The sequence below is a fragment of the Microcebus murinus genome, chromosome 6, assembly GCF_040939455.1.
Source record: "Microcebus murinus isolate Inina chromosome 6, M.murinus_Inina_mat1.0, whole genome shotgun sequence".
Taxonomy (NCBI): Eukaryota; Metazoa; Chordata; class Mammalia; order Primates; family Cheirogaleidae; genus Microcebus; species Microcebus murinus.
In genome coordinates this window covers 88,599,395-88,736,971 of record NC_134109.1, presented here as the reverse complement: position 1 = coordinate 88,736,971, position 137,577 = coordinate 88,599,395, and the positions used below count along the sequence as shown (strand labels likewise).

Sequence of the window (137,577 nt, the reverse complement as noted above, 5' to 3'; positions counted from 1 at the left end):
GAAAACAATAAAATAAAATTTTAAAAACGCCGTAAAAGGCGCTGGTAGTGTAAAGTGTGCTTGCAAACACTGGCATTTGGGGAATCGCCACTTCACACGAAGCCCTTTAGGTCGGTGGCCTTTGTCATGCATAGCCCAACACCATTTCTTATTTATTTCTCTTAAAAATTGTCCGCTGAAGGCAATTCAAAAAAAAAAAAAAGGCATTCTACAAACATTCTGGGCAGTGGCAGCATTATTAGAATCACTGGATGTAGAAGTTCTGGAATGTCTGTTGAAAAAAAATGGCCTCATTCCTTACAATCACACCTCGTTCAGGGGCTTAGTATTGTCTGTTCCTTCTTCTTTTCAGGAGGTTTCCTAATAAGAGGATAATTTTGAAGCCAGACTGCTAAGATACCTAATATACATTAGATAATGTGAAATCCTTATTTTTCAATCAAATAAAATGTCCTCCATTTTGTGGCTGGAATCAAAACAGAAACAGGTGAGATGTAGTTATTGGGCTTCAAAGCTGAAAATAAACAGAAAATGGGAAAGACAGGTGATGAGCTGACCACTGCCCAGTCTTCCCGTGTCCCGTAAGAGCCAGTCCCTGTTTGTTGCCATTTCTGGATGTGTTTTTTTTTTCAATAATGCAACATGGTTGTGAAGTTTTGGATCCATATAGTAGAGTTTCATTAAGATGTTGTAAAGTGCTATTGTTCCTGTACTCTTTATTGTCTGGTATCCTGAGCATGTTCAAGTTTAAAGTAGGAAAACGATACTTATGGTGATGCCCAGAAACTTCCATGTCAGAGTATATGGCCGTCTGCAGATGGACACATATCTTTAATGTAACTGTGTCGTTTGGTAAACGTGGTGTGGACAAATAAAGCGTTATGAATTTTCCTCTTTTGCTCCTTGTGGAAACAGTCCATCTGTTAGAAAATCCTACCCCTGCAGGAGTCGTGAAGATTCCTTTTATCTCCAAAGAATCCGGAAGGAAGCACGGCTTAGACCAGCGCTCCTCCAAGTGTGTCCACAGTCTGGGGCCAGTCTGCAAACTACTTGGGGTTCCTGACAAGATAAGCTTAGCCATGGAGTCAGTGCTCAGGAAATTTACAGCAATTTGACAATGGCCACGTGATTCAAGCACACAGTCAGAGGCCTTGCTTCACGGAAAAGAGGAAAGACACTTTTGGGTGTTCTTTTCATTTTCTAGTAATTTACTTTTATTGCATTTTTAAAAAGCGTCAATCCCAGTGGGTTGAAAACCAAGAAAAATAATTTGCAGGAAAAATAATTTGTCCTTCACCACAGAAGCCCCGCCTTAGACTCTGCTGGGGCCAAATAGATGTGTACACCATGCGTGCTCCAAAGTAAATACAACAATTCTTGGCAACTCTTGTTTCTGTAGCTAACTGCAGGGTTGAACAGGAGTCCCCATCAGCAGCAGTGGCCACGTCCAGGCTGTTCTAACCCCCACCCCTACGGGCACGGGAGCTTCAGCCCCCCATGACATCACCCTGGGAAATTTCTGGGCTCCTCAGCTAATCACCACTGGACCACAACAACTCTACGTACCTCCCCAGAGCTCCTGGGCCCCAGCCCTCCTCTGCACTTCAGCCGTTTGCTCAGTGCAAACGCCAGCAGCCGCCACCCCTCCTTTCCTGACACCCAGGGCTGCCTCAGCCTTCCTGGGTTTGGTCTTGCCAGACGGTGGGAGCAAGCTGTCCCCAACCCTAAGACGATGGTGGCCAGGCTCCTTTTCGGAACCATAAGATTCTGTCGCCTAGTTGATGGAGCCTGGGGACTGGGTACAAAAGTGGCTGGGGTGGGAGACAGCTGGGCCGGCAAGTGGTCTGACCACAGGGGAGGCAGGTCGGCAGGACCAGACATGGGAATGGGGGCTCGAGAGGGGCGGGGGCTATGGGGGGGAGGCCGAGGTCCAAGGAGGAGACCCTATCGGGGGAGATCTTGAAAGGATATTCAGGTGGAGATTTAAAACCGAAGGGTGGCTGGGCACCGTGGCTCAAGCCTGTAATCCTAGCACTCTGGGAGGCCGAGGCGGGAGGATCGCTCAAGGGCAGGAGTTTGAAACCAGCCTGAGCAAGAGCGAGACCCCATCTCTACTAAAAATAGAAAGAAATTAATTGTCCAACTAAAAATATATAGAAAATATTAGCCGGGCATGGTGGCGCATGCCTGTAGTCCCAGCTACTCGGGAGGCTGAGGCAGGAGGATTGCTTGAGCCCAGGAGTTTGAGGTTGCTGTGAGCTAGGCTGATGCCACAGCACTCTAGCCTGGACAACAGAGTGAGACTCTGTCTCAAAAAAAAAGCGAAAACAAAAAACAAAAAAACCTGAAGGACCACTGGTGTGACCTCATTTTACAAATGAAGAAGCAGATCCAGAGGGGATTCCTGCTGCTGGAGCAAGTGACCAGCTGGACCTAGAATCCAAGGTCCTCCTGAATCTTGTTCCAGTGCTTCATAAATGACCTTTAACTCCCCCCACCCTTCATCCACCCTATGTCGCTTGACTGCACAGGATCGAATTGCCAGGACAGTCACCAGTTTTAAACAGCCCATCCTAAGACATTCCTGTCTGTTAGAGCACAGGTCCCAATCCGGGGTTTGAGCAATGCACCACTCCCCTGAAGTGACAGAAGGCCCCCCAAGGCGGCCAGGACGCCCTCAGCCTCACTCTGCCCGAGATGCTCTGGCGACAAGCAGGAGCGGGAGGGCCCTGCGGTGCTCACGTCCACCAGCAGGGGCCAGACTCGGCAAAGGTTTGTCAGCTGTGCAGCCGGGCCGCTCCTGGCAGAGGGACACGCAGCCGGCCTGTCACCAGACTGGGCTGCCCGCCAGGGGCCAGCAATAAAAAGCCAGGCTGGCGGGGATTACTGCCTGGTAGAATGAAAATACCCCTAAATGGCCATTCGTTCTATCACCTTCACATCCCTTAGAGGCTGGCTCCAATCAGGACACTTGAGTTTAAATCAAAATCTGGTCATCCAGGAGCTGTGACCTTGAGGAAGTCCCTCTCTAAGCTTTGGTTTCCACACTGGAAAACGAGGGGGACCCATGATGTCCACCCACTGTGGCTGCCGAGTGAGACAAGTTACAGATTGCCTGCCGCACAGTAAGTACTCAGTACGTGTCAGTCAGCAATGATAAGTGATCTGACTTTAGTAACTTAGCCCTTAAATAAATATCTATTGAGCACCTACTAGGCTTAAAGCCCTAAGCCAAGTGTTTAGGAGGTAGAATAATAAGACACTTCTTCAAAAAATTACAATTATTTTTTATCTTTTATCTTAATAACAGTAACACTATAATCTTTCATATCTTTCCTTGCCCTTCGTACAAGGAAGGTTGGCCCCAAACCTGAAGGCCACACTCTCCACTGTTTGGATCCTGTGACCAGCACATTTGCATTCTTCCTTTCTGTTGCTCCTCATAGTCTCTCTCTCTCTCTCTCTCTCTCTCTCTCTCTCTCTCTCTTTGGAAACAGAGTCTCATCTCGCTCTGTTGCCTGGGCTAGAGTGCTGCAAACCAGCAACCTCCAACTCCTGGGCTTAAGCGATCTTTCTGCCTTCGCCTCCTGAGTAGCTGGGACTACAGGCATGTGCCACTATGCCCGGCTAATTTTTTCTGTATATTTTCAGTTGTCCACCTAATTTCTTTTTAATTTTTTTTAGTAGAGATGGCGTCTTGCTCTTGCTCAGGCTGGTCTCAAACTCCTGACCTTGAGCGATCCTCCTACCTCGGCCGCCCAGAGTGCTAGGATTACAGGCGTGAGCCATTGCACCTGGCTCTCGTGGTCTCTTTTTACTCATGTTTTACTCAGTCGCTTTGGCCTGACCTGCTCCATCTGAGGCTCTGAGCTTGCTGCCTTCCTGACGGGAAGTCAGAGTGGAGCACTTTGGGGAAAAGGACAGCTGCCAACCCGAAAAAAATAACATTTACAGTTAGGGAAGTAACTCACAGGGCCTGAGGGGAAGAGAGATAAAACAGAAACAGTGACAATCAAAACACATCTAGGAAAGACAAGATAGGAGGTCCTGGGCAAGATGATGACCCCTGGAGGCCAGCCCCCCAGTGGGCAGAGGAGAGAGGGGGGGTGGGGAGCTGTGTGCTGAAAGGCACCAGCTAGGGGAGAAGGTGCTTCGCGTCCATCTCAGGAACAGAGCAAGGGGCAGGGAAGCCGACAAGCGACAGGTTTCCCACCCACAGACAGAGAAGGGCAGGGAGCAGAAACCACCGTTTCCAGAGTGGAAAAACACGATGGAGCGTCTGAATTGAGAAGGAGCCCCTGAGTCAGCTGGCTGGACAGCTGAGTTTCCAGGTCCCCCTGCCACTGTAGGCCACCTCAGGTAGCTGATGCTTATGTCCCCGCATCCGTGAGCCAACCTGGACCCCTGAGGTGTCTAACGAGCCTGTCACCTGCATATGTTAAATGTACGACAGGGCAGACACCAACCTTGCTCAGCCATATTGAAGAGGCCCGCGGAGAGGATGGCACTCTTGACCTGAAGGAAAAGTAGGAAAGAAAAATTGGAAAGTAGGAAAGAAAAATTGCCGATTGTGGCAGAAGAGAAAGCAGGCTGGCCCCTGTTAAGCCTGGGTCAAGAAAATGTCTTGGCCAAGCAACCCATAACTTTTCTTTTAAAAACTAAGCAGACCCCACAAAAATGTATACCTCTGTGGGCCAAAATTGGAAAGTGCCCAAATGTCTGTCAATTGCAGAATGGATAAATTGTATTTTTTTTTTTTTTTTTTGAGACAGAGTCTCATTCTGTCACCCGGGCTAGAGTGCCGTGGCATCAGCCTAGCTCACAGCAACCTCCAACTCCTGGGCTCAAGCGATCCTCCTGCCTCAACCTCCCGAGTAGCTGGGACTACAGGCATGTGCCACCATGCCTAGCTAATTTTTTCTATGTATTTTTAGTTGTCCAGTTAACTTCTTTCTATTTTTGGTAGAGACGGGGTCTCGCTCTTGCTCAGGCTGGTCTCAAACTCCTGAGCTCAAACGATCCTCCCGCCTCGACCTACTAGAGTGCTAGGATTACAGGCGTGAGCTACCGTGCCCGGCCAAGTTAAATTGTATTTTCATATGGCAGTGAGAAGGAACAAACTACAACTACATATAGAATGTTGCATGAAAGAAGCCAGACACAAAAGAATGCAGAATCTATGGTTGCCTTTACCTAAAGATCAAAGAAAAGAAAAAACCAGGCGAAACCACTCTATGCTGTGAGACATCAGAGAAGTGGTTTCCCTTGGGAGGGGCACGGGGCTGCTTTCTAGGGTGCTGGTCATGTTCTGTTTCTTGAGCTGAATGCCACTTACACGTGCATATGTTCACTTTGTGAAAATTCACAAAGCTGTGCATTTTTCAGCATATAAAATTTCAATAAAAATAAAAAGTAAAAACAGACAACAGCAACACAAGAGAAACAAGCAGACCCTGGGGCCTTGCCACAGTGGGTCCTCGTAAGAGCAGTGGGCCATGTGCCCGTTTTCCACCCCCATGCCACACAAGGGGTAGCAAGTGACCAGGGAGTGAGGTGTGACCACCAGCCCAGTAGCTGCTTCTTAGGGTAGTCGGCCAACTCACTCATAATGCAAGCCTTGGCCGAACTTGAGGAACCAAGCAGGACAAGTAGCAGCTGCCATTTCACGGGTGCTGGTGGAGTGTGGCCGCTGAGCCGGGTCAATGGAGCACTATTTATTACTATTATTTTCCCTCGACATAAAAAGGCATTGTAAACCCTCCCTAGGTGAAATATAACCCAACATTAAAAAAAAAATCAAATTCTCATTAATTTATCAAAGCAAGAAGTAAATACTTTACAATTCTTAACCACATGAACAAAGGCAAATAAAGGATTTCCTTTAGGAGGAAAAAGTAGCTAGTGGTGGCAATAGTGCCGGCTGGTATTCCCTGAGCATTTGCTGGCTTAGCCCCTAGGGTTTAGCATGTCCTGTCGTTTCATTCCTCACGCATCACGTGCAAAAGGCCACTTCATGAAGTGAGGAGTGTTGTCACCCTTTTCTAGTCGGAAAGTGAAGTGGAGCTGGGATTTAAACCCAGGCTAAGCCAATCAACCCCGCTGTGTGTGGAGGACCCTGGGAGGCCCAATCCCAAATCCTAGATCCCAAATCCTACAGTGTGAGGGTGCCTCTAGAATGGTGGGGGCTGTGGTGCCAACAGGACCTGCAGGTGGCGCTGTACAACCAGAATTCAAAATGCAGGCTATTTTATTCATTCAACAAATATTTATGGAGGGCCTATTATGTATGTGCCAGGCACTGTTCCAGGCTGAATAAAACAGGCAAAAGCCCCTACTCACATGGAGCAGGTGGGTAGGTACTAAACATAACAAGTAAAATATACGTATATAAATTAAAAAGTATGTAGGCTAGGAACAAGTTCCATAGAGAAAATGAATACAGACAGGGGAGGGCCTCACTCAGGGGCATTTGTGTAAAACCTGAAGGAGGCGAGGTAGTGTGCCATGCAGCTATCTGGGGAAAGAACATTCTGGATGGCGAGAACAGCAGAGCAAAGGCCCTGAGGTGAGAGGGCACTTGGCGTGTTTGAGGAACAACAGGAGGCTGTCGTGGCTGGACCAAAGTGGGCGAGGACAAGCACACCAGCGACAAAGCTGGGGAGTGGCAAGAGGTGCAGACCGAGAGGGCCTCCGTGTCAGTGGGACAGGGAAGGTCCTGAGTGGACCAGTAACAGGGTCTGGCTGACGTAAAAGAACCACGCTGGCCACATGGGACAGTGGTGTGCAGTGGGGCAGAGGGAAGCAGAGAGCTCACTCAGCCAATCCACGATTCAGACGAGCGGTGATGGTGGGCTGTGACTGGACACCAGGCAAAGTCCTCAGATTCGGGACACATTGTGAGGGGAAGGCCAGTGGGATATGGGTGTCTTCAGAAACCTTTCAGACTGTCCTTTAGGAATCTTCCAGTGTGGGCCCCAGTCCCAATAACCTTCCTTGTAAAGCCTTCTCCTGGCGTCTCCAGGATAGTAGAGCACATCGCCCACAGAAAGAAGCCTTGCTGGTCTCCACCTGGTGTCAGAGCCCTGTGCCAGCGTCTCCTCTGTCCCCCACGGATTCTGAGCCCCTCTCTGAGATGCGGAGAGAAGCAGGTAATGGGCATTGCAAGTCCCTCTACTTACCGTCATATTTTTCTCAGAATTGAAGCAAATGCCACCAGGAGTGGATGGTCTAGTTTCTACTGTTGCATTAAAAACCACCCCAAAACTTAGTGACATAAAACGATATTTTCTTATGCTCTCAGACTCTGGGTCAGGAACTCTGAGAGGGCACCGTGGGGCGGCCGTTCTCTGCCCCAGTTTGCCAGGAGCCTGGGCTGGAAGACCTCGATGGCTGGGGGTGACAGGTGACCAGGGCTGGCATCACCTGGGGGCGTCCTCGCTCATGTTCTGGCTGTTACTGGCCAGTGTTGGCTGGGACCGCAGCTGGCTGCTGGCCTGCACCTCTACCCTGGGCTGTTCCCCATGGGCTCCCTGCGTGGGGTGGTCTGGGCTTCCACTGCAGCTTGGTGGCTGGCTTCCGGTGACGCATGTGCATGCGTGTGAGACCTAGCCCTGCAGCAGCCACCTCGTAAGCAAAGGAGACACCAGAAAGCAAGGCCAACACACTGACCATGGCAAAGCAGAGAGGCAGAAAGTACCGGAAGCACCGAATTAACCTGGCACACTCTACCTCAAACTTCCCGTGCAGTGATATCACATTAAATTTCCCATATGGTTTAAACCAGCCTGAACTGGGGTTTTCTGTTATGCCACTAAAGGCAGCATCATTGATACAGCTCCCTTGATCTGCCACATCTCTTGTGGGCTGCACACTCCCGGGAAGGAAGCCAAGGTTGGAGCTTCACCAACAATGACAAATGACAAATGCTGAAGTCCCACTGCCAGCAAACAGGACAGCTGGAGCCAGGGGTCCCTGTAACCATGATGCTCCACACCTTCATCCATAAAGGCAAGGAATTGATGCTTTGCAATTATCAAGAGCTTATACCCAGTGGGGGAGAGGGGAGGACCATAGTCTGACGTGTGTTAACTTGATGGGAGAAAAAAAAAAAAAAAAACCAAAAAAATTCTAATAGGGGGAATATCCCCAGAGTGGCCCCTCACTCTGGCTCCCAGGGACTTGCTGGCCTTAGGCTGTGTATATGATGAAAAAAGAGGATGTTGGTGCCCCAAGCACACTCCTCGGACCTTTCTGTGAACTCCAGCCAACTTCACACTGTCCGCCTCTGTCTGCCTGTACCCAGGGCTTTTCCCCAAAGCTACGGAAAGCCCCTGGCCTCACATGCAAGGAAGGCCAGTGCCGGGAACTAGCACCCAGGGAGCAGCCCTCAGCCCATGGTCCCGGTTCCCTCCCCCGAGGGAGGTAAGATTCTGAGGTGTGTGTTTCCAGAGCTTCCCCACAGGGGTGCTGTGATAACTGGTGTAAAATGCATCCTTTGTTGGCTGACGTCCTTCCTGAATCACTTCCCCGTGTCCCTGCTTGTATTCTCTGCCCTTCTGAAATGAATTCCCAGTGCTCAAATTGTTGTCTCAGTATCTGCTTGTGAGGGGCCCAGACTAAGGCAGTGATCACAGGAGAGTGGTTGGGGGATGTGGGGAAAGATATTGACTGGAAATCTCTGCGGGAAGAAGCAACAATTTAGCCATGGGCTTCTCTTCACTGGGGAGCTCTGGAAGGCAGGACTTGCCAACTGGGAGATGGACCTCCAAAGTTTTCAAGGCCCATTGGTTACCCGTGAGTGCCCAGTTGTTGAGCTTTCTGCACGTACAGGAGTGAGGACACCATTAATGCCATTCTGATTGGATTCCAGTCCCAGCAGCAGCACCCTGGGGTGGCATTTCACACTGGCAATCTGCTCACCCGCTTGGCCCCCATCTCCCTGCAGCTGAGGAAACCTCTAAGCAGCGACCGGCATCAAGAATGGATCTTCTTTTGTTCTTATCCAATGTGTTTATTTTCAAGATTGCTTTTGTGGAAAGCATTTCAACAGCGCCATTTAGAAGAAAACAAAAGTCACCAGATGGAAAAATAGCATAAGAAACACACGCGCGCGCACACACACACACACACACACACACACACACGTTTCTCCAAAGCAATATAGGCAGGGCAGCGGGAGTTATTGTTGTCCTGCTGTTGTGGATAATGCAGCTGTGTTGGAAAAGCTGTCCGATTTTGACAGCCTAGAATTTTCAAGAGGGAACTGAACACAGGTCAACAGAATTCCGTGCTCCGATTCACTTCTTGAGAAAGTTTGACAAGCCTCCCTTCTTCCCACTTGTAAGGACAGAACAACCATTACCAGGATTACCATATACATTGAATTATAAAGCACAGGCAAATTTTTCTTGGAATAATGCCTTCTAGTTGGCCCATATCTTATTTGGCCAGGCTTTGATTTCAAGAGCCTAAGCAACACCCTTAGCTGCAAAGCCAGGCTGGTATGAAAACGGGAGAGATGGCAGCTCTTTCTGAGGCTGGGACAAACATCACCTCCCGACCCTCCAGGAAACCATTAGAACCAAATTGGGTCCCCCTCTCTCCCACCCCACCATCAAACAGACCATGATTTTGCCTACACTGGGGTTTGGTAAACGTCAGCAATATGCCAAGAGTAGCAGAAAGGCCACCTCTCCTTCACGAGCAGGTGCCAGCCCTTACCCCCTCCCTGCTATCCATTTTCCCCAGTGGCCAACATGGGGTGAAAAGATGGCGGCGTGAAAAGGTGCTCAAGTCGGAATGCTGTGATCTGCGGGTTGTGAGGAGGAGCCTTACCATTAACTTTCCCTGGACTGATCTTAACTGGACCTCCCCAGCCTCCACGCACACCCAGGGTCTGGGCGCAACATGCCCAGAAGAGGAGGACAGGTCCCAGACAGGGTGCCACGCAGCATGGCGGCCCTGGCAGGGAGAGGGAAAAATGAGCCCCGTAGCCAATCACTTACCAACTGTGTGACACTCAGTCACTTACTGAACCTCTCTGACCTTTGGTCTCTCCAACTATGCATAGTAGCTCCTATTTCACAGGGTTATCTTGACGATTAAAAGAATATAAAATGCCAGTTCCTGACACATGATACGCGCTCTATAAATGGCAGCTGATGACAACCGGGGGACTGCAGCTATGGTTATGACACTGCCAAGCAAGCATGGGCTAATAACAGCTGCTGCCACAGTCGTCGGTTTTAGGGGTTGTTAACTCGATAGTCGCTGTGGGCCTCAGAACAACGATGACTGTGAGAGATCCCAACTGGGATTTCACATTAGGGAACTAATCACGTTAAGGAAAAGAGTCATGTGCAGGGCACGAGGCGGATGGTTAGAACAGCAGGAGGGTGTGGGGAAAGCTACCAGAAGGTCCCACTGCCATCAGGAGGGCCTCCCTGGGGAGCAGCCCGTTCTGCATGACAAGGGTGCAGGAGCCAGAGGGAAAGGCAGGCTCAACAGACAGGACTCTGGGCCTGAGCAGAGCCAGCACCCGCAGCTGCTACTAACCACCATGTCATAAGAGAGATTTTACACAGGCTAAGGCTCTCTTTGGAGAAAGCGGGTTGAAAGCCACAGGCAAAGCCATCTCCCTGCGCTCAGCCGTGACGAGTGTGCAGGCGCTGGGCAGTGGGGCGGGCACAATGCTCTTCTGCCCAGAATGGTCCTTTCTCACCTTCCTATCTGGCTAAGCCCTACTCATACATTATGACTCAGTTTAAAGCAACCTCTCAGGATGTGTTAGGACCCAGTCCTGGGTGCTGCCATAATACTCCAGGCTCCTACTCGCCCTACAGTGCTCCCATAATAACTCTGTGCACTGACTACCACCCTTAGACCATTGACTCCTTACGCATCTATCACTGCCCCATTACTTGGAGCAGTTCTTGAGGTCAAAAGCTTCCTTTCTGTACGCCCAACACCATCATCTAGATTCTAGAACAGTGCCTAGCAAATAGTAGATGCTCAATAAATGTATGCTGGGTGAGTAAATGATTGATTAAATGAATGAATATGCAATTTGCATAGCACAGAATGCTTCCATATCCACTCCAATTTATTTTCTCAAAGCCATCACATTGCCCTTAAGGCATAGCTGGGGACTGCTTCTTGGGCCTGTAATTTCCTACTCTTACAGCTGGTCCTGAAGCCCACCACACTCAGGAGCAAGAATTCCACATCACTCCATTTTTCTAACTCAAAATAATCTAGCTTTGACAGCTCTCCAGAGTGGTGAGAAATTCAATCTCAGTCACATTTTGGGGTGTCAAAGTATAATTTTCAAAATTCTAAAAATGCAACTTTCATATAAATATATAAGGAGCATGTGTCAAAAGATTTACATAATTCATTAATGAGGTTAAGGCAGGTTCAAAAAGCTGGGTAAAAAGATGACACAAGAAAATGATATATAGTCAGTGATAAAAAGAGAACAGGGGAATAAAAATGCTAAATTAGACACAAAACTAGCTAATGCCCTACAAAGCAATGAAACCATCATTCTTGGGCTTACCTTCTCTACCAGGTAGAAATATTTGCATTTCAGTTGGGCAAAAAACATTCACCTCCTTTCAGTTTTCTATAAGCTAACATCTAATTCTATAAATGTGGGGCCTTAATGACCGTAAATAATAAGCTCAACAAAGTTACCTTTCCCTAGAAGTGAACTTTATTCTGGAAACAATTCTACCAATAAAGAGGTTTAATGAGAAAGAGGTAAGAGAAGCTCGGGGATTTATGCATTGAAGACGAATGTGAAAATGAGACTAAGTTGGATTTAGGCACAGCGTGTATATGTGACAGGAGAGCACGTCCAGAGCATTGTGACCTGGTGAAGAAAAGACAATAAAGAGAGGTGGTAACAATGACGCTAGAGCCAGCAGATATGGCAAAAAGGAGCAAAAGAGCTGGCGTTTTCAGACAGTGATCTGATGAAAAGACTAACAACTTACATTGGGCAAATATCCAAACTGGGTTCAGTAAAATAAGAGGTCTGTGGGAGTTTAGGATGGTAGCTAGATGTCCACCCCCCATCCTCTGGGGTTTGCTGTCTAGAGAACTGTCTACGCAGAGAAAACTCTAAATGTGAAGTAAAACAAAGTTTCTGCTCCTTGTCCCTCACGTGGCTCCCCCAAACCTGAAAGGCAGGCCCTGCAGAACAGACTTGGAGTATCTAACTCTCCTGATCCCGTGGGCAGAGGAGCCAGCAGGGTGGTCAATGGCCACACAGAAATGGAAAATTCGAGAGCTCCGAAGACTGAAAATTTGGTGACAAAACTTGACGTGATAGGTGTGCCTATCATATACTTCACTGCAGAAATATTAGTATGTTTGTTAACGGGGTACCTCTGCTGGCCCCACTGGTCCATGTCACCTTTCTAAACACCAAAAAATTCTGAATTCTAAAACCATCTGACCCAAAAGCTTCTAAGTTAAAGGTTGTGGTCCTATACCACATCAGAGATGACCAACATTAACATTTTGGTAACTAATCTGAATTTTTATTTCCCTATGATTGTATATTCAGAAAGTTGTTTTCAAATTTTTATAAAAAGATTTGCAAGGATTATTTCCCTGTGATAAATTCCTCACCGTAGAACAAGAGCAAAGGGATATGGATGTTTTCATGCTCTTGAACATGTTGCCAAATTACTTTCCAGAATTGTTGGCCAATATTTAAGAAAGGCTATCTCAGCTTAACTCATGCACAGAGTATTACTGTTACAATGTTATTTTTTATTTATAGAAAACCAGCACTTGTGCATGATAAAGAATTCAAGTGGTACAAAAATGTATACACACTTGCTGCCAGCTTTCAATTCCTTTTCTCAAAGAGAGGGAGGAGGAGAAAGAGGAAGTTAACCATGTTCCGCACGTTTTCTTTAACTCTCTCTGGGCGTTTGCCGCTGCCTCCACTAACACTCTCCAATCCTGTGCCTTCAGAGGCCAAGTGAGGATAATGACTTTCACTATATTCCACTCCCTCAGACTTGTTTTTCCTTCTGCTGTTTAATTTCTGGACTTTACTAAAGTTTACTATTCTAAAGGCAGTTAACAATTTCCTTTCTACTACTATTTTCTTATTCTAGCAGGATTTGACATCCCCTAGGTATTAGTCTCTTAGTCCTGGCTGAAAAACGAGATGAAAGGAAGATCAAATTCTGTGAACCTCATTAGATCTCCAACTACTGGCATGACCTGCTAGATCTTACCCAAACCAAATAGATACAGGCATATTGAGAAGACGCCTGTTGCAAGAAAAGTCTCCTCTGGCTCTAACAAAGTCTGTCCCTTTAATGTCCTGACCCTAGGAATGATTATCTATCTCTATTCCACACCAGATCTCTTGGCGCTGGGGCACAGGAGAGAGATACACTCCTACGTTGGTGCCATGAGTACTACATGACTGGAGTGAGGGTGAACAAATCCCCAATGGAAGCCATGGGTGGGGGTAAAAGTGTTCTGAATAGGCTGGGACAAGTGTTGTGCACCATGATGGCCATTGGCTGTGTCCACCTGGGTCTTCATCCTCTAGCAAATTTATCCACCTGAATGTTCAGAGGTTAGCTTAAACAGGAAAGGAAAGCGAACAACCCCATGAGGATTTATTGTAATCCTGCTAGGTAGGTCAGATCTATCCGTGTTGGATGACATGTTTCCCCACACCCACGCTGAGGTCACAGAGAAGACCCTGCCCAGGAGAGCACAAACCCTGTTGCGGGGTTCCTTTTAAAGCTCTTTCCCTTTTAATCATAGTTGCCATTATACTAAGTCCCATTCCGTGGCAAAAACACAGAGTCCAGATCAGAAAGCAGTTTTGGTCCGAACTAAGTTTGTAAGCTGAAGAACCCGCCAGGCTGTGCAAACTTCCCTGAGATATTTAAACCACCAGCTGGGGAGGAGGAAGTAAAGAAAGGACGGACCGGAAGGGGCGGGGTCTCGGGCACCACCTCCGCTCCCTGCTCCTGCTTCCTGGTTTCCTTCTCTTACCCCTAAACCTCAGGGTCACTGTGCTGTGCTGGAGTCCTCATGCTGCTGTTGTCCTCAGGCCTGTCTGCCCAGAGCCCTGCTGCCATCCACGATAGCTTTCTTCTTTCTATCTCCCCATCCAAACCCCAGACCGGAGACTCTGCCCCGCCCTGCCCCTCTAGACTGGTTCAAATCCCACCCTTGGCCCTTGCTTCTACCTGGTGGTCTCTAAGACCAGTAACTCCCACTGCCTGAAACTTCTTTTCTCATTTTACAACGAAGGTATCAATAGTAAGACCATTAGCCTCACTACACTATTAAGACTTCTAACATGTATAGACAAAAACAAAACAAACCAAAAAAAGACTTCTAACCTGTCCTCATGAAAGAAAGTCATCAAATTGTACTTTCATTTCCTAATTTTCCATGAACTTCTTGTATCTGACAATATGTTTTCAAGTATTATGTTTTTCAGGCATATATCTGTCATTTACCTGGGATTTGACTGTATAAAATAAGATTTCATTGCTAAGATAACAATTTTCTTAAAGTGATTTCATCTTTATTCTTAATGTGTACTGAAATTCTCATTTGACAACAGTTTCTTATGTATCTTAGCATAATTGCTGTTAGGCTTCATGCCTGTAAGTGCAGACTAATTTGCATCACCAAATGATACAGTATTTTAATAGACACTCAGGTAGACTGACTGTCTTTGGATGTACCCATAAATGTTTATACTTTATGAAAGTCTATAGTAACAAATGATAGGAGATTTGGCTTATAACCACATCTCTTTTCAATGCTTTCTAGATTTTTTCCTTCCAAATTATCTTTTATGCTTATGCTATAACTCCAGTTAGAGCTGTTACATAGTCTGAGAAACATCTACACTGGACAAGTATACTATTAGATGTGTCAATATTGGGGCTTTCCTTTGGGCAAATAATTTGCAAATTGTAGCTGGAGGATGTTTCCTGAGCAGTTATTCCCTTCTTGATTAGAAACAAGGAATCAAAAAACTGAATAAGGGTGCTACCACCCAGATGTGGACCCAGGTAAAAGGCCTAGAAATGCAAACTGAGGCTGCCTTGAAATGAACTGAAATTATCTGACTGGAAAACCAAGGGGGAAAAGGCCAAGACATTGTTAATACTTCATCCAGTAACAGAGGATGGGCTTAGCCCACCTGGACATTTCAACCCAGACCCTGCCATCCTGACACATTCCTGAGGCATGGGAACCTCCTCCAGCCCCCACCCCTGCACCTATTTCTGCAAGGACAGCCAGGGAGGCCCAGTTCCCACTGCTGCTTCCCACTGGTGCTACACAGAAGAGTCTCTATGGGAAACCAACAGAGTCATCTGCTCCTTTCTGAAAGTTCTAAGGTCTACCACTTCTACCCCCAACCAAATATAGACAATTCCCTCTTCCTGGCTGGATCTGGCCCCCTGGGCTGTTTCATGGAGCTATTTCAATGAAGCAAATAACCAAGATGCTTTCACAAGGTCAAAGAACACATTGGGCTCGTGCAGAGACCCAGACAACTCCTAATAAAATCAGCATGGACCATGACACAGACCTGTTCATTTTAATTCCTGATCGGCTACCAACTGTGAGACCTTAGGCAAATTGCTTAACTTCTCTGAGGCTCCCATTTCTCCATCTGTAAAATGCAGATAATACCGAATGGGAATGTGGTGGGCATACTGAATGAATGCACAAAAGAAAAGTATTATGAAAACACCAAGTACAATTATCAGTCTGGCAATATGTTGATGCTAGCCTTGAACAGTTTGTATTACTTTCTAAAAATAAAAAGGCTGCTAAGAAAATTTTATGAAAATTCATCTTTCTACTTGTGTAATTTTCATAAAAACTCTGGAAGTGTTAGCATGTAAACAATGCCAGATATTCATTTCCTTTATAAATATCTATAATTGAAATCAGCTTTACAAAACAGAACAAACCCAAGTAAATTATATGCATGTGATTAATTACAAAATTTTTGTCTCATTAACAAAAACTTATGTAAATCTGAATTAGGAATGTTAGGAGCATTCTTGAACTTTTTGATCCATTTCTTCAAGCTTAATTCCAAAAATTCTAAGGACCATACTAATGCTCCCACTCCTTAAACTAAATCCAACTGAAGAGAGAGAGCAGGGAATGGGCTGAAACCCAAGTCTTGGTGATGCCCAGGCTTAAGAAAGTGAGGGAAGAGTGCTCAAAGTCATTGGTCACCAAAGAAACAAAAATTAAAACTACTAGAAGGGCTAAAATTTTAAAAATTGAAAACACCAAATGTTGGTGAGGATGTGAAACAAGGAGAACTCTCATACATGGCTGGTGAGAATGTAAAATGGTACAACAATTTTGGAAAGATTTGTTTCTTAATGCAGTTGAACATATACACCTACCCTAGGACTCAGCACTTATACTTCTAGGTATTTACTCAAGAGAAACGAGAATGCATACCTACAAAAAGACTTGTACAGGAATATTTATAGCAGCTGTAGTCATAATAGTCAACTGGAAACAACTCAAATTCAGGGAAATGGATAGACAAGCTGTGGTATATTTATAACATGGACTACTACTCAGCAATAAAGAAAGTCTGCTGATACATAATGGATTAATCTCACAGACATTATGCTGAGCAACAGAAGCCAACTATGAAAGAGTACATATTGTGTGAGTCTGTGTATAAGAAGTTCTACAAGAGACACCACTGTCTATAATGAAACGATTTCAGAAAAGTGTTTGGCTCTAGGGTAATTACTAAGAAGGTAGCTTTCTGGGTGATGGAAATGTTTTATGCCTTAATAGGAGTGTGTGTTCATTATACATCCTACTGTTCTCATTTTATTCAGTGAAATACAACAAAATCCTGCAATTTTATAGGATGACTATAGTTAACAATAATATACAGTTTCAAGTAGCTAGAAGGAGAATATTGAATGTTCCCAATACAAAAAAAATGGTAAATGTTTGAGATGATGAATACTAATTATCCTGATCTGATCATCGTACATTATATGTATTGAAACATCCCTATGTACCCTAGGAACATGTACAATTGTCAATTAAAAAAATTTTAACATAGCAAATTATGTACTTACAATCTATGCATTTTCCTGTGTATAAATTTTAACTTAAAAGTAACTGGGGGAAAAAACGTGCCCTGCAGTTAATAGGCTTGCTTTTCTAAGCAGCATGGGTTAACAATTCTGAAACTAGTTTCTGCGTGTTTCAGGCTTGAGCAAATGAGTAAATATACTACGAGCTGGGTTTCTTACTGTCAGAGAAGTGAGTTCAAATATGAAAAAAAGGGAAGATTAGAGTGTTCTCTGAGGTTATGGATTAGAATTGGAAGTATCAGTTTGAACTCATGCTTTTTAATGCATAGATGAGTATTGTTTAGAGAAATGTTTCCTAGCTCTGTCCACTGAGATCACTAGAAGCAAGGACCTGTAGCAGGACAGTATTTAGAAACCAATGCCTAAAAGCAGATCTTGATTTCTGAATACCTTTCTTCACTAAAATAAATCATGTCTCCTTGAAGAAAAGTCTTGGATTCCAGGACTTGGGCATGAAAAATCCAAGATGAGTTTGGAACATCTTAATGCACCAGAAACCAAGGAGATGCTCAATGAGAAGTGGGGAAAATTCAAAAAGACCCAAGATCAGCTTGAAGGAACTTGCACTAATCAAATCTGGGACAATATGAGCATCAGTTTGAGCATCAATAATAATGCATTATATTTCAGTGAATAAAATGAGATCACAGTGTCATAAATACATATTAACACACACACACAGTAAAGGAGAAGAGAAAGCTCTTCCTTATAGAAAAATGTCAACTAATAAATATAGAAGGAATGATGGAACTAAAAGATCATCAGTGGATGCTAAAACTAGTTTGACAAGGGTGAAAGTTTGATGAGACATAGAATATTTACAGTCTCAAAATCTTTCCCCATAAATTACATAGTACTTATAAAGGGGGAAACAGTAACATGGTGGAGATATTTGACAGACACCACCTGTTCCAGTTAGTATGTCTACATAACAAACTATCCCAACACTTGGTGCCATTACACAACCATTTATTATGCTCATGGATTCTATAGGTCAGGAGTTTGGACAGGGAACATGAAGGACTGCTCTGCTCTGTGATTTCAGGGGCCTTAGTTGAAAAACTCAAAGGCTAAAAGCTGGAATCATCTGGAGATTCCTTCACTCACACGCCTCCAGTTAATGCTGTCTGTGGCCAAAGGTCTCAGTTCTCCCCGCAGCTAGCTTGGGCTTCCCAACAGCATGGTGCCTGCTTGGGCTCACCACTGCACAGTTAGTATTTTCCACTTTCTTAACTAATAAATAACTTATAAGGAGATGGTTTGAGATAATGTGAATGTTTCATTTCTTGATCATGTTTTTTGTCCACTAATTTTAGCATCCACTGATGATTTCTTGCCTGCAACAATTGTCATTATGGTATTGTTGTAAACCCTTTTCTAAAAGGCCAATTTACTGCACAGTTATTTATATTTCTTCAAAAAGTTCAAATTCCAAGCAGAATCATTCTTGAAAGCACAGAATCCTTTAATTTGGCTCACAAGTTTGGTCTTTGAAAGGCCCCTTGCTTTGCCAACTTGCTAATCAGATAGGTTTTTTTTAAAAGATATTTCTTTTTTTTTTTTTTTTGAGACAGAGTCTCACTTTGTTGCCCAGGCTAGAGTGAGTGCTGTGGCGTCAGCCTAGCTCACAGCAACCTCAATCTCCTGGGCTCAAGCGATCCTCCTGCCTCAGCCTCCTGAGTAGCTGGGACTACAGGCATGTGCCACCATGCCCGGCTAATTTTTTGTATAAATATTTTTAGTTGGTCAATTAATTTCTTTCTATTTTTAGTAGAGACAGGGTCTTGCTCAGGCTGGTTTCGAACTCCTGACCTCGAGCAATCCTCCCGCCTTGGCCTCCCAGAGTGCTAGGGTTACAGGCGTGATCCACCACGCCTGGCCAAAGATATTTCATTATACTTTTAATTGTATGTCTATGATTATAGATTGAGCTCAAATATCTTTTTATGTTTAAATCAGTTATATTTCCTTTGTTTAACATATTAGGTAATTAAGGAGTAAATTAAGGAAAATAGTTACAGTTATATAAGTTACAAGGATCTTTACTACTTTTGTGTTTGCCTTTTTTATTTTATTTTTTCCTTTTTTCTTTTTTAGAGACAAGGTCTCACTCTGTAGCCCAGGCTGCTGTGCAGTGGTGCTGTCATTGTTCCCTGAAACTTTGAAATCTTGGGCATAAGAGATCCTACTGCTCAGCCTCCCCAGTAGCTGGGAATATAGGTATGCACCACCAAAACCAACTGATCTTTTTTTTTTTTTTTTTGTAAAGACAGGTTCTCACTATGTTGCCCAGGCTGGTCTTGAACTTTTGGCCTCAAGCAATTCTACTGCCTCAGCCTCCAAAAGTGCCGGGATTACAGGCGTGAGCCACCATGCCTAGTCTTATTTTCTTTTAATTTTGACTGAGTATTATTTTTATAATGCACAATTTTTTGGTTACTTATGTTTGGAAAATAGTATGGAGATTCCTCAAAGGACTAAAAGCAGACTTACCATTTGACCCAGCAATCCCACTATTGGGTATCTATCCAAAGGAAAAGAAGACTTTTCATCAAAAAAACACCTGCACTCTAATGTTTATTGCAGCACAATTCACAATTGCAAAGATGTGGAATCAACCCAAGTGCCCATCAATTCAAGAGTGGATTAATAAAATGTGGTATATGTATACCATGGAGTACTACTCAGCCATAAAAAAGATGAATTAATACCTTTTTCAACAATCTGGATAGAACTAGAGACCATTCTTCTAAGTGAAGTATCTCAAGAATAGAAAAACAAACACCACCTGTACTCACTATTGAATTGGAACTAACCAATTTAATAAGCATATATGTGCACAGAGGGAAGTAAAACTCAGTGGAAATCAGCCAGGGGGGGATAAGGGAGGGGGAAAGGGGCAAAAACCTACCTAATGGGTACAATGAACACTATTTGGGTGATGGGCACACCTAAAGCCAGGACTCAAGCATTACAAAAACAATCCATGTAACCTAGAACATTTGTACCCCCTTAATATTTTGAAATTAAAAAAAAAAAGAATATACCAATTTGTGTGTATATATGTCAAGGTTTCTTAGAAGAGCCTTTCCCATTCTATTATTAGTTAAATCTCTCATTTTTTATACTATATTTATGATTTCATTTTTTCATGTTTATATTTGATCCATCTAAAAGTTATTTTAGTGTAAGGAGTCAGAGATCCAACTCTTTTTTCATATGATGATCCACAACCTGTCTCAACACCATTAAATGAATAGTCCACATTTTCCCTACAGATACACCTTTTATCATATACTAAATTCTCATATGTGTTTGGTTTGGCTTCTAGTCTATATTATTGATCAAATCATGCATTTGTACCACGTTGTTTTAATTACTATAGATTTATAAGATGTTTTGATATCTGGTAGTACTAGTCCCTCCTCATTATTCTTTTTTTCCTTCATGATTTTTCTCTCTGAGAATATGCTTGCTTGTTTTCCCACGTGAACTTTAGGTTCAGTTTACATGCTTAAAAACTTCTGGATTCCCTTAGAAAGACTTGATGTCTTTACAATGTTGAGTCTTCCCAAGTATGGAAGCTCAGGCATACATCTTTCCATTGTTTAAGGCTTCTTTTGTGCTCCCCTCCTTTTCTGTATCTTAAAATAGCATTTTTAATGTGTTTTTTTTCTTTAACATGAGCCAACCACTGTTCAGTCTTGACCTTTTCCATAAGAGCCGGCTCCTGTTTGTTGCTGGACATATTTTCTCAATAATGCAACATGGATGTGGAGTTTTAGGATCAGTATAGTAGTGTTTCAAATAGAGTAGTGACGTGCTCTTGTTCCTGGGCTTTTTCTTATCTGGTATCCTGGCCATGCTCAAGATTAAAGCAGGAAAACAACATTTCTGGTGATGCTGAAAAACTTCATACCATTCCTCAGAATGCCAAGTCTGTCAGCAAACACAAATTTATTTGGGGGTATTTTTATCTGTTTCATCACTCTTGCAAATGAATTCTTTTCTCCCATCATATCTTCTTCAGGTATTTCTGTTTATATATAGTTAAATGGGTTCATTCATTCTCTAAACAGGTATCATTTAATGGGTAGAATAGGATTTTATTTCTTTCCTTATATCAATTACCAACCCAAAATGGTAGGAAATGAATCTGAGGCTTCATACCAAAAGCAACTTCAAACAGTACTCTTTTTTTTTTTTCTCGATAGAAGGAAATAAAACATTCAGCAAACTAGCTTTTGGATTGTATATATAACTCCTCAATAAGTAAATTAAAAAAAAAAATACCTTCATGGTCGGACACGGTGGCTCATGCCTGTAATCCTACCACTCTGTGAGGCCGAGGCGGGCGGATGATTTGAACTCAGGAATTCGAGACCAGCCTGAGCAAGAGCGAGATCTCATCTCTACTAAAAATAGAAAGAAATTAATTGGCCAACTAAAAATATATAGAAAAAATTAGCCAGGCATGGTGGCGCATGCCTGTAGTCCCAGCTACTCAGGAGGCTGAGGCAGAAGGACCGCTTGAGCCCAGGAGTTTGAGGTTGCTGTGAGCTAGGCTGACACCTCGGCACTCACTCTAGCCCAGGCAACAGAGTGAGACTCTGTCTCAAAAAAAAAAAAAAGCTTCAGCTTGTATGAACTTAATCAGCCCCAGTTAAGACCAGCAAGGAGATAGTGAGAAAGAAGGCAAAACTGAGGGGTGAAATATGGAAGATTTCAAAGTGCAGGTCCAAGGTCATAACCACACATCCACTTGGGGTGCTGGCTTTGCAGTCATCACACTGCGTTTTTGTTTTTTAAAAAAGTGGTTTTTGACAGCTGACTATGCATAGCTCCCACAACTTTTCACAGTCGAGTTCAGAGGTTGCAAACTCATATACCTAAAGGAGCCAGGCAGGTGACATAAATAAGTGAAGCTGACCTGGAGGTGGGGGGTGTAATAGAACAGGGCAAGGTAGGGACGGGGAAAAGCTAGATACCTTCACACCTCTGAGCACCAGCCAACGCCTTCCACGTGGTAACTAAAATTCACAGTACCATATCTTCCAATTTTTTAAAAGACAGAAATCCAGATTTGACATATGAAAGTCCCCAATTTTTAAATCCTGGCTCAAATTTTTAAAAACGAAAACCACTGTGCAGGCCACATGTCACCCAGGCCCTCAGGTCTACCAGCGTGAGGCCCTCCCTGCTCCAACCCCTACCCTCGGTACCTCCGTGTGGCCTGGCGGACCCCACAGCAGTGAGAAGCGTGTTCTGTGCTGTAGCACCCAGGGCAGGCCAACTAGGGTCCAGCCTAGGCCTGCCCTAGACTCTAAACCAGGTGTCCTCGAACTATGGCCCTTGGGCCACATGCGGCCCACCGAGGACATTTATCCAGCCCACCTGGTGTTTTTTGCCGCTGCTGCCTGTCCTGCTTAGCAGCCGCCTCATCCCGGGCCCGCAGTGCACATGTGTGGAATGTGCCCCGCACTCTCTAACGGCCCTCCAACGGTCTGAGGGACAGTGAACTGGCCCCCTGTTTAAAAAGTTTGAGGACCCCTGCTCTAGACTGAGCGTCACCCCCGCAGTTTGATGGGGCAATTAATAGCCTGCTCTGCATTGGAGACAGAAGTGGAAAATTAACAGTCCTCAATTGTGGACGTGACCGGCTCTAGGAAACCACTGATTTCATAATGGCCTCCCTCCAGTGAGGCGGGCCGCAGGCACGCTGTCCTTGGCATTCCGGGCACTGAGTCGGCGCCTGACAGAACAGCAGCTGGGGCCACTTCCTAGACACCACAGGAGGGGTGGGGCCCGCCCTTGCACACTCAGTACCCATAGATGGAGCTTTCCTCAAAGTCATATTTGCCTAAAGAATCCTGCAAAGCTAGTACGCTTTCTAAAATTAACTAACTTTCCCTTCAAAAGCAGCATCTTTTAAAAAGAGATCTATTGACCTCCAACATTTGTACAGTGATTTGCAATTTTCACAGTGCCTCTTGTCCTCTGCCTGTCCAGTCTTAACAACCGCATGAGGAAGATGTTTTGCTAATCCTTATTTTACAGGTGGGAAAGCTGCGATCACAGAGGTTCCAGGGCCTGCCCGAGGTCCCACAGCTGGGATGCAGAAAGCTCTGTGACCCTAGGGGGCCACTCAAGTTAGAGTTGGCTGTGGCCCTGGGGGGGGGGGGGCAGCTGCCAAAAAATCGATAGCACTGGGGGAGAAATAAAATAAGGTTGTCTACTTCTGTTCATGCAGCTTTGCAGAAATCTCTGTCCATCTTCTAATGACTGGTAAAGTAACCTGCAGAGAGAGGCTTTGCCCCGTTATGTGTGAAAATCTACATAGGAGGAACCAGACAAATGGCGCAGTGTCCTCCAGACTCAGAAGAAGGCAGAAAAAAATCCAAAAAATCATAGGAGAGAAGCAGAAACAGACGGAGCTCTGGAAGTCATCTTGCTAGAATGCCCTGAGCTATGAGGTCTTCAAGGAAAAGGCAGGCTGGATAGTTAAGGCCAGGTTAGAGAAAGAAGGTAATTAGGTCGTTTGTTTTTATATTTATCCGAAATGGTTCCTCCACTCTTTAAGAGATATCTTTGATAAGATTTACACTGTTTTATATAGACAAGTTTTGTGGGCTTTTTTTGTTTTCCCTTTTACAAAGAGGAATCTATTTTTATGGAGTTGGAATATTGTGAGGCTAATTTTGCATCTCGAAAAAAGCAGCCTCTGTAAAGGAGGCTAGTGAGTCTCTGTCGCCACCTAGTGGACATTGTCAATTGGGACCCAGCAGAGTAGGCTCTTGGTGGGTGCTTAGAGACCCCAGTCACATCTCACCAATGACAAACAGGTGACAGTCACAGAGGGTCTGTGACTTTTCTGGCCTGCCAGAAAAGTCTTGGCAGGCCAACCCACAATTGCCTGTCATTTATGATTAGAAGCACATCTCATTTAAAAGATCTTCAAAAATTGCTTTTGGCATTTGTACCTGGAGTGAAGCATCACGAATTGAACACATGCTCTCACCTGATCTGTACCTGTGTCCTTACCCTCTTCTCTCCAACATCATTTTCATATTTTTCTCTTAACCACAGTGATACTGTGTGGACTTCAATGCTCACATCCAGGATATGGACCATTCGAGCTAACCATACTCCAAACCTGAAACGCTTGATTCTTCTGGCCTTCAAACTTTGCCTTCACCTATGACATATTGCCACACTTCCCCAGCTCCTAGATGACAGGCTGTCATCTAGGCCTGTCATTTCTGCTTCCAAAATATCTTTAACCCTTACCTCCTACTGCCACCTCCCCATCCTAGCCTTTATCCCCTGAATCCTAGATTCATTCATTTATTCAACCCATTTTGACTGGGCACCAACTGCTGATATTTGCCTCCACAGCACCAGATACAGGGTAGAGAGACGTGGAACCGAGGCACAGGTTATTTATCAAAGGTTTTAGGGCAGATCAGGTAGAGGAGGAGGAGTTTCCTCGCTGGGCTTGAACAGTGTGAACTTTTTCCAGTTCGATGTACCATGCCTTCTCTGCAGCCTGACTTCTCTCCTTCATTCCTTGACTCAAACACCTTCAAAGTTCCCTCCTACATCTGTTCAGCTCACCCAGAGTCTGCACTGCCCTGTGCTCAGAGAGAAAGATGGGGTGGGATTCCGTTCCTTGCCCTAAGAAGCTCAGCACGAGGCAGACAGACAGCAGACCACGTGTGTGCAAAGAGCACCCGAGGCTGGGACAACAGGTGCTCTCGGGACCCAGGGAAGGTGAGACCAATTTTGTTGGGCAGCAGGGGGAGACTGGCTAGGGAGTTTCCAAGAGAAGGTGACATTCACCCCGGATGTTGAAAGAGGAGTAGAGGTTTCCCTGCAGGAGGAGGGGGAAGGTGAGGCAGAGGGTGTCCTGGGAACAGCGAGTGCAAGTGCAAGTGCACAGAGGGATGGGAGAGTCAGGGGTCAGCGACGGTGGTCCCGCATAGCCGGAGAGGAGGTGCATGGCTAGCATGACGATGACCCAGATTCTGACCACATCACCGGCTGTGATGGCCATATGTTCGTCCCCACCACATGGATTTATCATCCCTGAGGTTTCCTGAGGCAATAAGAATAATAAGGTTTCGAATGAATGAGATCCCGTGCAGCCACTTTGACTTTCGTTGCACCTGCCACTGCACAGATATGTCTGGGGTGGCCTGGGGCCCAGCCGCCATCATCACCTTGGGCTCTGGGAGCAATGCTCATACCCTCGAGTCACTGTGTGGCCGAACTGGCGTAAGTCATAGGGCTGAAGCACTGGTTCCCCAGCTGCAGGAGTGTGGGCAGCTGATAGCTCCGTGGAGTTTTTATTTCACTGTCTTTCAACTTGTTCCCAGTTGAAGAGCTGCCCCATCCAAAGGCACACCCCCCCTCCATAGCTAGCCCACATGCAACAGGCTGGTAGATGCACAGGACAAAGCCCAGGCCTCTAGCCCTCACACAGAAAAACCCCAAGGGGCCACCAGAGCCCCCAGTGGGACTGGCTGAGACCTAGTCACATCTGTAGCACAGCTCAACGTCTCCCTCTTCCCAATCCTGCTTCCTTCACTCCACCATAGGTGCTGATCCCAAGAGCACTCCCTGGTCACACTTTCATGCTCAAATCTATGTTAGAGTCTGCTTTCAGGGAACTTGATGTGCAGCAGATCGCTTAGGAAGCCTGCTTCCCATTCAAACAAGACCTGAGGGGTTGGACACAGTATGAGAAGACTGTCTCGATCAGAAGGAAGTTGGTCAGCCATGGAAGCCCCCAAGATGCTGTGTGGTAGAGCATGGTCAGGACACACAAGCTCTGCTCCACCTGGCATCCGGCGGGCAGATGACTACCTAGAGCTGTTGGGTCTGGTGCCATTAAATGCAACCCACATTCTATGGTTAACTCCCTCTCCTTGCTCATGTTCATCAAGAGACACTGATTCTCATCTGCCTTTCTGCATACCTCGTCCACAGAGAGAGAAGGCCCTGTGTATGCAGCCATTTGCAGTTACTGTTTCTTATTTTTGGTCAGTGCATTGACACTCAGGCTTGGAGTTGGTCTCATGCAAACTCCATTAGCCTGAGCGGACTGACTGGTGCTGAGGCAGTGAGGAGGTGTGTCCAAGCCCCTACCATGGGTGGGCACAGAGCCAGCTCCACTCAGAGGAACTGGGAATACTCCAGGATGCAGCCACAGGCAGGCACACCCAGGAGGACATGGTGGCAAGCCTGGAGATGCACCCAGTGTCTGCGAGAGGCCTGGACTACAAGAGATGACAGAGAAGACTCAGAAAGGCCAGGTGAGGGGCCAGGAGAAAATGTCCCTACCTTACCTCTTGGCCAGGGGCAGCCCTGGCTTCCACTCAGCCTCTGGTCCCTAAGAGCAGAGAACAGGTGCTGCTGCCCAGGACTGGCTACATAATTTGCAGGGTCCTGTGCATAACTAAAATGTAAGGCCCCTTGCTCAAAAACTACCATCATTTCAAGATGGTGACAGCAGAGCATTAAACCAAGCGTGGCCCCCTTCTAAGACCAGGGTCGTGTGTGACCACGCAGGTCACAAGCCCAGGAAGCCAGCCCTGCTGCTGCTCAACTTGACCACTTCATTCATAAATCCAAGGAACGCCAGCCCCCCACCACTCACCCCAGGCTGCCTTCCCACTGTGGCATCACGTGGTGGAGAGACAGACCAAGCTCTCTGGCGTCTTTCCTCATCCAGCCACGAATCTCACCGTGAGGGCCCCATCCTCATGACCTCATCTAAACCTAATTACCTCCCAAAGGCCCCATCTCCAAACGCTATCACATGGGGGGTTACAGGGCTTCAAGATATGGACTGGGAGGGGACACTTGACTGAATCACATCAATTCAGAAATCCTCAGTGTGTCCCCGTTGCCCTCAGGGAATGTCCACACTTCTTGGCATGGCATCCCGGCCCTGCCTGCTTGATGATTCCCGCCGCTCATCCCTCCCTGCCCCGCCTCCAGGTGTATTTCAGCCCCAGCGCCACCCCCTATTCCCCCCAACCCCCCCCAGCCCCCACCCCCGGTCCCGCACTCCCCCTCTTGCAGCTTAGGAGCTTCTTTGCAGAGACAGCCTCTCCCCTCTGGGGCCTCTCCCTCGGGAATCCCCATCCCATCCCATCTCCGTGGTCCTTCCATGTCGGCCTGTTCCCCTCTCCCCAGCAGGCCCCTGGCTGGGGCTGGTGGCGCAGGCCTGTCTCCCGGGAGACCGAGAGCCTGGTGGAGCGAGGAGCCTCATCCCGGTCTTCTCTGTGCACCCCAGTGTCTGATACAGTGAGGGGTGCGTGTCCATGGATCAATGGCTGGAATAGTTAGGCGATTGCCTAATTATCCCGCACATGCGCGGGTCTCCACCCTCCACATTTCAGACCCAGCACTGTAGACAAACAGGAAAGGAGGGAGAGAGCCCCAGAAGCGCGCGTGCATTTCGGCCGTGCCCAGCAGCCGCCCACCGTGTGCGCGCTGCAGAGCCTCCGCTGGCCCACGACAAGGCGGCCACGCCAAGCGCGCCACTGTCCTCGCAGTTCTGGTGGTCTGTGGGCTCACAGGGACGGGCCCCACACCTGGCGCACACGTTCCCCTGGGAAAATCCGTCCTTGCCCACCTGCCGCCTGAGCCACCGGTCCTTCCCAGGAGCGCCTGCCTCTGACCCCGGGCGCCCCAGCCGCCAGGCTCCCTGCCGCACAGAGGACTCTGGGCACAGAAACTCCCGGAGGTCCCGCTGGAGGACGCGGGGAACGTGTACCCACGCGCCCACGAGGCCCAGCCCTGAGTTCTGGAGCGGTCACTTCTGGGAGAGAGGAAGGGTCGGCGGGACTTTGGCTTGTCTGTGCTTCTTTATTTCTCTAAAGCCAGAGGCGTGCACGGGGTTCTAAAGCCAACGCAGCAAATGGGAAAAGAGTACAGGGTTGGCTATAAGAAATGTGTGTATGTATTTTATCATTTTTAAAAAAATTTTTTGGCCACGCACGGTGGCTCACGCCTGTAATCCTAGCACTCTGGGAGGCCAAGGCGGGTGGATCATTTGAGGTCAGGAGTTCGAGACCAGCCTGAGCAAGAGCAAGACCCCATCTCTATTAAATATATGTATATATATAGAAAGAAATTAGATGGGCAACTAAAAATATATAGAGAAAAAATGAGCCGGGCATGGTGGCACATGCCACCTGTAGTCCCAGCTACTCGGGAGGCTAAGGTAGGAGGATGGCTTCAGTCCAGGAGTTCGAGGTTGCTGTGAGCTAGGCAGATGCCAGGTCACTCTAGCCTGGGCAACAGAGTGACACTCTTGTCTCAAAAAAAAAAAAATTTTGTTTTAAACAGAAACATTTTCGGACACATACACACCTTTCAGGGCCAATCTGCCCTCAAGCTGTTCCCCCAATCAGCAGGGGGGGGCGCTGTCTACCCTGCTGTCCCCTGGCCTGCCCTGGGATCCTGCTCTTGCCCCCTCTAGGCGTCTGCTTGCAGACCCCTCACCTCCTGGCCCAGACATCTCTCCCTCCAAGACCAGCCCTGCCCAACCAGCCCCAACTCCCCTGCCTTCTTCGCAGAAGCCCTCAGGCTTCTTACCGCTGCCAGGCTAGGAACCCACAGGAAAAATAACTAACAAAGGGACTCCTCACAGCAGCCACAAGCATTCTTTCAAATCTTGTCAGGACCAGGCTCCCTGGAATCCAACATGGCCTGACTCTGCTCTGCCACGGCAGTGCCGCTGGAGCTCCTGGTTTCTGGAACCTGCCTGGACAACCCTTTAAATCCCTGGGCTGGTGCATCCAGATCTCAACCCCTCCCATCCCCCACCCCGTGAAAGTGGGCCGGAGGACGAGGAGGAAGGTGAGGAGGGACCATGTGGGCGCCAGTTCCACAAAGGCCAGTCCAGCTTCCATGTCACAGGGACCCCCGGACCTTGTCCTCTGCCTGGTCATGAAGGAAGCCCCTCCTAAGCCCAAGTCCCAAACCAGGGGACCCTTCAGCTGTCCCCTCTGTGCCCTGCTCCTCACAACGCCCCCTACTCCTGATCCATCTTCCTCTCCTTTTTATGAATTGAGAGGATAATCCTTCCCCATTTGCTGTCACCAAAAGAAGCTGCGGCCACATAATAGTGGGAAGGGCTTTTTTTTTTTTACATCTAATAATGTTTTTTAAGACTTTTAAATGAAGAATAACTGACATGGAGAAAAGTATGTATACATCACATGTGTTTAGCTCATGAGTTTGCACAAAGCAGACACACTTATGAAAGAACCGCCCAGGTAGAGAACTAGAATATGAGTAGCTCCCAGAAGTCCTGCCGTGGCCTCTTCCAGATACAACCCCCAACCTGAGGGTGAGTGTTGTCCTGACTCCTAACAGCACGGATTAGCTGTGCCTGTTTTTGTTCTGTACTTAAGGGGAATCGTATAGTATGAATTCTTTTGTGCCTCGCTTCTTTTGGTCAAATTTATGCATGTGCATTTTACCCATCCTGTCTCCTGTAGTCGTGGTTCCTGACCCTGGTTGTCACATAGTGTTCCATTGTGAAATTGGGGTACCTTTCACCTATCCACGCTCTGGCTGATGGACATTTGGGTAGTTTCAGTCTGGGCTATTATAAATAATGCTGCTATGCAGGGAAGACTTTTTTTTTTTCTTTTGAGACAGAGTCTCACTTTGCTGCCCAGGCTAGAGTAAGTGTCGTGACATCAGCCTAGCTCACAGCAACCGCAAACTCCTGGGCTTAAGCAATCCTCCTGCCTCAGCCTCCCGAGTAGCTGGGACTACAGGCATGCGCCACCATGCCCAGCTAATTTTTTTCTATATATATTAGTTGGCCAATTAATTTCTTTCTATTTATAGTAGAGATGGGGTCTCAATCTTGCTCGGGTTGGTTTCAAACTCCTGAGCTCAAACGATCCACCCGCCTTGGCCTCCCAGAGAACTAGGATTACAGGCGTGAGCCACCGCGCCTGTCCAGGGAAGACTTTTTAAGGGCTCTACCTGTGTCCCTAAAAAGCTGTCTTCCTACAGGCAGAAGGACATGAGAGAGGGGCCCCAGAGGCTTGTGAAGGATTCTTGGAAGAGCTGACCCCTTACGGTGTCATTTGTGGGGTGACACAAGATCATCCTGCCAAAATCCGTCTCTCTCCTAACATAGAGCCCCAAATTCCCAGTATGCCCAGTTAAGGCAGGAGTTAGTCTGAGATCCATCTGAGCACAAAACTCACAGACTTTTCCTACTTTCCCTCTTTTGTTAAGAGATCTGTCTTCCCCGGCTGTTATTAAAATGAGTCTTCAATTAAATGGCCGTTATTAAAATGACCTTGACTAGGAACAGGTTGTACCCATTAATACCCCAACAAAGATTCCTTTAGAAAAGGGAGCTCCAAGACATACTGAGAGATCTCAGGGAACAAAGAAAGGGCACGGGAGGCCCCTAGGTAAGGGATGAAGTAAGGGGGGTGGTTTTCTATAGACTTGGATTTACGTGGTTTCCAGTGTCCATCCATGGAATGTCATCAGCGTGAATTTCTTTATATGTGAGTGCCATCTGCACTACTATTGACTGTTTTTCTAAAAATAAGTATCTTTTAAAAGTAAACTTTAGATCTCTACTCTAAATCCCTACCAGAATCATTTGCCACAAATAGAATGTAACTGTAGAAAATAAATACAATGAGAACAATAGTGTGTTGTCAAATTCTAACTAAATAGTTGTCTGCCAAAAAACCCAAGCCAGGGGCCTATTTTCTCTCTGTTAAAGTGAGAGAGACTAACTAGCATGAGTTAGGGAAGTGTGGAGAACATTACCACTGTGATAAATTCCTCCTTGATGTAATTAGAGATATTAGGAAACAATTAAAAAGAGAATAGCTTTCTCACCCTGTGATTCAAAGTTATTTGCTGTTGGGTTGATGTACCACCTAACATGACCACCGTACCACCAGTAGAACACGTCCTTAGGTGAAGAAATCCTCCAGTACAGCATCAGGTTTATGTCGTTATTGTAAAAAGAGCTCAAAGCTCCACCCCAGAGAAGCCCTGAGAAATGGAGATTGTGGCTGAGAAGCAATCTGGAGCATTCCTAGGAAGGTCGCAAGGAAGCCTACCGGGGCAGCAGGGAGTGATGCCTGCAAAAGACTGCAAACTTCTCCCATCCTGCCAATTATTACAGCTTTCCTGGGATCTGCAGAGAAAGCAAGAGCCACTGGAAGGTTAGAGACAAGAAAGAGAGCTCTAGCAAGCTTCACTGAGATTTTGGCTTCAGTTTCCCCTTCACCCTTCCCTCTTCTTTCCTCTTCTTCTCCCTCCCACCCTCCCCCCTCACTGCCTCTCCCCTACTTCATTCTCCCCATCTCTGGCTGTCCTACCTACCAACGTGCAGGAAGTAGTTAAATAGGAAGCAGTGGTGCGACAGCAGTTGAGGGGGATAGTCAATCTCCGCAAAAGCAGAACCTGGAAGCTAGAAATAAACGGACTTACGATTTGATTCCCTAAAATGAAACGGCTTCTTTCTTTACAGCAAAAAAACACAAACAACATTTGAAAACAAAAAGCATTTGGAAAATATCTAGGATATTGGTAACAATCCTGAGGTTAGTATCCTTACCACACAAAAGGAGCTCCCACAAATCCATATGGAAACCAACACACAGCTCAACAAGGGAAAAAATGTACAGAAGACATGGATGAGAAACTTTCAGAGGAAGAAATGCAAATGGTTAATGCAAGGGGGGACAGGGGCAAGATATGTAACCCTAACAATATTTGTACCCCCATAATATGAGGTAATAAAAAAATGGTTAATGCATATATGAAAAGATGATCAGCCTCTCTGTTATCAGACAAATTTAAATGAAAACAAGATGCTGCAGTAGACCTCTCATACTGGGAATATGTAAAGGCCTGATAATATCCAGTGGTGGAGGGTTTCAAGAAAAGAGCACTTTCGTACATTTCGCTTTGTTAGAATGTCTTTGGAAGACAATCTGATCAAGTCTATTAACATTTCAAATATCTATGCCCTTTGACACAGAGATTCACTTTTAGGAATCTACCCTTTGGAAATACACACACATTCAAGGATATTTGTATGGAGATATTTGTTGCAACATTTTTGATAGTTAGAGGCATCCTTAATGTCTACCAACAGAGGAATGGCTACATATAATAAGTACAGACTATTCATATTGCAGGATACTATGCACTCTATCAAGGAATGAGATAGGAATGCATCGAATATGGATATTGTTGAGGAAAAGCAGCAGGTTGCGGAACATTATGTATAAACTCGTGTAGATACCCAAAATGAAATCAAAGCATTTAGAGAACGGTGAACCAAATGCATTTTATTTCATAATCAGCAATTGCATCGTTAATATTCTTTGCATATTTCCCACTGTTCCAGCACTTGTAATGCCTGCTGAACATCTCTTTTGAAATGGCCTTCAAATAGTCATTATGTCAGATTTGATGACTCTTGATGGTGTCGGATCCTCTCCTTTCACAGTTTGTTTCATTCTGGAAAGCAGTCAGAAGTCCCACAGTGACAAGATGGTCGTAAACTCACTTTATTATATTTTTATCTCCCCAAATTGTGATGTGCTAAGCTGTAATCAGCTCTAAAGGCAAACTTCTCCAAGCATGTTGACAGCATAGACCCAAACGGATGAAGTTCACAGTGCCCTGGAGTGTGATAGCCACCAAGACTCTGACTGCTCACCACAGAGTGTTCTCGTAATACGCCTGGCCTCCAGACACCCTCCATCCCACACATCTGTCCATGGCGGCCCCGTTGGCCAATCTATTCCAGCTGACCTCATAAACAGCAGACGGATGAGGCGTACCAAAACACCATGAGGGGTTACACTTGAGGATTGGGAGTACAAGGAGGGAGGCTTCACAGAGACTTTATTTCATGTGTAAACTTTCATATTGTGTACACTTTTCAATGCCTATGTGCCAACTCAGTTAAAAATATTTTCACAGATTGAACAGCCACCACCCAAAAGAATGACTCAACAAGCACTAAGGTACCCCATGTTTTGCCTAATGGAGAGCTGCATTCTTCTTAGACTCAGTATGGAAGTTACTCTTGTCACCAAAGAAACCAAGTACAAAGGCCCCACCACCACCACAGTGGAGGTATAACGTGGAGTGTTCAAATTAAGGAGGTATAGAATCACAACTGCAACTTCACAAATAAAGAAAGGGAAGCCATTGGGGAGTAGTAAGTAGCAAGCGGTTAGCATAAAGTATATTGAAAGACGTAATCTCTTTTAAATACCAATCAATGATCAAGTCCGCTTTCAAAAAGAACTTCAAGCAAGTAAAAGAAATTGGTTTCTAAAGGCTTTTGAAGGTAGTTTCCACCATTATTCTCCACATTCCCTCCATGTTTACTTTTACATGGTATTTATCACAATTTGAAATTGTTCTAATTATTTGTCCACTTACTTTTTGTTTTCAGTCTCCCCCATAGAGTAGGGAGCAAGGGACCGCATCTGTCAATCACATTCCCTGGCAAATAACAGGTGCCCAATTAATCTGTTGGATGAATGTGCAGATGAAGGAAAATAATAATACAGATCCTTTTATAAGGAAATAACAAGTTCATAACAATCTATTGTGGGACAAAAACAGAATAGAAACTCATTAGAGATCAAAAGCCCTGCAGGTCAAAAGAAGAGAAATTTGCTCCAGAGATTAGAAAGAATATGCTAATTACTTTTACCAAGTCCTTAATGAAGAAAAAACACAAATTACAAATTGATATCTCCATTTTACTGCCTAAATCCATACCTAAAACTGATAGAGTGTTTCATATACATACACACACACACACACACACACACACACACACGCATACACTCAAGTTAACTGTAGCATAAAGTATTTGGATTTTTTAATCCTTAATGTGAGTTGAGTATTTAGAAAGAGCATGAGTTTGGGGTTAGACCAATCTGGCTGTGAATTCCAGCCCCACCTCTATGGAGGAGTGCACATGATCCTAATTCAAATAAACTATGGGAAAACATTGATGAGACAATTGGAGCTATTCGAAGACTGATAGAAAGTAGATGATATTAGAGAGTTGTTCATTTGGGTGGGTGATGGTAACAGTATTGTAGTTACATTTTAAGAGTCCTTGGCTGGGTGCAGTGGCTCACACCTGTAATCCTAGCACTTTGGGAGGCTGAAGCCAGAGTATTGCTTAAGGTCAGGAGTTCAAGACCAGCCTGGACAACACAGCTAGACCTCATCTCTACAAAAATTTTAAAAATTAGCCAGGCATGGAGGCACTCATTTATAGTCCCAGCTACTTTAGAGGCGGAAGCAGGAGGATGGCTTAAGCCCAGGAGTTTGAGGTTGCAGTGGCCATGTCTCTTTAAAAAAAAGAAAAAAAGAGTAGTTGTCTGCAGAGTCACATGCATTGTGAAGGAAATGGTATGATGTCTTGGATTTGCTTTAGAGTAATCAGGGTAAGGGCTGACTAGGAGAATGGGTAAGACAAGATTGACCATGACTTGATGATTGTTGAAGTTGGGCATTGGCTATACAGGACCTCCCCATCTTTTCTTTCCACTTTTGCATATATTTGAAATTTTTGCATAATCAAATGTTTAAAAAAATATGTACGTAGGTTAGAATATATAGGTTAGAATAACACTATTCGAGCGACTCTGGTTAAGTTTCAAACCTTCTCTGTGCTTCTGTTTCCTCATCTGTAAAACTGAGAAAATAATAGCAACTGCCTTGCATATCGCTATGAGATTTAAACAATGAAATACAGATATAAGACTTAGAGCAGTGACTGGAGCATAGTAAGAGCTCATAAATATTAGCAACTGTTGCCATTAATTTTGTCAGGAAGGGAGAGGGCATATAGTCTGGACACATTTGTACCAAAATGTTATAACCATCGGGGTGGAGGGATTATAAGTGATTTTAATGTTATTTCTTTAGTTTGACAATATTTTAAAATGTGCATATGTATTACTTGTGTAATAAAAATCAAGCTAGAATACTGCCTCAAATCCTTTTACGAATGAAGTTAAATTACCTATCAAATGAAGGTTTAATGAATATGAAATTAACTTGCTCATTAACACAGGGCTCACAAGGATCCAGGGAGGCACAGCAGGGGGTGGGGCCAGGCCCAGGGGAGAGGAAAGAGGCCTCAGAAAGCTCTAGGAGGACAGCTTGCCCCACACAGCAGTGCTTTCTGCTCAATAGCTCTTTTCTCACACTGTGAAAGCTCAGTCCTTGCCTGGCCTCTTTATCCTCAACATATTTTTCTCTTAGAAGAAAATGTCCTCTCTAATAGCATCCATAGTCACTCTCCCAGGAGAGCTCCCAAACCCACACCTCTCATCCCTACGTCTGCCCAAGCTGTCTCCCAGCTGCCTGCATAGCGATTTCAACTTGGCACACCCGTTTTTACCTTAAATCTCAATATCTCTACAATAGCATGAATCATCTTGTCGCCACCGACAATGACACTTATTACTGCCTTTCCAATTCCACTAGGCCTCCAGTCTCTGGAGTAAAACCCACCCTATCCTTCTGTCCTCACAATTGATTCTATTATATTTGACTACATCTATATAGTAGCCTAGTACGTGCCAGGCCGAGAGTGCAGTGGCTCTGTACTCAGGAGTCAAGTGCTCATGCCAGTCTTCCTACTTGGAGTGCCCTTTGGTCATTTTTTCCTCCATGAACTCCTATCCACCCTTCAATGCCCAGTCAAATGTTACTTCTCTTGTGACATCTTTCCCAGCTTTTTCTAAGCCCTCACCTTAGCACCTGTTGCCTTGTCTTGTGACTACTTGCTGTGAAAGAGGCTGATCATTCTCCCCCAATATTTATCTTCCCTTTTCTCTCATAACAATGGACTCCCCAGGTGGTGGCTTACACCTGTAATCCTAGCACTCTGGAAGGCAGAGGTGGGAGGACCGCTCAAGGTCAGGAGTTTGAGACCAGCCTGACCAAGAGCAAGACCCTGTCTCTATTAAAAACAGAAAGAAATTAATTGGACAACTAAAAATATATAGAAAAAATGAGCCAGGTGGGTGGCCCATGCCTGTAGTCCCAGCTACTCGGGAGGCTAAGGCAGGAGGATTGCTTGAGCCCAGAAGTTTGAGGTTGCTGTGAGCTAGGCTGACACCACAGCACTCTAGCTTGGGCAACAGAGTGAGACTCCATCTCAAAAAAACCCCAAAACAACAGAAAAACAATAGACTCCTTAAGTCTTAGCCCAGAAGTGTCCTCCCAGAATCAAGACTACATTTCCCAGCCTCCCTTGCAGTGGGTTGTGGCCATGTGACCAAATTCCACTCAATGGGATGTGAAAGAAAGTGAGACATGCAACTTCTAGGGAGAAACTTTGAAGGGAGGGGTTATAATTTTCTTCCCACTTTCTCCATCCTTCTGATTAGAGAAGATATGCGGTGGTGAACCATGTTGGTTCAAGCAGATGGGGGCAGCACCCCCTGGAGAAGAGCCACCGTACCAAAGCTGGGATACCTACCTCCTACTGTTAAGTAGGGGAGAAATAAACCATCACATTTAAGCCCCTGTTATTCTGTGTCTCAGTAACATGTAACTACATCTATTTCTTAAATAATATATTTGCCTACCTCTGATCCTCAAAGTTGTATATAATTCTTGAAGATATTACAAGGTATTCTGTATATGTAATTGGAGTCTCCAAATAACAGGATGAACAGCATGAGGCAGAAGCAATAATTGAAGATATAATGACTGAGAATTTTTCAAAACTGACAAAAATCCTCAAGCCATAGATTCAAGAAGCTGTATGAACTAGAGCAGGATAAACACAAGGGAAACCACAATACATACATCATCATAATAAAACTGCTGAAAACCAAGACAAAGAGAAAATCTTGAAGCAGTCAGGAAAAGCAAAAGACACAGTTACATGCCCAGTGCTTGGCACAGAGCATCATGTCCTTGAGAAATATTTTTTGAATAAATAAATGATGGCTTGGGTGAGTGAGAGACCGAGATCGCCCTGCTGCTCAGCTTGCAGTTGGCAGACAACACTGGAAGGGTATCAGGAGACCTGAGTTCTAATTCCAGCACCGCCTTCATCAGCAGTGTGAAATTAGACAAGCCACTTCTCCACTCCAGACCTCTCTATTCCCTTGCTATAAAACGAGGGAGCCAGATTTCTGCTCTTGATAATGGCAGAGGATTTTGTTGAAGACCAACCCTCCCACTGAGAACATCTTAAAAAGCTGGACAAGATACAAAAGGCCACACACACGCAAAGTTAAAAGGAAAGATGCCTTGGCAGCCGGGACTTGAGGACACAGGGCCTCCGAGAGAAGGGGGTCGGATTGGAGTGAGTCAATACTCCGCTAGCACTTTCCTCCACAACACGCTGGCTGATCCACGAGTAGTTCACAGGACTGTGGGCAAGTTGCACGACTAGCACCGGCGGGCCTCAGTTTCCCTTTCTGTAAAACTGGACACTATTACCCACCTCACTGGCTGCTGAGATGGCATATGAAAATGTGTGGCAATTACTTAGCAAATGTTAATTTCCTTCCCCCTCGGCTGTCCCCAAAGGATTTTCCTCGTGAAGCAGGCCACCCACCTTTTCTGTTTGCGATGATTGTTGCTTCTCCTTTACTCGGGGGATGGGGGTTGGCGCTGAGAGCCGGGCTACGCTTGTCAGGGTGGGGAATAGCGCTGGGGTGGGCACCGCCCCCACCTCTGCGGGGACTGGCTGCTGGTTTCTGGTGGAGCCCTGGGGCCAACCTTGAGGAGGGGACGTGTGTGGCTCTTCCCTGGACCCCAACATCACGTGCTCTCCTCCATCTTGGGCCCCAGGGAAGCCAAGTAGGAAGTGAGCACGGTCACATGGGCAACACCCAGAACTTCCAGCCAGGGTTCAGGGCTCAGCTCTGCATCTAGTGTGTGCCACTGAGTGTGTGTGTGTGTGTGTGTGTGTGTGTGTGTGTGTGTGTGTGAGTGTGTGTGCGCACACATGTGTCCTTTGAGCTCCACAGGGGACCTGGCAGGTGGAGGGCAGGAAGGAGAAGAGGAAGGACTTATTCCCTCCTGGTGGAGGTGGGCCAAGGCACGGCTTCATCTTGGATTCTGTCATGCCTTGGGGCTTGTCTCAGCTGGCTCCCAGCCACCTGGCCCTCGCAGAAGGGCTGTGTGTCAGCTTTGTGTGGCCTGGAGGGTGGCCTGGCAGAGCGGAGGGGTCAGCCTGACCCTGATCTGTGCAGGCTCCACCTCTGATCTCAGGGTCACAGGTGTGCTGGTGGCTGGCGGAGCAGAGGTTCAGGAGGGAGCTGTGAAAGGACAGGTGCGTGGGGTCAATAGTCTGAGTGCCACCAGATGTTGAAGCTGGCTGCAGGGAGGCCGGGGGAGCTGGCCTAACAGACCCTCCAGGGAGGGCTAGAAGTCCCTCTTACCTGTCCCCACCAAACCACCTGGGCTCACCTGCACACTTGCCCACAGTCACAGCACTGCTGAGGGCTGGGGCTAAAATTCAAACTCCAGACTCATTGATAGGCAGAAAACAAAGGCTTGAAGGCCACGTTAGTGATTTGGGAAAGAGACAATATGTAGAAAGAGCAGATAAGTGGAAAGGAAGTACATAAGGTGTTGGAATTTATTTTAAAAGCTTGAATTTTTGAAAGAAAGTGATGTATTATATGGGATATGCAATATTTCTGGTAAGTTAAAAAAAAAATTAGATCCCTCCCCTCCGAGTGAATCAGTCTCCAGTCTGAGTCTGAAGACCCGAGCCAGTGATGGAATGGCCGTGTGAACTTGGACGAGCAGCTTAATCCTTTGGAAAGAGTCAGATTGGAGACAGCTCAGAAGGCCAGTCAGCAGAGCGAGGAAACTGGAGGCTGCCAATGTGAATGAGGAATGCTAGGGTCATGGGAGTGGAAAGGCGGAGGGGACCGAGCTGACAGCTGGACGGGGCAGGGTCTGGCCAAGCACAGCCACCCAGGGAGGCCTTGGAACACCTGATTATGACCTCCATGCTCCTGAGGCCTCCTTTGATTCCTCCACTGCCCCACCAAGGCCTGGAGCATAGGAGGCATTCAACGATGAGTTAGAAAAAGAGCAGAGAAGAAATGGAATCTCGTGTCCCGGTGGACAAGGTAGGATTCTAAGAGGCTCCTGAAAGGCTGGTTTCTGTAAGTGTCCAGCACAGAGCTGGCACAGAGTAGACGCTCAATATCTACTTATTGGATGAATAAACAAGTCAGGGTATCTAGTTTCTGACGCAACTCGGCTACTCTCTGAATGTAAACAAATCAATGTAGCCCTCTGGATCTCATTCTCATCTTCTATAAGTTGAAGAGCTTGAGTTGGGCCATCTCCAGCTCTGATGCTCATGGCCCCGAGGCTGAGGGCCCCTGACCAGAGCTCACCCTGCACAGTTCTGGCCTCCCTCGTGAGGGGAAGAGTGGAGTTGGCGCCAACAGACCACAGAGTCTGGACCCAAAGCCAGCTCAGAGGTCAGGAATCTTCCTGGAGAAAGAAGCAAGTGAGCTCTGGGCTGGAACACAGCAGACAGTGTAGATGACTTATCCTTTCTCCTCTCTCTCTCTCTCTCTTTCTCTCATACACATACATCCCACTCCCTCTCCCATCCCCCAGATCCCCAACCATCCTAGCAAAGGACAAGCCTGACGTGTCAGCTCAGGGCAGCCTAACTGCTGCCCCCTCCTCCTCCGAGACTCCCCTGCGCGTGACCCCGTGCTACGTTGGATGTGAGGTCCCTTCCCCACCTCTCCCTGCCTTTCCCACCCTTCCTCCATGCCACTCACCCAGCCTCCCACGGGCACCGCAGGGAGGACACGGGCTCCGGGCTCCAACCCCAGCTCTGGCACACACGAGCCAGTCGGCTTTGGACAGTCACTTAACCTTTCTGACTCCAGTCCCTTATCTGTGAAATTAGGTAATAATGCCAACCCCCAGGCTTCTCGCAAAAATTAAATGAGACAGTGAGTGCAAAACCCCTGAACACTGTCTGGGTTCAGCAACAGCCGTGCCCTTTCCCGCCTCAGCTCTCAGCAGCCCCCCTCAGCACTCTCTTTAGGAAGCGAAGGTCACCTCCCACCCCATGCTAGGCTTCTCATCTCAACACAGTTCCCCGATATTCCTGGGCCCTTCCACCTCAGTAACTTTTCCTTCACTCAAACACCCACAGGCCCCAAATCCCCCAGTTTAGCCGTCTCCAAGTTCAGGAAGTCTGTGCGAATTAACGCAAGTGCGAGGAACGCCTAGAAAGAGAACCCAGAACCGCAGGCCGGTGGGAAAGTGCTGAGCGTTACGTTTGACGCAGCAGGTGGGAGAGGGGACACCAGCTGGCTGCTGCACACGCCAGGCCTCGGAGACAGCACAAGGTGGCCTGCCGAGTCTCCCTCAGGGAGACCGTCATTGCCCTCCTGCAGGACGCTGATATGGTGTCGCACAAAGGGAGTGCACGAGTGTGCCTCTCAGACCCGCTTCAGACGTCCCCCCACAGCTTGGACACCCGTAGGGTCATCAGCCTTCGTGTCAGCTTAAAGCAGACCCTGAGACAGAGGTTCAGATGCAAGTGGTTTATTTGGGAGGAGCCCCCAGGCAGTGTGGACAGGAGCATGGGAAAGGGGACAGGAAGGGGAAACAGATCAGTGTGTGCTGTGTTATCAAGCGGGTTACACTGGACGCCCGAAGTTCAGTCTCGCTATGGAGCCCAAGGAGATGGTGGAGAAGTCGCCTCAGAGTTACCCCAATCTGGGGGTTAGTTGGTCGGGGGCCCCCTGTGTGTGGGGGCCGAGGGCGTTCCCAGGGCAGAGGGGCCGAGGCAGCCTTCGGGTGTGGGAGAGGAGTGTGGGGTGCGGGCACGGCCCAGCCACCATGCCCCCCTCGCTGGGCAAGCTCCCAGCTCACCACGCAGCTTTCAGATTATTGATCCAGCATCCTGAGAAAGCAAGAGGCTGGAGGACACTCAGAAGTCCTCTGGCACCTGGACAGGATTTCACTTCCTATGAATTATCTAGTTCACATCCCAGTTTATAGATTGGCTCTTGTGAGTTTAACGATTAGACTGTCCAGGACCTAGTGAAGAATGGCTGTTTATTGGCTATTTAGCTATTCCAGCCTTTCAACATGTATTATCTCAAATCATCAGAATACCTGAAAGGAAGGTATTGTTATTCCTAATTTAGGGATAGAGAAACAGAGAGATTAAATGACCTGACCAAGCTTCCATAGCTACTGAGAACAATCAGAATTCAGATGTATATGAAACAGGGGTCTTTGTGAGATTTGTACATTGCACATTGTACCTTGTACCTCCTTGACTCCTGGGTGCTCTGCTGAATCAACCCTCTGAATCTGCAAAGTTGGGGGGAGGCTTTGGACCCCACCAGGTTGCAGACACCCTGTGAGGGCCAGCAGGCAGCCAGCCCCAGTCTCTCACGCCTGCTCTCTGCTCATTCTCATCCTACTAAAAGCAAAACTACCACCAGATCCTCAGTAATTCTCCCAAACTCACCCAGGTCCTCAATCACAACAACACCTTCCTCTCCTGTGCTAAAGAAAAAATTATTCTGACACTTGTTAAAATAATAAGGAAGACTGTGTTCAGGACTATTGTGATAGGGGTATTGTAATAGGGGAGAGACGATCCAGTTCAACACTGAATACAAGGACAAGTGGGGATGGATATCCAGGAGTAGCGTGAGAGGGTTAGTGGACATGGAAAATTGCTAAGAGGAGACACCAAGGGTATGGGATTCTTGCTAAACCAACTTACCAGGGTTCTTGCTGAAGGCAGACCAGGGTGATCTGACACCATGGTGGGGACTCTCTCTAAACCGACTTAGCAGGATTCTTACTTAGAACTGGACCCAGCAAGGACAGACAAAGACACAGAAGCCCAAGGTCAAAGCCCAAGGTCAAAGACCAGTTGAGAAGAGGCTCAGAGAAGCCTCACTAAAGTTTGGTCAAGGACAGAGTCTTTTGTCGCCTGCCACAATGGTCCAGACAACAGTTATGAAGCCAGACACTGGGACTTAGTGTCCTGAGTCTTCAAAATAACCCAGGAAGGTGGGGGCCAGGATCATCATCTCCGTTCCACTAATAAGGAGCCAGCAGATTAATTAAGTATTTTGCCCAAAGTCAGACTGCTGGCCAGTGACAGAACTGGGATTTGAACCTAGAAAGTCTGGCTCCAAACCCATGGCCTTACCCAACACACCACGTGGCTTCTTGTCTTGTTTATTCTTTAATAGATTTTATATGCTTAATTACTCTTCTCACCACCAATCTGGGGATACAGAGACCCAAAAGAGACGATACTGCTTTAGAATAGACCATCGCTTCACATCCCTGCTAGTTACTCCGGGGCCTCTACAGATAAGCCGTTGTAAGGGACGCTCTGTGATGTGATTTGCCCAACAAAAACATTGGTACACAAAAGAAGAAACCGGAGCAGATCTCTGCATCAGTTTCTATTTTTGTTGTGTTCTGCCTTTGTTTAATAATAAGGAGGAGGAGACCGAGCTCGAGCTCTCATCTGCAGCAGGAATTTTTTATTATCAGGGGCTGGAAAACAAAATGAGTTTTAATTTCTTCCAATTTTATTTCAGTTTTGCCAGTGGACATCTGCGTTTGTGGGCTTGGAAGCCGTAATGCATGGCTAACGCTTTCCAATAATTTCCTTTGGATAATTCCTCTGACAGTGTGAAGAAAGGGCCTGAACATGGATTAAACATCACATGACAATACTTTCCCAAATCTATATAGCAAACTGCTACTTTTCTTTTCTTTTTTTTTTTTTTTTTTGAGACAGAATCTCACTCTATTGCCCATGCTAGAGTGCCGTGGCATTAGCCTAGCTCACAGCAACCTCAGACTCCTGGGCTCAAGCGATCCTCCTGCCTCAGCCTCCCGAGTAGCTAGGACTACAGGCATGCGCCACCAAGCCCAGCTAATTTTTTCTATATATATTTTTAGTTGGCCAATTAATTTCTTTCTATTTTTAGTAGAGATGGGATCTTGCTCTTGCTCTGGCTGATTTCAAACCCCTGGCCTTGAGCGATCCTTCCACCTCAGCCTCCCAGAGTGCTAGGATTACAGGCTTGAGCCACCACACCCGGCCAATTTTTCTTTTTATACCAAGATAATAGGAGGAAAAAGAGCAATTTACCAGAGTGGAAAAGCATCAGACTAGCCCCAGGGAACTCAAGCTCTCCTCTCGGTTCTGTACGGGGCAGCTGTGTGACCTGGGGCAGGTGACTTCACTTCTGGGTTTCCATTTCCAGGAGAAATGAGATGTCTGAACCACATAATCCCCAAAGCCCCTCCCAGCTCTGAAATTTCCGAAGTCTCTGATGCAAAATGGTGCCACATGACCTTCACAGTGTCAGCACTTTGGCTTTCTTTGGACCCAGTTTGACTTAAGCCGGTTCACTGGCTAACGTGGGAGAGGAAATCCACAATTAATTGTGTGTGTTTATGAGCAACAAAAATCCCAACAATTTATGTCAGGAATCTCAAATGACAGGTGGCATGAAGTGAGGGCACTGGGGCTAAGCAAAAGGACATTATGGAGCTGTGGGGACAGTGGTAAACTGAGAGCTCACAGTGTTTCTGAAGGTCGCAACTGCTCCTCAGCGCCTTCCAGTGGCTCCTATGTGGAAATGCAGGCCCAGTGTGATTCTTTAAGAGAAAAGTCCAGATTTTTATTTTTATGTGACATTTCCTGATTTTTAAAACACTACTAGAGCCAAAGAAAACATACTCAAGGGCCCTAGTTGGCAAATTTTGAGTACAGGCACTGGGTCTCTAATGTCATTCTTCTTTCTCCAGGAGCACCCTGTACATCCTGCGTTGGGCAGAGCGTTCATTCTGTTTACTCATCTCTCTCCCCACCACACCCAGAGCATTGTGAGGGTCATGGGTTCTATGTCTTCCTTGAGTAGCACATTGTCAGTAGTCAATAAAACGAAGGAATTTTATTATTAATACTTATAACTAAAGGCCAGGCATGATGGCTCACACTGTAACCCTAGCACTTTGGGAGGCCAAGGCAGGAGGATCACTTGAGGCCAAGAGTTTGAGACCAGTCTGGGAAATAATGAGACCTCACCTTTACAAAAAAAATTTAAAAATTAGATGGCATGATGGTGCATGCCTGTGGTACCAGCTGCTCTGGAGGCTGAAGCAGGAGGATCACTTGAGCCCAGGAGTTTGAGGTTGCAGTGAGCTATGATCATTCCACTGCACTCTAGCCTGGGCAAAAGAGTGAGACCCTGTCTCAAAAATAAAATAAAATAAAATAAAATAAAATAAAATAAAATAAAATAAAATAAAATAAACTGAAGCTTCACTGTATTAGTCTGCTCACACTGCCATAACAAAATGCCACAGACTACATAGCTTAAACAAAAGAAATTTATTTCTCACAGTTCTGGAAGCTGGAAAATCCAAGATAAGGCCCAGTATGGTTTAGTTTCTGGGGAGAGCTCTCTTCCTGGCTTGCAGAGGGCTTCCTTCTCACTGCATCTTCACGTGGCTTTTCTTGGCGCGTTCACATGGAAAGAGAGAGCTCTCTGTTGTCTCTTCTTATACAGACACTAATCCTATACGATCAAGGTCCCACCCTTATGACCTCACTTAACTCTAATTACCTCCTTAGTGACTCATCTGCAAGTACAGCCACACTAGAGGTTGAGGCTTCAACATATGCGTTTGGGGAGGACACAAACATTCAGTCCATAACACTCACCTAACATCAATTCACAAGATTTTACCAAAGGGATGGGGTAGGAAAAGGACAAGGAGCTAGGTCTAGAGGTCAAGGTCAAGGAGACTCAGAGCCTCTCAGCCCAGGCCTGCCCCAGCCTCTCTCCTCAGTCTCTACTTCTCACCATGATGATGCTTCCCACTCCTCCATTATCCACTGAGCTGAGCAACGGGCCTCACCAGGACCACGAGCCTGAGCTTCCCCACAAGCTGACAAAACTGGCTGGGCCGCCTCGAACATTCACATGCACCATCTGCCTTCCTTACGACAGGTCTGGGCAGGTGAAGTAACAGGTCCAAGGTCACAGCCAGCCTTAGCACACTCCAAGTAGAAAGTGATTCATGGGAAGTGGCTTCTGGGCTCCCAGCAAGGACCCCTCACTCAGAAGTGGTTTCCTAACACTCTGCTTTCTGATGCTTGGTGTTCCATTTTTTGACCTTCCAAAGTCAAACCCTGTTGATAAAGCCCAATCACTCATAGAACCATTCAGGAAGAAATTCATGCATTTCTTTATGACTCAATGTTATATATATAACTTTTATAAGATCTTATCACACATGCTGTGTTTTTTCATTGTAACCTCTTTAAATGTGGGGGCAGGGGTTACCTTGGTTACCTTCTTGTTCCTCCTGTTCCCTTTCACCCACAATCCTTGGTCCAAGTCACCAATGTTAACAACTTTGCTCTATGTCCATCAATCAGAGATAGATACATGGATAGGCATAGACTGATGATGATGATTAAATGATAATGAGAGGAGTTTAAAAGGGCAATAGAGATGATCCTTTGATTTATCCTTTTTTAAAAAGGACTCATATACATTTCTCTGATTCTTGATTTTCTCATTTAATAATATACCTCATGAGAACACTTCTAAGTCACCTTTTATAAGCTATAACAATATTCTATAATAGTGATAACCCTAATTCACTAAACTATCCCCTATGCATGGGAACTTTATGTTCTATTTTTGTAACTATGAATAACATTGCAATAACTATCCTAGGGCATATCTATCTATATACACAGCTTTTATTCCATGAGAGAGATTCCCTAGCATGGAATGGCCAGGTTGAAAGGATGTGTGCTTTTAATATTAATTGCTAATGCCAGATGGCTTTCCAAAATGTGGCAACAATCTCCATTTCCTCTCCTGCACCCCACCAGTGGTAGGTGCTATCGTCCTTTCATTTCTGTCAATCCGATGGGTGGAAAGCGACAGCTCATTGTTACTTTTCTTGCATTTCCCTGTCTTCTAGTGAGCTTGAGCATCTTTTAATGTTCATTCGTCATTTGGATTTGTGCTTCTATAAACGGTCTGTCCTTATTCTCTGCCCATTTTAATTAGATCATTGGCCTTTAATTGGATCAGTTGGTAAAATATCAGTTCCTTGGGATAGGGATAGGCTCATGGTTTACCTAACTGAACCTGTTTCCTCATCCTCCTAGAAGTAGCCGGGCCACGTGTCCCAGCCTCCCTTGTGCTTAGATATATCCATAGACTGAGTTCTGGCCAGTGAAGTGGGGGTGAAAGCCACGAGTTTCACTTCCAGACCTGGCCCATAAAACGGCCCACTGGTGAGCCCCACCACTAATTTCCCTTCCACAAGCTTGGAAGCCACGTATTAAAGATGGCAGTGCACAAAACGCAGGGAGCCTCGTTCCTGAATCTCTGCCTGCCAGGAGAGCTGCCTGCCAAACGGGATCACCCGTCATGGACTTGATGTGAATGAGAAATTCAATTCTATTGTGTTAAGCCACAGAGCATGATGGGTTTATATGTACAACACAGCTACCCAACTAACACACCCACCACCTGCCATATGTGTTACAACTGCTTCTCTCAGACTCTCATTTGTGTATTGGCTATGCTTGCAGTAAAATTTAAATTGTAAAATGTTTATATTTTATTGTACTCCTGCATTTTAGAGCCCCTATATTTTCCATCTAAAATGGTTTCTTGGGCCAGGCGAGGTGGCTCACACCTATAAACCTAGCACTCTGGGAGGCTGAGGCGGGACGATCGCTCAAGGTCAGGAGTTCAAAACCAGCCTGAGCAAGAGTGAGACTCACATCTCTACTAAAAATAGAAAGAGATTAATTGGCCAACTAAAAATATATAGAAAAAATTAGCCAGGCATGGTGGCGAATGCCTGTAATCCCAGCTACCCGGGAGGCTGAGGCAGGAGGATTGCTTGAGCCCAGGAGTTTGAGGTTGCTGTGAGCTAGGCTGATGTCATGGCACACTAGCCCGGGCAAAAGAGTGAGACTTTGTCTCAAAAAAATAAAATAAAATAGTTTCTTGGCCCGGCGCAATAACTTATACCTGTAATTCCAGCGCTTTGGGAAGCTGAGGTGAGAGGATTGCTTGAGGCCAGGAGTTCAAAACCAGCCTGAGCAACATAGTGAGACCCCCATCTTTACAAAAAATAAACCATTTAGCCAGGTGGTGGTGCATGCCTGTAGTCCCAGGAGTCTGAGGCAGGAAGATTGCTTAGCCCAGGAGTTTGGGGCTGCAGTGGGCTATGATGGCACTACTGCACTCCAGCCTGGGCAATAGAGCAAGACCTTGTCTCTAAAAAAATTTAAATTAAATTAAATTAAATGGTTTCTTGAGAGCTTTTTAGAAGTACAGATCCTGAGATCCACCCTAGAAAATTCTGCGATAAGCCGTCCGGAGTGGAGCCAGGAAATCTAGATCTTTTTAAAGCTCCCTGGGTCATTCTGCTACATTCCCAGGATCGGAGAGTATTGTTTAGGCCATGAAGGTGGCAGTAACTCTGCCATAGTGGCAATAACTCTGAAAATAATGAACCGCCCAATCACCCGCTGATGCTCTCAGAATAGGCTTACCTACCTTCTAAAAGTAGGCTCCTAGAGGCATCTGGAACAAGCCTACACTGAAGCTATGTGTTAGCCCATCATTCTGGGGAGTTCCTGAGTTCGGAACACTTCCTAGGGTGTGCCCTGGGGCAAGTGACTTAATTTCTCTGGGTACCCTTTGCTCTCTCCTGCAAACTAGGAGGGATAGTCACCTTTTGACATGAATACCTACTTAACCCTCAGGATCAAGGCAAAGGAAAATATATATGTAAAAATATTTAAGCCTCGACCTGGTGCATGGGAATGGCCCAAGAAATTGTTATCAACTCTAGGTTAATAGAATAACCTTGTTCTATTTAACTAATTACAACCCAAATACATATTCACCTAAAAATTAAACAAAATGCAACCTTGCTTGATTTACAGTTTTGCCTGTGGATAGTTCTGCTGGACATCTTCAGGCACTAAACCCTTTAATGTTAAAGAAACACAAATTACAGACATTCATTATGCTAGAGATGCAGATACAGATAGATATATTTAAAGAGCAGTTAGCTCTACGAGCATGTAAAAATCCCGGAACTTCTCTGAATCTCTCAAAGCCTGCTTAGTTATGTGTGTGTTGTATTTGCAAATTGTGTGCGTGTGTGTGTGTGTGTGTTATGTGATGAGATGGTATACAAGTGTGTGTTATAAAAAAGCATTCGATTAAATGTAAGAATGGTGAGCTCTTGGGAAAGGTTTGGATGCTGTGACAGTGACTCATGAATATCTGCTCGGGGTAATTCCTGACTAATCCACAGAAGAACCACTGCTGCCAACATTAATTCAGGAAACACAAACGTATTGAGAGCCTGCCCTATGCCAGACACCGTGTTAAGGGTGTTCTTTGCTATCTCGTTCAATCCTTAAATAAGCCCGTGAAACTGTGTGTCACTGTTCCCACCCGCAAGATGAGGGGACAGGCTCTGAGAGGCTGAGTTGCCCATCGTTGCACAGCTGTGCAAGGGTGGAGTCGCAATGTACGTCCAGGTATGAGGTTTCTCATGCAGACAATAGCAACGTCCTAAAATCAGATTACGGCAGTACTTGTACAGCTCTTTGAATGTATGAAAAATCACGGAATTATGCACTTTAAAACGGTGAACTTTACAGTATGTAAATGACATCCACGAAGTTGTTTAAAACCTGTGCACCCCACCTAAGTGGTCACATAGGTACTACAGTAATAGGGTATTGGGCAGGGGGGAGGGGGGAGGGGGGTGGGTATATACATATATAATGAGTGAGATGTGCACTGTCTGGGGGATGGTCATGCTGGAGACTCAGACTTGTGGAGGGAGGGTGGAAAATGGGCATTTATTGAAACCTTAATATCTGTACCCCCATAATATGCCGAAATAAAAAAAAAACATTAAAAAAAACAAAAAAAACCTGTGCACCCAGGTCTAGCTGACCCTAAAACCAGACTTGTGTAAAACGCTTTGGGTTTAAAAGGTGCTTTCACGTGCGTCACCTTGTGCATGTCCAGCCCCCTCTCTCCTCCACCCTGTGGAAATCCCACAGGCCTGAGGGGAGGGGAGAGATGGGTAAACAAAGTCAAATACTCTCGCATGGCCCCTCATGCCGAACGGTCAGCAGAACACAGGCGCCAGAGGTGGATGTCGGGAAGGTGCAGGAGTGGGTGCCCTTCCATGCTCACCAAGCCTCTGCAAACAGCTCCACCGCCATTTACGCCACGGGCTTGCTAGCCTTTGTCTAGACCCATGTCTGCCCTAGAACTGCTCAGCAGCTCACCTTTGCCTTTAGGGCTATGCTCGAAGCCTTTAGCAAACCTCCCCCCAAATCCCTCAAGTCCCCGGGACCTTCCACTGTCACATCACACCCCACACTGCAGCCACACGGAGACCTCATAGACCACGACTACCACGGGCACTCATGCCATGCTTCTGCCTGCATTGTTCCCGTCTGCCTGGCAGGTTCCTACCCTGCAGAGGACACAATGGCAACATCTGCGTGATCCTCTCTGCCCTCTCGACCACCCGCCTCCTCACTCTCTACTTACATTTCTCCTTCTACCTCTACTTTAGCATTTTTTTTCTTTGAGACAGAGTCTCACTTTGTTGCCCCGTCTAGAGTGCCGTGGCGTCAGCCTAGCTCACAGCAACCTCAAACTCCTGGGCTCAAGCCATCCTGCTGCCTCAGCCTCCCGAGTAGCTGGGACTACAGGCATGTGCCACCATGCCTGGCTAATTTTTTCTATATGTATTAGTTGGCAAATTAATTTCTTTCTATTTTTAGTAGAGACGGGGGTCTCGCTCTTGCTCAGGCTGGTTTCTAACTCCTGACCTTGAGTGATCTTCCCGCCTCGGCCTCCCAGAGTGCTAGGATTACAGGCGTGAGCCACTGCACCCATTCATCTATTTTAGCATTTTGCACACTACACTGTCACCAGTTGCTTCTTGCCACCTTCCCTTCCCTGCACAGCCCTCCTGCCCACCCAGCCACCCCACTTAGAAACAGCAAAGGCCCTGCTGGGGGTTGACTTATGTCCCCTCAAAAAGATATGTTGAAGTCCTAACCCCAGGTCCCTGTGAATGTGATCTTCATTGGAAATAGGGTTTTGGCAGATGTGACTGGGTAAGATGAAATTGTTCATAGGAGGGTGGGCCCTAAATCCATTTAATAATATGACTGATGTCCTGACAGAAAGAGCAGACAGACACGCAGGGAGAACACCTGGTGATGACGGAGGCGGAGATGGGCGTGATGGGGCTGCGAGCCAAGGAATGCCAAGGATTCCTGGCAACCGAACCGGAAACTAGGACGATGAGGCGAAGAAGGATCCTCCCCTAGAGACTTCAGAGGGAGTGTGGCCCTGCTGTCACCTTGATTTCAAACTGCTAGTCTCCAGAACCGTGAGAGAATGCATTTCTGTTGTTTTAAGCCTGCAGGCTCCAAACGGGCCTCAGAGCTCTGCCGCCCTCACCCTCCCACTCTGTCGGTCTGTGGAAAAGTAGCCTTCCATGAAACTTAGGAAGTGGGGGTGGCGTGCACAGCAGGAGGTGAGCAGAGCGAGCTTCCTCTATATTTGCAGCTGCTACCCTCCCCATCACTCCCATCACCACCTGAGCTATGCCCCCCCCCACCGGCACTCACACCCCCCTCATTGTGGAAAAGTTGTCTTCCATGAAACTGGCCCCTGGTGCCAAAAAGGTTGGGGACCCTGTTTTTAGCCACCCTGTTTGTAGTACTTTGTTAACAACAGCCTTAGCAAACTGATACAAACACCTGATGCCCATCATGATCCATCTAAGTTCATGATCTTACCATCCAAACCAGCCTTTTCCACAACTTTTAGCAGGACTTCCACCTCGTTACATTGGCCAGAAATCCACAAGCGTGCGGACAAGTTCCTCTCCCTCTTGTCCTCATTTCCAGTTCATTATTGAGCCTTGTTGATTTTGTCTTCTAATTATCTCCGGAATCTCCCCCTTCTCTCCAACTCCACCCCACCAGTCTGATCATCTCTCACCTGGACCACTGGGCTCCCCGCACACACATTCCTACCCTCACCTGTCTGTCTCCACGTGGCAGCCACAGTGACATTGTTGAACTTATGAACTCTGGCCGTGGGTCCTCATCCCTGCTTAAAATACTCCATGGCTTTCCATTGCTCTTAGGAAAAAGAAAATTCCTTATTTCTCCAGCCACAATGGGTACCACCCTTTCTCACTCTGAGCTCCAGCTCCTCCTTGACCTTTTTTGGGTTCTTTTAACTCACCACCCTCCCTCCCACCCACCACAGAACCCTGTACAAATCATTGCTTTGATTTTTTAACCCCATACTGGGCTCCCACCCAAGTAGTCACCTCCTGATCTTCCTCGAGTTCCAGCTTGGCCTTCACTTCCTCAGAAAAGCCTTCTCTGACCTGGTCATATAATTCTCCCTGACTGATGCTCCCCTGCCACCATGTCCCTCTTCTATGGGGTCAGTGAAGATTAGGTTTGGCTGCATTTAACAGAAACACACCTACCGTGGCTTAAACTAGATAGAAGTCTACATTCCTCTCACCTAACCAGAAGTCCAGTCCCAGTGTGGCAGCTCTGCTCTACTTCATCACCAGGGTCCCAGGCCCCTTCTTACTCCCCACTCCACCGTCTGAACAGGAGGCTTCCAAAATCACCTCCAGCTCAAAGCCTGCAGAAGTCCCAACCATCATATTACCATCCTAAGCACCAGGAAGAAAGATCAGTCAAAGGGATGGTCTCCTCTCCCTTTAAAGAGACTTTCTGGAAGTGGCATGTGACACTTCTATTGTTCCGTTCTTCTGGCTCATTGATTAGAACTTGGTCACATGACCATACCCAGCTGTAAGTGATGCTGGGAATGTGTTTCTCACCCAGGTGACAATATGGCCAACTAAAAAGTATGATTGTGCTACCAATAAAAGGAAAATGAATATTATGAGGCTATTATAATTATTATAATTGTATAATATTTGGGTGATTTGGGGCTTGATATCTGTCAACTAAACTATAAGAAATATATGTATATTTTTGCTCAGAATTTTAGGCATAGGCCTTAATAAATATGTGTTGGATGGATAAGTGGGTAGATGAGTAATCCTAGGCAAGTTACTCCTCTGTTTTCCCCACATGATAAATGGATATAATAATAGTAGCTATCTTAGAGAGCTGTTGTGAGAATTAAATTAAATAATGTATGCAAGATGCTTTACATAAAACCTAGAACTTGGTAAACACTATAAATATATAAATGTTAGATGTTATTACTAATTTCTACTGAGCTGAACTCCCTAGAGGCAGGTTCTATCTGATCCATCAGCACCTAGGTGCCCAATAAATGGTTGTTGAATGAATAAGTGAATTAATGAATAAGGTAGATGGGGCAGGATTATAATCACATATATTATACAAATGGGAAAACTGAAACTGAGGGGTTAAATCAGTTAATAAGTGGGATCAGTGCTGATTCTGATTTCACTGCACATTAAAATAGAAAAATTTCAGAACAAAGAAGATGAACTTCAAGACCAGTGAGCAGATTCTGGAAAGATGGCAGCAGCAGTGGCAGGCTGGCGGTGTTTGGATCTTTCTGAATCCCCATTAAAAATAGAGCAAGTATTAGCTTGTATGCCTAATGTTAAAAAAAAAAAAAAATAGAGCAAGTAGTTAATGAAACTGAAACCCATAAACAAGACTTCCAATAAAACTAGCTGTCAGGGGATCCCTGTGAAGCCCAGAACACAAGCAGGTGGAACAAGCCACCAACAGTCACAGATCTGTGTTTGACTGACATGTGTGCGGGGAGGGGGGGGAGGGGGGACAGAGAGAAGAGTTGGCGCTTCTGATGAGCCTGAGGAAGAGACAGCCAGTGGAAATTCACGGGATGCCTGGTGAACAAACTTGGGACAAAAACCAGGAGAGGCTGTGCCCATTTGGGGGTTGGGGTAAGAGTTGGAGGGACTGGAGCAGCCCAGCCCCCAGGAACTCTCAAAACTGACATGCCAAGGTTCCCTTCCAGAACAAAACGACTCCATCACACACTAAGCAAGAAGGAATGACTTGTAGTGGAATAAAAATAAAACATCACAGGGCAAACGAGTTGAAGAGCAGGCCCAGATAGGAGCAGGGGAGGGAACATGGCCAGTGAATCTCGGAAAGCAAGCTACCATATGTTTAAAAACTTCCTGAAAACAAATAAATTAGAAAAGCTTTCTGAACCAAGTCTCCTTCTCCAAGTTCAGACAAACTAAATTTGTGTAAAAATGAGCACAAGGCAAATATCAAGGTCAAATCCCAACCACAGTTACTATATGAAAAAAGAATAAGCAGTAACATCCTTTTAGAAAAGCACACTAGAATAATATGCTTTAAAAAATCCAAACCATTATACACTATTTTGAAACAAACTTAGAGACATTAAGAAAATAATACAAGACATAAAAGAGTAACATGAATAAGAATTTTAAGGCTCAGAAATGAAGGGACAGAACTAAAAGAATCTTAAAAATAATAAAAGAAAAATGTTTTATATTTATATAAATGTATTTTTTACATATAAAACATTTTTTTGAGACAGAGTGTCACTCTGTTGCCTGGGCTAGAGTGCCGTGGTGTCAGCCTAGTTCACAGTAACCTCAAATTCCTCAAACACAGCAAACTCAAGCAATCCTCCTGCCTCAGCCTCCTGAGTAGCTGGGACTACAGGCATGTGCAACCATGCCAGGCTAATTTTATATATATATATTTTTAGTTGTCCAGCTAATTTCTTTCTATTTTTTTAGTAGAGACAGGGTCTCACTCTTGCTGGTCTCGAACTCCTGAGCTCAAATGATCTGCCAGCCTTGGCCTCCCAGAGTGCTAGGATTACAGTTGTGAGCCACCATACCCAGCCCAAAACATTTTTATATATTTAAAACACAAGAGCAAATAGACATGACAAATAATGCCTCAAGAGAAATAGAAGGGGAAAAGAAAAATTTTTTAAATGAAGAGACAAAAAAGATTTGAGAGAAAAGGACAAATATTGAAAATATCAAAGAAGATCCAACAATCGATAACAGAAGTCCCTAAAGATGAAAACTAAAGCAGGGGAATAGAATAAATGCTAAAAACTACAAATCAAGAAAATTTTCCTGAAATTAAAATAAAAGTTGAAACTACATGTTAAGAAAACATGCCACACACTTTAGAATATAGACCTAGAATAATCAACACCAAAACATACAATAGTAAAATGACTGGACTCTAAAAGAAAAAGGAAAAAAATGCTTTGGCATCTAGACAAAAAAAGCAAGTGACTTATAAGGGAAGTAAAATCCTATTATCAGTCTTTTTACTGGCTATCTAAATTTTTTAAAAACCTGTCTTGAATTTGAATTTGGAATGTCAAATGAAATTGCTAGGTGTTTTATCTTTAAGTACACGTGTGTGCGTGCATGTGCGTTTTTTCCTAGCTCTGTCTACTGAAAAGACTTAAATAATGGCCCAGTGACCAATCCAGTAGCAATGAGCATTACTAGCCCCAAGATTGTGATCTCTAAATATCATTTCCAGTAAAAGTAAATGAGGACTCCTCGGAGCAATGGCTGATTTGGTTCTGGGGCAGAAAATATACACAATGAGCTAAAACATCTTGTTATGCCAGATAGCAAGGAAGCTATCAAAGATTACTAGGTTCATGTCAAAGTACTCAGGAACCAAATTGAAGAGACACCCTTTGGCCAAATATGGGACATTTTGAGCTCCCATAAGGACAAAAATTATAATTGATTAAAATTAATCAAATATAATTCATAATTATGTTAAGAAAAAAAATTAGTCATCCTCAGAGGATAACAAAGAGCCTATTGAATTATTTTGAAAACTAGGTACATAAAATACTGAAAGTATTTGTCCTGCCTTTTTAACATAAACTGCACCACCAAGTATCCTAATAGCAGATGAGGGATGGTCTCCTTTTATAAAAGTATTCCACTAAATACATGAAAATGAAATGACAGAATATCACCATCTTGCAATCCCCCAATGAATCGATGGATCGAGGTATTGAACATTAAGGGCTGCTCACGTAAGAAAAAGGAGTGGAAAACAGACATTATGTGCCTCCTCATGAAAGAATACATACCACTCACAATCCAGTTACAGGGATCAAATATAAGTTTCCTCAAACCTCCAATGCAGCTGCCAATTTGTAGGAAACATACAGGGTGGAGAAACATGTTGAACTTCACCACAAGAATGCAATCAGCAAAATCAAGACTGTGAAAAACTCTGTAAGTCAAATGGATCAGGTTCTTCAGAAGAGAAACTGTAAGAAGAAGAAAGAGATGGAGGGGAACCTACGGTTTAAAAGAGATTCAAAGGACATCTCAGATTTTTTTTTAAAGAGCAAAATTCAACTTTAGTGTCTAAGGACACACAATCATGGTAATAAAACTGTAGAGATATGTAAGGAAGTGATTCCTACAAAAGTCAAGATCGTGATTACTTTTGGAGGGATGGAGGAGGGTGTCATTGGGACAGAGTATTTAGAAGGGCTTCTAAGGTGGCTGGCAGAATTCTATTTTTTCACCAAGATGGAGATTAAAGGGATTTTAAGGATCTAGAGGGCCACAGGTTTCCCACCTCTAACCCATAATTTTGTTTCTCATATGTTTTTTTCTACTTGTGTTTTTTATAATAAAAGAGTTGAAAATGAGCAAAGAAATGCTTTTGATTAAGAGACATTTTAATCTTCAACTAAGAAGGATGCCAGAAGAAAATATTAAAGGGCAGAAAAATACCCATTATAATCAAAGAAATAATGGAAGAAGTTGTTTCTAACCGGAAGACATACTCAACAGGGCTATGGAAAGGACGCATAGGCTGCTACAGAGACGTAATCTCACAGAAAACAGTTTCTAGAAGGCCTTTTGACTAAGAAGTCTGAGAGCTTAAGGCATTGCCAAGGAGTTGCTCAGGGCAATCTCTGCGAGAGCCAGGAAAGGCACTGTTTCCTGTTGAAGAGGAGGTGTCGCCTGGCGTAGCCAAAGCCACCCTGTGAGTCAGAGAACCTGAGTTCCCGTTTTAGCCCAGCTTCTGCCTCCCTGGGTGACCCTGGGTGAGTCACCTAGACTCGGTCTCTCTATCAGCAAACTGGGAGTAGGTGTTGAATGAGATAATTCAGAGTCTCTTCCAGCTCTACCTTTGTGTGATTTTATGATTCTAAAGCAGGGTCTCTCAGAGTGTGATTTGCCAGCCACCTGTACTATTATAGAATGACCGTGTAATGAAAAAGGCAGATGCCTCAGCCCCACCCTAGACCCACTGAGTCAGACTCGCTGGGTATGGAGCCCCAGAGTCTGGTTTTTTTCCCAAGGAACATGTATAGCATGTATGAAATGTTTGGTATACATGCTAGTTTGAAGGCCACTGTTCTAAGCTATTGTTTAGGTAGAAGGAGGAGGAGGAGGAGGACATGGGGTTCAGGACATGTTAACCCAAAATATGGCACCCTGGCATTGGAGGAAACAACAGTAGTGGGAAGGACTCGCTGACCTTCCCCCACCTTCTCCTGTGAACCAGGCCATAAAAGAATGATCTGATCTCCTTCTAAAAGTAGGTCCAAGAGCCTGATTCCAGAGGTGTCCTCCCCATACCCAGAGGAAAGGAATGTCACACAGAGACACAGAGAAGCATCTGAACGAGCAGGCCTTGCTAAATCCCCCCCCCCCAGTTTATTACCAGTAGAGTAGACCATGCTCTTTTGTCCTCCGATCACACTTCTGCATGACTGTCCATAAAAATACGATTTCCCTGTTTCTTTGGGTCTTCATTTCTGGAGGCTCCAGTGTCATGCAAAACTTGCAGCAAATACATTTGTATGCTTCTCTCTCCATAATCTGTCTTTTGTTATAAGGGGTCTCAGCCATGAACATAATAACTATGGGAGAGGAAAAAATAATTTCTTCTCTCCCCCTGGGAAAAGACCCCACATTTCTTTTTTTTTTTTCTTTTTTTTTTACTGACCCCTGAACTGGAAGACCCCACATTTCTTAAACTCCTTCTATATGTCCAGCACCACGCTAGGTACTGCGATTACAAAGATAGATTAGACTAGATTGCTAGATTGGATTAGATCTCATTTAATCTTCAGAACTACCTGATGAAGAAGGTGGTGTCTGTCTTATAGATGAGGAGAGGGAGACTCAGGGAGTTTGGGTCACAGAACTAGTAAGTAATAGACCCATCTGAATGGAAGGGCTGCTTCTCTAAACGTTAGGAACGAAAGGAGGGAACTAAATTCACTATAGACACCTTTCTGTTTTTCCCTTCATATTAGAAGGAGAAGGCTGGCTAGGGGCTAACAGGGAAGGATGGTGTGGAGAGAGAGGAATACTTTCCTTTGATTGACCTGGGAACCGTCAGAAGATACTTAAACATTTGAAGTTCCTTGTGCAGAGAAATAAGTAGCCCAGGAAGATCTTAAAGCCATGTAGCCTGAAGGCGAAGAACAAAACATCCAGGAATAGCTTTGCCTTCCAGAGGCGAAGCAGGAATTTTATAATAGAGCAACATACTGGCAAATTGATTTCTTTAAAAGTTGCTGTCAAATATGATCTTTAAGTATAGGGATTATTTAATATATTTTAAATGTCTTAAGAAAGGAGAATTTTTATAAATAAGGGCTGGAGACGTCATGACTGGAAGCAGATCTCAAGCAGGTCGAGTGTTTGAGGCCCCCAGCCCAGGCCCTGCACGTTCAATACATGGGTAGAGACGATGATAACCTTCTTAAAGGGGTTATCCTTAGCCCCTGCAGTGGGGCTAAGGAATCTGAAATTCCCAGCCAGTGACACAACCGTGAGCAAGAGGAGAAGAAGCTGCTTCCAAATATCTGTTAGTTTTTTGTTGTTTTTTTAAAAATAAATCAAAGGACTGGAAGGGACTTCAGGGTAAGTAGTGCCCAGCCCTCTGGACAGGGAGAACTGGAGCTCGGAGAGCCTCCGGCTGCCAAAGTCAGGGAGTGGGAGGCCACTAGGACCACAGGAAGGTTTGCACCTACCAGCATCAGCCACTGTGCTAGACCTTGTAGGGGAGGCACTTCTGCCCTCTGGGAGCTTGTCAAGCCAGTAGGAGGCCAGCCACACACAGGAAAGGTAACTAAGAGGAAGAGATGTACTGTGACAGCCACAGAGCAAGATGGCAAGGAGTGCTCTGGGAATGCAGAGGCACGAGACACCCTCAGGGCCCAGGGCTTCCAGGGAAGGGAGTTTGCAAGAAGGGAGACTTATAAACCAGATTCCAAAGCAGGGCGAGGGGAGCAAAGGCACAGAGTGAGCACATGGCATGGGGGAAGGACAGTTCCTACAGGGGCTGCCAAGAGCCACACCAGGGATGGAATAGGGGGCTCGAATGACAAGATTAAAGAGTTTGCAAGTTATCTCATAGGCAGTCGGGAGCTATGGAACGATTAGGAATAACATAACCGTTATAAACTCCAGATCCATGTGTCCAGTCTCTATATGGAATGACAATAAAAAGGGACAGTCCAAACAGTCAAAATCAACCCCTTTCCCAAAAAAAGAAAAAAAAAATTCCAGTCTTTTACTTCCATCTCTCTAATTCATAACTCCCAGCAATCCTCTTGAATGAATCCCTTTGTTGTCCACTCTCTTCCTTCAAACACTCACACAACTCCCTAAGCTCTTATTTGTTATATGCCTAATCGCTTCTCTCACTTCTCTCTTTTCCTCCTCTCTCCCTGCACTTTATTGTAAAACGCAGCTTCAATTTTCTGGCTAAGTTGTTGCCCTCCCACTCCAACTTCTCTGTTCCAATCTTTCCTGGAAAGAAAGGTCCTGGAACCCTTCAGACAAATAAATCATGGGGAGGGGAGGGGAGGGGACGGGACAGGACAGGGACAACTCGCATGGGGAGCAAACGTTGAGGTGTGAAGATGACACTCTCCTCATCGAAAGGAGAGAAGGGAATCTTCAAGTCTAAGTCCATGTTACCCCATCACTGCAAAACAGATTTATGAGGGGAAAGTGGGGTTTTAGGAAAATGTCTACAATTATTGATCTGACCCAGAGCTGTTGAGTATTCTCAAAGATCCTGACAGTCATGGTCCACACAGAGAGAACCCTACATGCATACACACAAAGTCAAGGTCAGGTGGACGGGACGTGACACAGCGCTTTGACGTTTAGGAGCCAGTGGATGGATGGATGAGTTCCATGAGAGGAGGGCAAGCGTGGGCGGCATGGTGAGCTGATAGACGTGTCATCGGGGCTGGCACGAAAGATGGTGAGTGATCCGCAACACTGACAAAGAAAGCTACATTTTCGTGATTTCCTTCAGGGTTAATGAGTCATGAGTCAACCATTTCTAAGTCAACAGTTTCCAAACACTTCAAGCTGCAAGTCTAGGTCTCCTGAAAGAAATAAAAATGAAAGAGTTTACATTTGTATTTTCATCAATTTTTTTTATTTTAGACATAATTTCAGACTCACAGAAAAGTTGCAAGAATAGCTAGTTATTTTGTAGAATGTTCCAAATTCGGGTCTGTGTGATGTTTTGTCACCACGCAATCCAGACTATGCCCTTTTGGCAGGAAGGCCGCATTGTGATGCCGTTGAGTTCTCATTGTCTCATACCAGGAGGAAAATAGATGGAGTGTTTGTTCTGAGGATGATTTTGCAGAAATTATGCTTAGATATAAAAATGTGAAGCAACAGCTCCTAAAGGAACCATAGTAGGAATAACTGAACAATGGTGTTGTTTTCCAAAATGACTGCAGAGCCTGGGACTATTCGTTTTTGTTTTTTGTTTGTTTGGGTTTTTTTTTTTCCAGTCTTCAGAATATTTCTGTGTGTCTAGTCCTGAGTGCATGTAGCCCCCATTAGCTTTTAAAACTTTAAGGCTGGGTGTGTTGGCTCACACCTGTAATCCCAGTATTTTGGGGGGCCAAGGCAGGAGGATTGCTTGCGGCCAGGAGTTCAAGACCAGCCTGGGCAAAATAGGGAGATCCTATCTCTAAAAAAACATTTTTTTAAACAATTTAGTCGGGTGGGGTAGTATGCACCTGTAGTCCTAGCTACTTGGGAGGCAAAAAAAGGAGGATTGCCTGAGCCCTGGAATTTGAGGTTACAACAATCTATGATCATGCCACTATACTCCAGCAAAAACTTTAAAAATCATGAATAATAAGGACAGATGATATCAACCATGTTTCCCCGAAAATAAGACAGGGTCTTATATTTATTTTTCCTAAAGAAGACACCCTAGGGCTTATTTTCAGGGGATGTGTTATTTTCCCCTGAAAGCCTCAGCTTGCAGCACGCACAGGATGGCCGGGACCTGACAGTGGGAGCCGACCTTGTTGGTGGGGCTGCCCGTACCTTTCTGGTCACCTCTGGGATAGTAGCTGTCATGATGGGGCAGATGAGAAGGGCTGCTCATTTTCTTTACCACTCAGCAACGAAATGCATGGGTTGTGCAGATACCCTGCGTAGCCATGCCCATCACTAGGTCTTATTTTTAGGGTAGGGCTCATATTTTGCAAATGTTTAGAAATCCTGCTAGGGCTTATTTTATGGGTAGGTCTTATTTTCAGGGAAACACGGTAATCATAGGAACAGACATGAAAAGATGTGCAGAAGCAGGTTTAAAAAGCAGGGTGCAAAGCAGTAGGCATAATCGCATTTCTGTAACAAAACCACAAGAGAGAAATAGAGATAGAGAGATAAAAGGAGATAGAGAAATCTGGAAAAATACATACTTAACAGGGTTTATTTCTGGGATGTGGGATTACTGTCAAATGTCACTGTCATTAGTCTATATTTCTAATTAGAATTTTTGTGAGTATTATTACTCACGGTCAACACAAGCAATAAAGACACTTTCATTTTGAAAAAAGAAATCTGCCTGGAAAATGAGTCTTGGCAGCTGGGGGGTCTCCCGGGAAGCACTTCCTCTCACACACCCCTCCTTCTCCTGTCTCCTGGCGGAGGAGGACTGTAACCCAGCCGTGGGGACTACTTGCTCAAGACTTCTTGGGCACGGTTCCCCGGGCCATGGTCACACATGTTCAGTTCAGAATAAACCTTTTCAAATTATTGTACAGAGTTTGGGTTTTTTTCCCGTGAACATCTCCATCGCCTCGCTAAGCCTTAGGGGCGGCTTCCACTCCCCACCCTCTGACACTGTGCTCCTAAATCCAGGTCAAACCCAATAGTGGCTTTTCCTTTTCGTTTCCTAGAAGCCTCCTCTGTAGGAGCCGACACCTTGAATGGCCTTCTCCAAACCCTCCCAGACGGGTTGTTCTCCCAGACCTCGCCCTGGACCTTCCGCTCTTGTCTTCTACACCCTTTCCTGGATGAGCTCACATACATCGGAGGCTCGTCAGCTTCCCTCCAAGCCTCCACGTTTCCACTCTCAGCTTTTAGCACCTGGTCTTTTCTGTCATCTGAGATAGACAACGCTGCACCAGCATTTCTTTCTTTTCTCTTTTTTTGCCCCTCCCCAACCCTTTTTTCATAGAGACAGGGTCTTGCCCTGTCACCCAGGCTGGAGTGCAGTGGTGCAATCATAGCTCACTGCAGCCTTGAACTCCTGGGCTCAAGTGATCCTCTTGAAAGTAGCTGTGACTATAATAGATTTGTGCCACCACACCTGGCTAATTTTTAGTTTTGTTTTTTGTAGAGACAGTGTTTCCCAGGCTGGACTCCAATTCCTGGCCTCAAGCGATCCTCCCACCTCAGTGGGATTACAGGCATGAGCCACTGTGCTCAGCCAACACTGGCATTTCCATTTCTTCAGCCACTTAACTGCTAAGTCCAAGTGATTCTACCACTGAATCTTTTTTGTTGTTGTTGTTCAGCTTTATGAAGGTATAACCGACAAATAAAAATTGTATGTATTTACAGCCCAGTCCCTCCTCCACCCCACGGCCACTGCCCCAGTTCAGGCCATCACTTGCTAGGATTGGGACAGAAGGCTCCTCCTGGATCCAATCACTTGCCTTTGTGAACTGTCCCTCAAGCTGTCGCTGAAACTGCCTTCTTGAAACACAGATCTAACCATATCATTCCTCTGCTCAAAACCAACACTCAGATTTGCCAAAGGGTGCTCGTGCTGAGGGACGTTACTAGCTGATAGGGCAACATTTTTCCAAAGCAAGTGAAGTCAGTGGCCATGGTAGTTTGACTTTTTCATAAACACTGGATTCAGCGAAGTCCAACATGTTTTTTTGTGTTTTTTTTTTATCGCAGAACACGTCAGAGTCCTTCATATGCTAATAAATGCTTTGAATTTCCAAGAGGTCATAAAGGTATCATTGCTCAAATTTATTTGACTTCAGATTTCTCTTAATTTTCGCAGAGCATTCACACTTTAGGAAAGACCCTGGAGCAGACAGGGCCACGAGATGGAAGGAGTTGGGGTCTCAGATCTAAGCAGTTACTGCTTAGATCTGAGCTCCCCGGGAGAGCAGCCCTACCAGAGACATCTGTGGTGGCCTATTGAGTGGGTAAGAAATAGACTTTTATTGTGGTCAATCCCTGAAACTACAGCGTTGCTTGGTATAGCAGTTAGTTTATGCTGCCCAATACAGAATGCATGCAGGTTTTTAAGTTATTTGCCAAAGAATTGGTTGTTTTTGTTGGTCTGGGAAGTTTTTGTCACAAACAGTAATAGGTCACATAAATTGCTGCCTTATGAAGGCACCGTGATAAGTCTTTGCAAAGAGTATCTCATTCAATCTTTGAGATTGCCCCATTTCAGAGATAATGACACTAAAGCTTACATAGATTGACAACTTAGAGATCAGAGGCCCAGGATTTGAATGCAGGTCATTTGACCTCTGGATCTTTGATATTAATCACACCAAGGCCCTACCTCCTAAGCCCAGGTCATGAGGTCAGAAAAGCTGGGTTTCAGGTGTAATTTGGTTAGTTACCTAGACTAACAGGACATCTACATGGTTTACTTACTTCCTCTCTTTTTATTTGGGCCAGTGGCTCTCAACCAGGGTTGGTTTTGCTCTCCCAGGGGACGTTTGGCAATAACTGGAGACATTTTTGGTTGTCACAACTGGGAAGATGCTACTGGCATCTAGATGGTAGAGAACCAAGAAGCCTCTAAAACATACCATGCCAAGGGCAGCACCCACAACAAAGAACTAACTACTCAAAAATGCCATAGTGCCAAGGTCGAGAAACTCCGACCCAGACATTTTATGTATTTTATTGACAGAGCCCAAAATGTCCAGAATAAATCCACATTCTTGCTTGGAATAAGAAGCATACTTTAAAATTCTGCTTCATGCTGCAATACCAAAAAGAGCAGGAAAAGTCATGGTCAACAAGTAGCTTCTGGTGCTCAGAGATGTTGAGACTTTTCCATTTGGGGAGGGGACCCAGCCCAGAGAAGACTGGCCATGGTTACCGAATTCGGTTTGGCAGGACCTCAGGAACAATGTATGGTGGCAGAATAGAAATTCCTCTTGAAAGAATGTCAACCCTTTTTGGTTTCCTAGTAACGTAATTTTCCTGAGATTTCTCTCATTTTGAGTTTGCAGCATCCCTACACCTATTTTAAATCTAAGCAACAAAAGAAAATTAAGAAAAAAAAATTATTTTTTTTTAAAAAAAGATGACATAATAGAATCAGAGAGTTTCTTGGGAAGACAAGGAAACCTAAAGAACATCTGGTCCACCCTCTGTCTACCCCTTCTGGTGTACAGTTCCCCTGTTTCAACACCAGATGAGTCAGGGTAGGGATGTCACCATCATAAGGACCCCGAGTCATTTCTAAAATGTTCTAACAGAAAGTTCTCTCTCCGGGGTGGGGGGAGGGGGGAAGGGCGCAGAAATCTGCTTCTCTGAACTCTGTGTTCACTGCCACTAATTCAATCTGCAGGGTGTGGCAGGGAAGGGGTGGGGAAAGGGGTACGGGAAGGACGGGGAGAGTGGGGCGTGCCTGCAGCCAAAGCTTGCTGGGCCCAGGGTGCTGTGCTTGGTGCCATGTGCACCTCATGCCCAACCCTCCCACAGTCCTCACAGCAGCCTCTGGGTGTGATCACGCACGGCCTCCCTGTCCCTGCCTGCTGTCTCTTTTCCACATGAAACATCATAAGATGTGTTTTCACATGCAGACATCCCTTTGTCGCCCTGTTCATCCATTCATGCAATTCATACCTACCGGGCACCTTCGATGTGCCAAACACTGAGGATGCGATGGTGGGCGAAATGACCTCTCAGGACAGCAGGCTGCCCCTACTGTCAGCAAGGGAAGCCCTCCATCTGGGGGCTATTATTATCATCTGCAGGAAAAAAAAACCACAAAAATTCCCACACCAGTGCCCTCCAAGCTAGCCTAGGATATGAGGGACATACCCCAGAGGAAGTGATGTCTAGCTAGCAGGTAAGCTGAGCTACAGAGGGCTTCTCCAGGTGCTGGGGGATGTGGAGTGTCACAGACAGAAGGAACAGTCAGTGCAAACACCACCGCGGGTACCAGCTGATCTGGGGGACGCAGGGACAGTGCTGGAGAGGCAGCCCAGCTGCGGTGGACTTTGCAGGTCATGCAACGGTGGATTTAGCTAAAGGGCTGCAAAGACCACTAAACCTGAGAAACAGCCTGGCTGGATTCAGCTTTCAGAAACTCATTTTGAGGGCTGTCTGGAGAAGGCACCAGAAGGAGACCATGCATGTCCTGGCCCATTTGCAGGATGGAGGATGAACACAGAACACAAAAGGACACACAGACACACACAAAGACGGTTACAAGACTGCAGTGCATAAGGCACCAGTTGTTTTATTTTTATACCCCAAAAATCAAAGTTTTATGTGCCCACCCAGGCATGGCAGCAATAGCCATAAATTCCAGAACATGTAGCCTAAGGACACAGATGTCTCCTGACTCAAGGTTTCCAGGTAGTTGCTCGAGGTGCCAGGCATGGATCACAGACCGAGATTAGCAAGGTTGGGCAAGGCCGCCACCAGGGGCATTTTTCGTTCCCAGTTTCTCTTAGGCCAATCCCCTGTGGCTGTGCCTGGCTTAGGTTGCCCCTCCCTTGAGGGGTCTTATCCGTCATTGACTAACCAGTCATCTTATGGGATTAAGCAGCAATCAAAAGAACAATGTGCTTATTATGTGGCCTTCGAGCCTCCACTTATCATGGGGCTGGGCAGCTCTTGCCTCAATGTGGAAACTCAGGTCTATTGTTATGCCTCTAGGCAGCAAACATGTTTGTCACAAGGGCCTTGTCTGGAACACATTACTTTCAAACGCTCTGGGCAGAACACATACATTACTCACTAAATTTGATTCTTAAACTAGGAAAATAGATGTCAGTCCCCTACAACATGAGTCCCACCTTTCTCCGGGGGCGCCATGGCAGTGGGGACTGAAAGAAGTAACGGTGGTGGAAGAAGGGTTGGAGGACTTTAACCATGTCCCATAATTTATATCAACACACCTCCAAAAGTCATCCCCATAAACAGAAAGTCAAATTTAAAACAGTGCATTGACTGTGGCCCTGTGGCCAGGAACTAAGCCCCGAGCCCTGCACCCCTCCCACCAGCAGCTCGTGGCCTGAGCCCCCCTATATTGAAATTTGATGTCCAGCCTGGAGAAATGGGTGAGTGGCGGGTAGACAGGACTTGGTATTTGGACATGGGGCGCAGAGAGGGAGGAGGAAGCGAGAATGAGTGTCCAGGCACGAGTAGGGGGTGGCTGATGGGGGAGTGTGCTTGTTGGGGAGGGGGCACCTCCTGGGGCCAGGCGGAGCTGGGGGCACCTGCGGGGAGTCCAGTGCAGGGAGAAGAATCTGGAGTCCCGGGAGAATCAAGGTGTGAGGAGAAGTCAGAGGACAAAGGGGTGAGCCTGATAGCAGAGTGAACTCTCCAATGACCCCCACGAAATCTTCAGGGACCTTCGGGAAACTCACAAAACACTCTCCGTGATGGATGCCCCATGGAAACCCTGAGCATGCCTGAGCTCCACCCCCTCTGGGTGGATGTGAGCCCCGGTCGGATGCAGGGGCTGCAAGTTGAGGGGACCACAAGACTGTCACACCTGGGGGCTTCATCAGGCTGTGGAAATAGGTAGGATGAGGGAAAAGGGGATGGCTAGAGAATTTCACCGAGGGTGCAAGGAGAGAGAGATCCCTAGCTCACATCTGCATCACACGCATCTGAGCCTTTGGTATGAGGGTTCATCTGCAGAAAGAGCTCCCTTGCATTACCATCATCCCCCAAAAAATGTTTGAAAACAACATTGTCTAAGCAATAAACACCTAATGGGGACTTTTTAGGCCCTGTAGCAGGCTGTGGGGAACAAACCTGGTGGCAGAGAGGGCACTTTGGCACCTTCCAAATGGCACTGCCTGCCAGCAGCTGCCTCTTCCCTCGTGCCCACAGGTGCCACTTGAAAGAATGATGTCCCTGCAGTGTCCGGTGGCTCACACCTCTGGGGACAGCTGGACCTTCTCCTGGCTCTTCAGGAGCCTCAGCAGCTGTTCCCGAGGAAGTGGGGAGACCCAAATGAGACAGCAACAGGAAACAAGTTATACTTTCCGAGATGAGGGGAGATGTGCACTGTCGATGCCCCTGGAAATAGGGCTTGGCCTCCCCTGTGAGTTCTACATCTGGAGACTGAACAAAAGCTCACCTAAGCAATTGCACAAATGCTTCTTCCTACTCGACTGCCAATCGCTTGAAAAACTATGTGAAGTCAGTGTGGAACATTTTCAAAACACTAGTTTCCTGACAAATGATTTTCAGTTTGAATATTATATGAAGATTTTTAAATATTATTTCCCTTTTCATTTCAGGCTCCTCTTGTTGAAATGGCATTGTCTTTATTTTTTGTTTTGTTTTTGAGCACATACATGGCTCAGCCAGAAGAGGTCTGTATTCTGCCCACCAGCAGAAGGGTTTGGGTGTTTATTTTGCATGAACCTCCCACCCCCAAATCTAGCTAATTAACTCCCTAAAATTGAAAGGGTCTCATTTCTCATTGTATCCTCAGCAGGCCCGAGACGGGGCCTCCCAGGTGATAGGTGCTCAGTGAGAACATGCAGACCCGAAGGGAACAGGGGGTGTAGGCAGTAGCGTGGCCTTTCCCTAGGAAAACAGGGTCATGGGGCAGCCACCTGAGAGGTCGCTTGGTCCCCTGTTCTGGGGCCCTCATGATGGCAGGGACCAGGCCATAACCAGCTTAATGTCCCCGGCCCTTAGTGCCCACTAGGCATTCAATGAGTGTTTGATGTAAGAGGCCTGGCATTAGGGCCAGGAAAGGAACATTTCTGCATCAGGGGAGATAGTACAAGTCTACACTTTTTTCTCTTTGGAGTCGGGGAACTCCGGGCCAGAGGAGCAGCACCGCTGTGGGTGCTGGCATAGGAGTGCTGTCACTGGTGGGGGATGGCGGGAGAGTTCCCAGGCTCTTCGTTCCTGGTGGGCGAACAACGAGGGCAGGATGCACAGATCAGCTCCTCCGTGCCTGGAGCAGAAGCACTATCCCTGCTACCATTCTCGGCTCAGAACCCCTTTCTGCGTACATCCATCCAGGCCGGGCTCTGGGGAAAGATGGTGCCACAGTTTGGATGTTTGACTCTCTAAACCTCTGCTGAAATTTGATGCCCAGTGTTGGAGGTGGGGACTCATGGGAGGTGCTTGGGTCGTGGGGAGCGGATCCCTCATGGATGGCTTGGTGCCACCCTCAGGGTAATGAACGAGTTCTCACTCCATTAGTTCCCAGGAGAGCTTCCCCGGGAGCTGACTGTTAAAAAGAGCCTGACGCCTCCCTCCCCTCGCTCTTGACTCCTCGCTCACCATGTGATCTCTGCACGTGCTGGCTCTCCTTCACCCTCTGCCGTGAGTGGAAGCAGGCGGAAGCCCTCCCCAGAAGCAGATGCCAGTGCCATGCTCCCTGTGCAGCCTGCAGAACCGCTGCATGGGGACAGAGGATAAAATAAACCACTTTTCTTCATAAATTCTTGAGGTATTCCTTTATAGCAGCACAAATGCACTAAGACAGACAGGTTTGAGTTTCAAGCAAAACTTCACAATGGACCAGCTGTGTGACCTTGGGCGAATGACTTACCTGTTCTGGGCTTCCATTTCCTCATCTGTAAAATGGGGATAAAATTTAGTAGTACCTGTCTCACTGGGAAGATTAAATGAAATCTCGACACACGTAAAGCACAGCATCTGACATACCAAGCACTCAGTGAATTGCCCTAGGGTGGGAGAGGCTTGCCCAAGCCGGGCCCTGGCCACAATTGCCAGGTGCAAGGTGTTTGCCCAGGTGACTCCTTCCCTGCAAACAAGCCCAAGCTCAAGAATGGGGTGGGAGGATGGCTAGGGGTTCAGGGAGCTCACAGAAGGTGGCACAGGGCAGGGCTGGGGCCGAGGGGAACCACCTGCAAGGTGCCTGCCCCATCTTGTGTAGTGGAGTGGGGTGGCCAACCAAAGCCCATGTGGGCATCCCAGGGATGGCCCTGGCAAGTAGCCTGTAGCAGGGATGGTACTTGCTGATGCAACGGGGTGAGACGGGGTTACAGCCCCGGGGGAACTGACAGGCAGTTTCCAGGGCTTCATCCAGGCAACTGGAGCTCCAGCGTGAGTGCTCATATCACCCACCAGGACTTACTCCAAGATCCCAGGCACTAGGACAGGAATCAGGAGCAATGGCTCCTGCTCACCCCATGCCTCCATCCAGCCACCAGTCTTCCTGCCTTTCCTCGACACACCAAGCAGACTCCAGGCTCAGATCCTCTGTCCCCAGTCAGCTCACTCACTGGCTCACTCTCTGCTCACAGCTCTCTCTGCCCAGTTGTCCCCTATCCTAGAGGATATCCCTGTCTTCCATATAGAATATCACACATCTTTGCCCCATCCCTAGCACTCTCCAGCCCCCCTCATTTTCTTTACAATAATTACCATGTGACCCAGGTACATTGTTGGTGAATTTGTTACTCTCCACCTCCCGCGCTATAATGTATGTTCCGTGAAGGCAGGGACTTTGTCCATTCCTGCATTTCCAGAGTCTAGCCAAATGCCTGGCACCTGAACACATATCTGCTCAACAAGTATCTGATGAAGTAAAGAATTAATGAATGGGAGAGCAAACTATCAAACCCCATCTGCTGGTATGGGAAGGACACTAACATTCTGAATTGGTTCCAGAATTGGCCAGGACTGAACCAGAACCTCAATGAAGGTCACGGAGATTAGTTGCCAGCATGTTGGGAATTGGGGAGCAGAGGGTTGCATTTGGAGAAGGCAGGAGCTCACCTTGGGGCTCCCATATACCTGCTCAAGTATCTATCCAGGAATACTTTCATTAGGGGACTCAGGTACACTGAAAAATTCCTTTTGATTCGGTGGTGTGAACTGCTGATGGTCTAACTCAGGCACTGTGGCAGGTAGGGGAGAAGGTGTCAGGCTGTTTGGCTCACCCAAATCATATCCCCTGAGTCACTTCACACCTACTTATAAGGCTAACTCCACTAGTTAGATCATTTACACAGACGAGCCATTAGAGAAATTTGAGAATTCAAGACATAGTTTCAGCAGAATTGCACACAGACAGACGGCAGCTTGTGGTTAGGTCTTGGGTGGAGTTCTTGCCCGCAGGTCTGGGTTTCTCCTCTTTGGTGCTTAAAATCACTGCCTCGCCAAGGAGGCAGCAATCAGGGTATCATTACAGTGAATGATTTGTGACACAAAATGCAAGAATGCCCAAGCCCCAGCCAGAGGCCCATGGCCACGAGGCCTACCTGATTTATTTGCTCGTGAGTGAATCCATTGAGAGGAATCATTTGGGTCCCAAGAACACATTTCTCGAGTTCTCGTCTGCATGTGGAGAGAAAAGGCACCCCTCTCTATGTGGCAGTGCCTGGAACAAGCAGCTCTCGACTGGCAAGCGACAGAAGCCTCACCCACAGCCAGGGCTGACATCCGAGAGCTTGGCCAGAGCGCCTCCTTGAAGCAGTGATATTTTCCAGAGGAGGGTGGGGCACCGTGGTGATAATATGGAAGAGGAAAAAGAAAACGGAATAACCCGTTCTGACGGTGTGAGCTCAGATAGCAGCGGCTGTGTAAGCGGCTGCCCCTTGCAGGAGTGTCATTCTTCTCTCTCCTGTGGCTCCACCTTCTCTGCCTGCAGCACCCCAGCGCACTGAATCTCCCTGGGCATGACCAGTTACAACAAAACCCATCCCAAAAGGATCACATGTGCATGGCGTTCCCATGATCAGGATTTGATCTGTGCTTTTGCTAAATAAGATAACCCATGGAGTTGTTTCATCAAGATTAAGTCAGATTAAAGGAAATTGTGCACATGAAGGACCTAGAAAATCTAGGCCTGGGAGATAGTCTGTGCTCAATAAATATCATTTTTCCTAAGTACCTCATTGTTTTTCTTACCAATGATATTATATTACCTTGTAATGAATATTATTTTTTGCAACATGTGGTTTAGACTGTCGCTTTTAGCTTCTTGCATTTTTGTTTTAGAGAATATAAAGTATGCTTGCTTTTCAGTTATAATAGTTACATGTTGGAACTGGCTCAGTCTGGTAATACTCTCAAACATTAGAGTGGGCTGGGCACAGTGGCTCATGCCTGTAATCCCAGCACTTTGGGAGGCTGAGGCAGGAGGATTGCTTGAGGCTAGGAGTTGGAGACCAGCCTGGGCAATAATAGCGAGACCCCATCTCTACAAAAACAATTTTTTTAATTTAAAAAAATTAAAGTGATTTGAGGGACACTCATTCCCCCTACTATTTCATTTATACCCCACTTTGTTCCAAAAGTATTTTGAGGGGCCTTACAAAAATAAATATAGCAGGATACAAAGAGATAAGATTAATTATTACAAGTTGGTCACAGAGTTGGTCCCAAGCATCCTAGAAACCAAATCAAAGAGTGAAAGCCGAGCAATGATAAAATTCACAGCATTTGCAAGGTAGCAGTGGCCTCAAAGAAACACAATTGTTCCTATACTAAGGTCTAAGAGAACTCTATCCTCTCCTCAACGGTATTTCTACAGAATAGCTGCCTCTGGTCCTGCCTGTTGGTACAAACCAGGGCAGACAGGTGAAAGCCTCAAAGAGAAAAATCCAAGCAAGGTAGATTTCTGCTGGTCTAGTTCAATCCAGGAATAGGATCTTACTTGCAGGCGGAATCAATGAAATGTACATTTGTTTCAGCTACTACAGATGCGTAACAAATTACTCCAAAAACCAGTAGCTTACCTTTTTGTTTCGCTTACAATTGTGTGCAAGAGGAATTTGGACAGGGCACAACAGGGATAGCATATCTGCTCCATGGTGCTTGTTTGGGGTTCACTAGGCGCTGTGTGAAAGCTGGAATCTGGAAGCATCTTCACTTGCGTGGCTGGTGGCTGATGCTGGGACAGAAGCATTCACACATGGCCTCTCCCTGTGGCCAGGGCGGCCTCACCGCATGGAGGCTGGGGGTGGTCAGAACTCCTACCTGGCATCTCAGGGCTCCAAAGGTGAGCGTCCCAGAGAGCCAAGCAGAAGCTGTATAGTCTTTTCTGGCCTAGCCCCAGAAGTCATGCAAAGTCCCTTTCGCTGCATTTGGCTGCTTACAAAGCAAGTCACAAACCCACCCAGATTCAAGGAGAGAGGACATAGACCCCACTCTAATGCATGGGGCATGTCAAGGTCACATTGCAGAAGAGCACGTGGATGGGACATATTGTTGCTGGCATCTTCAGAAAATACAATCTGCTACAACCTCCCTTATGCAGTCACCAGTAAACACTATAGCGTGCGACCAAGCTTTTGGTAAGAATGGAGCAGACTTAAGGGCCTTGAAGGGTGTCTTTTTGGAGCCAACCACTAGGTGAAGAGGTCTTGGCTTGGCCTAAATAGCTATACAGGAGATTTAAAAGTCACAGTGACCATAAACTAAATGGATCAAGAAGATCTGGGTCCTCCTGCGTTTCAGTCTGCTTAGGCCGTCGTCACAACATACCATGGACTAAGAGGCTGAAACAACAGAAATTTTTTTCTCGCCATTCTGGATCCTGCAAGTCCAAGATCAGGGTGCCAGTATGGTCGGTTTCTGGTGAGGGCTCTCCCCTTGGGTAGCAGATGGGCACCTTCTGGCTGTGTACTCACCAGACTTCCTTGTGGGAGGAGAGAGTGGAGGAGGTGGGGGGCAGCAGCAGAGAGAGAGAGAGCGGGGAAAAATGGGAGACAGCGCCCTCTTGTGCCTCTTCTTATAAGGGCACATCCACCCCATCATAAGGGTCCCACCCTCAGGACCTCATCCAACCCTAATTACCTCCCAAAGGCCCCATCTCCAAATATCATCACACAGGGGTGAAGGCTTTACATATGAATTTGGAAGGGACACAAGCATTCAGCCATAAGACCGTGGTTACAGACATGCCAGCATTCTGTGGAAAACGGTGTCAATCCCTGAATATTCCCAAATATCTAGAGTCTTTAATCAAGTAGACAATTCACCCACATATGTGAATTTTTCACTTTCTTTTCAACTTAGTCTTATAGCTAAAATTCCAGCCAGAGACTATGACATGGATATAAATAGGCCCGGAGCATCATTATATATAATTTGGAAAGGGTTTCACTGGCACACATCTGTAGGCAGTTCAGGAACACTTTCAAGCTGTGTTTACATGATATCAAACATCTGGATGAAAACTGGGGGGAAAAAAAATAATCAATTTGGACTGGAAACAAAACAGAAGTACCAATCTCAGCGCACTGGCCCCCGGAATACTGAATGCAGAGCTGAACCCCACAGCCCGGGAATGAGACAATGGGGTGCAAGAAGGACGATTAAAATGGCCAAGGGGGAAAGGGGGCTTCCGTGGGAAGGCAGGCTTGTAAAAAAGAACGGCATTATGCAAACAGGGCATGGGGAGGGATGAAATCAAAGTCTGGAGAACATGAAGTCTGCATCTTAAAGAACAAAACTGCTGGAGCTTTGAAGCTTGAAGGCAGTGATTCCAGGTCAGCTGAAAATCCAATAAATCCCGGCTATCGGCGAAAGGGGCATTCAGGAAGCTCAAGCTTCTAGAGAGCCACTGAATTGTTGTTCCTTTAAGCATCACAACTTGTTTTCACTTTTTCAGGCAGAACCCTTTTTCTAAAACGTGGTACTTGTTCCCTGGGCCCCTTAAAGAGAATACATCCATCCAAATCACTGCTCCAGCCCTCCGTGTGGACAGAAACTATGTCACATGCCTGACGGTGTCCCAGTGGTCCCTGTTAAAGGGCTCCATGGCACCAAAATCCTTTAGTTCTTGTCTCTGTTTTTCTGAGTTCTGCCGTTTTCTCGTCCCAGCATTCCTCAGCTTCTCATTCTCGAGGTGCGTCCTAGGACAGGGGCGCTCAGAAGCAGACCCCGAGATTAGGCTTTGAGGCCAAGGTGTGTGTTTGGGGGTGATCCCGGGGATGCCCCAGTCGGGGCTGGGACGGAAACAGGACAGGAAGGCAGTGAACGCAGGTGCATGGCTGAGCGGTCACTTACCCTCGTGGGCAGCTGGGGCGCAGTGCTGCTGAGACCTCTGTACGACTGTGCAGAGCTGTCCCACGCCAGGGACAGGGACCCAGATTTTATTCTCGAAATCTATCCATCATTCCTTGAGGGCTGCTCCCCTGAGCTCCCTGGCACTTCCGAAAGCCTGTGGGTGTGTCCAGCAGGGAGCCCTCAGGGCTACGGAAGGTAACAGGAGACACGGGCATGGACAGACGCTCCAGTGTCACCTGCAGTGGCTGCTCCACTGCGCCCCGCTGTTCCCACCCCAGATAGAATTTGGGGGTAAAGAAAAGAAAACTAGACTATGAGTGAGAGCCTAAAGGACTCTCCTTTGAGTAAAAGGTATCTTTTTTTTTTTTTTTTTTTTTTTTTTTTTTTTTTTTTAGCTCAGGAGCCTTTACTTTCTGATTGTTCCCTGGTTCTTGGTTATATTCTTAGAAGGTGCTGTACGGCAACTAGTAGTTAATAAAAAATTGGGGGATCACTCAAAAAATCCAATCAAATTAATTTTCGAAGCAAAGGAAGAGTCCACTAAAGGGCAGGTTGTGGTAGGTAAACTCTCTGGACATAGAAACTGACTTATTGCTGTTCCCTGAAGTAACGGGAAGTGGCCAGACCTCAGAAAGAGTCAGCGGGCAGGTTGGGGACTATTGGCCCAAGAGAGACACCTGAGTGCAAATGGAGAAACTGAGGCAACCTCCCCCCCCCCCAAGCACACTGACTTACACTCTGTGGGGTAGAGCTGAAGGGAAAACTGAGGCCTGGTGGATATAAGGGGCACGAGGAATGTTAGGTTACAAAAAAGAGTCGTGCCCTCCCTCATCTTCTAGGGAAAAAGGGACAGGGTCAGGACTGGCTCAGGAACTAGCAGGGAAGGGGGCGCAGGAAGGCATGTTCATGGCATGCAAGACGGGAAGCCAAGAGTGCTCAGAACTGGCATGTGAAAAGGGCAGGCACAGGCAGCCCCTGACCTGTTTAGGCCCCGTATCAAGTTCACAAACAGCCAGAGCAAAAATCCAGGTGTCTTCACTCCAACACAGCAGGAATTACTCAACGCTGAGTTGTCCAGCGGCAAGGCTAAGAAGAGGACACGGGCTCCAGGAACACAAGGGCAGGCTAGCCAGAAGGTCCCATGAGGATAACTCTGGGGAGAAGCCTGAGGCCAAGCCAGAGAGCCAAACCCTGTAGCCGTCACAGCAGCGCATGCTGGCTGCAGGGAGGAGAGAGGCCTGAGGCCGGGAGGACGAAGAGCCCGGAGTGCACACACCGGGGATGGGGTGCAGCAGGCTGGGAGCCAGAGAAATGAAACGGGGGCAGAGGGTGGGAAACAGAGATAGACTGAAATGGAGTGCATGTGGGACAGGGCTGGCCTATGACAAACCCATCACGGCTTGGACCCTGCTGAGTCCTCTGTTTTGATGTATCTTCAGGGCTGTCCTGTGGGTGGGAGGGGAGCAGAGCAGGACAGTAAGGAGGCCAGCTCTCTGACAAAGAGTAAGAAGGCTGGTTGAGAAAGCCCGAGCCCTGACTCGGGTGTAGCTGGATTTGGGCAAGGCTGGAACAGGGAGACCAGCCAAGAGCGTGCTGTTGCAGCAATCGTGACGCGGGCAGAGAGCTGGGAGGAGGGAGACCTCGGAAATGGAAGGGAAAGGGTAAAATCAAAAGACTTGTGGCAAAAAATGGCATTAGAAGTTGATAGGGCTTTGGATGCCAACATGGAAGTAAGACAGAAATAAGGAGACTAACTTGAAGCCTATGAGCCTAGGGAACTGGGAGGCTGCTGGCGCCTTGGATGCAAAGGAGATGTAATTGTTGGAAAGCTATGGTTGTTTGGATGGAGCTGAGAGTCCTTGCGCCGACCCCACCCTCCACTCTATACTAGGAGAGGAGAGCACAACGACAGGATCGCAATTCCTGGTTTCTGAGGCTGACTCTTTTCTGCCAGTAACTCCCCATTCCTGTTAACTCTTGCAGCAGTCTCGCCTATACCGAGGGAGAGGGCAGGTGTCCTGTGCTCTTGTTTTCTGGGACAGAACCCCAGTATTTGATCCTTGGACCTACCGATTTCATCAAGAGATATTAAAGTAAGAGTTACAGGAGAGTGGAGGATGAACCAAGTCCCCGAGTTCTCGACAATCACGTGACCGGGACAGAATCCGCATGGGAGAAAAGTAACACAGAATTTGCAAGGATAGAAAAATCACAATCCATACAATGCGGAAGTCTAAGACTAAAAAAAGAAAAAAACAGTAAAAAGAAATTAAAGTTAAGATTAATTAAATTAAAAAAAAAAAAAGAAAAGAAAACCACAATCCAACCTGGCGCAGTGGCTCATGCCTATAATCCTAGCACTCATGGAGGCTGAGGTGGGAGGATCGCTCAAGGTCAGGAGTTCGAGGCCAGCCTGAGCAAGAGCGAGACCCCATCTCTACAAAAAATAGAAAAATTAGCCGGGCGTTGTGGCGCATGCCTGTAGTCCCAGCTACTCAGTGGGCTGAGGCAGGAGGATCGGTTGAGCCCAGGAGTTTGAGGTTGCTGTGAGCTAGGCTGATGCCACGGCACTCTAGCCCGGGCAACAGAGTGAGACTCTGTCTCAAAAAAAAAAAAAAAAAAATAGAAGATCATAATTAAGCCAACTGGAAACATGGTGTCAACGTGTCTGTTTTGGGGGAGGACCAATTCACTTGAACAAGGTCACTGTGACTCAAATATTATGCTGCAATGATGTTATCCTGAAAGAGCTTCAATAAATCTAACCACCCATAAATGTCTAGATAATACAAATTTGGCAAGATCTCAAAACCAGCTAAGATTGAAACTGACAGCCAAAGGAGAAAGTTGTTGAAACACTGGAAGCTCCCCTGGGATGATATGTGTTAATGGTCTGAACTAAAATAAATTTGCTATCCTTGGCCATGGGAGGAATTCCCATCTCTGCATTAGCGTTTGAGGTGTTAAGATGCTCACAACCACAGTCCAGAGGCCAGGGAAGTAACTGAGTCAGGCCCAGGCAACAGCTGCTAAGGAAGGGCATCAAGTGCCTTTCTCCAGAGAATGATCAAAGGTTTATGGCAACCAGGGATCAGATCCAGTGATTGGAAGATTCCTCCCTCAGAAGTACTGAAGGTTTCAACCAGGCAGATTGGCTTTGAACACAGAAGGGAGGGATCACTTTAAGGACAAGGCCAAGGGAAGACTTGGTAGGAAATAAAAATGTTTGGCTAGAGAGAAAAGAGAAATGAAAAGTTTGAGAACCCAGAAAAGAATAAAAGGGGAGGGGAGGGAAGGGAAGGAGGACACAGGGAAGGAATCATTGAGGAGATGAAGAAATTGAAAAAGGCTTTGGTCAAGTCCAGCTTTTGCTAATTCCATTTCAGGTGGAGATGGGCTACTAGAACACTGGTAGGCAGGAGGCGAACAAAAGAGAAAGATCAGTACTGGGGAGAGATTTGGAACATGTTGAAAACTGGACATAGTCAAGGAGAATAGAAGGGCCACAGAGATCAAGGTAATATGATGGGATATCCTAAAGTAGGGTCAGAGACCTGGGTTCATGTCCCAGTTCTGCCTCTAACTTTGGCCAAGCCACTGCATCTTTCTAGATTGGTTTCTTCATGTCTAAAGTGACGGGGTTAGATCAAGTGACCTTGAACATTCCTCCGCTCTTCTGCAGCCCTCAATTCAACACAGGCGTTATGAAATCAGAGACTTACATAAATGGCACCTTCCAGATTGGAACATGTATTTAGCTTTTCTAAGTAGAAAATGCTTTGAAGGGAGGAATAAAAGGTTCCACTCAACACTTGGCGAGCAATATTTGTTCTGTAAAATAATTAGCAGGCAAGCATTATTGAGCAGGGTTGTCACATAATTACAAGAGAATTAAAAGGAAAAAGCGAATTTAGGAGATTCAGTTTTCCCTCCCATAGATCAGCAGGGTGATTAACATAAACCATGGGAGGACGGCTAATAAAGATTCATGCAGGAGGAGAGAGCCAACACCGAACAGAAAGAGTGCTGGTCTAGAGGTCGGGAGCCCTGAGTTCCAGTCCCAGCTCTGCCACTTCCAGGACACGGGCATGTCATTTCCTTTCTGTGTCTCAGCTTCCAGAGGAAGGCTAAAGATCGTGGACTCCAGCCTCATGCAATGCCCCTGCCCATGGTCATCTAGTTGTAATTATTTTACAAAAACAGTTTCTTACACCTGTGTGTTTGAACCAGTAAGGTCCAACTAGGAATGTATTTTATATATTTTCAAAGGAGGTGACATAATTAATGCAGGGAGCTGGCTACAGGGGTAGAGGAAGAGCGAAGAAGACAAACAGAGGACAGCGAGGCAACCCAGACATTAGCAACAGCAGGAAGCCACTGCCACCCTGGGCTGCAGGGACACAAGGGAGAGGTGATGGGTTTACCTCGTGGAGCTGGAACCACAGTGGATCCAGCTGGTGGCAGCAGGAGCCACAGAGGAGACACAGCCACTGTCAGCGGTGCCAAGATTGAGGGACAGAGGATTGGGGAGAACATCCTGGCTATTCCTTCCCCTGCCTGCCAATCTTCTGTAAGTGCTTCCTATTAGCTGGATCCTGCTAGAAACCAGCCGGCACAGGAGCCTGGCAAATGCAGCCTGCAGGGTTCAGCCCCTCTTCCATGCAGAGGAGGGAAAGGCCAAGGAACAGACCCAAGGATGAGCAGGCCAGGACTGACACAGATGCAAATCCCACTTTCTTACAACTTCTAACCATTAGTCCTGCATCGGCCTAGAATCTAAGTCTTTATATATTTGAGGACACACATCTGGAGTCATGCCTTGTTGTTGTTTTTTCCTTCTCCAGCTTGACATTCAAACTTCCTCATACAGAACAGTTTACAAACCTCCTCCCCTCCTCAGGGAGCTCCCTGGTATGTCTCCTTAAAAGGTGGCACCAGATGTTCGTAAGACCCCAGGCGTCCACAATACTAGCTCTGATACAGCACTATTCCTGTCCTCTTGTGGCAATTCAGCTGTTATCCCAGTGTTGACTCATGTTGATCTTCTAGACAACTAAGACCCACATATTTTCCCCATATAACTTCCAGTCTTCCTTGACTTGGCCTAGCAGGGTAATCTACATATACGATAAGCACAACCATTAAATTCTTTTTCTAAATCACTGTGTTGTTGCTGTGGTTAAAAAAAAAAAAAAAGTAGAATAGACCAGAGCCAAGGACAGAGCCCTGTGTCACTCCACTGGAGACCTCCTTCCAAGGTAACTCCGAGCCATGAACCAAAGCTCACTGGGTAGGACTGTACAGCCCGCCCCAGATCCATCGAGCAGCAAGGAAATTGTGCAAGACTTCATCAAATTCTTCACTTAAATCACAACATATGGTATCTGTGGCAGTCAGTTCCCTTCACTTTGCACCTGAAGCACAGAGGGTGCTCATCAAATGCTTGCTACATCGAAGTTGAATAAAATTAACTTGATTTATACACTTAGTGATCCTGTTTAAAGAAAGTTAATGTGGTTATTTTAGCAGGATATAACAAGGAACCCATGTTGGCTGCTGGTGCTCACCATTTTCCTCTTTAAATGCTTATAAGCCTGTTTGTTCCAGACTTTTGCTACAGAGCAATAGAAATGTCACCAATGAGTTATTTCTGGAATCCAATTTCTTCCATTTGAAAACCGGGGCAATATTGCCCCATCCAGTCTTTGAGTACCCTCCTATCTTCCTGAAATTTGTGAAGACTCTAGTTACTGCCTGAAGCCTGGTGGGTCTTGACTCTGTCTTCTCCCCAGTGGGAATAATATTAACCCTTTCCATGCCGCAGAGCTGTGTAAGGATCCAGGCAGATGGGAAGGCACTGGGCACAGCTGAAACAGTCACTTAGGGTGCCCACGTAGGAGCTGTGTGGATCCTTGTAAGAACAGCCCATATAGAGCAGCACAGTCACATCCTGCAGCCCCCAAAGTGAAAGCCACAAGCGGGACCAGACACCACATGCAGTCAGGGAGACTCCCAGTGGGGCTGAACCTGTGTGATCTTGGTGCTGCTGTTTGAAAAACTTACAAATAACCACAGGGGAAGCTGGCCAGGGCACAACAGAGGTTGGGCCCATGGAGTTTTCTTCTCTCTCCCTCTTTCTCTTCCCCCTTTCTCTTCCTCAATTTCCTCTCCCTCTGAATCAGTGCCCCAGAGTTACTATAACTGCATTAGCTACTCAGGAAGCTGTGCTGTAGGCAGCTCATGAAGCAGAAGCTAAGAACCTGGGAGAACAGCTGAATGCCCAAGTTGCCAGCCTCATACACCCTCCGCCTCCCACAAGGTGTCTGGACTTGGATGGGGCTGTGCAGAGGACGCATTGCCCATAAAGAAAGTGTGGAAGGAAACTTTCCAATCCTCTCCTAAACCTACAGGAATCCCCTCTGTGCTCAATCAATGCTTGACAAATGCAAGAATGAATTCATATAAACCACCCTCTGCCTAGCCCATGAAAATTCTTGATAGCCTTAAAGTCTCAGGATATATGCAGAAATTACTTCGTTAGCTGCAATTTTCTGTCTTGTTTCTCTCTCCCAAGGTGAACCAAGGAGGCTGCTAAAGATTCATAGACATTGGTTAAACATGTGTGCAAAGATTTAGACATGAGGATATTTACTGATCCTCTCATAGCAGAAAATTGAAAACAACCTAAATGCCCAAAAATATTGTTTAAATACAGTATGGTACATCCATCCAATAGGATACTGTGCAGCCATTAAAAATCATGTTGTTGACGGGTAGATGGAATGATGTTTACAACATATTCTTAAAAGGAAAAAGCAAGTTCCAAATGCAGAATGCTGTACACACAAAGGGAATTGTTTTCAAAAGATGTGTTAACAGTGATTGCAACCAGTAGAATTATGAATGGATTTTTTATTTTCTTATTTTTTGCTTATATGTATTTTCCAATTTTTCTATAGTGATATGCATTGCTCTTGAAATAAAAGGGGGGTAATAATAAAAGTTAATTGTACCAGCAAGAAAAAAATAGGCCTAGCACTTTGGGAGGGCAAGGTGGGAATTGCTTGAGGCCAGGAGTTCAAGACCAGCCTGAGCGACCAGGTACGGTGGCTCATGCCTGTAATCCTAGCACTCTGGGAGGCTGAGGCGGGAGGATCACTCAAGGTCAGGAGTTCGAAACCAGCCTGAGCAAGAGCAAGACAGTGTCTCTACTAAAAATAGAAAGAAATTAATTGGACAACTAAAATATATATATAGAAAAAATTAGCCGGGCATGGTGGCACATGCCTGTAGTCCCAGCTACTGGGGAGGCTGAGGCAGGAGGATCACTTAAGCCCAGGAGTTTGAGGTTGCTGTGAGCTAGGCTGATGCCACGGCACTCACTCTAGCCTGGACAACAGAGGGAGACTCTGTCTGAAAAAAAAAAAAAAAAGACCAGCCTGAGCAAAAGTGAGACCCTATCTCTACAAAAAAAGAAAAATTAGCTGGGTGTGGTGGTGTGAACCTGTAGTGCCAGCTACTTGAGAGGCTGAGGCAGGAGGATCACTTGAGCCCAGGAATTCAAGATTGCAGTGAGCTATTATGAGGCCACTGCTGCACTCTAGCCTAGGGAACAGAGCAAGACCCTGTCTCAAAAAAAAAAAAAAAAAAAAAAAAAAAAAAAAAAAGAAAGAAAGAAATAGGAAAAGTCCCCTCTTTCAAGGCTGTCTTCCAGAACCTTGTTCTGTCAGGTGGATGTACAGCCAGGTTTGGACCCTGTCGTCCAGCTTGCCCATGGAAGCCACCTTGACTCTGAGCAGAAGCTTCCTTGGAATCCGTGTCTACCTCGAGACAAGTTATTAAAAATGGGGCTGTCCTGACCAACCTCTCACCCCTGAGGACCAAGAGCCACTTCACCCCAAAGAAACAGAACCATGGGTTCTCGAGGCAGAGCAGCAGCCCCAGCACGTGAAAGGTATCTTTCTCCCTCCCTCCCACTGCTGAAGGTTTGCAGACAGCTCCCTCTCCACCCCACCAGAGGAGACAGGCAGATGAGTCATAGCACTGGCTCACATCAAAGGAGTATTATTGTGTTAGCAGAAATGGATCTATTTTATTATTATCTGTTTCTTGACACCTTACAAATAGATACGCATTTCCCACCAGACTAACAATTCTCTTAGAAAGTCAACAATGTTGTTTGGTGAAGTTAAAAAAAATGACCAGTGAGGATTAGAAACTCATATGTCTGAAGAGCTGCCAGGCTGAAAAGATGTGGTGGAAATACTGAGGAAGGTGGTTTATAACCCTCAGACTCTAGATTCAAGTCTGCAGAGTGATGCCATTCTGCTAAAAATATACAGAGGAACTACAGGAGCCCTCTCTCCTTTCTCTCTCTCTCTCTCTTTTATTTTTTATTAAGAAATATCCCAGAATTGGTTTGCAGAGGGAGATTTACCACCTCGGATTTCACTGTTTTTAACAGGGGTGATGGTCGTGGGATACTATTTTAAGGACTTCCTTCTCTTACACAGATTTTTCCATACTGGGAGGACAGATAAGGTATGTTCCACTAATGTTCTTCGTTAAAACCCACACGCGTGCCAGCAGCCATTTCCCTTTGTCTTGCTGTCCCATGACAACAGATTGCATGTCATAGGAAATTGGAATGAAGACCTTATTTTGTTTGGATCTCTCTTCTCCATTGTTTAATTCCACGCTCAGTTTTTCATTCTCTGTCTGCCTCCTTTTGCAGAAATACACTATGAGTGCATACAGGAACAGCTAGATGAATAGGCATTGTTTTTCTGAGGACTCACCTCAGAGACTCTTCAAGGCACTTTGACCAGCTCTTCCTTCTCTTTGCCCCCAAACATTTATGTCTCCATGGTATTTCTGTCTCCCTTGGCCTGCAACCCAGGTCACCTGTCCACGAAAATATACAAACAAACAAAACCAAAAAAAGCTTCCAGGATGTACAAGGAAAGGAGGTCTCAGGGAACAGAGAAAGTTTCACATTTCCTGTTGTTGAACCTAGGCATGACCTTTAGGGGAAGCTGAATGCCTTTTCAATCCAAAATGCTCTGTTCTGTGAAGCTATCATAGTTGTTTTACTTTATTTTACCTCAAGATTGCAAAGCTAATATGGCTAACTTTTTACATGATCTTGGCTGTTTTTTGTTTTGTTTTTCTTTTCTTTTTTTATTTTTAATTATTATGGGTACATAATAGTTGTATATTATAGGTAAATGTTATCTTTTGATACAGGCATACAATGCAAATTAATCAAATCAGGGTAATTGGGGTATCATCACCTCAAGCATTTAACATTCCTCTATGTTAGGAATACTCCAATTCCACTCTTAGTTATTTTAAAGTATACCTAAGTTGTGGATTATAGTCCCCTTGTTGTGCTATCAAGTATCGTTCATTCTATCTCTATCTAACAATATTTTTGCACCCATTAACCTTCCCTACTTTATCCCCCACTCCCCATTACCCCTCCCAGTCTCTGGCAACTGTCATTCTACTCTCTGTCTCCATGAGATCAATTGTTTGTTATTTGGTTTTTGAGTATCAGCTTGTATCCAAATTTTGCCATTACTTTTTTCTTTTTATTTAAAAATGTGATTTAAAAAATATTTTGTTCTTCTAAACAGGATCCGTTAGATCTAAGAATTAATGTTCTTTCCATTTATCAAACATGAACTGTGTGCCAGGCGTTGGCTAATTGCTTCCACACTCATTATTTCATTCCTTTGCAACCACCCTACGAAGGAGATGCCAACACATGGAGAAACTGAAGCTTAAGCCATTTGCCTGAGATCAGTGTGATCACTTCACTGAAATCCATCCAACTTTGATCACTGCAGTCCACGAGTTTGGTCATCCAGAAAACATTTTCTGAGAACACAAAGTAGCGCTGTATTTGCACTCTGTGATGCCCACGACTTCTCTAAAGGAGGCAACCCCTAAGCAGACCAGAAGCCAAAGCTCACTTGGACACGATAGCACAGCAGTTAGGAGAAGGTCTAGACATCACAGCCCTGATTTCAAGTCCTGACTCACCCTCTTACCAGACCTGAGACCACGGGCAACTTTGCTACTCTCTCTGGACTCAGTTTCCAGATCTGTAAAGTGGGGATGATAAGAGGTTGGATTCTATGAAATTGCCAACTTTCAACCATTTTTAGCCTCCAAAAAGTATTTCAAATGGTTCCGCCTACATTCTCCACTGGGTTGTTGTATAGATTAAACGAGAGCACATAGGAAACATTCAGTGAACGACGCTTTTTAGTAGACTTTCTCTTCCTGGTTTCCTTTTGCTCAGGTCAATAGTTTGCATTCTCTGGACAGACTTTATATAACACAGAAACCAGCGTAAGCTATGGAAGTGTTGGAGCCTATAACCCAGGGAGACAATAAAACCGCATGATTAAGAATTAACAACAAAGGCCTTACTGCTCCGTGCATTTCCCTCCTAGTTTGGGCTCTTCATTAGTAAATAGGTTTACAAATGCTTTTTTATTTTTTTTTAAGAAAGTGGGTTGGGGGGGGTATTTAGGAAGTTCAGCACTTTTGTGTTTAATCTCATCAACAAAGAAAAGGTTTCAAAATTAATTCTGGCCCCTCTAGTCGCAGGCGCGAAGTAGCACGCACTTTGGCTCCTTGATTGGCAAGGCGGGTCCAGCCTTCCAGGCGACACTGGGCTGGGGACTCACGGAGCCCTCGGAACCAGCCCCGCCCACACGGGAGACCGGAACAGCCGGAGTTGGCACTACCTGCCTGTGGCGTTCCCGTCCTCGCTGGGAGCAGGCCCTGCGCTTGGTCCCTCACGCGCATCTTTCTTACTTCCCACAACAGCCCTACAGGAGGAAACGGTCATTCCCACCCCACTTCTCCCCATCCTCCAAAGAGAGGAAAAAGCCACACACAGGTCTCGCCTGAGGTCTCTCAGCGTCGAAGTCAGACTCGAACCCGGGGAGCCCCAGAACTTGGAACACTCGGAGCCTCTCCTTTACGCGGGTAGAGGCGCTTTTTCACCTACCAATCCAGCAAACTTGGCCACACCCCAGGGAAGGGGCTCGGCTCGGTGCGCGGGCCAGCACAGCCTCGCCGCGGCCCGCAAGTCCGAGGGCTCCGGGCGCGGGGCGCGGGCAGGGAGGAGTGGCGCCGCCCCCGGGGTATTTAACCCCAACCCGGAGCCCGCCGGGTGCCGGACGCTCCGGCTCCCCAGTGCTCGCGCCTCCCTCCTCCTCCTCCCCGCTCCCTCCCGGCGCGCCCCACCCTCCGCCCCGCGCTCGCCTCGCGCGCAGGCACCGGCCGGCGGGCGCCGGGAGCGGGGCGCGGGCGGCGCTCGCCTCTGCGGAGCAGCCCCCTGGCCGTGGCCGCCGCGCACAGCCCGGCCCGCGCCGCCCGGGCTTCAACCGCCCCGCTCCAGCACCGAGTGCGCCACGGCAACCTGAGCCGGGACGCCGGCCCGAGCGCCCCGCAGACGGGCGAGCGGCCGCGGACGCCCAGCGAGCAGCCCGCAGCATGGATTCGGATTCCGGGGAGCAGAGCGAGGGCGAGCCCGTGTCCGTCGCAGGTACCCAGGGGCCGCGGCCGCCCCGCCGGGAGCGCTGGGGCTGGGGAGGAGGGGAGGCTGGGGCAGGAAATCGCGAGTGTGTCTCGGAGCTGCCGGCGGGGAGGCCGGTCGCCGGCAGCCCGGTCCCCTCCAGGCCAGGACTGGGGCTTGCTCCGCGCCGTGAGTTTGCTCTGGGGCTTACCCCACCTCGCCGCACTTGGGCGCGCGAGGGGGAGAGAAGGTGCGTTAGGGGGTGGCTCTCTGCGCTGCCAGTCTGCTGCCGCGGGCTCGGGTCGCCCTGGCTAGGTGGGGGCGGGGAAGGGTTGGGGAATCCGCGCCCTGTAGTTTGCTGCAGCGAGGGTTGCAACACGTCCGCCTCTGGGAATAACTTTCGGAGCTCCGGCCCGGTGCTCGAACTCTGAGTGCCAAGGCCGCGCTGCGGAGCAGGTGGCCGGGTCCGAGTGCGTGACGGGGCACCCCGGGAAGGAAAGGCCCCGCGAGCGGATGGCCAGGGGTCAAACCACAGCTCATGGCTGCGGTTCCCGAGGCTGCTGGCGAGCCGGTGCAGAAGCGCTCGCCCGTCACCGCCGCGCAGCCAGCGGAGGAGGTCGCCGCGGAGGGTCCCCGGACGCAGCCGCGGGGGGCGCGGGACCCGGGCGTCGCCTTTAAGAGGCGCCGCCGGCTTTTCACAATCAATAGTGATCGAAGCAATAGGTGGATGCACACTTAGGGGAAAAAAAATGAATGTCCTCCCCCGCCTCGCCCTGATACTGAGCAACAGGAGGAAGCCACCCACAGCCGTGGGTCGTCCTGCCTCCGGGCTCTGCCCACCTCCACCGCCCGCTCCGCCCCCCGCCCACCGGGCCCGCACCTGGGACCGGCTCGCCCTGCACACTTGCCCACGGCTCGCGCAGCCCTGGAGCTTAGCCCTGGCCGGCAGGCTGGGACCCTCCTGGTACAGACCACAGCCCCGTCTGGCCCCTACTCTTCCCGCTGTCAGACCAGAGTGCCGAGGGTGGGGGCCAAGTGATGGGGGAGGCACCACCAGCCCAGGCGTGGGTGTAGGCAAGGCAGGTTCGGAAACCAGGCAGGCGCCCTACATCTCTAATTCCCCTCTGTCCTCACAGCACCTAGCCAGGCGGTTACTACTCCATCGCTCGGAGGTCCCGAGAGATCAAGGGCTTGCCCACGTCCCACAGCCAGGGAGTAGGCAGGGCCCAGTGACTCCCTTCACCTCGCGCCAGACCCTCGGAGGGCTGCTGGGGTCTACACCTTTGGGAGGGTGGGCGGGTGGGTAGGAGAGGAAAGGCATCGCCGAGATGCCTGTATGTGAGGATTCCTGGGCGTGTGTGTGCAAGAACCACCTGCTCTGCGTAGGTATGTGTGGATGTAATTCATAAACATGAGCCCTTTGCATGCCTGCATGTTTCTGTGACTGTAAAGCACCAAGATTTTGCTTTACAGGTGGCTTGTGGATCTCCGCTCATCATTTACAAGTTTCAGTAGGTGTTTTGTGTGTATCTATTTCCAGAGCTAAAGGGGGAGGGGAGACATTGACGCAGACACTTTACTCTCAAAATCCCAGGGACTAACGTTCTCCATGCTACCCCTGCCCCCACCCTCAATCTCTTTTGCTGGTTGAGGGAGAGGGAGGAGGAGAAGGAGGCTTGGAGAATGGGGGGAGAGGAGAATCTCCAGAATCCTTGGTACTTGGGTGACAGGGGAGGGAGAGAGTTCCCAGCCCACCCCAGTGTCGGATGGATGTCCCTGTATACATCCACACCAGTTTGTGTCAGAGGCCTCTGCACTGCTAACAGCAAACATCATCACTAAGGTCAGATGAGTGGGAAAAAGAATGGGACGGCCAGCTCTCACGAGCTGTCACCATTTGTTTGCTTCTCACTGTTTTCTACAGTCATTTCTTCTTTCTGCGTGTGCACGAATCTCACAAGTTGAACATTTATTTTAATGTCACAAGCCATTCTTCTAAATGGCATTCAGTCTCCCTCATTATTTTCAGTCTTAAAGTATTCTCCTCTCTGACAAAGCTTCAAAACGGGATGCTAATTCCCCACCTTGCTGTGGCTGCATCCTGCCGAATGGAAAGCCTTGTCGCAGCTTCAGATGCAGGTTAAATGACAAGTGTGCTATCCATAGGGATTGACCTTTGTACCTGCAAGACACTGGGCATTCATCTGGGGACCTGTATCTGTGCAGGCTGAATGAGTGTGTAATGAGAGAGATGGCGGAGTAAGTAGGACCTCTTGCAGTACTTATGTGTGTGTGTGTACCTGCCTCTTAGGGAGATGAGATGAAAGAACTGCTTCTTCCTCCACACCCTTCCCTTCCTGAACTTGTGAAAAAGCCCTGTAATAACATGGACTTTATAAGGTTAAGAGGCTGGACTTTGGAATCAGACAGACCTGGGTTTCAGTCTTCACCTGATGGGCAAGTTACTTAGCTCTGCAACCTCAGTTTTCCTCTCACAACACATGAAGAGTGTTCCTGGTAATCATTCAGTAAATGGTAGCCGTGACTTTGATTCTCACCTGATTGGATTAATTGTTGTAAGAATATTGCTAAACAACAGATGCCAGTGCATTGTAAAAGATAAATTACTAGGCATGTGTAAGACGATTAGTATTGCTGTCATTATTGTTGCATTAATGTCATTGCTGAAAGAGATTTGTTTTGAATTTCCGCCTTTTCAGTCTCATTCCCTCTAGTGTGTGCACATGAGTATGGGTGTATGATTGTTGGAGGGGTATTTTTAATGTATCTCTTCTCTTCTTCATCCATCTTCCAGCTCAAGAGATGAAGATGGGGTCATTCCAACCTGCAGCTTTCACCCCTGTGTCCTTCAGCTCTAGGGAGCATTGTAGAAAACAGAGAACCCCTTCCCCAGTCCACCTGCTAACCTGGAGATGGAGGAGTTTCTTCTTCCAGGCTGCTCCGCATGGAAGAAGCAGAGGCAGTCCCCTTCCCTTCACCCCCACCCCACTGGTAAACCTGTTGTCTTCCACGTGGCAGGAGGCCCAGGAGATTCTCACCCTCCTCCCTTCCACTTTTGTCCATCATGGTCACCTTCCTGTCACCTGTTGGCAGAGAGAAGTGAGAAAATCTCCACAGACCACTCACTTTTAACTATACCCTTTCAAGAGACTTTTCCAGACGTCTCCTCACTGCGTGCATGTGGTGCAGATCTTGTGCAGAGCAACGCCCTGCAGCAGGGTGGGGGTGGGGGTAGGGAAGGATGAGTTTTGTCTCGTCCTTCGTTTTCTGTTTTCCAGGAAGCACAGAAAGATGCTTCTATGTCATTCTGCTGCCTGCAGCTCTCCTCTGCCTTTCTGTCATTTTATGGATCTTTCTACGATTAGGAAAAAGGCATGGTTTATGGAACACTGGATCCAGTCCAGAGACCCAGCTTGGCAGTCTTTCCTTTGGCAAACCCACCATCCATCTCTCAGAAATCTTAGAGCTTGGTGTATTCTCTCGGGAGTAGTTGAGCGTCTTTCCTAAGAAGCAACAGGGGAGTAAACATTAGCGACGTCAGCTTTTTCCTTTTCTGGCTTGGGAGACCAAGGCAGTCTACCCAGCTGTGGGCAGATGAGCTCCTTCCTCCCCCAGCTAGATGGTCCTGGGCAGTCAAGCCGAGGGGGGCGTCCTTGTGCCTGGGTAGGTGTTGCAGGACAGCATTTCCGTGCGATGGAGTTGGCATGGTAGGGAAACCACAGAGAAAGAGTGGGAGAACAGCAGGCCGCTAGCCCTGCTCTTCCTGCCCCCTCCTCCCCAGGTCCTCAGCTTGGCTCGTATGAACCAAGCCACAAGGAACAGGTAGGTGAGGCGAAAGGACATTCCAGGAGTCAGATACAGCTTGAATAAAGGCACAGATAAACAGGGAGGCAACTAGAGTACAGGACATATACTGAGAAGGCCCGGGAAATAAAACTAGGTGAGTGTAGGGAGGCCAATGATAAGAGGGTCTTAAACACTTGGTCCTCATGGTGCCTGGGGAGCCTCCGTGATTGTTGAGCAGAGATGCAACCAAATGAGAGCTGGGTTTGCAGAAGCTAGCATCTCTTGGCAGAGATGGAGAAATGCAGGCCTTGCCTGGGCCTGGCGCCTCTGCTCCCAGGGTGTGCGTGGCCACGGTATGGGAAAGGGTCGTGACACTAAGGCGAGGCAGAAGAGGAAGGAGGCAGATGACATTTTGGAGAAATCAACAGCAGAAGTTGGTGACAGATTGTACAAAAGTGGTGAGAAGAGAGGGAGAGTGGAAAGAGACCGTGGCAAGCTGAGCTGGGCGAAGGTGCCCTGGAGCCAGGAGATGGGTCCTCCTACCCCACAAGTGCCCCCCTTCCTTCAGGCGCTTAGCAGTGATGTTTTGGTTAAAGGTTCTTTTCCCGTGTAAGTTGTGCAGGTGCCTTAGTCTGGAGGGATTGTGAGTTTTGGGGGTTCATTGATTCTCATTGTTAGGTTCCTTGCGGAGGCTGCTTAGTAACCTTCGTCAGCTGACAGATGGATGATGGTTAGGCTGGCTAGCTGAGGGCCGGGACAGCCTGGGACCATGTGCCATTTGGTTATTAGTCATATTCCCATTTCTTGTTCCTGTTTGTTGAAATTTACATGAATCTCTGGCTTGTCCACATGGTGAGCAGCAGTTGCTTTGTGGGTCAGGTTAAGAATTATGGGCAGTGTAAAGAGAGATAAGGAAACAGTCTACCCTGTCCTCCAGGGCTTGAAATCGGGTAGGGAGATAGCATGTGCACACTGGTGGCCACAGCCTAAGCCAGTGCATGAAGACTCCTGACTTTTCTTGCCTGGAATTCTACCCTTGGCTATGTATATGTTCTCCCTTGATACCAACCACTTTTTTTTTTTATTTGTGCTTTATGGTTATTCCTGTATGGGACTATTAGTTTGTTCCCTAAGGGCAAGGACTGGTTTTTTTTTTCCATCTGTATCACCCCACACCACCCAGGTACCCTAAACACAGTGGCTGGCTGGCTGCATAGATGGGTGCATGAATGGTGTTATAGGTTGGTTCCCCAGAAAGACTCTGAGATGGAGGTTGGCGGTATGCAGGTTTATTTGGGACTTCTTGTAGGATCAACACCTGTAGAAGGTGAGGAAAGGAAGAGGGAAGGGAGGAGGGAGGGAGACGCTGAGCCGGAGTGCAGGCTAGCAGCAGCCAAGCCCACAGGGAGCCCTGGAGCTGGAGTGGCCCTTCAGAACTATTCTGAGTTGGAGTTAAGGTCCAGGTATTTATACCCCCAAAATGAGCAGTCATTAGAGGGAGGCCATCCCAAGGAACAGGGTGTCACCTTGGGTGGGGCTATTCCTGCAGGCAGCATTGGCAGCAGCTTGGGGAGGAAGGGAATCCGGCGGGTACCTGGCAGGTGGCCTTCGCAATTCTGCAGGGATGTTTCATTAGGGACGGCAGCCCTGTCTACCGGCAGAGTCCAGGGCTAATTGTTGCACTGTAAACTTTATCTAGACCTCTTCAGGGCAGTTCAGGCTGCAAGGTTAAAGTGGCTATTTTAGACCTCATAGCCCTGCATCCAACGGTTCCATCCACAGGACCCAATAGCTGTTGCTTGATTGGCTGTTTTGTGCTCAGACGGGTGCTGGGTGCTGTGGCAGTACACGGAAATGAAATTGGACGTGGCCCTGCCTTCAAGAGGTTTGCAGCCACGCTAGGAAGAGAAAACACCCACCCAAGACTGAACCTGTGACATTGGATGGTACCAGCAATAAACAATGTAGGACTTAGAGCGAGGGGCAGTGCGATTTGGACTTCTAGGAGGAAGGATTCCAGAGGTGGAGAGAGAATACGTATGAGTACGTACATACAAAGCTCTAGTTTGTTTGTACAGTTTTTCCCTCTTAAAAAGATACTGCACCTCCTAGGGGTAGGACACGCTTGATGTTTTGGTAAGGCGGGGGGCGGAGGGAGGAATGGCAGGGGCAATATATGTAACCCTAACAATATTTGTACCCCCATAATATGATAAAATAAAAGGAAAAAAAAAAGATACGGCACCTGCGTTTCCATTTGTCAGCAAAGCCAAATTATAGTCACACTTTCCATTAGCACATTTCTCTAACTGTTTCATTTTCCTCCAGGGTTTGAATTCACATGTAAATCTCTATAAAGTCACTATATAAATCATTTTGTTTTCTTTTTTTCAGTCACTTGGCTTCCAACTCTTTATGAAAAATGCCTGTGTAGGTGGGTGTTTGGGCTGTATTCTATATCAGTGTAGACTGAAAAGGATAGAGGAGAAGGATGTAAAAGACAAGTGTCCTCTAACAACTCAATCCAAAAAAATCATATAAGGAGAGTGAATGCCCTTTTCTCCTCATATAGATTAAGGTATGCTGGAAACATACCTTATTTTATCATATATCTGAAATGCTCTTTTTAGGCGACTGCATGGCACAAAGTCTGAGGCTGCTTTAGAACAGTCTTCACGTTCATACTGGGTTTCCTAAACATCACTGCCTGGGAATAAATTTGAGCCTGTTCATGGAAAATCTACCAGTGTGCAGACTATAAAAATGGAAGACTTGGCAGCACAGAAAGTGCTAGACACACCCTAATAGAAACCAGTATTTTCTAACTCCGCACTCCGGGAAAAAAAAAAAAAAGAGGAGACACTTTTGGTGGTGTCTAATATTGCTTTAAACTGTTGAAAAACCACAGGGGCAGCCACTGGCTTCTAGGTTGTGTTTCAAAAGTAAAATATGCTTTCTGTCAAACTGTTCTGGCCCTAAAGGGAAGCATTTTAGTGACATGTAGCTGTGTGGAGACTCCCAGTTTGTATTTTTACAGTGGAGGCTTCCAATTTCACATGAGGGAGGGAATTCTGCAAAGAGCTGCTGCTGGGCATGCAAGCATGTCCCACGTTTGGATTCGGGGCCCGTGGGTTGTGCAGGGAAGGCGGGCAAATAAGGGGCAGGGCTGGGAGGGAAGCGATGGGGGCGTCTGCAAGGCCGTCTGCAAGAGCCATCTGCAAGGCGGCTCTTTCCTGCCACAGTTGAGTCCTGGTTTCAGGGTTTCCTTTGGATAGGATTGAGAAAGTGAGAGAGAGAAGACTGAGATTGGGGGTTATAGGTTAGAGAAACAAAGGATTTAAGAAATTGTGGCAAAACAAGATGAGAAACCCCGAGGACTGTCTTTGCCAGCCAGAGTCCAGCCCCAGAGGGCTGGTCCTGAATGCAAAATAATAGTGATATTTTAAATTTGTATTTATTTTCTATCAGTTAGCACTTACTCTGTATTAGGGACTGGGTTCTTTGTTTATATGGTAGTTAACCCTTACACTAACCTTCTGGGCAATGTACTATGAATCAGTGGTCCCCAGCCTTTTTGGCACCAGGGACCAGTTTCATGGAAGACAATTTTTCAGTGGACAGGGGTCGGGGAGGAGGGGGACACAGCTCAGGCAGTAATGCATGGCCTGGTTCCTAACAGGCCACAGACCGGGGGTTGGGGACCACAGCTATAAATAGCCCCAGGAAACTGAGGCACAGAGAGGTTAAGTAACTTGCTCAGGATTATACAGCTTGTCAGTGGAAATGAAGCCAGTCTAAGTCCAAAGACTCTTCTCTTATACCAGGTAGATGACGTAATTAAATTGGTGGATGCCACTGCATTGCCCTACCCAGCTCCTGCCATGCCCAGAACCCTGACCATTGGGCGGCCTCTGTTTGGTCAGGGCATTCTAGCCCTGCAAGGCCCAGTTGCATCTGGTGAGAGAAGAAGGATTGAAAAACAGGGTTAAGAGAGGTGCCAAAGACAAACGCACCATTTTTCAGAGTATGCTTAGGTTGGGGCCAAAACCCTATTTTTCCACCCCAACATTTAGATAATCATTTCAGATGTAGAATCCCTGGGGCATGGTGACAGTAGAGCTTGAGGGGACTCAAAGGTAGAAGATCTTGAGATTCAGAGCTAGACGACTCTGGTCTGGGTTTCCAGCGTTGTCGCTTAGTTACTGCTTTTTAGTAACATTATTTTCTGACCAAAGGCGTGCAGGCGCATGGCAGATTATGTGAAAACAGTACAAAGAAGAAAATGAGGTCGAGCCCTAAGAGAAGATGCACTCTTGCAAAGGAAAGAGTGCGATCCGAAGCAATCTGGAAAAGACGCGAGAGAGCTTTATTTAGAGAGAGAGGGGATTTATAAGAGAACGAGAGTCTCACTTCTGAAATGTTTACCAGGGAATGCTAAAAACATTTGGCTACACTGACAGGCAGTGTGAGAATCAGAACTGGAGGCCAGATCCTCTGAATTCTCTATCCTTCTCCCAAAAACATATGTAATGTAAAAAAAAAAAAAAAGATCAGAGTTATTCTGAATGTTAAGGTATCAAAATGACTTTTGCTCTTTTTCCTTCTGGAACCCTCTACTGTGTTCTCGCCACTCCCTTCCCTCACCTGCTTTCCCTTCTAGGTTTCTCCATCCTGGGCAGGTCTTTCAGAGGTCAGCCCACCCCAGGCGCACCCTTCCCCTGCGTCAGGCCTACTCCCCTTTCTCAGTCAGAACAGTCCTACACGGAGCCCTCGGAAGATTATTACCTGCTTTTTTTTTTAATACTTGAGAAGCATTTTGGTAGGTTTTACACATGCCCATTGACAATTGCAAAGGTTAATTTACTTTGAGCTTAAATAGCTACTAGCTTCAAGGAAAGCTATATTGGCCTCTGGTTCTCCAATTACACTTTATCTTTCTCTAGATTGATTCTTTTTAATTCTACAGAAACTTGCAAATTTGTTCCTCTGTGGTAGGCCTCGCTACCTTTAGGATTTAACTTCATAATTCACTGATTGAATCTCAGTCAAACAAGGTAGGCAGAGCCAAGCACATACAGGGTCAACCTTTAGAGAGCCCAGGGCAGTACCTGGTGGGAATTAAACTTGAATTTTCCTGACTCTTTTTTATTTCTTTTTAAGGTCTTTGACTGTACAGTCTTGGTTTCCCTGTACCTTCCTCGGTTACTAGTCTCGCACCCCTCTTCAATATCTTTTTCCTACCTGTGTCCCCGAAGATAGAGCCCTTGCCTTGTTCTTTTCTGATAAAATGCTTTCTTTTGGGAAAGACCATTCATTCTTACAGTGAAAGTCATACGATTTTGGGAAGCTAAAGATTCCCAAAGCTGTGGTCCAGCCCAGCCCTCCATCCTGAGCAGGAATCCTGCCTTCCAAAGGCCCCAGCCTCCCCTCCCCACTGTCCCGGAGACACCTCAGCACAGCCGCATCCAGGCCTCCACCTTTTCCTCACCTTTTCCCAACGCAGCTGCGGGCCATGACAGCCACCAAGCCACTCGGAGTCAAACAACTGTGAAGTCACAACAGCAGTGAAATAGCCTACACGTATGTTCTCATAGCGAACCCGTGACGTGGATAAAGCAGACATCATTCTTCCCAGTGTACGGGGGAAGAAACAGATTCAGAGCGTTAAAGTATCACAGCCACGCAAAGAAGTGGCAGATTTTCACTGTTTAAAACTGTCTTCCCTAAAAACAAAAGAAGCAGAAATACATAAATAAAAGTATCCAAAAGGGGAGGAGAGCAGAGACAAAACTAAATATCCAACCTCAATAAACCGCTTTAATATTCGGTCAAACGTGTTTTTACTGAACAATGAAAGACATGAGGACATTTCCACATGTGAGATATTATTCAGCTGTTAAGAAAAACTAATTGAAGAACATTTGATGACACTGAGAAATGGTCACATTATAATGTTGTGCAACGAACGAGGGCTCAGTCACCCACGACATCAGTTTTGCTGTCTGTGTGTCTATTCATGAACATGCGTGCACACACACGCACACCCCTTTGTATATGGAGAAGGGGAGAGAGCTCCCCTCATACTCATACATGTAAACACTTAAAAACATTTTTTTTCATGTTCAAAGAAAATAAGCCACTCTCTGTGATGAGTGTATAGGAACTTCCTTCTTCATACTCTTCCGGATTTTTCCTCGGTGAGTCCATGGAGCTTTCAGCAGGGAACATGCTGTCCAAGCAGCAACCAAGTGAAATCTGGTAGCCTGTTCCACTTTCTGTTGCGACAAGTGTTCCAGCTAGCGTTACAGCTCTTGTTATAGCCTTTGTTATAGCGCTTGACCAAGGAAAGAACTGAGCAGCACACGGAGAGACACACGGAAAAGTCTTTACTCCTCCAGCAGGCCCAACCGACTTCTGACCCCCCCCCCTTCCTTAGTCTCCTCCTGCTCTTATACCCTTGGTAGGACTCAAAAAGTGTCCAATCAGCAACAAGCTTTAACATCCAATCAGCAACAAGCTTTAACATCCAATCAGCAACAAGCTTTAACATCCAATCAGCAACAAGCTTTAACAGGGCTCAACGGTTTTTCCCTATCACTTCCACAGCCCCGTCCAGGTTCCCTCCATCCTCCTCCTTAAACTTGCTTTTCCTTTGGTTCACGGTGCTCCTCCTCCCCAAGAACAGTGGCCCTCCTCAGTGGCCCTTTCACGGCTCCTCCCAGGCCCCCTTCCCTGGTGACTCCACCCTTCACCAGGCCCTCCTCCCAGCCCACCTGGCCTGGCCCTCAGGTGAGTGATGAGCTTGTAGATTTGAGGCTGACAGACCAGCCCGAGGCACTGGAGCCTCCCAGGCCGCCCAGACCTGTGGGCTGGGTTGTGGACATAGCAGTGTGGGCACCTGGCCTCTCAGACCCTCACTCCTTCTGTGATTCTTCCTTCTGCCCTTGACCCCAGCCCAAATATGAGTGACTTTCACTTTCCACATTTTCATTTACACATATTGACTTTGTGTTATTGTTGCCTTTAAAATTAGGGCATTGAAAAGTCTGTTATAACAGGATTGTTAGTTTTTAAAGGAAGTATTGGCTTGCTGCCACCACTATTAATTAGTCCATCATTCCAAAAAAGTGTATTGTTGAGGAGTTGTGTGATATCAAGTATGTGTCTATTTCTGAACTTTGATTGAGGATTCCTTGTGCGTCTTGCAAGTGAAAATAAGAGATTATGTGGTGGCCCCGTATTCTTTCCTGCCCTTCTGTCTTCACCCCATTCTGCTCTTGCCTACCAAATGGTAGCCCTGGTCAAGAAGCTTGTAGGAAAAAGAAGTGCTCACTATCTAGATTCATATTTAATGGAGTTTTTAACCCAGTTTTATATTAGCCCCAATGACCCTTAATGCCTGATATTCCCTATCAGCCAGGAATTTGCCTATCTTCACTTACTTGTTTGGTTTATGTTATTCTAAAAATGGTTCATTTTTTGCCCTTTCAGATATAAAATTATAGTATATAGTCACATACCCTATGACAACATTTTGCTCAACGATTGACCCCATATGTGAAGGTGGTCCTAGGAGATTATAAAAGAGCTGAAAAATTCCCATTGCCTGGTGATGTCTTGATGATCCTGACCCTATGTGGGCCTAGGCTAATGTGCGTATTAGTGTCTTAGTTTCTAAGAAAAAAGTTTAAAAATTAAAAAATTTTAAAAGTAGGAAAAACTCTTGTAGAATAATAGCATAAAGAAAATATTTTTGTACGGCCACACACTATGTGTTTTAAACTAATGTTATTACAAAAGAGTCCAAAAGTTACAAAAAATTAAAAAGTTTATAAAGCAAAAAAATTATAGTAAGCTAAGGTTAATTTATTATTGGAGAAACAATAACATTTTGTGTAAATTTAGTGTAGGCCAAGTGTACAGTGTTTATAAAGTCTACAGTGATGTACAGCAATGCCCCAGGCCAGGCGTCCTCAAACTACGGCCCATGGGCCACATGTGAGTGTTTTAGCCTGTTTGCTTTTTACTTCAAAATAAGATATGTGCAGTGTGCATAGGAATTTGTTCATAGTTTTTTTAAACTATAGTCCGACCCTGCAACGGTCTGAGGGACAGTGAACTGGCCCCCTGTTTAAAAAGTTTGAGGACCCCTGCCCTAGGCCCTCACATTCACTCACCACTCACTGACTTACCCAGAGCAACTGCCAGTCCTGCAAGCTTCATTCATGGTAAGTACCCTACACAAGGTACTTACCTTTTTTATCTTTTATACTGTAATTTTACTGTAACTTTTCTGTGTCTAGGTATTTTTCAGTACACAAATATCTGCCATTGTGTTACAGTTGCCTAAGGTATTCCGTACTGTAACGTGCTGGACAGGTTTGTAGCCTAGGAACAATAGGCTGTAGCATAGAGTCCAAGTGTGTAGCCGGCTCTCCCATCTCGGTTTGTGTGAGTACACTCTATTATGTTCACGCAACAGCAAAATCGCCTAATGACACATTTCTCAGAACATATCCCTGTTGTTAAGTGGCACATGACGATATATATACTGACTATGCTTTCTCACCCTTCCAGAAAATTTCCTTCCCCATTTAAGAAAACAAGACCACTCTTAGTTTTCAAGTGGAAAGCAGTAAGATTCCCTTATTTAGTTCCCTTATTAGGGAAAGCCATCTTTCCTTACTATTTGCAAGTGAGTGAATACGACCACTGTGATTTTTAAAGGGGAGATCAGAGAATATGACAGGCAGAATGATTGAAGTAGGAGTAGACTCTGGGAGAAAGCAGGTGTGGGCCAAGAATGATGGACAGCACATCCTCAGACCAGCAAGCGTGGGAGGCGCGAAGGCTGCTACCAAACACCACCCCCCGCCCCCACCAAGGAGTGAAATCGGTAATGGGCTGAGGCTTAGGGATGGGTGAAGAGATCTGTTTCCAGCCATCCTTGATGTTTCGTTTTGCTTTGTTGTTAAAAAACAAGCTCTGCATAAAAATAGCTCCACCAAATTGTCATAACCCAGTGAGAGTGTCTGAGCTTGAGCAAAGTATGGAGAGGGTTGAAGGCAGGTGGTAATCAGGAGTGAGATATGGTGCAGGCAGAACCAAGCCTAGGCAGGAGCTAAGAGTTGCTGGTCAGATGGCTCAGGAAGTGGGGGGCTTGTGATAGGGGTGCTGCAGGCCAGGCCCATGCTCTTGAGAGTCACGTGGCCTGCAGCCAGTCTGCCAGTCATCGCTGCCCTAGCTTTCTCGGGCCCCTCCACCTGGATGGCCAGGGTGCTCCGGGTGCTCCTCTTGACCATGCTCCAGAAGCAACTCCTCCTCCTGACTTCCCCCCATCCGCCCCATCTCTCTAGTTCCAGCTCTCTGCCTCGTCGTTGGAGTCTGCCCTTCCCAAGGAGCATCTCAGGCTCAGAAGCTCCTTTCCATGTCCTCTGCCTTGGGTCCCCACGATTCCCCCACAAGCCCTCCAGGTACTAGAAGGAGGAAGGCAGTGGAAACTCCAAGTCCTGTAGCCATTCTTGGAGACTGGTCATGAAACACAAGTCTTAAAAGCTTCCAGAAATAAAAACCAGGCCCTCACCGATGTGCTAGTTTTCTAAATAGCAACATTGAGCGCTAGACAACAGTGGTGCAATGCCTTTGAATTCTCAAGGCGAATCATTTCCAACATAGAGTTCTGGACCCAGACAAACCATCCATCAAGTGTGTGTGTGGAATAAAGTCATGGTATGACATGTTAGATCCCCCAAATTGACCTTACTATGCCCCCTTCCTTAAATAGCTGCTTAATCAAGAGGCTGCCAACTGAGGCCCCCAGGCCAAGTCAGGCCTGCCACCAGTTTTTGTGTTTTCTTGTTTAAATGGCTGTGCCTTAAGTGATATATAAGTACCTACACAATGTTGTCTGTTTTGCCTTTGGCCCATTTACTCTCTGGCCCTTTAAGGTGGTTTGCCAAAAAGTGCTCCACTGAGAAGGGGAGTGAGTGAAGGAGGAGGAGCTGTGAGGTCCAGGCAGCAGGAGACCACACGAGAGAGAAGGTGGAAGGATGGAGGAGAACCCAGGATGGCAGCCTACACCTGGCATGGAGGAGAGGTGCCCAGACTTGAGCCAGAGGACAGCAGCTCCAGAGGGGTGTCTCCAAGGAAAAAAATCAAAGCAGTAGATTAGTCAATGTGTTTGAACCTATTGAGGGGAACTTCCTATTCTGCCAGGGACTTTGGAAATCAATTAGCACTGGACAGAAAACTAAACAAGAGGTAAACAAGCAGCCTTTAACTCCTGGGAAAACAAGCTGAATAAGAAAGGAAATGCAGGCATGGGAGCCGTAGAACGCTACATGACTCAGCTGTGAACGATGTCTAAATCTCAGTAATGCAATCGCTGACGTTTGATTTAACCAAATGTTGAAAAAGAACCAAATTGGAAGGTGGCAGGAGAAATGAATAGGAAAGAGAGCTAAATTTTCGCCTTCTATAGTAGGAAGTTAAAAGCAAATAAAACCAAGAACAGTATAAGCATGTTATTTAAATAGACAGAGATAATTATTCATTGAAACAGCTGAAATAATTAAGCAGTTTGCCTCTAAGGAGCCAACATCAGAGGTGGGCCGGAGAATGCTGGATTTTGTGAGCCTTATAGATTTGACTTTTAAAATAATGTACCTGTATTACTTTGAAAATAAATAAATAATAAAATGAGAAAGAAAAGTGACAGGTCAGCCCAGGGGGTGATATGGTGACCAGGGAGAGGGGAGGACACAGTGAGGGACCTCAGGCCCCTGGTTGGAGGAAGCAGGCTTCAGGGTCCCAGGACGTGCCAGCTCTGGTTGTCATTATTGTTCCTGACATGAGCGTGAATGTATTTCAACAAAATGTCGAGACTGAGAGCCATTCACTGAGAGCCATTCACGTACCCAGTGGACGTTCTCTGTTTCAATCCCTGGCTGCAATTGCTGGGAGAATAAACCATGGTTCCTGCCCTCAAGGAGTTCACAGGCTGGTGAGAGATAAAAGTGCTCATCCAGCTAAAGGGTGATTGATTGAATGTACTGGAGGGAAGTGACTGCAGAGAGAAATTGCCCAGCCATCACAAGTCCTTCAAGGGAAGCTCTGGTGGTTGAGTAGGAATGAGCTGGGACAAGGTGAGAGGGGATCCAGGCCCAGGGACAGAACATGCAAAGGCACAGATGGGACTGGGCATGAGAGAGCTGGTGCAGTTGAGACCTGCATGTGGCCTGGAGTCGAGGCTTGGGCTTTGTGAGGGTGAGCAGAAGACAGATGATCAGCTCCGTGGCCTGGCTTGCCCTGCTAAGGAGTCTGGACTTTGTCTTGAAGGGTGTGGGAATCCAGTTGAGGATCTCACTGGAGAAGAAGCATCATCAAAGCCTGTTCTCAGCCCAGTGTGGAGAATAGAATGGAAGCTGGTGCAGAGAGATGAGGAAGGAGACAGACGAGTGTTCCAGGCAGAGATGAGGGGCTCTGTACCAAGGTAGGGTGAAGGAAGGTAGGTATGTTTCAAGGTATTAAGGTAGCTGAGTAGACAGTCTGAGGCCCCATAGATGTGGGAGGTGAGGACGAGAAATAAGGCGAGGATGGGCCCCAGGTTCTTGTCTGAATGGGGGACAGGGGACAGAGTCCTGCAGAATACAAGGAGAGGGCCCTGAGGGGTTGAGGAAAGAAACTGGTGGGCAGGCTCAGCACGTGGGCAGGGCTGGCATCTCACACTCAGGGAGTGTGTGGTGACAGAGGAGAGGGCCCTGCGTGAACTCAGAACACCCAGATTTAAGGCACAGACCGAGCAGAGGAGCCCTGGCGGAGGCCGAGAAGGGCCAGGAGAGGGTCCGTCCTGCCAGCAGCCAGGTGAGCCGAGGACCAGAAGTGCGTGTCTCGGGGGTGCCTTTGGCGTTCTCCGCCCGGGATTAAAGGTAGTTACATACTGTGTTTCCCCGAAAATAAGACAGGGTCTAATATTTATTTTTCCTCAAGAAGACACCCTAGGGCTTATTTTCAGGGGATGTGTTTTTTTTTTTTTAAGTACGATACCACAATCTACATTTATTCAAATATAGTTAAGTCGTCTTCTTCTGGAACATCATCATAACTCTCCAAACCCCAAATTCCATCCAGAATTTCTTGCGACTCTATTTCCTTTAGAACCATTGGCCCCAATCTCCCTTGTCGAGCAATAGAGCTCTCATGGGGCAGATGAGAAGGGCTGCTCGTCTTCTTTACCTCTCTGCTGCGAAATGCATGGGTTGTGCAGATGCGCTGCGTAGCCACGCCCATCACTAGGTCTTATTTTGGGGCTAGGGCTTATATTGTGCAAATACTTAGAAATCCTGCTAGGGCTTATTTTATGGGTAGGTCTTACTTTCGGGGAAACACCGTATCTACTCCCCCTACTACAGCCTGCAGAACCCCCCACTCATGTGCTGTGACAAGGGAAAGTGCCCTCCCACTTTTCCAAACGTCCCTCAGGAGCAACCGAAAGACCACTTGGTGACCTTGGCGAGAGCAGTTACCATCGAGTGTGGGATGAAAGCCAGGGAGGGACAAAACCACAGCTCCCACTGCAGCCGTTGCCTCCTCAGGCCTCTTCCTGGGCTGACCACTCCCTTTTTGTTCTTTGAGGTTCGAATGTATCCTGAGTTCTCACTGCGTGCCAGGGATACCACCGTGAACGTGGCAGTCAAGGTCCCCCTTCCTGCAAGTGCCAGGGGACAAGCAAATGAGGCCAGGTGGGAGGTGCTTGAACAGTCCCTGCCACGGGGGTTTGTCTGGAGGACGCGGGGAGGGAAGGCAGCGGGGCGCGCCTGGGCCTGGAGGGAAGATGCTCAGAGCAAAGTGGGGCGAGGCCGTGGAGAGGACGCGCTGCCTTCTCTTTGGGGCACAGGGGTGGGGCGACAGGGATGTAAGGCCCGCTAAGGGGCTGGCCTTAAGGTTTCAGACACAACTGCCGCACGCAGCTGCGTCAGCTTGCCGGGCTGGGGGCCTGGTGGGGCCGGCAGTCTGCGGTTTGGCCGGTGAGCGCCACGGCCAGCACAGGAAGAGACCTCGGGGGGCGGCCAGCACCACCGCCTGCTCCGTGGCTGGGCGGCATTTTGGAGGGAAGCCACAGCAAAGGAAAGCTGGAGGCGCCAAGGTCAAGGCCCAGGTGTTTCAGGGCAAGGGAAAAGCAGGAGACTTTCCGTTTCTGAAGAGCAGGAGGAGCAGAGAGAGTGGTTGGTGGGTGAGAGGGAACCAGCATGGGAGAGGAGGAAGCTGGTGGCCCATCCCACAGGCATGCAGAGCTGTTTTTTCATGCATTAAAAAAAAAAATTCAATTTCCAATACTTAAGGGGATGACTATTAAGTTGAGAATATAAACCAAATTAGCAGAATCATCTAGTGTGCCTCCTCACTTAACAGACTGAGAGAGCAGAACGTAGAGAGTGGGCCCGTGGGCACCCAGCAGGCAGGCTGGGGCTGGCAGGGTGAGACTGGCGGCCGGGCTCGCTCCCCACCCCTGCGGCCAGCTCAGCAGTGAGTCGGAACCAGGGCCCAGCTCTCTGGATTTCCCTGTGTTTCGGGAGCAAAGGGACACGACCCTTGACTGGTGCAGAACGGCCATTCTCAGCATCCTTGACTGACCGCTCCTACAGACTTGGTTGGAAAGCAGTGAAACCTTTCGGCGGTACTGTTTTATATGACCATGAAGCAAAAAAAAATTTTATGCTGAGCTATTTACTGCCTCAGAGACAAGTATGGGGAGAGTTTAATTTAGAAAGGAAGTCTCAGAGAAAGACACATTTTTGGGTAACTTCCAGGAAGTCAAGCCTCCGCAGCTAGTTGAGCGGAGTAATTGGGACTTCCCTGGACTCAGAGTGGTCCTATCATAGTAGGGGTCCCAGCAGATCTGAGGGCCCCAACCTTGGGTCACCTTGCAGTACCACCTCCCATCTATGTCCTTCAACACCATCATTCCACAAGCCAGATATTGACCATGGCACCGGCAGATATCCAAAATGTAGCTTGATTCATGTCTCAGATCTCAAATCCACAAACAAAGCCAATTTTACTACAGCAAACACGTAGGGGAAATTATAAGCAATATATCACATGTGCCCCTTTCCTGCTGTTCCACATTCACATTGACGGAAATCCAAGAACGTCATTGTACAAAATTCGTATTTCATTAAAAAAAAAAAATTAAGTAGAACATTGAGCAAGACACAGTGCTGTCTGCCAGATCATCTCCCATCAGCAGTACCTTCTGGTTTCTTCTCCCTCATGTGTTCCGACCTCTCTAGTACAGCTGACAGTTAGTTGGTCTGTTTGTTTGTTTTAAGCTCCCTAAGCTGAGGGTTTATGTGTTGCTGTATTAATTAATTAAAGCACCTTCTAGTAGCCTGTCCTTTAGGCTTAAATACCCACTGCCACGGGCCATGTTTTGGTTATTTTTTCCAATATAGACTGGAGTTTGTTCTGTCTTATTGTCTGCTTTTTAACATTGTAGGTTCTGTATCTGTGCTCCAAAAATTGAAGAATTCCAACAGGACTGATATTTTTATTGCATCAGTCTCTTTACTAATTTCACATATTACAGCGTTGGCATGCTCCCACAGCCCTGCATGTGGCATCCCACCAGCGTCCTTGTTAGCAGTCTGGTGGCCTGAGCCTGGGGTTTTGGGTGCCTGCCATGGTGCAGAACGGTTTGGGAGCAGCAGAGGGGGGACCACCCTATGCTATTCTGATGCCCAACAGCTCCTGAGTATTAAAATAGCTCTAGAGTGTGAAGCAGCGTGGATGGGGAGGCTCCGGGGGTGGCGGGAGGGAGGGGTGCTGCTGCCATGGAGAGAGGGCTCCTGCTGAACTGACAAGCACTGAGGGCGTGGCGGGCAATGCATCTGGCCCTCAGGTGACCCCCGCTGCTGTTTTGGTGAAGGCAGGCAGAGCCCGAGTGGGCCCAGCAGGTGGTTCTGATGAAAGGTATGCAAGTAGCTTTATGGTAAGGACGATAAACATGATGGAAGTACACAGAAGCACACAGAAATTGTTTGTTACTTTCTGCAGACGTTCTATAGCAAAATCTGGAAATAGTTTGAAATCAGGGACTGGGAGAGGAAATGGTGACATATGCTGTCATCAAAAAATGATGATGCAGTACATTTATTGGCCTGGAAAGACATCCTCAGAATGTTGAGTGAGAAAGCGGATGACAAAATAGTGTTAGTTGATCCCATGTTTGTGGATGTTAAAGTGCATAGGCCTGGGAAGATGCCTGGGAGGATGCATGTATGCCAACTGGGAAGCATGCTGGCACTGGGGCATCATTTTCTTCCTTTAGTTTATCTGTTTTTTCTGACTTTTCTTAGTATTCATGTAAAAATTTTTTTAATAAAAGTATTAAAGAAAGAAAATATTTTGAGAAGCAACTCTTCAGTTTCTCTTCTTAAAATAAAACAAGGAGGATAGTATTGAAAATTTTACCAGTGGAGGATGAGAGTGATCTACCTTTCAGAACAACTACTTTGTGGATACTCTAGGGAACGAAAAACAACCTGGAGAGTTTAAGATAGTTGTTAAACTAAATATCATAAGTGTGTGTTGTTTTAGAGGATGATTCCTCTTCTATACCTGAGTAAACATCAAAGAAATTGATTTCTCACCCCATCCACACTCTCAAAATATACACTAGACACAAGTGGCCTTCTAGATGAGTTTTACTAAAACTGTCAGAAACCAGGTAATTCCACCTTTCACAGTCTCAGAAAATAGAAAAAGAAAGAAAGCTACCTAATCCATTTTATGGCATTACTTCACTGTGACATCAAAATTAGACAAGGACAGTACTAGGAAATGGTTATAGACCAATATCACTTTTGAGCATAGTTGCAAAATGCTAAATACAATATTTGCTAATAGGGTTCACCAGTATATTAAATACTAATACATCATGACCAAGTAGGGCTTATTCTGGGAATGCAATGATGATTTAAATCAAAAAGATTTATAATAATTGGTTAAATTCACGTATTAGAAGAGATATGATTATCTCAATAGATACAAAGACAGTGTTTGATAAAGTTGGATACACATTTCTACTTAAAAGCAAACAAAGCCCTAGAAAAATAGGAATAGAAGGAAGATTCCTTAACTTGTTAAGTGGTATCCATCAAAACCCACATCATACTCAGTAGGGAAATTTTAGAGGCAATCCTGTTAAAGTTAGGAACAAAACAGGGATGCTAAATAGCACTGTTACTGTTCAACACTGTGCTGGATACTCCCACCAGTGTAATAAAGCAAGAAAAAGAAATAGGAGGTGGAAGAAAACAATCCTTTTGCGCAGGCAGTGTTGTGCTCATTACCAAAAAATCTAAGAGATGCTACATAAACTATATTATAACTAGAAACAGAACAAAATGTCTGAATTGGAGATAAACATACAGGAACCAGTTGGGTTCCTACGCATCATTAATAACCATTTAGAAACTGTAATAGAAAAAAATAACACTAACAGTAGCACCAAAACTAAGGTACCTAAGAAGTAAATCTGATGAAAAATATGCAAGAGCTTTTTGGTGAGGACTATAAACATTATTGAAGTGCACAGAAGAAGATCTGACTAAATGGAGAAATATATTATGTTAATGAACGGAAAGGTTCAATATCACAAAGATACCAGTTTATCTCAGATTAATATAGGGCCTTCATGGCATTTGATCAGATGATCCTGAAATTCATATAGAAGAATACTGAAGACAATTTACAAGCAGAATAAAGTAGGAGGGAGAAGGGACTTCTCTTTGGTCTATTGTGATTTATTACGAGTTATACCAGTTAAGAAAATGTGGTATTGGTACTAAAATAGACCAATTAAACAGAGTAAAAATCTCAGAAACTGGTCTATGCAAGATGGAAACTTAATATGAAAAAAAGAGGCCTACTGTTTCAGTAACAGAAGAATGAATTATTCAACGAATAGAAAAAATTGTGGAGAGAAAAAGATTCCCAACCTCAAATAATAGGTACAAATAATTTCCAACTAGATTAAAGACCTACATGTGAAAAGCAAAACCTTAAAACTTCTGGAAAATATATGAGAGTCTTTTATCACCTCATGGCAGGAAAGGAATTTTTAAAATGAGATAGAAAAACCACCAACCATCAGAGAAAAGATTGATATTAATACATTTGACTGTGTTAAAATTTAAATTTTCTGTATGACTAAAGACAATGTAATAAATTTTAAAAAGTAATGTTACAGACTGGGAGGAAATGGTTGTAACTCATGTGGTCCGCAGACAATTAGAATCCATGATATATTAAAAACTCCTACAAATTGACAAGACGAAGACATACAATCCAATTGAAAAAAAATTAATAAATTATATGAACAAGCAATTCACAGAAGAGAAAAACCTGAATGCCCAATAAACGCGAAAATATGTTGAATCTCGCTAGCTATCAGGGACATGCATATTAAAACAAGATACCATTTTGTACCTATCAGACTGGCAGAAATTAAAAAGCTGGATGACTTGAGGTGTTGATGAGGAAGTGGAACCACAGGAACTCCTACATTGCTGCTGGGAGTGAAAATTAGTGCAATCTCGCTGGAGAGTAATTGGCAACCCTGGCGACAGGACCTGGCAGTCAAGGTCTAGGTGTAGAACCAGGCAGGCTGCCGTGTGTGTGCACAAGGAGACACGCCTTTGGACTCTTTTGCCCGAAGAAAGTGGGAAGAACTTAAATGTCCATCAACGGCAAACATGAACATATAAAATATTCGTGTACACAACTTCGTGAATAAACTAGATAACTCTTGAAAGCAGGAAGTTGAATGCAGAGCTGCAGAAGGATCTGTGCAGTGTGACACCTTGTATGTGAAGTTTAAAAATAGTCTAAACAGGCCGGGCGCTGTGGCTCACGCCTGTAATCCTAGCTCTTGGGAGGCCGAGGCGGGCGGATTGCTCAAGGTCAGGAGTTCAAAACCAGCCTGAGCAAGAGCGAGACCCCGTCTCTACTATAAAATAGAAAGAAATTAATTGGCCAACTGATATATATAAAAAATTAGCCGGGCATGGTGGCGCATGCCTGTAGTCCCAGCTACTCGGGAGGCTGAGGCAGGAGGATTGCTTGAGCCCAGGAGTTTGAGGTTGCTGTGAGCTAGGCTGACGCCACGGCACTCACTCTAGCCTGGACAACAAAGTGAGACTCTGTCTCAAAAAAAAAAAAAAAAAAAAAAATAGTCTAAACAATGTAACGTTGATGCAATGCACACCCATACCACGAGGCAGAAAAGTATTATATAAAAATATGGATGACGTGAAAACACATGAACTTCTGAAATGGAGGCAGAAGAGAGGGAGTTGAAAACAAAGAGGGCTTTCCCTCCCCTTGTCTTTCAGGGCAAAATATTGAGAATGGTCCACCAGCAAAAAGATTACAATTCACTGGGAAAAAAAAAAAAAAAAGGTTCTATCTTGGTGGTAGCCGTACAAGTGTTGCTTGTATTATCTCCTGTTTTGGCTATGTGTTCGAAATGCTTTGTTGTTTTTAAAAAATTAATTCTCGTGAGGGAATAAAAACTGCTTAATCTCCATATTAAAGTGGGCAGTAATTCAAAAAGCATTTTTACTAATTGATGTCTGTCACCCATGCATAGCAAGCAGTCAGTGTGGGCGGCTGAAGCACAGGGCTCTGGGGCTGACTCTGAGGCAGACTGCCCAGTCCAGCTCTGCCACTTCCCAAGTGGTAGGTTTAGACAAGCTACTTAATCTCTTTTCGCCTTGGTTTCCTGAATGTATTTAGGTCATTAAATATGAAATGTCCGATTTCAAATCAAAAGGATAGTTTATTATATCTCAAACAAGCAGCAGTACAATTAATCAAAGCAGGTTTCTAAAGTATTGACACGGTTTTGCCATCTTAACGGTGGCTTGTTTACACCAGCAGCGAAAAAGCCTGGAGAGCATGTGGTGATGAAATCTCCAAAGGCGTTTTCCACACCTTGGTGAGAATTGAATATTTTTCCCTGCAAGAGTGGTCCAAAGCCTGGAAGAAGTGGTAGTCTGTTGGTGCCAGGTCTGGTGATTATGGTGGATGACAGGGAGTTTCCAAGTCCAGCCTCTGTAGTTTGAGCAGTGTTGTTTGTGGGACATGTGGTTGAGTTTTGTCATGCAAGAGGATTGGCCTGTCTCTATTGACCAGTCTTGGCTGCTTAATTCCAAGCATCCTCATCATTTCGTCCAGTCGGTTGCAGTAGACATCCGCTGTAATCGACTGACCAGGTTTCATGAAGCTGTAGTGGATAATAGCAGTGCTGAACCACCAAACACACACCATTAGCTTTTTTTTTGATGAATATTCAGTTTTGGACTATGTTTCAGCACTTCATCTTTATCCAGCCATTGTGCCGAATGCTTGTGATTGTCAAAAAGAATCCATTTTTCATCACATGTAACAGTACAGTGAAGAAATGGTTCACCTTTATGTTGTGACAGCAAAGAAAGGCAAGCTTTGAGACGATTTCTTTTCTGACCCTCATTTAATTCATGCGGAGCACATCTATCCAGCTTCTTTATCATGCTGATTTGTTTCAAATGGTCCAATATTGTTGGAATAGTAACATCAAACCTTACTGCTAATCCACGTGTAGGTTGAGATGGATTTGCTTCCATTCCAGGTTTCAGCTCATCATTATCCACTTTGGTCTCAGGTCGCCCACATGGCTCATTTTAAAGATTAAAATCACCAGAACAGAATTTCTCAAACCATAGACATACTGTGCATTTATTAGCCACATCCTTCCCAAACACTTTGTTGATATTTCAATCTCTCTGCACTGCATTGGTTCCATGATGGAACTCATTTTAAAATGTAACGTGAATTTTTAACTTATCCATGGTTTCACAAAATTTAAAATTTAAATTTTAAAAGAATTTGCAAGATAGTCACAAGCCAAAATGTGCGTTTGAAAGACTGAGGATGTACCTTCACCATAAACATAAAACAAGAATTGTCAAAGTGAAATGTCAGAGATATCAACTGTCAAACAGTACTTAAAGAAATTGTACATTTCATACTTAATAACCTAAAATGCTCCAACCGCTGCTATTCCTCCTGCTGCTGGCATTAGTGCCTACTTCATAGCATTGTTGCAATAAGAGGATAAATTACTGTGCATAAAGCACTTAGAAAAGCAAGCACTACATAGGTGGACTTTATTATTATTATCCCTGGATATGATCTACTATTCGGAGAGACACTAGTTATTTATTAGATGTAAGGGGGCGTGGGGGATGGATAAGGTTTGTTTAAAGAAATCATGTAAGTAGATGTTGTTTGTTGCTCTTCTGCAGTGAGACAAAAATACCTCTCCGATCTCCAAAATTAACCTGTTGATTTGGAGATGATTCACCCCCCAGTGATTTCACAAGTATGTGCTTCACTTAGCTCTGGTAAGTAAAATTATCAGACACTCATTCACTTTTCAGAGCTGGCTGTAAAATCAATATGAAAAGCAAAATCAATATATAATTCCATCGAAATATATAGAATTCCCTCTAAAAATGAAAGCTACATCTATCTTTGTTTTGATGACTATGTAGTATTTTTCTATCACCTAAGACTCTCCCTTTTGTATTGTAAAAAAAAAAAAAAAAAAAAAAAAGATGAAATGTAACTCCCCTAGCTAGGTGGAGATTTAAATTGAGGCCTATTTAATGTTTCAGGTAAGTGAGAAATCACAGCCATTAGGGAGCCAGGGGCAAGGTTTTGAAGGCAGACACAGGAAGGCAAAGATTGCTGGCTTTGTCTAGCGTCTGGTGAACTTGGCCCCAACACAGCAGCTCTGCTCCTTATTAGACAAATAGCTTTGAGTGAATTATTTAAATCTCCTGTGACTCAGTTTTCTCATCTGTGAAATGGAATTCACAGTCCCTCTTTTGCAGTATTGTTGTGAGGATCAAATAAATGGTGTACACCACCTTAGGTACATGATCTGTGCTCGGTAGTTATCCTTATCTCTGACATTGTCATTAACTAAGTTATGGATTGCTGAATGCTGATGGGTGGTGGATTGGAGGACCTAAGACAAGATGTGATAAGAAGCTGAAAGTTTTTACAGTTCACACCGCCAATCTCTCTTCACTTTACCTGAAACGATAAATTATTGCAAAGCCAAGGAATGAAAAAACATAATCTTCGTCTTGATCAAATGCTGCTTTTAAAGTATAATCATTCAGTGCAAGGCACTCAAGCAATCTGAATCTGTATCCTGTTCTGTCTACCACTGCTTTTGTGTGTCCTTATTCAGCACCTTAAAATGTCCAGTGGAGCTAGGAAATTTCATCATTCTTGGTCCTCCCAATTTGGGTGTCTCTGGTAATTCAGTCCTTCCTCCTTCTAACCTCCACCCCAATCCTACTGCACCCAAGCCTGCCTCTGCTTTCCTGCCTTGATTTTTAAATAATTCATTCTTTGGGTGGGGGAGAAGGAGTGGTTTGGAGGTCAGCCACAAAGGGGAGAGGGAATCTCAAGAGAGAGAGAGAGAGAGAGAGTGTGTGGCTCTGACTAAAGGGAATAGAGAATCCACTTCTGCCTGCTCAGTAGATGTTTGCATTTTGAAGGAAGAGCCCATTCATCCCTCAGGATGCCTAACTGGCTTATTATTCCAGGAGATGGGTCTTTCATCAGTTCTTACTTGCTGGAAACAGACAGTTTGCATGGAAGATGGGAAGCTCAGGGGAGGACAGGTGAGGATTGAAGTGTCCTACTAGACAGGCTGCTGTGGCCATCTCCACCCCGGCGCCTGTAACTCAGGGCTGACTTCATCTGTGCCGGCTCTTCCTCCCAGATGCCTATTTCAGTTTGTGGTCCCTTAACATACACCCCCTCGCCCCACCCTGTCTCTCTTCCAAGCTGGAAGAAACACCATCCTCGCCTCATCCCTCTGCCCCAACAGGCATCCATGATGCCCCTTATCAGGCTCTCTCCTGTCACCCAAAGGACATGCTGCAGATCAAAAACACACAATGCGTTTAACTTTCCTGCTAATTGCCATGGCCTCCTGCTGCCTTTGAGGGATATCTCAAGGCAAATAAAACTGTTTGAAATCTAAACTTCAAATCATCCTATTAAAGTTTTTGAGATTTTTACGGCCCATTTCTTGTCACATCTGATTAGCTCAATACTTTTGCCTTGTAGTTGGGCTGCAGCAAAGCTCTTGGCAGGAGGAGCACAGATAATCGTCCCCTCTGCCGTTTCCTGGCTGTTCATTTGTGCTTGTGCGATTAAAGCATCGTCTTCGGCCCTCAGTTTTGTTTCTTGCAGGAATCTTTTGAAACCACTGGTCCACTTTGCAAGGGTTAGTTTAGTTAGGACTGAATAATATAATCAGGGAGTCTGTTTAACCAGGCATACGTAAACATATGCTGAGATAAATCAAAACCGCTGAAAGGGAACAAACAAGTGAGGGATTCACTAAACACCCCTTTCCCTCCGCCCTCAGAAGGCCACACAACAGTGAGCCCCGTGGCCAGTCTGTGTATTAAATAAGAGTAAAGCTTAGTTTATCTCATTACCAAAAAAAGGAAACAGAAAGAGAAGCTCTGATATTTCTGTTTGTGCACCCCAACAGTGGTGCCTGGTGCAGGCCACTGCCCTTTTAAGTCATGGTGACCACACCGGTAAGACCCACAGACTGCTTGCTTCCCGTTGCAGCCGGTGGAAATTTGGGGGACCTCGGGTCTCCCCAGAAGCAGGGGGGAGCTCAGGGGTCTGTCCTCAAGGCACCGTCTTTGGAGGGCCAGGAAGGGACCAGAGCCAAGAGGTCCCCAAGGGTGTGCGGCCAATTAACCCGCAGTCAGAAAGATCCGTTCCTTAACCCTCCTAGGTCATCTAACTTTTACTGTGGATGCCTTTTAAAGGATCCCTAAATACCTTTGTTAAGTCTCAAAAAAATGCCATCTCACTCAAGTATGAAAGGAATTGGACCCAAAAAAGGCACTTTTCGTGAACTTCTAAGCTTTGATCATTTCTCTGTGGGGGAGGGGAGGATCGGGTTTTTGGTTCTTCCCTAACTCCAGGGCCTCCACTGTCCCTCAGCAACTTCATTTCATTCTACCTCCCCCAGCTCTGTGCTCTTTCTTTCATATTCCAGGAGTATACAAACAACAGTTTTATACAAGGGAAGGAAAATGTTTTCTTAGTTTGACTCCACTAGAGATGCAACAACTCAATTAGTCTTTCTGGAAACCACAACTGCATTAGGTTCACGTTTCAAAGTACTTAAGGTTCCTTAATAGTCTTGTCCCCACTGCTGCTTAGGGACGACCAAGAACTGAAGCAGAGGCAATGTCTTCTCCAGAAGGTGTTTTATCATTGTCATGGATACCCCATCCTGCAGGGCACCTCACCCCCTACAGCAAATCCTGTTGTCATCATTCACCCAGAGAACAGAAGAGGAAATGGGGAGGGATGGGGGGAGGCCATCACTCTCCCCTCCCCCAACCCTGCCGCCCCCTGGCTCCTGGCCCGTATCTGCAGTGAAGGATGGAACATGAGGGACATGACAGGTCCTGCCAGCTTTTCTGAGTGCATCAGCAGCTGAGCAGAAGGCTGGTTGCTCATCATGAAAGTTCAAGTTCAAAGTAGTTTGTGAGCCTGCTCTATTGCAAGGAGGCTTGCTTGAGGTTTTCTCGTTTTTAGGGTTTTTTTCTCCCAATGGTTAGTGATTGAGTGCCGGAAACTGGGGCTGCCACGGATCTCCCTCTGCCCAGGGTCTTACCCCAGCCCCTGGGCCTCCCCTTCCGCCTTGCCTGTTCTCTGGGTCCCCTGCCTTGCCAGATGCTGCTCACTCCAGATGGTTTTCCTCTGGGAACCATCTCCACTCCTAACTTCTACTTAACATTTTTAGCTAATTCTCCTTCCTGCCATCATCTTAAGCTATTTACAGAATGGAAGTGAGCTGGCTATTACAAATAATTTCCCGTTTTATAATTTTGACACAGCTATCCATACTTACATGCAGGTTTTCCACGCACTCCTTAGAGAATTTGCAGAGCCCTGTAAGAGGAGAGAGTGGTCGGGCCATGGCCCTCTCCACCTCTACCTCCTGGGGTTAAGCTTGGAACACTTTTCTCGGCTGTTGCAGAGAGCTCAGAACCCATCTTCTTTTATAACCAGCATTTACTTTATTTTTTTCCCAAAAGTTATTACCTTTTTCTTACCATGCTGAAGCTCAGCTGCCTCTTTTCTGCCCACTCACCCAGCTTGGTGAAGACCTTCCTGCTGTGTATCACCATCACCTTGCAATTTCACCGTCTGAGAGAGCTTCGTGTTTCCTGGAAACCTGGAAACATCGCTTGTGCTCTGGCTGAACATCATTTATAAAAGCAGCAACTCAGACGGGCCCCAGCGCTTTCCCACGTGGTGAAGGGCCCACTTAGATGATCTTCTGCTTTCTCTCCTCTGACCAGCTCATAGCCATTGCCATGCCGTTCTCACAACACAGCTCTGGTACTTTTCCCTTCTTTGAGGATGTTCTCAGGGTACTTATTCTCAGTACTCTACCTTCATGTTCCCTTCCTTTTAGCTCTTCCATCAATCCCGGTTTAAGGAAGTCCCATTTTTCCCACAAGGATGAATTTTGCTATAGCCATCATGTTTTGATCTCTATTCTCAGAGATTCTGAGGTATTCTAGACCATTCACTGCCTTTCATGGCTAGAAAATGGGAACTTTTGTTCAAACAAAGGAGCTTTCCTAAAACTTGTCTATAGGATTAAGATAACAGTTTTTGCCAAGACCTATCCTCGATCTCTTGGGCTTTTTCCACCAACAAACTTATATCCACCAGTTAGTCTTGTTTCCCCTCATATCCCACGCTCTCCCCTGACATTGGGTCCCAAAGCTTAGCTCACACTCTTCCTCTCAGCTGGCAGTGTCCCTCTCTGGTAGGTCCCCAACATGGACCCTCTGCAGAATGCCAAGACAGAAGGATGGAGGGAAGGAAGCCCAAGATTTCCATGTGCAAAATGTCTTCTGAATAGGCCTGCTCCCCCGTGCACTCACTCTCCCTTAAATCATTTGCAACATTATGCATGCGTGGTGGAAACAGTGGCGTTCCGTTGACCAGAGTGTCTTGATTTTATTTATCTGAGTCTTATTCCAGTATTTCCTATAATGCATATCAGAGAATGCGGTATATATGCATATAGATGTAGATGTGTGTGCCAGTAAGTTTGGGAGGTGGTGGACTAACCAAAACTCTACAGGTGTCTCTACTGCATGACTTCTCAAAGGCTTAATAAGCTACCCTGTGTGGTGGGCCATCGAGAACAAGCCATCGTATACAGTCCACCTACAAACTCATTGAACTGGCCACAGAATCTTCTTTCCTGGAGCATTTAACAGGTCTCATGGTATATAGATGTTGGAGCACGTCGTCATAAATTGGTGGGTCCTACGTTCAGCGTGTCAGGGTCACCTAGGAAGCTTGTGACAATAGGAGGTAGAGTACGGGAATCTACTTGGTGGTTATGTGTTGTTTTTTCTTAAAGCCTTCCTGGCGATTTTGACTATCCATGACATTTGGGGTCCTCTGCTCTAGACTTTTGATCTTGACAGCTTCATAGATGCTGTCCTTGTGATCCTCCTGAGCCCTCTCCATAGAAGTTTGTACCCCAGATTCCTTGTGGTTAAGTAATAAATTCTTATACAAGAGGGATGGCTCAAAAGGTATCAGGGAACCACCCCCCCACACACACACACAGGGCCTTCATGTCTTGGGGAAATTACTGGTCTGTATCCATGACTTTAGAAACCACTTCCTAACATCGTCGCTGTCCCCATTTACCTGCCCTCAAATCCACCTTCGGAGGGCCAGGTGTGCTGGCTCAGCTATATAATCCTAGCACTGTAGGAGGCTGAGGCAGGAGGATCGTTTGCGCTCAGGAGTTCGAGACCAGCCTGAGCAAGAGCGAGACCCTGTCTCTACTAAAAAAAAAAAAAAAAGAAAGAAATTAGCTGGACAACTAAAATATATATATATATATATATTAAAATAGTTAGCTGGGCATGGTGTCATGTGCCTGTAGTCCCAGCTACTCGGGAGGCTGAGGCAGGAAGATCGCTTGAGCCCAGGAGTTTGAGGTTGCTGTGAGCTAGGCTGACTCCATGGCATTCTAGCCCGGGCAACAAAGTGAGACTCTGTCTCAAAAAAAAAAAAAAATCCACCTTCAGAGCCCACAGAGCTCACCCCATCTATTCTCACTCCTGCCAGTTTGGGCTGTTTTGCATGCTTCTGTATTTTGTTCCCTGTCTCTTGCCTCCTTGCGGGACCACATTCAGAGCAAGGCTGAACTGAATACTTTCCTTGGGATTTCTCCGTAGCATTTAATGTGGAGCTCTACTAATAGAAAATGCTCAATGAGTGAAGAGAAAACAAGGGGCCAAAAAGGACCTTGGTCTAAAAGGGAGTTAAAGTTGGCTCCACAGTTAAAAAGCAGACAGAGAAGGTGGTAAGAGTGGCGATATGGGTGGGTACACAGCTTACCAGGCGGAGATAGTAGCATCTTAAACGTTAAGTATCATCTTCTTCCGCTCTCTGAAGTTTTTTCTTGTTACTTCTCTGCTCTTTATGTTTTAGGTCAATGACATCACTAGTAGTTCAGGAATGGGGTGAACCAACTTGTCCCAATTTGTGTGGGACTGTTCCAGTTTTAGCAGTGGGAGTCCACGGTCTGGGAAACCCCTCACTGCTGGCAAACTGGACATCTGATCACTTTACTTGGGAGGCAAAAAGATGTCCCTGATCAAATAAAATTATTGGGAATGCTACGTCTCATTCTACCCACCTGAATAAGTTTCCTAGTGCTGCGGTAACAAATTACCACAAATTGAGTGGCTTGAAACACTAATTTATCATCTTGCATTTCTGGACATCAGAAATCCAAAATGGGCTTTGTGGGGCTAAAATGTAGTGTTGGCGGGGCTCCATTCTGTCTGGAGATTCCCTTCCCTGGCCTTTTCCAGCTTCTCCAGCTGCCCACACTCCTTGGCTCCGGGCCCCCTCTGCTGTCTTCAGAGCCAGAGGGCATATCCCCCCCCCACCCCCAACCTCTGCTTTAATCATCACACCTGTTTCTCTAACTCTCACTGCCTCCCGCCTCCCTCTTTGACTCATAAGGATTCTCGTGATTGCATCGGGCCCTCTGGATAATCCAGGGTAAGCTCCCCCATCACAAGATCCTTAACTTAATCACATCTGCAAAGTCCCTTCTGCCATGTGAGGTAGCCTATTCACTGGTTCTGGGGACTAGGACGTGGACGTCTCTGGGGCCGTTATTCTGCCCGCCACACCCACTTCTCTCTGGGAGTTGCTAGAACAGCTTAGCGTATTAAAGAAATATGTTTAGGCCAGGCGAGGTGGCTCACGCCTGTAATCCTAGCGCTCTGGGAGACCAAAGCGGGCGGATCATTTGAGCTCAGGAGTTCAAGACCAGCCTGAGCAAGAGAGAGACCCTATCTCTACTAAAAATAGAAAGAAATTAATTGGCCAACTAAAAATATATAGGAAAAATGATCGGGGCATGGTGACGCGTGCCCATAGTCCCAGCTACTCAGGAGGCTGAGGCAGGAGGATTGCTTGAGCCCAGGAGTTTGAGGTTGCTGTGAGCTAGGCTGATGCCACGGCATTCTACCCCCGGCAACAGAGTGAGATTCTGTCTCAAAAAAAAAATCTTACTGGGACATATTGCCTTGGAGCACAAACCTCCCCAATCAAACAAGGGGTCGATGTGAAACTCGAATTGGTGATGATGACTCTTTTAATCAAGACACCATAATCCACCTCTGCCCATCTCATTTAGAGGTCCATTTCCAATAAAACTTTATTTTTTATGCTTAGTAAGTATTTACCAAAATTTTGATACTTTATATCATACCCAAAATAGTTAAAATAACTCACTCCAGAAGAAATTTTTTAATGCTTAGAAATTTATGGTCTCTGGAATATTCTTTTAATTTCAATTTCAATTTATATGCATCCTTTGGTTGTAGAGAATTATGATGGATTGCTCAAATATTTTCGAGGATATGAACATACATGAAGTTAAAAGTTCTATAGATGAAGTAGAATAGAGATACAATTTCAAGGAGAAAAGAAAACAACATTTCCTTCTTTCTTTGCATTTTTTTTTTTTTTTTTTTTGAGACAGAGGCTAGAGTGAGTGCCGTGGCGTCAGCTTAGCTCACAGCAACCTCAAACTCCTGGGCTCAAGCGATCCTCCTGCCTCAGCCTCCCAAGTAGCTGGGACTACAGGCATGTGGCACCATGTCCGGCTAATTTTTTCTATATATATTAGTTGGCCAATTAATTTCTTTCTATTTATAGTAGAGATAGGGTCTCGCTCTTGCTCAGGCTGGTTTTGAACTCCTGACCTCAAGCAATCCGCCCGCCTCGGCCTCCCAGAGTGCTAGGATTACAGGCGTGAGCCACCTCGCCTGGCCAGCATTGTTTTTTTTTGTTTTTTTTTTTTTTTTGAGACAGAATCTCACTCCACTGCCTGGCTAGAGTGCAGTGGCATTATCATAGCTCACTGCAACCTCAAACTCCCGGGCTCCAGCAATCCTTCTGCCTCCGCCTCCCCAGTAGCTAGGACTACAGGCATGTACCACCACATCCAGCTAATTTTCTTTCTGTTTTTTGTAGAGACAGAATCTTGGCTCTTGCTCAGGCCTGGCCTTAAGCAATCCTCCCACTTTGGCCTCCTAGAGTGCTAGGATCACAGGCATGAGCCACCATGCCTGGCATATTTCCAATTTTTAAAGAAGACCTTGCTCATGCCATGTTTTAAGTGGAAAATAATGGGTGTTATATCACAATGGTACTTAATTTACATGGGACACATTTAAAAAATGATATAAAGGGTTAATTTGAAAATGTCAATTACATTATCTAGAAATTATATCTTTCCTATTTAATGTGGAAAAATACTTGCTGTCAAGTTTTGAAAATATGCAAAGAGGTACATAGTTTTTAAAAATTCTTATGAGGGCTGGGCATAATGGCACATACCTGGTAGTCCCAGGTACTTGAGAGGCTGAGGCGGGAGGATTGCTTGAGCCCAGGAGTTCAAGGCCAGGCTGGGCAACTTAGGGAGACCTTATCTCAAAGAAATAAAATAAATATTGATAAATTTAATTAATTAGTTAAAAAATTCTTATGGGTATACGTGAACAAATGTCTGAGCACAGCTCCAGGGCAGAATGGAGGAAGTGCTAGCAGTACAAAGAGCAGGGTTTGGAATCAGGCCGGCAGGAAAGACTCGGTAAAATGCCTGCTTTACCCAGATCTCAGGGTTAAACAGTGGAGTGCCTGGCACAGAGCCAGCTATTCAACCGACACCTGCTGTGTGCCACCAATGTGCCAGGCACTGGGGAGAAGGAGGGTTTAGACAGACACAAGTCCCTACTCTCACGGCACTAACGTGCTAGCGTGTAGTTGATCTGTTGCTTCTGTGTCAATGCATGTTTGCTGAAATTCTAAAGAGCTTTCAAAAAGACCTTATTCTCAGGCAGTTTTTAGGAGCCGTGACTACAAAAGCAGTGACTCATTTTCTGATATTTTAGAATGGATCCTTCTGGATTCCATCATTCTCATTAGAATAATCACCTGAGGAGACATGATGCACTTAACTCAGTGACAGGCCGTTACTCAAAAGTCTTTAAGCTGCTTCTGTGGAATTGACTTCAAAGCATACAGCACAGCCATCCGAACATCCTTAGTTCCGGTAAATGTTTGGCTGTGGAGGACAATTTGACTTGGAGGGGAACAGAAGTTATTCACCTCAAGGTCTGGTGACCATGGTGGGTGATGAGGTGGGGTGGGAAGATCATTCGCCTCAAACTGTGGAAACGGTGAAAAAGAGTCAGGAGATGCCGTCTGTTCCTTTTATGTTCTACACGGTGTGTTTGTTCTCTTGTATGGAGGCAGAAGGGAAAGTGCTGGCCACATCAGGGGCACTTGGCTGTGAGGTCGTTTGATGATTCTGTGGCCTCAAGACTCTGGGGACAGAGCTGGCTGGGGCTGTGGCGGCCCCTGGCACCCGCTGCTTTAGTTCTGCTCATCCTGCTGCAGCCGGGAGGGGCCCACAGCTGGAAGAAGCTGGGGAGCAGAAGCAGCTGTCCCGGGAAGACTCGGGCTGAGGGAGCGTGGCCAGGCCAGCCGTGAGGGGGCACTCGGGGCCCCTGTTTGAATCACGCTCAAATGTGTGTTGAGTCTGGTCTGTGAGGCTGGATCAGTCACTGATCCGTGATCAGTCACTGTGCGCTGAGGGAACGGGTCCGAAGGGAGCAGAGGGTGCAGCATACGAGCTGGGGAGGGGCAGACAAGGAGAACAGAACCCAGTACGTGTGGCCGTCTCACTATCCGCTCTGCCTGTCCCATCCGTCACTCCCGTGTGGCCACAAAGCACTGGACAAAAGCGCTAGGGATTCTCAAGGACCCTCAATTCTCAAAGGAATATTGGCTTTTCATAGTAGTTTGGTGTGCACAGCATTTTATGACTTCCTGATTCTTCTGCACTTCTCTAGTATTTTACTCGACTCGAGTCATCCCATCCCTGTGCCGGCACTGAGCTAGGTGCTGTGGGAGACATTGTCTCTGTCCTATGGCAACCTGAATCTCCTTAGGAAGATGAGAATAATATGCATGCATCCTGTAGAGTGAGGTTTCATTTCAAATGTCAGCTAATTGGTGACCGTGTAGAGTATTTCATCAAATCTAAGACGGCATTAATAGTAAGATGCCATTTTATGTGCTCTCAAGAAAGAAAAAAAATACACTGTCAATTAAATTGTAAGCCGTTGCTTTCATATTACTTAGAATTTTTATTTATACTTATTGAAAGAGCCTCTTAAGACTATAGTGTTGTGGGTTATTTTTTTAACATATATTGCTGCCATTCATTCATAAAGTGGAAAATATCAGCAAAATAAATTGCCTATGGTTTTCCTAAGCTGCTTCACATTCAGAATACGATGCATCTGTAGCATCTTGAGCTTGGAATTACTGATGTGCATGTTCCCCACACAGTACCATTCTCTGCCATCAAGAGCACTCATCAGGCAACATTTCTTACAAAAATTCTTTTGACTTTCTTCTAAATCTCTGACACCTATTGTGTAAACTGATGGGCACACAGGTAATGACAACCACAGCTACCTGGCAAAAGTGACTGTAATACTCATCCCAATTTCCACTATCTCAAAAGTGAAAAAAGACATCTTAGACTCGATGAAATATGCATTCCAAGAATCAGGTGCTAAAACAAGCACCATGATCAACTATCTGTGTCTGCCCTGGGAGTGGGGTTGACATTGGAGCTACATTCTTGACATTAAGCACTAACTGCTTCCGTATATTTGTGACAGCAGTTGTAGGGAGTTCTCAATGAGCTAGTAGAGTCAGGAAGACTTTATGGATGAAGTAGGTCTGAAAAGGTGAGATTTGGCCTGGACAAGAGGAGACGACTTCCAGCAGAAGGAATTGCACAAGCACAGTTTAGAAGGTTCAAAAGGGCGACAGTTGTGTCATGTGGAGAGGAAAGTAGGGTAACCAGTTAGGGGTGGGGTTTCGTGAGGGAGTGGGGGATGGATATAAACACATGAGGTTTTGCTCCAAGAACATGGGTTCAAGTTAGCATGTTTTACTTGTAGAAACGTAATAAACAGTTCTCACATCTCTATAACTTTTATTTCTTTCCTTACCATAGGTCCCGATGTTTTTAGTTCAAAGAGTCTTGCCCTTCAGGCCCAGAAGAAGATTCTGAGCAAGATAGCCAGCAAGACCGTGGCCAACATGTTGATTGACGACACCAGCAGCGAGATCTTCGATGAGCTCTACAAAGTCACCAAAGAGCACACCCACAACAAGAAGGAAGCCCACAAGATTATGAAAGACTTAATCAAGGTGGCAATCAAAATTGGGATCCTCTACCGGAACAACCAGTTCAGCCAGGAGGAGGTTGTTATCGTGGAGAAGTTCCGGAAGAAGCTGAACCAGACGGCCATGACCATCGTCAGCTTCTATGAGGTGGAGTACACCTTCGACAGGAACGTGCTCTCCAAGCTCCTGCACGAGTGCAAAGACCTGGTGCACGAACTGGTGCAGCGACACCTGACGCCCAGGACCCACGGGCGCATCAACCACGTCTTCAACCACTTTGCCGACCTGGAGTTCCTCTCCACCCTCTATCGCCTGGATGGAGACTGTCGGCCCAACCTCAAGAGGATTTGTGAAGGAATCAATAAGTTGCTAGATGAGAAAGTCCTTTGAATGCCTTCCTTCCTCCTGGACTTTGCTGCTTTAACCTTACGGCACCCAGCCACAGTCCGGGTGAGAATCAAGTAGCTAAGCAGAAACCCTTGTCAAAGATGTCCGTGTTCTGTCCATTCGTCCCTCTGATGCTGATGCCGAACTTAGCCCAGGTGTGTTTATCTTCTGAGCTCTCTGACGAGGTCTGTACTTAAAATCACCTGTGTCTGCAAGCCCGACAGGACATTTCAACTATTCTAAGCAGAAAGGCTGCTTCGCTCATCACAGTGAGCTCAGTTCGTCTTGCAGAGTGGAACGAGCCCTGGACCAGGAGCCGGAGGATATGGATTCGGTTCCCAGCTCCACCAGTTACGACTGTGTCCTCCGTGTCCTGGAACCACGATGCCTGCCTGCCTACCTCACAGGGCTGTTGTGAGGATCGAATGAGATGAAGTATGTTCACATGTTTCTGAAAATTCTAATGTAAGGTCTTTGTATTTTCTCTTCTGGGTGTGAGAGATATAAACCTGGATGTAGACGATTAAGCAGCATAGAAGAGAAGAACAATAGGATCTAATGGGCTGGGTTTGCAGTCTGTCTCTAAATGTGCTGCTTCAAACACAATGAAATCCAAAGGTGTGAAAAAGTATAGCTGCAAATTGGAAAAATGGTGTTCAAGGGTTGTGTTCTTGAGTTCTTAGATGTGCAGGGTTATGATCCTGCAGAGGGAAACCTTCCGCAGGCGGTGGGGAGAGTTTCCCACCCATGACGCAGAAGCAGAGAAGCACTGTGCTCCCTCTGCAGGACCAGCCTTCCCTTAGCCTCGGGGCACCGTCCACGGGGCACGGGAAGGCTCTAGTCTGGCAAGCACATGAGTGGGGGCAGAATGAACCCCTGTCTGTCCTTCTTGGCCTTTCACAGTCATTTTCTGCTGTTTTCTCTGGTTCATTAATAAATTAAAAGTAGCCTTCAAATAAGAGGTTTTCGAGTTGTGATTTAAAATAAAATTCCTTGGACTTAGATACAGTATTAAGAATAACAGGATAGAAAAGAAGAAGAAAATGAAGAGTGGGAGGTCTACACTTAGTTCTGAAGGGGAAGTAGCTTGAGGGCATCACAAGTATGTGGGTCCGTGAGCTGGTCAGTGCATCACTGGCCCACAGAACAGACCACCTCCTCCAAAGTTCTCAGAGCCTCGCCCTCTCAGGTGAGGGCAGCTTCTCAGGTCTTTTCATCATAGTCTTAACATTAGGACAATGTACTTATTTCCTCACAACATTGTGCCATTCAGAGACTTGCTCCTCCCATGCTCCTGGGCTTTTCATGCATCTGATTGTAATGTAAAACTACCACATGAGCTCAGCCTCGTGGTTCATTCCACCCCATGGGCTCTCTCCAGCAGGAGCATCAAGAGATGCTTTGCAGGAGGGTATGAAATGAAGTCCAATGGCGGACATTGGCCATTCAGCCTCACCCGGCTCCCAAGTCAACATCGTTGCAAACCATCTAGTTACGTTCTCAGCCACAGCACCCAGAATTAGTTCATAGGCTGGATATCCAGTACGGAATATGGAAGCGTAAAGTCAGCCCCTGTTCTCCATCCTGGACAAACATGGCCTAGCCTCTCTTCTCAGACCCAAGGGTTCAACAAGGATGCCCTGTGCACATCAGGGCTGGGGTGGTCTCTGGTCACTGAGCAGTGCTGCTACCAGCTGTGGGCAGCAGGCTCCCCCTCCCACCTGCCTGCTAGGCATCAGGCCAGCAGTAGCTGGAGTTTTGCATGTTGAGTCCTCAAGACCTGCCTTGGTGTACTCTCCTAACTAAGGACTTCTTTCTAGCTCAAGAGATGGTTCTATAAGTTTGTTTTTCATTAAGTGGACCATTATGGGGAACTCAGACCTAAGAGGAATGGGTGGACCTATCCCCTGTCCATGTGAGTTACTGTGGGGAAGAAGGGAGGTCTGCAGCCATAGAAGGTTGTGGCTTCTCCCTGCTCTCCAGGCCACAGCACAAGCCATGGTGGTAGGAGGAAGGCTGACTTCTGTTCTGACAGCCCACAGGTCGCTAAGGATACTGGGTCCATCCTGCTTTGGTTGGGGAAGGATGAGCACTTCCACCAGCAGGTGCAACGGCAGAGTGTGGACCCAAACATTTGCAGCTGCCTCAGGCTCCCTGGCTGCAGGAACTGGTGGGCTCTCTCTACCAGGGCCCCGAGTATCAACAGCAGCCAGGAGAGCAGGGCTGCCCATGCACAAGCAACTCATCTAGAATATAGAGCCCAAACAAATCCCAAGTGTACATTTCACACATACTATTGGCATCTAAACCCAAGTGATTCTTGAGTTTCATCAAGCAGCTGAAAGACCTACAAATTTCAAATACTTGATATAACAATCTAGGGACCAAAGGAAAGGTCTCATTATACAGTCATATTGGTCTATCCTGAGGACTCTAACCACATCTGGTGGCTCTGAAAAACTGTGTGACAGAGGCTAGCAGATGCTTTTTTTTTTTTTGGAGACAGAGTCTCATTCAGTTGCCCTGGCTAGAGTGCTGTGGCATCAGCCTAGCTCACAGCAACCTCAAACTCCTGGGCTCAGGCAATCCTTTTGCCTCAGCCTCCCGAGCAGCTGGGACTAGAGGCATGCACCACCATGCCCGGCTAATTTTTTCTATATATTTTTATTTGGCCAATTAATTTATTTCTATTTATAATAGAGACGAGGTCTCCCTCTTGCTCAGGCTGGTTTTGAATTCCTGACCTTGAGTGATCCTCCCACCACCTCAGCCTCCCAGAGTGCTAGGAAATACAGGCGTGAGCCACCGCGCCCGGCCAAGCAGATGCTTTTGAAAGCAGAACTCTGTACACAGGCTTTTGTGCTGAGAGTTCTGTACAAAATTTTCAATAATGAGAACCCTCAAAAGCAAAGGTAGAATATCTACATTTAGGTGTCCCCAATAAAAAACATATCATTTTGCAAACATGATGGGAAAGGAAACTAATTCCAAAAGGAGCAACAGTACAAAACCACTCTACTAATCAAGCCCCACACAGTCTTCAGAGAGCAATGCCTGGCTCAGACGATCAAGTAGAAATGTGACTCATTCTTTAAGGGTTGGGAGTGACAGAAGCAGTTTGTATCAGTCATCTGGAAGCATCGCTGGGTCTTCAACGCCCCCTGAACACTCAGCTCTGTCCCCACAGGAGGACACCAGGGGCTTGTGCTGAAATTCCTAGCACGCCCTTTGGTACACGTCCTTCCTCATGTCTCTGAACCCTGCAGAAACACATTCTCTGCCAGCTGCCGCCTCCATGTGTTGTATCACTCTTCCCTCCCTGTGTTTGCATCTGTGAGTCTTAACACCCTCCGTAACTCCAGGTCTCCGCTCAGTGACAAATCAAAATGAAAAGACTTCTCCATCTGTGCTTCTTCTCCAAACTCCGTCTCCCCCATCTGTACATTTTTCAGAAGCAAATCAGTGCATTCATTGGCTGCTCCAATGAACGTCTTGCATCCATTTATATAAAAAAAGAAAGGAGCTCAAATCAGGCCTATGTGCCCTCTGCCTCAGTATCTTTGGGGCTGTTTTGTTTTGTTTTTAATAATTCAACATGGTCCCAGAGATCAAGAGCAAAACCAATCAGTGAAAATTCTAGATTAGTCAACTTTGGCTATGAAAACGTCACGTGAGCAGGAGCTGTCCAACAGTGGACTGGGATGTTGACGACAGACTCACGATCAGATGGGCCTGCTACGTGAGCCACAGCCCAAGCTGGGCCCAGCCACGTGCTCTTTCCGTAGGTGGAGGTCTTGCTTGTTGGGGGGGGGAGGGAAGACTCTTCTACAACACTATTCCTCAAAATAGCATCTTTGCAGCCCTGCAAGTCCTGAGAACAGGGGAAGAGGGGGAGGTGGAGTCCATGAGTTTCAAAAGAAGTTTTTAATTTTTTGTTTCATTCTGAAAACTTTTTTTTTAAAGCTAAAATTAACCTAAGTACTTCTGAATCATGTGGAGATGAACTTACAGCCATGTGATGCCATCTGGTTTCAGAGCCTGAGTTTCTCTTTGTTTTTTACAATGTTGTTTGTGCTGATGGAGCACCTCAAGTCAAAGAAGAGAGTTTAACTTCATGTGATTTTCAGACTGGGTCTAGCATCTCCTAGAGGTCTGCAGGCATAACTTGGGGGTCTGCGAGTGCTCAATTTAGAGAGACATTGCTACAAATATCAAAGTAGAGCTTGCAGAGAATGAAATGAGTGTCACCTTGCCTTCAACAGTGACTCATTTGTGGGAGCTTAAAGGCTGAGAGGCAAGCCAGTCACGGGATGGGAGTCATCTAGGTCTGCACTCTCTGTGCAGGTCCTGCCTGCCCTTTGAAAACAGGCCAAAAAAATCTACCACATCTAAATCAAATAAAAATACTAACTAACCCATCCTGGCAATCCTAATACTAAATCTCAAAGGCACAAAGCAGGCACTTCCTCCCAAGGAAGGGAATAGAGGAGAAACTTGTGAAGAAAAGACGTTACCTGCACATGCTCACCCTCTCTCCCAGGTCCAGCCTCATCTGCTGGTTTGCAGACACAAGGCCCAGGGCTCAGAAGACTTTGTGTGGCTCCAAAATCCCAGGAGCTTGTTCCTAAATGACGAGGCACATGGCACTCAGATACTGGTGGCATCAAATTCCTCCCAGTCCCCAAAATGAGAGAGGTCGGCCAGAGCAGACACTCACACCAGCCCCAGCAGCACTTGAGCACCGCTACTAATTTGCCTTTTCCTCACTTGTCCTTCCTGAGCTGGGGCAGGTCTCTACAGAGAAGGGTCCTGGCAGCCCACCCAGGCAGCCAGAGTCCGGGCAGCCAGCCCTCCAAGCCTTGATAGGGCTCCTCTTAGCTGACTACTAAGGCCATTTTGGACCAGTTCCTAGGACAAGGGAGTATGGGGCTTGGCTCTGGGCTCAAGGAGCAGCTGGGTGGGAGCCAGAGCTTGGCACAGAGTTGAGTGCTGGAAGCTAGTGGGGAAGCAGCAATTAGGTTATGGTAGGGAGAGCAGTGCTTTTTCAGGCTCTATCACTTGTGAAGGAAGAGTCTGTGGGCTGGTCCCCAAGGAGTGATTTGGGCTCCATCCACCTCCCAGAGCAGCCGGCTTCATGCCGAGAGGTTCATATTTCCTCTGGTGATGGGATGGGGCTGCCTGTACTTTGTGTTTCAGAAACAATTACAACTTGGCTTTAGAAATAGATTGCTTGGTTTGGCTTTGGGGAGACAGGTATTTTGAGGTTGGTTCCTCTTTTCAGCTTTCATGGACAGCAGGAAGGGTAGAACGTGGACCTCGCCGTGAGTCCGGAGGCTTAATCTTAGCTTGACCACTACCTGGTGATTTCCTTCCACTTCAACACTCTGGGCCTCGGTCTCCTCACCTGTAAAAGCAGAGTGTCACACAAGGTCCTTCTGAATCCTTACAGTTCCATAGTTCCATGTCCTGAGCATCATAGAAGAGAAGTTCTGGGCATTTCTGCACTGTAGTTTTCTTAGAAGGAAAACCTATTCATTATTTAAATGAGGCAGTAGCTTCTAAATCGACAACTCAGTGATTTTCTTCAAGACTTTTGAATGAAGATCTAATTTCATGGATTTCAGAGGTGAAAAGCTTTAAGCCAGAAGATGCAAGGTAAAATTGAGACTCCATGAAGACCAGAGAAGTGCACAATTTGGGCCAGGGTAGTCGGCCAGTTAGCCAGCTTAGCAGGAGCTGCTGGGATTCAGTGTTAGGCCCAACCCTCAACTGAGACATACTTTTCAAATTGAAATTGTGTCAGACTCCAATAATATATCTCTGGACAGATAATAAGGTAATAAAGTCATGCATAAGTCATTATTGATTTGAGTCAAATATCATAGGATACTATCTGAAGTATTTTAAAACATATTAATAAAGCCATTTCCCCAACAAATGAAACATTTTATGGACTTCTCAGACCTTTTTTTAGCAGCTTTATTAAGATATAATTCACATACAAAACAGTTCACCCATTTAAAGTGTACAATTCAGTGGTTTTTAATATACAGTCATGCACCACATATGATGTCTCAGTCAACAACTGACCACATATACGACACTCCCATAAGATTATAATGGAGCTGAAAAATTCCTATCGCCTGGTGATGTCTTGATGATCCTGACCCTGTGAAAGCCTAGGCTAAAGTGCGTGTTTGTTAGTTTTCAACAAAAAGTTGAAAAAGTAAAAAAAAAAAAAAAAAAAAAAATGCTGGGTGCAGCAACTCACACCTATAATCCTAGCACTTTGGGAGGCCAAGGCAGGAGGATTGCTTGAGGCCAGGAGTTCAAGACCAGCCTGAGCAACATAACAAGACCCCGTCACGACAAAAACTAAAAAAATTAGCCAGATGTGGCAGCACACACCTGTAGTCCCAGCTACTCAGGAGTCTGAGGCAGGAGAATCTCTTGAGCCCAGGAGTTTGCGGTTGCAGTGAACTATGATCATGCCACTGCATCTGGCAAAGAGCAGGACCCTGTCTCAAAAATAAATAGTAAAAAAAGAAATTTTAAAATTTCTTTTATAGCTCACTTTTTTTCTAAAAGCTTATGGAATAAGGATATAAAGAGAGATAAGGCCAGGCGCGGTGGCTCACGCCTGTAATCCTAGCACTCTTGGAGGCCGATGCGGGCGGATTGCTCGAGGTCAGGAGTTCAAAACCAGCCTGAGCAAGAGTGAGACCCCGTCTCTACTATAAATAGAAAGAAATTAATTGGCCAACTAATATATATAGAAAAAATTAGCCGGGCACGGTGGCACATGCCTGTAGTCCCAGCTGCTCGGGAGGCTGAGGCAGAAGGATTGCTTAAGCCCAGGAGTTTGAGGTTGCTGTGAACTAGGCTGAAACCACGGCACTCACTCTAGCCTGGGCAACAAAGTGAGACCCTGTCTCAAAAAAAAAAAAAAAAGAAAAAAAAAGAAAGAGATAATATTTTTGTGCAGCTATACAATGTGTTTGTGTTTTAAGCTAAGTGTTATTACAAGAGTCAAAAAAGTTTTAAAATATTTAAAAGTTTATAAAGTTTCAGTAAGCTAAGGTTAATTTATTATTAAAGAAACAAAAATATTTTTTATAAATGTACTGTAGCCTATGTGTACAGTGTTTATAAAGTCTACAGTGGTGTACAGCAATGTTCTAGGCCCTTACATCCACTCACCACTCACTCCCTGACTCACCCAGAGCAAATTCCAGTCCTGCAAGTTCCAAGTGCCCTGCATAGGCGTACCATTTTTTATATCACATTTTTACTGTACCTTTCCTATGTTTAGATATGTTTAGACACACAAATACTTAACTCTTGTGTTGAAATTGCCTATAGTATTCAGTACAGTAACCTGCTGTACAGGTTTGTAGCCTATGACCAACAGGCTACACCATACAGCCTACGTGTGTAGCAGGTTATACTATATAGGTTTGCGCAAGTACACTCTACGATGTTAACACAGTGACAAAAGCGCCCAACAACACATTTTTCAGAACATACTCCCATCAATAAGTGGTGCATGACTGTATTCACCCATATATGCATGCAACCATAACCACAATCAATGTTTAAACATTTTCATCACCTCAAAAAGAAACCCAATATCTTATCAATCACCTCCCTATCCCCTTCAGACTTTATTGGCAACATAAACGTTGATCTTTCCCCAAAAAATATCAAAAGAATTTCTCGATATTGGAATTGGTCTGTGGTCTTAGATTCAGAGCAAGCAAATCCCAGTTATATGAGTGACTAAAGCTCATAGTGCTGAACCGCATCCTAAGTTGAGCCGCCACTGCCACCTCTCTTCCCCATCTCAATATTCCCTTGAGGAGAAGAACCATCAGCCTCTTAACAGGGGCGGCCTCTGCAGGGAAGCAGATTCTGTAAAGTGTAAGGACATCCAGGCTACCCAAGGCTGGCCACTCCCTCCTCACCCTGCAGCCCCAGTGCTGGATGCAGAGTCAATGGCCATGTGCTGGGGATGCCATAGAAGGAACATAGGCATTGCATAGGGCAGTAGACCTCAAAATGTGGACCGTGAACCACCACATTAGAATTCCCAGGGTTGGAGGATGGTTCCAGTAAAAATGCAGAGTTCCAGGTCTCACTCCCAAACTACCTAAACCAAATCTCTGGAGGTGGGGCTTGGGAATCTGCACAGTTAAGCTCCCTGGTGAATTCTAGACACAGTAGAGTTTGCTATCCCAATATAGAGGGCTCAACTTTAAATTCTCTGCATCTGAAATTCTGTGGTTTTGGAGAATGTAATTCCCTCCTGAATTTTCTTTATCTCCTGCCATTTCCAGCTTTGAAACTGAGTCCATCTCCTTCTTCCTTTGTGTCCATGAGCCACCCCCCTGCTCATACTTCCATCTCCCTGGGGCTGTCAGCAGGCCCTGTCCTCAGGACAGCTGCCTTCGTGGACACTTCTGGGAGTCATGTCAACCATGGGAAAAGTGGCACAAGGTAGCCCGTATTGTCCTGGCAATGCTTGGACATTGAGTTTCATGTTTGCTGCATTTACTCCATTTCTCATCTCTCAATTAATCATCTTCCAAAGTAACCGTTTGACATTTTCTTCTAAGGTCAATGACCCGGGATGCTGATTTGGAGATATAACGTCCAGGACTATATTTGGTCCAGTTTCCCCAGGAAGAATAAACAGAGTCCTCACCCTTAGGGGTAAATGTCACCTTCTGCTAAGCCTAAGCCCCTCTTTGGCCCTGTTCTTTCTAAGACCTATTCTCCAGTAACATACAATGATCTGGAAACCCCAATGGGGGCAGGACTATCCCTGGAACCTGGAGTTAAAAGGGGTTAGAAAGAGCCCCCCAGGTGATAGGCCTTCCTTTCAGCTACTGGAGAAACAGAATCTAAAAAAATTGAACCCAGACTCAGACCAGCCAGCCCTGGGACTCCCCGATGGGAGGGAGAAGAGGAGCCAGGAGCGCACAGAGACATGGGGTGGGGGGAGACCCCCAGGCACATGTACATTTGGTTCCACACAGCTGCAAGTTGATCAGGGATACCCCACCCCTTCAGCATTCCCTAACCAAGCTCTCCTTGAGCAAGGGGAAGAAGGCTTCATCTCAGAAAAGAACCTTACAGGCAATGAAGCAAAAATAAAAAATAATAAAGTAATGAGGGAGCTCCAATGATGTGTGGGGATGTTGCTCATAAGCCTCCCCAAAGGGCCAGGTCCCTCTCACTGCAGGTCCGCTAGCACAGTACAGGACGGCAGGTGCTGGCATACAAGGCTGTTGTTCCCGGACAGGGCTGAGTAAGGCCCTACAAAAGTCAGGGCTTGCCCCAGACCTCATGCCTCTAATCTGACAACAGGTAGCTCATTTCTGGAGAAACTAACCAGCTGCTGCTAGTTCAGGTTATCAAGCCACACCCTGGTCAACCCCCAAACTCAAGTGCCCAGAATGGAGCAGGGCACCTCTTTCCATTCTATATGGATGGAGGCCCCTTCCTTCATCATTTATTTGGGAGGGGTGGGGAATTGAAAGGGTTTCCCTCCTGCTGCTCAGCACAGTAACAGGCTCCTTCACTCCTGGGTCTCCTGCCTACTCACCCCTTGCCCTATCAGGGCTTTCCTGCTCTACCCCTCTTGGAATTTAGATCACTGAAGAAGAGATCATGAAATCAGCTCAGCTAAGGGCATCGATCACATGCCAGGACTCAGCAGTCCAGGAGAACCAGAAACCCACTTCTTTCAATATCTCTAACACTTCACCTTTTGGCAATCACATACCCCTTCACACTTTTGCTCAGTTTTCTACCACTGTGATCAAAATCCCAAGAAAAGGAGGGGGATCTTCGTGTTGTCTGTGTGTGCACACAGGTATGGTTGCACAAGCATCTTTTTTTCTAACTCCCAAAACCATAGCAAAATATATTTTTTTCCTTTTTTAAAGTTATATCCAGTTGACAAATTTCCCAAAACTTTCTCTAAGTTAACTGCAAACAACAGGATTATCTGAAAGATTCATGGCTAAACTTAACATCTCCAAGAACCTGAATGTGGAGAACCCGCCCATTAGCACGCATGCTTGATACCCTCAGAACCTGCAGCAGGTCCTCCAACCATCACTGGGAAAAAAGAGGTGATATTTTCACCTTGCCCCTGGCTGCCTCTCACTCACCCTCTGAGTCACAGTGGTCTCACTGGCGGACTAATCATTGCCAGGTTGGTGTATTAGGAGAGATACTGCAGCTGTTGGGAGAGATATTCCTTCACCCAAGAGAGAACTGCAGCTTGGCCAGGCTGCTGAACTCAGCCTTTGTAGGGACCACATTCCCCTTGGCTCTCCACCCCCACCTTGTAACCACTCAGGGAGAAAAGGCCCACGGGGTGTGGGTGACCCTCACAGTCGTGGCTGGCCAATTCCTCACTTGCCTGTGAGTTCCCAGAGGAAATGCAAACAAATCCGACCACACTTGGCTGCTGGCCAGTGAATCTTTGAACTTCTTCAATAAAAAGTCTTTAAAACTTTGGTTCTGACCCAAATCTTTTGCTCCAACATAAAAACTGCGGGGCCTCCAGTCTCTCTGTTTAGAGAAACAGTGTGTCTGTGGCATTTGAATAAGGGTGTCTATCTCAGAAATGGTTACTTGAGTCCCACCATGTTCTGTAGGCTCACTATACCTCACCTTCAGCCTTCAAACCTTCCTGAATATCTAGCATGTATACCTACGCCACTTGTAGCAGTGGTTGGTTGTATTTACTTATGTTTCTAACTCCATCTTCTTTCTTTATAAGCCCCTAATTGTGCCTTGTAAAAGGGCTTAGAGGTTGCTGAGTTTCCACTGAAACCAGGACAAGAGAGGAAAAAAAACTCTCCAGCAGGAGGCATTTAAAAAGGAACTGGTCATGAGTATTCACTATCCAATGTGGTCCATCAGTGAAAGGAACACTTATACACTGTTAGTGGGACTGCAAATTAGTATGACCTCTATGGAAAACAGCATGGAGATTCATCAAAGAAATAAATGTAGACTTACCATTCGATCCAGCAATCCCACTACTGGGGATCTACCCAAAAAAGAGTAAGTCATTTTATCAAAAAGATACTTGCACTTGAATGTTTATCACAACACACTTCACAAATGCAAAGATGTGTAATCAACCTAAGTGCCCATCAGTTCATGAGTGGATAAAGAAAATATGATACACACACACACACACACACACACACACACACCATGGAGTACCACTCAGCCATAAAAAGGAAGGCTATAATGTCATTTGCAGCAACTTGGATGAAATTAGAGACCATTATCCTAACTAAAGTATCTCGGGAATGGAAAAATAAACGCCACATGTACTCTCTAATAACTAGAAGCCAAATTATGGGCCCACATGAGCACAAAGAGATGTAAAGGACATTGGAAACCAAGAAGGGGGAGGGTGGGAGAGAGTGAGGGATAAAAACTTACCTATTAGGTACAAGTAACACCATTCTGGTGACGGGCACCCTAAAAGCCCTGACCTAAGCATTATACAAGATATCCATGTAACAAAAACATTTGTACCCCCTTAATATTTTGAAATTTAAAAAATTCATAGAGAAAAATAATAAAATGTTTAAGGAACTGGTGAAATATAAAGTGTATTTGTTTCTTTTAAACTAAATGGTACACTTGCTTTTTTTTTTTCATTCCCTCTTTGTCGCTGCTTACCTCTGAAGCAAATTACATGGCAGACACCTGCTCTCCAAAGCCACAGCACCTATCTTTAGAAAAGTGGTCTCAGGAAGAGGCAGAACCAGGTTTTTCCAGACCTAGGCCTCTCCCTTCATCCTGTGTGTTCTCCAAATCAATAACCTCACTACCTGCATTTCCACGCCTTCCTGGATATAATTTTATTGAGGCCAACCAGCCTTTGAGAGGAAGTCTGGAGGAAATCAGAGCAGTTGCCAGCAATCCACTACACAGGTCCCTTTTAATCTGCCCTATTACCAATTTACCTAAACAACATGGACATTCAGATGGTGGCTGAACCCTCCCTAGTGTGTCTCCTGAAGATATACACTTGAACCTGAAGTCTTCAACCTGAAATCTGTCTGCTTCCAACTTGCAACACATCTGGAAATCAAAGACATTGGGAAAGTTCCCCTGAGAGTCCTAAGTTACTGGAAAGCAGAGGAGGATTCCAGATTCAAGGTAAGAAGTGACAATCACAGGGTATACCCAAGGCATATTTTTTAGAAAACTCGAGTGAGCAATAATTATTGTTAACCCATTTCCATAATTGCTCCCTTAATTAACACCTTCATAGAATCCAAACTGTTCGTTTTTACCTGAACAACTTTTAGTGACAATAGATGGGAACCAACTCTGTTTCAGAATTAATTTTCTTTTATGGCGCACTTCCAGAAATGTCACAGGGCATCGACTATTGTAAAATAATGGGGGAGGTTTTTGGTTACTCATAAAATGCCAGGATAAATTTATATGTACATAAATGTGTTTGGTCTAGTATTTTAGGACACCACCAAATCATTTATAAGGATGGACAGCTTTAACTAGAGATAAAAAGAGGATATAAAGATGTCTGTTCCATTCCCTATTTAGGCATCCTTTCTTTTTAGACTGGTGACAATACACACAACATCATCTTCCCCACCACCATTCATATGCTTTAGCCACCCATAAAACAACTTCATGTTCTATCATAATATTTGTAGATCAAATGTGATACTTGACCTCATTTTGTTCTGGTTTTATTTTCTTCCTACCATTATTTTCACATATTTACATGGAAACTTCTAAAATTGGCCAGAACCATGTTGGAGTGGATAAATTATGAGAGCTAATGAAACAACATGTTCATAGATATTTATGATGTTGTAACTTTCTAAACCGCTGTGAAGTCAATTCCTCATATGAAGATAATGTTGCTAGTGCTGGTATTTATGGGAAGTCATAAATGAATATGTCGGATGCCTATTTTGGGTAATGACTGCTTTAGGACTTTGGAAGAATTTCTCACTGTGGGTCACCCTACTTGACATTACTCCTTCCTCTGGGGTAATTCTGGATGGCTGTTAAGATGAGACTGATCCTGAGGCAGGCACCAGAGGCTGCATATAAGTGCATATAAGTGGGTATGGTCTTTGTCACCCACACCCATGAAGAGTGGGTTCTGTTGTCCTCAGGTTGCAGCCTTGAGGCATTTGGGGATTCATAAAGCCCTGCATTTGCTTCTGCTCCTTTCCTGCCCTCTTCTTTCTCTGCCTCCACCCTTGTTCTAGTTTTCCCTACAGGCTGATTGCTTTGGAGCTCAAACACAACTACCCACCCTATCATTTCTCCATCTGCCCTCTCTCGAGCCATGAAACCCAAATTCCTCCTCCATCCTACATTTATACTCCTAGGGAATAGGACTTAGCTATTCTGTTGATCAGCAGGTCTTCCTTGGAAGTCTACTTCAGAAAAACAATTGCCAATAATCCTTCTGCTGTTTACAATCTATGGCTTCTCTGAGCCCAGCTGGTTTCATTTTCAGCTTCCCAAATTCTTGTCAGTGTGAGAAAATGGACGTGTCTCAGCAGAAAGGCCAACTTTTACATAAGCACAGGGCATGCTTTTGGAAGTTCCTAGGAAAAGCTTGAAATTCTAACATTGGGACTCCTTCTTCTGAGTAAAGCATCATGTGGCCAAACATTTCTGTGCAAAGTTTGCATACTCCTGAGGAGGATACACAGTAATCCATTAACATACCCTAATATCTTGACACAACTGGACGTCAAATAGCTAGCTGTTTTCTTGGAAAACAATGTAATGGGACACTAAATATGCAAATTTTGATGTAAGATGAAGTGTATATAATACAGACAACCCAGGAAGGGATGGTTCAATCCCACTAAATAGATTACTATAATGGGGTGATACGGGCAAAATTAAGCACTTACAAATTATGACAAAAAGGAAACAGGGGAAAAGATCTGAATCATAAAAGTTCAATCAGGAAAATAGAAAGCACTCCAAAAGTTTCAAAAAGAGAATTTAATACAGGGAATTGATTATCAAGTTGGTAAAAGAGCTAAGAAGTCTAAGGAGGATACAATGATGTACCCTCCAAGATTAGCAATAGCAGGAAGCTGCTACCAATCCCTAGGGCTGGAAGGATAGAGAGGAGAAAATCTTATTTGCTCTCAGCAGCTGGAACTGTCCAATTGGAATCAAAATTTGAAGTAGATTTTAGGCATGTTCCCACCTCTATTTCTGTGTAACTCCCTTTTGAGGGGATTCTCAATTTAGAAGGTAAAGATTTCTCTATAGATTACTTAAAAGATTAAAGAAAACTACTGTATTCCATGGAACACAGTCTAGATCCCATTAGGCATCAAAAAAATGTTTGAGTCCTTTTTAGGTCTTTGAGTAGACATGAAGGAGAGGAATGATTGTTATCAACCCTTGCCCCAGCCCTCTGCTACCCCAGCAGCCTCTCTCCCCCAGACCATTAGAGGTAGGGAGACCATATACCCTGATTTGCCAAGCACAAACCCAAAATACACCTGTTTTCCTGGCATCTCATCTTGTTTACTAGGATCTGTTCTGGAATTTCCATCTTATAATAAGTATTATTAATAACAATTGCATTAAAATGAACTGATATAGGTTTTTGGTAGATTTCCACTTTCTACCATAGTTTCAGGTAGTAGTATGTAAAACTGTGTACACTAAACAGATTTCTCACTTTGACACATTTGAAAGATAACTATCTATATCTCATAATTCTTTTCCAACCCTTTTCTGATACAACATAACTGACATATCTCTTTCAATTGGTTTGCAGGGTGTTCACGGATAAAACTAAGTACACTCCTACACTAGTGACCAGGCTTGGGTGGTTGTGGAAGAAGTATTTGCCACCCTTGCCAGCCTGTTGTGTCATGGCCAGTGCCACAGCCCTTTCGATGCACAAAGCATCCAGATCACTAATTGGAAAGGTCACTGAGAAGTAATTGGGGTTAATGTACATGAAATATAAGGGTAAATGGTGGCAGAACATGTAAAGAAAGTTTTCTGAATGCTCTTGATATTGTGGTTTTGTAGTTTATCATATGATGCTAACTTACAACTATTTATTTTATTCTTTGGCAATACTTTTATATTTTGTACTAAATCCTTCAACAGCAATGAGCTCAAAAAAATAAAAGCATTTAAGGGAAATTAAGTACCAAATTTCTATATCACTAGAAAGTTGATGGTGGATATGTAACTTGCACTAAGTGTTCCTCTATATTTATCATCTACCATTGTGATATTGTTGACCACGTGAGAATCAGAAGCAGCATCAGCATTTGCTTTGGAAATCAGCAATTACTTTAAGAGAACTATACCCCAAACCATTGATTTATTATGTGCAGCAATAGAAGGTGTGTTTACATATCACTCTGCAAAGCACAACTTTTCATTTTAATCAAATGATTCCTCTCATAAGTGGATTTTGCTCATTTTTGATTTAAAGTTTTCTCATTCATAGACAAAAAGTACATTAATAGCAGAACACTGCAAAGAGTTAAATGATGCTAGCTTAATACCAGTGTCATCAGATGCTTCAAATAGAAAATTAGTTAATTCCAATAATGCCTCAATTTTTTTCATCTAATTAAAAGAGTTGTAGAATATTCTGCCAAAAGTGAAACATTTGACAGTATTATGAATGTCATTTCAAATTCAATTAAAATTTCAACATTGAAGATAGAATTATTTATTTTTGTAATGGTAATATAAATACAAATTTGGTCAAGTATAGCATTGTGGTAAAACTAATGTGCTTATTAAATTAAGACTATTGAGCAAAAAACATACTTGGAATGGATTGTGGTACACACATAATTTATAATATAATAAATTGTGATGTTCTATGAATTAAAACAGCAGCTATACTCATCAAAGTTTATATATACTTTATATATACAGACTACACAATTTTTTTATAGGTGATATTAAAAGTTTTTTTATATATACAGACTACAAAATTCTTTTTTAAAGATGATGGTGAATTTTTTAAATGCTTCAGTATGA

The 137,577-nt window shown here is 45.9% G+C and overlaps 1 protein-coding gene across 1 annotated transcript; it reads left to right on the top strand.

Moving 5' to 3' along the window:
* The first annotated feature begins 73,818 nt into the window (after positions 1-73,818).
* Positions 73,819-122,475, top strand: TNFAIP8L3 (TNF alpha induced protein 8 like 3). Its single transcript, XM_076004639.1, has 5 exons — positions 73,819-74,033; positions 78,129-78,408; positions 84,453-84,697; positions 84,893-85,404; positions 120,947-122,475. Exons 1-5 carry the CDS (start codon positions 73,819-73,821, stop codon positions 121,507-121,509), a joined length of 1,815 nt encoding a protein of 604 aa, XP_075860754.1. The 3' UTR covers positions 121,510-122,475.
* The last annotated feature ends 15,102 nt before the right edge of the window (positions 122,476-137,577 follow it).

Bases quoted from the DNA above. Each gene is read 5' to 3' on its own strand.
- TNFAIP8L3 (XM_076004639.1), top strand. From the start codon at position 73,819: ATGGCTGAGCGGTCACTTACCCTCGTGGGCAGCTGGGGCGCAGTGCTG. The intron at 74,034-78,128 runs GTAACAGGAGAC...TAATTAATGCAG, and splicing joins AGCCCTCAGGGCTACGGAAG to GGAGCTGGCTACAGGGGTAG. The intron at 78,409-84,452 runs GTAAGTGCTTCC...TGGCCCCTCTAG, and splicing joins CCCCTGCCTGCCAATCTTCT to TCGCAGGCGCGAAGTAGCAC.